Genomic DNA, 121896 nt, shown 5'->3' on the forward strand with positions numbered 1-121896 from the left:
GTGGGTGCAGATGTGAGCTTCTAGCAATGGAATGCTTTCTGTCGACTGCTAGGGGGCTTGTGTGCGCCCCACACTCACTACCTCCCCAAACGTTGACGTGTTTTGTAAAGGGGACCACACAGGTCGTGAGTTTCATTAAATTTATAAACATTTTATTTATCCTGTATGACGAGCAGATTGCCAAAAACGACGTTGCTTTAGAAATGAGTCCCACGAACTCCTCAATGACGACCAATCGTTGACCAGGATTGTAAATGGGAGAGGGGGCAAGGAAAACTTTCCTTTCTTTTTCTGGAAAAGGAGGGGTGTTGTGGGGAAAAGATTAACGAAGCGTGAAGCGTAACTGCAAGAGGGGGACAAAGACACATAGCGAGAGGAAATGCTACAGTGAGAAGAGGCAGTCCTAATGAATTCAACCAAAATAGTATGGAATGGAACATGGAAAATATGAACGTTTTTTAAACCCAAGAAAGTTGGACATATTTTGAAAAACAAGAGTAAAGAGTTATGCTTTCAAACGAGGGCACGAAATGTGGATAGTAGGTGTCCGAACTTTGGACTGCGCATGTGGTCACTTTTTGTTCCATTTTTACTGACACGACTGTGACAGATTTGCGAGGGATAGTATTGCTTTGTTGCGTAGCTGACTCTATGCAAAGGATTTCAACATTTTTACTCATCCGTCCCAGACTGGATTCATTCTACCGCATAAAACGGACTATTATTCCACAACTGTCAAGCGTGTATTGGAGAGACAGAGGGACATCTTTAGGTTTGTAGCTAGGCCTACTAAACACATTTATGTTTGGACCATGAATGCCTACTAAACACATTTATGTTTGGACCATAAACGCCTCATACTAAATGGATTTATTAGTTACATTACGTTTTAAATTCATCATAGACTTGGCTGTCCCGCACTAACTGGAGGAAAATGTGCGCATCGTCGAACTAGAGCTCTCTCCAGCATGAAAAGTTGGTGCAGCGCTCTGGCGCTCTTCTCATCGGTGCTGTTGGCGCTAGATGCCCAGTTAATATGTTGGCAAGCCCTGCTCCGATGCCATGAGGAGGCAGACTGTGAGCTTGCATATAGCCAGTATCTAGCCGCCTGTGAAGGAAACATTAGAGGCACCAGGAGGCAATGCCCCAGCCACTGTATCAACGCGTTGATAAGACTGAATCACACCCGCAACGGTCCTTACCTCGAGAGGTGTGACTGTGGTCAGGACATGGAGTGTAGGGATGCAAAGCGGGCGATTGAGCCATGCCTCCCCCGAAGGTATCCTGGAGACGCGGGGGGGATAGGATGCACAGAGGCCCGTCAACGCTGTGAGGAGGACACTGGCTGCCACTCCTCCCTGACAGCCTACTTGTCTTACTGTGGGCAACTCTTCAATGGAAGGAAATGCTCCTCCAGGTGCAAGGCCACAATACAACAGATGCTATTCATCCCAAATGGCATGCTACTAAACCAGTGTGTGTGCGACGGGGTGGAAAGGCCGTTCTGTGAGGTAGTCAAGGAGAACATGAGCAAACTTTGCCAGATTGGAGACCACAGTGTTATTTCAGACCAGGCAGATATGGACGATATGTATGAGGATGAAGACTATGATTCGAAAACAGAGGAGATATATCCTCCTGACTCAAATTCTAGTTCCTCGCAGCTGTCGAGCTATATGGCCTTATTATGCATCACTCTTGCACGGATATTCTTTTGAGACTGAATGTGACCTCTTGTTGTGACCTCTCAGTTGGACAGACAGGACAGTCTGCTCGGGGACGGGTCCAATCTAAAGAACTTTGATTTGATTTTTTGATGTAGCGAATACTATGTGCTCCTAGTAATCTCCTATGGGCCTAATTGATTTTTCATATTTTGATGTGATGCCTTAATCTGGGACACAAGAATGGTCAGGACATTCAGACCACCAATTCAGTTTGCAAACTAGGCCTAGGCTACTAATGAAATATCCTAGGTCGAAACTGTTCTGGAGTGTAAAGATCCATAAAGTGATTGTTTAAGGAGAAATTAACCAAACTTGACTTCATTGTAAGGATACTCCTCATTGGGCATTGCAGCCATTACTTCTGGGCTACCTTTTAAGCTCTTATACCTATTTGTTTAGTTTCGTCTCAATGGTCCTTGGAGTGTGGCTTTATTAAGACTTAAGATAAACATTGGACTAGTCCAGTTTCTGTTTGCTTTCCTCTCTATTTTAGGGGCCTCTGCATTGTTGCAGCCATCACACTTCAAATATTTGTAGGGAACTGCCAGTGAACAGACAAGGGTTTGGAATCAAGTAGGCCTAGTTAAATTAGCTGAAGTGCCTCTCCAGCAGCCCCCCTACCCCCCATGACACATCCCCCACTCTTGATAGTTTTATTTAAAATGTCCCCCCACTCTCCCCATTTAGGGACCCCCTTTCTTTATTGAAAGCAAGAAGTCACCCTTCTCCTTATAGACTGGCCTCTACAAGATGAATGTGGGCTTATGATAGACTTATATGGACAAAAGAAGAGGCACTAGTGTTTTTTCTCAGAAAAAAATAAGAAATACCAGTTTATTACTATGAACAGCAGTACATAAGCTACTTGTTAATAGGCCTAGTTTAATTTATTATTCATTTCATATAAAGTGTAATGGGTTCCTTTCCAGGGCAGAAACATGCTTGACAGTTAGCCTAGATATTTAGTAAGAAGGGAAAAAAGCTAAGAAGTTATTCCATTATTTTTTAATGAAGCTAATCCTTCCCGTGTCTTGTCATTATCTTTACAAGATGTCACTTGAAGTTTTTCTAAACTAATCTTTGTTTTTGTTATCATCGTCAATGTCATTTCTTTTTTATTTCACCTTGTTGGGTAGATGCTGGTCCATAGGGAAATGTAATTGTCATGTTGATGTTAAATTATATACATAAAAAAAGGAATTTATGTTTTACATGTATATGTCATATATTAATGCTGTAAATTAGTGTCCAATTTTGTCCATTGTGACGTTGCAGTCAATACACCACCTCATGAATAATATGGCAGTAGTTTACATGTACAAAAACAATGTTTTTGAAACAATTCTGCAGGTAGATTTGTCATCTCAACCAGTGTGGAAAGAAATAATGGGTACTTGTTATATATGGAAAATAATTTATGTAATAAAATGATTAAGTGTGAGTCAAAAAGTCCAACTGTTTATTTGACATCCTGTATGTTATTCAAAAGTAGGAATGTTTCCCAACCCCCAACTAAATTAAACATCACACCAAAACTATCAGACCTAAAGTATAGGCAAATGTAACTGCGCTGGAAGTAGAGAAGACTGGAATGTTCAATAAGGGAAAAATGTCATTTTGGATAAGGCTCCAAAGTCACGTGTCGCCTTTGAATGTGAACTTGTGCCATTGCCAAGCAAAGCTAAAGGACCAGCAGACATTGAATCGTTTTAAATATCTACTGCGTTGATCTTTGAAATGATACACTTGCAATTCTGGTAGTCCTGGCAATAGCAACGTTTACATGAAAAGACAAAACAGGACCTCTCACTACTATTGTCTTCTCATATCATCCATCTTCCCTGGAATTTGTAAAAAGTTTTTAGAGACACGTATTTTGTTGACACAATATTAAATCAAGTCCTAGAACAGGGTGATTGCGTCTAAATGAATGCCTCCTGTGGCTGCTGAAACCACAAGGAACTTTGTGACTGCTGTGTACCTTTCATAATACCAGCATTGTGTAATACTTTAGGGATCAGGCCCAGTGTAACTGAAACCCAAGCAGGAATGTTAACTGTCTGGCTGCACAATACATCTTATTTGGAAGAGAAGGCCAGGACTCTCTGTGCTCTTTGAGACATTTCTGGTTTAAGTTGCTGCTTCCTGGTAAATTGTGCCTAATTACTTGTGTGTAAATGGCACTTTCTGTGTCAGTGTTAAAAGGTCAGTCACGACTCTTGAGAATGCAGGATTGTGCATTTGATCGTTTAGCCTTACAGTGTTTCTCAGCTCTCTTGGTCTTCAATTACCTTTTCAGAGAAATAATATGGAAATATAGCACATTAATAAATGTATCACTTTTATAACACAGTGAGAATGCAATGGGTGTTTTTGTGTCTACTAATCTCCTAAATCCTGCTAATAACGTTTTAGGCAGGTTAGTAGGTAAATATAAATCCTTGGCACAAATAGCTCATAGTAATAATTATTTATTTACAGGTCCTTAACAAACTGTATGGAAGTGTTATCTAATCTATTAAGTTTGAATGAGTCAAGATAAGTGGAATTTGAAGTCATGACAGGAAATCTGTGTTCAATTCATAGTTCCTTTGACAATAGACTGACCAAGTTGTCCCCTTCCCATCTTCACCTAAATCAAATTTGATTGGTCACATGCCCCGAATACAACGTGTAGACTTCACAGTGAAATGCTTACTTACGAGCAAGTATTTTGTTTAGAAAATAATGTAACGCCTAACAGACAGTCCTTAGATTGTTCAAAAGTGCGTTTCACTGGTACATTTAGAAGTGGAAGGGAGGGAAAGGGATTCTGTATAGTTGAGGTAAGACCCTCCTAACTTGGCTCAGCCAATCTGTCTAACCATCGCCATGCATCTCAAAGTTGTCCAACTCTAACTCACCCTCCTTCAAATCCCCCACTCAGCTTCTGGGAACAAAATCAAAACAAACAGAAGCAGGGGAGCCTTGGGGTGAGTGGGGGACGGCAGAGGGAGGATTTACAGAGGCTGCAGTGTGCTGGAGCCCATTTTCTAAATTATCTTTATTCAACGTTTCTCTGAAACAAACCCCTGCCTGCCCCCAGGCCTACGAGAGGGGGTGACACAGGGATTTAGGGGAGAGTTTTGTCTCTCATCTGTACAATGTTCTATTCATGATAGCAGTCTACCCACGGTGAATGGTTGATGTGTGTGTGTTTGGGGGTAGGAGAGTTGAGAGGTCCTTAGTTCCTTACGGATTAACCCCCCTTATAACTTTAGCTGATGTCAATACAGCTCCACCGTCGTCCCATTAGGAGTACCAACAGAGGCTGATAGAGACCCAGGAGAGGGGGAAAGGGTACAAGTGCTCATGATGGAGCTGAACTGAAATGGAAGCCAATTAAACCCACAATGCCACAGGGCTGTGGTTGGTTGGCAAGGGGGTCAAAGTGGTAAAAGGCATAGTGGTTGACTATTCAACTTTTTGGCATCTCCTTATAGCGTATACCGCCATCTCTACTGGTGCTCATGCCAGTCCTCTACACGCCCTGCTACCCTGGATTACATTAGGGCTTCCTCTCCTTACGTGATATAAACAGGCCAGTTGTGTCCTCAGGAGAGAGAACCAAATGGTGACTATATGGCCAGGAGACAGCAGTAGGCCTCCAATAGGCAGTGACAGACTCACCAAGACATCCATGAAACCTTACACTCAGACCACGTTATTTTACCAAGCTTTACATTTCAACCCGAACTACAAGTACAGTTCCTTCGGAAAAAAGTATTCAGACCACTTGACTTTTTCCACATTTTGTTACAGCCTTATTCTAAAATTGATTAATCGTTTTTCCTCATCAATCTACACACAATACCCCATAATGTCAAAGCAAAAACTGTTTTTTGAAATTTTTGCTAATGTATTAAAAATAAAAAACAGAACCATCACATTTACATAAGTATTCAGATAATTTACTCAGTACTTTGTTGAAGCACCTTTGGCAGAGATTACAGCCTTTGAGTCTTCTTGGGTGTGACACTACAAGCTTGGCATATCTGTGTTTGTGGAGTTTCTCCTATTCTTCTCTGCAGATCCTCTCAAGCTCTGTCAGGTTGGATGGGGGGGCGTTGCTACACAGCTATTTTCAGGTCTCTCCAGAGATGTTCGATCGGGTTCAAGTCCGGGCTCTGGCTGGACCACTCAAGGACATTCAGAGACTTGTCCCGAAGCCACTCCTGCGTAGTTTTGGCTGTGTGCTTAGGGACGTTGTCCTGGTGGAAGGTGAACCATCACCCCAGTCTGAGGTCCTGAACACTCTGGAGCAGGTTTTCATCAAGGATCTCTCTTTACTTTGCTCTGTTCATCTTTGTCTCGATCCTGACTAGAATCCCAGTCCCTGCCACTGAAAAACATCCCCACAGCATGATGCTGCCACCACCATGCTTCACCGTAGGAATGGCGCCAGGTCTCCTCCAGACGTGACACTTGGTATTCAGGCCAAAGAGATCAATATTGGTTTAATCAGACCAGAGAATCTTGATTCTCATGGTCTGAGAGTCTTTAGGTGCCTTTTGGCAAACTCCAAGCGGGCCGTCATGTGCCAGTTACTGAAGAGTGGCTTCCGTCTGGCCACTCTACCATAAAGGCCTGATTGGTGGAGTGCTGCAGAGATGGTTGTCCTTCTGAAAGGTTCTCTCATCTCCACAGAGGAACTCTAGTGCTCTGTCAGTGTGACCATCGGGTTCTTGGTCACCTCCCTGACCAAAGCCCTTCTCCCCCGATTGCTCAGTTTGTCCGGGCAGCCAGCTCTAGGAAGAGTTTTAGTGGTTCCAAACTTCTTCCATTTAAGAATGATGGAGGCCACTGTGTTCTTGGGGACCTTCAATGCTGCAGATTTGTTTTGGTACCCTTCCCCAGATCTGTGCCTCGACACAAACTTGTCTTGGAGCTCTATGGAATTCCTTCGACCTCATGCCTTGGTTTTTGCTGACATGCACTGTCAACTGTGGGACCTTACATAAACAGGCGTGTGCCTTTCCAAATAATGTTCAATCAATTGAATTTACCACAGGTGGACTCCAATCAAGTTGTAGAAACATCTCAAGAATGATCAATGGAAACAGGATGCACCTGAGCTCAATTGAGTCTCATTGCAAAGGGTCTGAATACATATGTAATAAGGTATGTTTTTTTTGTTAATGAGTGCAACATTTTCAAAAAACCTGTTTTCACTTTGTCATTCTGGGGTATTGTGTGTAGATTGCTGAGGAATCTTATTTATTTAATCCATTTTAGAATAAGGCTGTAATGTAACAAAATGTGGAAAAAGTCAAGGGGTCTGAATACTTTCCAAAGGCACTCTATTTTAATTTACTCAATCTTGGGCTTTATCTCAAAACACAATGAATACAGGCCATGACAACACATTACATAGCCATTTTAATTAAATTGAATCAGCCTTTTAAGGTAATAAATAATTTATAAAATCATACCCATACAAAATATTTCAACAAAAACAATACACAATTGTCAGTTCTCAATTCGACACACATTTCTTCCTTTTCAGTTAAACCATTCAATTTCCTGATTAGACAGCAGATAGCCTCCTATGATACAGCATATTCACAAATAATAAAAGTTCCCTTGAAAGTAGATTCATGCACACAACCTTGCTCACTGAAAACAAACAGAAAGGAAAAGACCCACAACAGTAATAACGGTTAACCTGTCACCAAATGTCCAACATTTTGGCAGGCTACTAAAGCAGGCTGAGTTGTGACGCACGCCTTGACTTGACAGTTGCTACTGTATGCCTTCATCCTGACCGGTGCCAACCCAAAAGTAAATGAAAGTCTACAGAGTAAATAAGGCTGCAAGCCGCACCTCTCCAGTTTTCCTCTCATAGTGGTAGAGGCTGCTCCATCAGCAGAGGGAGCGTGGTGAGGCTGTGGTCAGGCCACAGAAAAGGGATTTCGTTTGTGTGTGTGTGTGTGCATGTGTGTGTGTGGGGCGACAGAAGGGCTTTCCCAAATATTCATGATACATTTCGATAACTCCCTTCAGTTACAGACGACAAACTTGCTATGCTGGGTAGCCATTCTGAGTCGCCATCTCTTTTGCAACTACAAGCATTTGAGGCTCATTATTACCCTTATTCATCCTGCAACATAACACAACAACATGATACAGCACTAGTTTATCACGACAGTACAGTATTAGCATACAAGCTGTCCAGCCTTTCCATATGAATGGTTAGGCAGGAGGGCTTTGAGGCTGAGCAGTGACTCGAGACTGTGACAGTCTTCTGTGTTGTGTTGGTGAGGGGGATGCAAGGCTGACAAGCTGCTAGTTGAAGTCCAGGCAGAGTAATAACAGGGTAGATTGTCTCTGACGCCATAGCCTCCTTTTCCAGGCTTTCTCACTTTTGTTGGGAAACAACAGCCGCGCGATGATTGAGACTTACGAGTAGGGTGACTCGAGACTACTGAGGCCATGGTCTCAGAGGCCTGAGGGATTCCTTAGCCTGACCCGTAGAGGTGCAGGGGTCTGGGGCTCCGCAGGCACGATGGACCCTCTCTCTGGTTCCTACTGCCAGGCTGGCTCACTGCACACAGCATGCTGAGGAGGGCGAGCATCGACAGACAGATGTGTTAGAGACTGCATTATCATCATTTAGACATGGCTTACCTCAGTACTGATCTGTGAGTAGATTTCTGTTGAGTAATTAAGATTTCCAATGTATTCAATACACATGGCAATAAAAAGGTAGAATGGCTGTATTACTGTCCTGTATTATGGGACAAGCTCAGAGACTGAGGCTGTGTACCAAATGGCACCCTATTCCATTCACCAGCCAGACAGTCTTGGGCATTGCTGTGACCCCTCCAGCTGGAGAGTTGCCAACATGACATGGCTGACTGTGGCCGCCGTTGTGTTAAAATAACAGCAACGTAACAAGCCATGTTTATGAAACCTGAATCTGTTCCAAATTCATTGAACCCCCTTTGCACATAATTCCTCTGGAATTTCTAACTCGAAACAGGATATTGTCTGGCTCTACTATATATCAACTAACTCCCTCCCTCGCAGCTAGTGTGTGTGTTGTCCAAGTGTGTGCATTGTGCATGCTTGTGTTCTGCATGTGTGTGTTGTGACTGGGGGGGGGGGATTATTCTCCTTGGTTATAACCAAGTCTCACTTTCACAAGGTGGGATTAATAGGTCAGAGGGCAGCGCTGTGCAGGACTGAGCTGAAATCAAAGATCCAGATGCTCCTACGGGGAGGCCAGCATGGTAAGACAACAAGCTTGTATTTTAGTAGTGGTTAAACCGCCACTGAAGGGAAATTTCATTACAGCTTCTCACTTAACCCCTGGTTAAGTAAATGACCAGTCTGCTTAGCTGCAAGCCCCTGTGCTGGGACGTTCTGTGACGTACACCCCTACACCAGCACGTACACAATATCTAAGGGGAAATTTGAATACTATGCTATCCTCACAATAATACTCACAGCTTCTCACAGATTCTGATAGAGGCTCTCTATCCATTGACACATCTTTTTGGGTCTCTAGCATCTGAAAGACACAAAAAGACTCAAAATCATGGGCCAAAATGTTAGCGTGGGATTTTTATATCTACTAATATCTAAAGTCAAATCATCGCCATTCCTACCTTGATCTGTTCTTTGAGGTATTCAGCTCTGGTCATTAGGCTCTTGATCTGCAAAGTGAGAGGTGGTGTTTAGTATGTAATCCATCCACAGTCATTCACATTCTCCTTTCTATAACGTCTGGTGATGGTGATGATGATGGTGATGATGAGGGTAGACCAAGGTGGATGGCCTCCTATAATGACCCTTTAAAAAACAGATCTGTTGTGGTAGATTAATCTTCCTGACCGAGACAGAGGCGGCTGCATCCACCCAGACTCCCAACATTTTATATCATATTAACCTCAGCACCAAGGCTGTAATACTATCAAATCACACCCAAAGTAAGATTACACCTGTAATATAAATGTATTAACCTTCCAACTATTTCAAGGCTGGTGTTCTTATATGATAAGCCCAGGCATATTGAACTGGGAATTACAGCCCTGAGTTAAGAAAGGCTGAACTGTGCTCAAGAGATGAACCAACACACATGGAGACCATTCCTAGCTGCAGTCGGGGCTCTTTGTGTTCTCACACACATGCTTTTGATCTGCAGTCCTCCCCAGCATTCGATTATTACAGCCGCATCTGAATTTACTTAAGCCAAGCGCCCATAAAACTTCAAATAGGGAGGTCTATGAGCCCAGCTTTAAATCTCTCTCCCTCTGGGGTTTGTTGTTGAAACATTGTTGTGTGTTGTTGACCTGGTTGCTTGCAAAACAAATGCTCAAAACACAAAAGAATAACTTTCCTTTACCACTGAATATTAATACAGTCAAACTAACTGAAGTAACTGTTGTAAGAGTATACCTCTCCAACTAAATGTCAAGGGAAAGGCTTGGCTATTTCACCTGACCATTGCTAGTGCAGTGGATACCATTATAGTGTCATATGACTGATATTGTTATAGATTTTTTTTATTTCACCTTTATTTAACTGCAACCTGGCCAAAATAAAGCAAAGCAGTGCGACACAAACAACAACACAGAGTTACACATGGAATAAACAAACATACAGTCAATAACACAATAGAAAAGTATATTTACAGTGTGTGCAAATGTAGTAAGATTAGGGAGGTAAGGCAATAAATAGGCCATAGTGGCAAAATAATTACAATTTAGAAATTAAACACTGGAGTGATAGATGTGCAGAAGATGAATGTGCAAGTAAAGATACTGGGGTGCAAAGGAGCAAAAAATAAATAACAATATGGGAATGAGGTAGTTGGGTGGGCTATTTACAGATGTGCTACATACAGGTGCAATGATCTGTAAGCTGCTCTGACAGCTGATGCTTAGTGAGGGAAATATAAGTCTCCAGCTTCAGTGATTTTTGCAATTCGTTCCAGTCATTGACAGCAGAGAACTGGAAGGAAAGGCGGCCAAAGGAGGAGTTGGCTTCGGGGATGACCAGTGAAATATACCTGCTGGAGTGTGTGCTAAGGTTGGGTGCTGCTATGGTGACCAGTGAGCTGAGATACAGCGGGGCTTTACCAAGCAAAGACTTATAGATGACCCTTATAGATGACCTGGAGGTTTTGCTACGAATATGAAGCTAGGGCCAGCCAACGAGAGCACACAGGTTGCAGTGGTGGGTAGTATATGGGGCATTGGTGACAAAACGGGTGGCGCTGTGATAGACTGCATCCAATTTGCTGAGTAGAGTCTATTTTGTAGATGACATCGCCAAAGTCTAGGATCGGTAGAATAGTCAGTTTTACGAGGTTATGTTTGGCAGCATGAGTGAAGGAGGCTTTGGGCGAAATAGGAAGCCGATTCTAGATTTAATTTTGGATTGAGATGCTTAATGTGAGTCTGGAAGGAGAGTTTACAGTCTAACCAGACACCTAAGTATTTGTAGTTGTCCACATATTCTAAGTCAGAACCGACCAGAGTAGTGATGCTAGACGGGCAGGCGGGTGCGGGCAGCGATCGGTTGAAGAGCATGCATTTAGTTTGACTTGCATTTAAGAGCAGTTGGAGGCCACAGAAGGAGTGTTGTACGGCATTGGAGTTTGTCTGGAGGTTTGTTAACACAGTGTCCAAAGAAGGACCAGAAGTATATCAGACAATCACCAGTAGCAAGAGCGGCATCATTGATGTATACAGAGAAAGGGGTCAGCCAGGAATTTAACCCTGTGGCACCCCCATAGAGACTGCCAGAGGTACGGACAACAGGCCCTCTGATTTGAGACACTGCTCTATCTGAGAAGTGGTTGGTGAACCAGACGAGGCAGTCATTTGAGAAACCAAGGTTGTTGAGTCTGCCGATAAGAATACGGTGATTGACAGAGTCGAAAGCCTTGGCCAGGTCGATGAATACGGCTGCACAGTAACTGATGGTGGTTATGATATCGTTTAAGACCTTAAGCGTGGCTGAGGTGCACCCAGATTGCATAGCGGAGAAGGTACGGTGGGATTTAAAATGTTTGGTGATCTGTTAGTTAACTTGGCTTTCGAAGACTTTAGAAAGGCAGGGTAGGATAGATTTTTATTTTATTTTACTAGGCAAGTCAGTTAAGAACAAATTCTTATTTTCAATGATGGCCTAGGAACAGTGGGTTAACTGCATTGTTCAGGGGCAGAATGACAGATTTTTACCTTGTCAGCTCAGGATTTGATCTTGCAACCTTTCGGTTACTAGTCCAACGCTCTAAGCACTAGGCTACCTGCCGCCCCTTATAAGTCTGTAACAGTTTGGGTCTAGAGTGTCTCCCCCTTTGAAGAGGGGGATGACCGCGGTAGCTTTCCAATCTTTGGGGATCTCGGACAATACGAAAGAGAGGTTGGATAGGCTAGTAATAGGGGTTGCAACAACTGAGGCGGATAATTTTAGAAAGAGAGGGTCCAGATTGTCTAGCCCAGCTGATTCATAGGAGTCCAGATTTTGCAGCTCTTTCAGAACATCTGCTATCTGGATTTGGGTGAAGGAGAAATGGGAAGGCTCGGGCAAGTTGCTGTGGGGGGTGCAGAGCTATTGACCGGGGTAGGGGTGGCCAGGTGGAAGGCATGGCCAGCCGTAGAAAAATGCTTATTGAAATTCTCGATTATCGTAGATTTATCGGTGGTGATAGTGTTTCCTAGCCTCAATGCAGTGGGCAGCTGGGAGGAGGTGCTCTTATTCTCCATGAACTTTACAGTGTCCCAGAACGTTTTTGGAGTTTGTGCTACAGGATGCAAATTTCTGTTTGAAAAAGCTAGCCTTTGCTTTCCTAACTGCCTGTATATATTGGTCCTAACTTCCCTGAAAAGTTGCATATAGCGGGGACTATTTGATGCTAATGCAGTACGCCACAGGTTGTTTTTGTGCTGCTCGAGGGCAGTCAGGTCTGGAGTGAACCAAGAGCTATATCTATTCTTAGTTATACATTTTTTGAATGGGGCATGCTTATTTAAGATGTTGAGGAAAACACTTAAGGAATAACCAGGTATCCCAGGTCAATATCCTTCCAGGATACCCGGGCCAGGCGAATTAGAAAGGCCTGCTCGCTGAAGTGTTTTGGGGAGCGTTTGACAGTGATGGGGGGTGGTCGTTTGACCGCGGACCCATCACGGACGCAGGCAATGAGGCTGTGATCGCTGAGATCATGGGTGAAGACATCAGAGGTGTATTTTGAGGCCAGGTTGGTCAGGATGATATCTATGAGGGTGCCTGTGTTTATGGATTTAGGGTTGTACCTGGTAGGTTCCATAATAATTTGTGTGAGATTGAGGGCATCTAGCATAGATTGTAGGACGGCCGGGGTGTTAAGCACAGTGAGAGACTTATTTCTGGAAAAGTGGATTTTTAAAAGTAAAAGCTCTAACTGATTGGCCACAGACCTGGAAACCATGACATAACTCTGCAGGCTAACTCCACCCCCTTTGGCAGTTCTATCTTGGTGGAAAATGTTATAGTTGGGGATGGAAATTTCAGAATTTTGTTGGCCTTCCTAAGCCAGGATTCAGACACGGCTAGGACATCAGGGTTGGAGAAGTGTGCTAAAGCAGGGAGAAAAAAAAAACTTAGGGAGGAGGCTTCTGATGTTAACATGCATGAAACCAAGGCTTTTACGGTTACAGAAGTCAACAAATGATAGCGCCTGGGGAATAGGGGTGGCTACAGGGCCTGGGTTAACCTCTACATCACCAGAGGAACAGAGGAGGAGGAGGAGTAGGATAAGGGTACGGCTAAAGGCTATAAGAACTGGTCGGGAACAGCGAATAAAAGGAGCAGATTTCTGGGCGTGGTAGAATAGATTCAAGGTATAATGTACAGACAAGGATATGGTAGGATGTGAGTACAGTGGAGGTAAACCTAGGCGTTGAGTGAATGTACAGACAAGGATATGGTAGGATGTGAGTACAGTGGAGGTAAACCTGAGTGACGATGAGAGAGGTTTCGTCTCTGGAGGCACCAGTTAAGCCAATTGAGGTCTCCGCATGTGTGTGGGGTGGGACAAAGGAGTTATCTAAAGCATTTTGAGCGGGACTGAGGGCTCTACAGTGAAATAAAAACAGTAAGAACTAGCCAAGACAACAGTAGACAAGGCATATTGACAGAGAGAGAGGCATAAAGCAATCACAGGTGTTGATCAGGAGAGCTAAGACAACAACGGGTAAATGGTGATGAACGGACAGAGTGGGTCAGTTAGGTACATACAGGACCGGAGTTCGAGGCTGGGGCCGACAGGTAAACAAAATTACCTATTATTGAAACAGTCAAGGGGGCATCAGCTGTGTAGCCGAGTGATCATAGGGTCAAAAGAGCAGCAATAGGTGAGTCAGGGTGCAGTTCAGTAGTCACTACTAAGCTAGGCGAGTAGGGGACACAGCGTTCAGAAAAGCTAGCGGGCCGGGGCTAGTAGATGGTTCTTCGGCGACATCGTAACAGAATAGCCTGTTGAGACCACATTGGGCAATCACGTCGGCAGTCCAGTCGTGATGGATCGGCGGGGCTCCGTGTCGACAATAAAGGGTCCAGGCCAATTGGCAAAGGAGGTATTGTAGCCCTAGAATTAGCTGGTATATGGGTGATATATGTACACCAAACTGCAGTGTCACTGATCTATTACGTTAGTAGCTTTTATTCAGGGAAACATTCACGTGACTACCAGAGAATGCTCCTGGGTGTTGTGTCCCAGATATAGCTGTGCTTGTTTGGTCTCAGAGACCTGGTGTGTGTATGTCTTCAGGTGCTCTGTGCTGTTATGGCGAGCACTGAACCAGGTCTCTCCTCACCCCCTTACCTCACATTCTCACCTAAACCCTCTCATCCACCTCATCCCCAGTAACTCAGATCACTTTCTCACCGAAACCCTCTCATCCCCAGTAACTCACCTCACCGTGGAGCAACTCTCTCCGGCGCCCCTGGGCTTCAGCTGGAAGACAGACATAGAGGGGGAGGAGAGGGAGAAAGAGAAGGAAGGAGGGTGGGTGGGTGGAGAGAATATAAAGAGATGAATCACTGCTCTCCCAATCCCCATGTTTGCACAAGAGTGGGTAATTTACAGAGCCAGTTTGGTTGTGATAGCCCACTGAGGCTCAGGGAGAACCCTTGAAACTGAAGCAGCCTTTCCTCAATTAGCCTGCCTGAGGAGGAGGGGACCAGTTCTCCAGCAGCAAGGCATTCTGGGGAGGGAATGTAATCAACCAAAAGGGACAATGTTTTCTCCCACAGTCCCCTGGTCTCGCTGACGTGCCACGGTCCCGTTCCCCCGATCCATCATGATTATTTAACGACTCAAGCCGTCTCTTCTCTATTAAGATAGATAATAGTTTTTATTTGTTTCCAGTGTGTAATAACACTGAGAAATTAACTGTTGGGCTCTCAATGGGAACCAGATGGCAGCGAGCGGCTCTATACCACACACAGGGCGCTGGCACCAGGTCTCATCCACAGCTCAAAGCCACATCTGGCTCCAACATCATCATCCCCATCCCGCCTGCCTGCCTTGCCTCCCTCCACCACTAGGACCATCTCCCAGATGAGGTCATGTGGAGTCAGGGCTAATAGAGACCAGGCCACAGCCTAGAGGAGTCTAGTCCACATACAGACACTGAGCCAGAGCGCCGAGGAGAGGAGACCATTATGGGCCACCACTGCCACCGTCTCTCTTTAATAACAATAACAGCCAGCCAAAGCTGAGGGCTGGAGACACAGCAGACACTCAGGGCAGGCTCTGCTGCGGTCTCTGATGTAATACCCTCTTAATTCTGGAGATTGAATTACTGTGTTACTCCCGGACTCCCTGCAGGGTTGTAAAATCACACCTGTGTTTATTAGAGTCTATGCAGCAGACGCTGTATGTGGCATAGATGACTGACTCATTGTTTTCCCCATCTAAAGGACTAATATAGTCTATGTGGGATTTTCAGTGAGCTGACCTTACCTGCCAGGGCTAGCAGTAGTTCTCCCAGACTCTGCTGGTACAGAGCCAGTGTATCATGGTCCTCTATCCCATTCTCCTCCTGGAATGGAATACAAGTGTGTTATGAAAAGGGAAGACGTCCCACTATGGCATAGTAGTCCACTCTCACTCACCATGGCGATGGCTGTAGATGCCAGCTCCAGAGCAGCCAGCACCCGTGGTTGGTCACGGGACATCTCTGAGAAGGGAGGGAGAGAGAGAGAGAGAGAGGAGAGAGAGAGGAGAGATAGAGAGAAGAGAGAGAGGAGAAAGAGAGGAGAGGAGAGAGAGAGGAGAGAGAGGGAGGAGATAGAGAGAGAGAGGAGAGAGAGGGAGGAGATAGAGAGAGAGAGAGATGGACCTGAGGCCTTCTCAGAACACCGCCTCTATAGGTACTTTTCAATATCCAGTTACACTTGATAACGTGCTCCTTCTGAGTTATGAATGTGTTATCAAGTCCTTATGAAGGTTCCCTTCAAATAAAGTAGGGTTTAAATTAGGTCCTCTATATACAGTGCATTGCGAAAGTATTCGGCCCCCTTGAACTTTGCGACCTTTTGCCACATTTCAGGCTTCAAACATAAAGATATAAAACTGTATTTTTTTGTGAAGAATCAACAACAAGTGGGACACAATCATGGAGTGGAACGAGATTTATTGGATATTTAAAACTTTTTTATCAAAAACTGAAAAATTGGGCGTGCAAAAGTATTCAGCCCCCTTAAGTTAATACTTTGTAGCGCCACCTTTTGCTGCGATTACAGCTGTAAGTCGCTTGGGGTATGTCTCTATCAGTTTTGCACATCGAGAGACTGACATTTTTTCCCATTCCTCCTTGCAAAACAGCTCGAGCTCAGTGAGGTTGGATGGAGAGCATTTGTGAACAGCAGTTTTCAGTTCTTTCCACAGAATCTCGATTGGATTCAGGTCTGGACTTTGACTTGGCCATTCTAACACCTGGATATGTTTATTTTTGAACCATTCCATTGTAGATGTTGCTTTATGTTTTGGATCATTGTCTTGACTCCATCAGGTTTTCTTCCAGAATGGTCCTGTATTTGGCTCCATCCATCTTCCCATCAATTTTAACCATCTTCCCTGTCCCTGCTGAAGAAAAGCAGGCCCAAACCATGATGCTGCCACCACCATGTTTGACAGTGGGGATGGTGTGTTCAGGGTGATGGGCTCTGTTGCTTTTACGCCAAACATAACGTCTTGCATTGTTGCCAAAAAGTTCAATTTTGGTTTCATCTGACCAGAGCACCTTCTTCCACATGTTTGGTGTGTCTCCCAGGTGGCTTGTGGCAAACTTTAAACAACACTTTTTATGGATATCTTTAAGAAATGGCTTTCTTCTTACCACTCTTCCATAAAGGCCAGATTTGTGCTATATACGAATGATTGTTGTCCTATGGACAGAGTCTCCCACCTCAGCTGTAGATCTCTGCAGTTCATCCAGAGTGATCATGGGCCTCTTGGCTGCATCTCTGATCAGTCTTCTCCTTGTATGAGCTGAAAGTTTAGAGGGACGGCCAGCTTTAAACTTCTTCACAACAGTATCTCGGACCTGCCTGGTGTGTTCCTTGTTCTTCATCAAATCAAATTCAAATCAAATGTATTCATATAGCCCTTCGTACATCAGCTGATATCTCAAAGTGCTGTACAGAAACCCAGCCTAAAACCCCAAACAGCAAGCAATGCAGGTGTAGAAGCACGGTTCATGATGCTCTCTGCGCTTTTAACGGACCTCTGAGACTATCACAGTGCAGGTGCATTTATACGGAGACTTGATTACACACAGGTGGATTGTATTTATCATCATTAGTCATTTAGGTCAACAGAGATCCTCACTGAACTTCTGAACTTCTGGAGAGAGTTTGCTGCACTGAAAGTAAAGGGGCTGAATAATTTTGCACGCCCAATTTTTCAGTTTTTGATTTGTTAAAAAAGTTTGAAATATCCAATAAATGTCGTTCCACTTCATGATTGTGTCCCACTTCTGGTTGATTCTTCACAAAAAAATACAGTTTTATATCTTTATGTTTGAAGCCTGAAATGTGGCAAAAGGTCGCAAAGTTCAAGGGGGCCGAATACATTCGCAATGCACTGTAAGGGTCATGAAATACGGTATTTATGATGTACAGCAGGTAAAGTTAGCTGTATTACCTCTCAGGATGTCTCTGGTGGACTTGAACTGCTCAAAGCAGAGGCTGTTGTCTGCAGACACCAGAGCTTTCAGCTCCTCTGCCCTGGACACGTACTGACTAACCTGCAGGAACGGTTTATATTGCTGTCATTCACTTCATTCTATGATGTCATCCATAGCATGTGTTTTTCATCCATGCCATATGTTATTCAAATAATTTCAGTCCAGCCTTTGGGGTATGAAAATACAATAGACCAAATATACTTGTACTCTGTACCTTTTGCCTAAGGGCATCTTTACGCAGTCTGTCTGTCTCATCTGGAAAGGGGAGAGAAGATACATTCCTTAGACAGTTACCAATAGTGTTCTGATTATGTCATCTCCAGTTCTGTGAGCTTGTATCACTTTTCAGTTGATGTTGGACTGTGGTACGGAATTAGACATTATATAGATGAGAGACCTGAGAGAAGTTATTGTGGCAGGTAGGGGCTGTGCATGTTGCTCTTACAGTGAATGGCGGGGACAAAGTGCTCTAGTGAGCTGCAGTACAGAGACAGAGCAGCTGATCTATCCCCCTCCTGGTCCTTCTGAACAGCTTTCAGGACCAGATCCTTCTGCAAGAGGAGACAGACAGGGAGTCACATCAATACATCTAACTCTCTTTCACACACCCGCATGCACCCACACGCACACACACACCGCTTTTCCCAGGCTCTCTGCATTGGGCATGTGCTCGAGGTCCACCCAGGGGTGGGAGAAGAACTGAGTGAAGGTGAGGCGGGTGTCAGGGTCCCTGTCCAGCAGCCGCAGCAGTAAGTCCCTGCAGTTCCTGGACACTCTGGCCCCTGCAGGCAGCTGAGACACACAACACAACCAGAGAACCACAATGTTTTTATAAGAAGTTGCAACACATACTTTGTGTTATCCTTGATGATTTTAAATGCAGTGTTTCCACTTGTGGCTGGAATTATATTTTTTAAATTGTCAAATAAATTATATATATCTTCCAACTAATTACACTCTGTCCTGACCACTGGATTGAGGAGGAGACTGTAGTACCCACTCCGGCACAGGAGTGTCCCTTCCAACAAGAAAGCACTGTGAGATAAGGTTTATTGGGCAAGCGTGCCACCATGTGGTGGCAAAAATACTCACAGGGGAAAGAATGATTCTTCTAACAGCAGTCACAGAATGAACAATCATTGCTATCACACATTTCTTTAGATAGATGTAACAGAGCTTACCTCGATGGGCTTGTCACTGCGGATCTTCTCCTCCAGTTCAGCATAGGATCTGGAGGCAAATGGTGCCCGGCCAAATAGTGTCTCTACATACAGAAGTAAGAACAACAAATAAATGATAAGAGTAAGTGAGAAAGCAATATAAACTTAAACCATCTTTGGCATTGAAAGCAGTAACGTTGAAGTTTGATGTCACTGAAATGTCTGGTTTGTGCTTAAGAGAGCATAGAGTGTTCTTGAGGAGATAGTGTTCTATTTAATTGCATGGAGAGATGAGATAGTTATCCATTTAAATCTGTGCTCTTACCATACAGGATGACTCCCACAGACCAGAGGTCGACCCTGGAGTCATACTGCCTTCGACACACCATCTCAGGGGCCATGTAGAGAGGAGAGCCCCTCAGAGCACTCTGCTCATCCCACGGAGACATGTAACTTGCAAAGCCAAAATCTGACAACAGCATAGGGCAAAAATGTTTTAATGCTCAGTGCCCTAGACTAGCCTCAGTCAAGACTTTGATACACCTGGTAATACTTGGAGCAGCATTACAAAATCCTCTAATGCATGATTCAGTGGTGCAACTGTTGCATTCCATCATTTTAAATGTCACAACTGAATAGCGCAGAGACAGTGCCACCAATAACCTCTGGCATATTGGCACTGCTATGATTTCGCAGCTATTTTGCAGCTATATCACAGTCCCATGGTGATGAAATGCAAAATATGAATAAAGATAGAAATGTGACCATAAGGAATACTGTATGTAAGTGTGATTGTGGCACTTGCCAGTGTGCTGTACCTGCTAGTTTAAGAACAGAACCATTGAGCAGAATGTTCTGGGGTTTCAGGTCCAGATGGGAGATGTTATGATTATGGAGAAACTGAAGAGCGCAGGCTGTTTTCAGACATGTAGCAAGAGAAGAGGGAGTAAGAGAGAGAGTGCCTTATTGCAGTTGGTCCCACCATTTTTTGTTATATGTATACTTTGACAATGTAAGTAATATAACTTGCCATGTCAATAAAGTCTTCTGAATTGAATTGATTTCAGTGGGAGAGAGAGAAAGAGAGAGAGATAGTGGGAGAGAGAAAGAGAGAGAGATAGTGGGAGAGAGAAAGAGAGAGAGAGTGGGAGAGAGAGAGAACTGCTCAACATCATTAAATAGTTCTCTAAATAATGTAGGTTACTTATACCCAACGCACCACTGACTCTGGTGTGACTCACCTATCTGCTGCAGGAAGAGCCGAGCCACCCTCTCAGGTAGCAAGCGCCTACTGTGAATGAAACGGGACAGGTCCCCACCAGAACACCACTCCAGGATCAGATATATGTTTTCACTGTCCCACTGACCAATGGCAGAGAACACAATTAGACTCAATTCACTCAGACAAGGATGTGAAATGTAGCCTGCTGAGTCCCTGATCAGTTTGTGCTCTCTTGTCTGGCAAGCAATGTGGGAGTCAGGATAGCCTATATGAAATGTACTTATATGAGTGGGGATTGGCTGATTAAATATTGGGCTGATTAAATATTAAACTGATTGTAGACCTGAAAGTCCTTCAGCTGAACAATGTGAGGGTGGCGAACAGTTTTCAGGATCTCTATCTCAGTCAGCAGGTTCTCCATAGACACCTTGTTCAGAGTCTTCTTCCCAACCACCTTCACTGCCACCACCTCCCGGTTGTCCCCCTGCACACACAGATCCAGTAGTCTGAACAATGCTCTAGTCTGGGACATGATATCAGTTTGGAAGCCAGGCTACAGGAGAAGTCTTAAAACTGTCATTTCTATTAGGGAAGTTGCTACTATTTACTTGTGTTGTTTATGCAAGTAGTTGTGCTTATAGGCTAGCTAGTAGCTAGCTAACTCGGTCTGCAACGAATGGCGTACCTTTCTGTAGGCTTTGTAAACTGTCGCATAGGTGCCACTGCCCAGCCTCTCTGTGAGAATGAAATTAGCCAGTTTCGGTGGGGCGAAGCTCGAAGCCATGATGATGATGTTCACGGTTGCATCAAAGCTGCTGTGGACCCCTTCACTGCTGCAAAGTGCACTAGAACATATATAGAGGAAGTTGGTCTATATAATTCAAATTTAGCTACAAAAGCAATGCCTATATCTGACCAGACTGAAGTGAAACAGGAACGTCTACAACAATGGCTGTTGCATGATATGTTGAGCTGACTTGCTGCTACCTACCAAGCAATTATTATAATAAAAAATAAAAACTCAGCCCATCTTCTATACTTCTCAGAAATGTGTATATATATACAAATATTTACCGTCATTCAAGTATAAATACTGCCGAATTTGCAGAATGATTCTTCTTCTTCAAAGTTGTTTTGACAGACTATACATTCACCTTGGTGTATTGCCGCCACCTACAGTACATGGTATTGACACCAAAATTATTTCAATTTCGGGAAGGGGGGCGACATAAAACAACAAAAATCAAACAACCGTCCCACTCCTTCAGTTACATTCAAATCACATCAATACACAGACTCCGGTGCCTGTGAGTTGCAGAATGATTGTTTACATGGCTAGCTAGCTCCACTGTGAACATGCTGTCGTTGTCAGCTGGCAAAACACGTCAACTCGTCGATGCTCCAAACCATGGCACATTTTTTCTACTGCCCCCTACCGGTTTGATATTTAATACTCAGCCTTATCTGTAAAGGTAATCCAGAGAAGACAACCTCACGTTTATTGAAATAGTAATCAGTCATTGCTACAGTAAAACTCTTACTATGTATGTGGCTTTTACAATAGCAGCATCAAGCCGAGATTAACGGACTATTCTAAATGTGAAAGTTACAACACAAAACTAAAGCGCAAGAGGGCGCTATGACTCCATTCCAATTCCCTGTTGATGGCAGGAAGACTCTATTCCCAGTTGCTGATGACAGCGAATAGTAATTTAAAGATGGCGGAGTGCATGGCAGCACGTTTGACCGCGCAAGAGGAGCAGATAGAGCTCCTCACTCGGGAATTTAGCCTCCTACGAGACGGGTTAAATGGTGGTCCAGAGGTCGCCAGCATTCTCGCCAGTTCTCCGGAGTTGGAGAGCTTACGGAGCGAGAATGAGAAGCTCAAATTTCGTCTCGTGCACCTCCGCCGGGGTCTCCAGGAAGAGCTCGCCCTGGAGGGACAGGGCAAGAGGGGCACAAACAAAGGCCAGGAGAAGACAGTGAAACAACAACCAAAGAACCGCAATTATGATAATAATAAGGTAGCTAGCTGACCACCTTAGTGCATGTCAATTGTGTGGTTGTATGTGGCCTGTAGCGTGCTGTCCTAGTCCAACCAGTAGTTGCCTAGGGAGCATATAGTGGTTACTAGATAGTGCAGATCGGGAGTAGGCGGAGATATTATCCAGCATCTGCCAGATAATAATACGGTCGTCACTAACTTCCATGGCCACAAAGTAAGTCATGATTATGTCTAAACCCCGACCATTTTATAAAATGTATCTTCTTAAAAACGACCACCCCCTCATCACTGTCAAACGCTCCCTAAAACACGAATGCGAGAAGGATATTGACCTCATCCCGTCAGTAGAGGATGCCTGGTCATTCTTTAAAAGTCATTTCTTCACCATCTTAAATAAGCATGCCCCTTTCAAAAAATGTAGAACTAAGAACAGATATAGCCCGTCGTTCACTCCAGACCTGACTGCCCTCGACTAGCACAAAAACATCCTGTGGCGGACTGCACCAGCATCGAATAGTCCCCGCGATATGCAACTTTTCAGGGAAGTCAGGAAAGCAAAGGCTAGCTTTTTCAAACAGAAATGTGCATCCTGTAGCTCTAACTCCAAAAAGTTTTGGGACACAGTAAAGTCCATGGAGAATAAGAGCACCTCCTCCCAGCTGCCCACTGCACTGAGGCTAGGAAACACTTTCACCACCATAAAGCATTTCTCTACGGCTTTCCTTCTGGCTTCCCCAACCCTGGCCAACAGCTCTGCACCCCCCACAGCTACATGCCCAAGCCTCCAGCTTCTCCTTCACCCAAATCAAGATAGCAGATGTTCTGAAAGAGCTGCAAAACCTGGACCCGTACAAATCAGCTGGGCTAGATAATCTGGACCTTCTTTCTAAAATTATCCACCGCCATTGTTGCAACCCCTATTACCAGTCCGTTCAACCTCTCTTTCGTATCGTTCGAGATTCCTAAAGATTGGAAAGCCCTTCAAAGGGGGTGACACTAGACCCAAACTGTTAGACGTATATCCATCCTGCCTTGCCTTTCTAAAGTCTTTGAAAGCCAAGTTAACAAACAGATCACTGACCATTTAGAATCCCACCGTACCTTCTCCGCTGTGCAATCCGGTTTCAGAGCTGGTCACGGGTGCACCTCAGCCACGCTCAAGGTACTAAACGATATAACTGCCATCGATAAAATACAGTATTGTGCAGCCGTCTTCATCGACCTGGCCAAGGCTTTTGACTCTGTCAATCACCGTATTCTTATCGGCAGACTCAACAGCCTTAGTTTCTCAAATGACTGCCTCGCCTGGTTCACCAACTACTTCTCTGATAGAGTTCAGTGTGTCAAATTGGAGGGCCTGTTGTCCGGACCTCTGGCAGTCTCTATGGGGGAACCACAGGGTTCAATTCTCGGGCCGACTCTTTTCCCTATATATTAACGATGTCGCTCTTGCAGTGGGTGATTCCCTGATCCACCTCTACGCAGACGACACCATTCTGTATACACCTGGCTCTTCTTTGGGCACTGTGTTAACTAACCTCCAGACGAGCTTCTATGCCATACAACACTACTTCCGTGGCCTCCAACTGCTCTTAAACACTAGTAAAACTAAATGCATGCTCTTCAACCGATCGCTGCCCGCACCCGCCCGACTAGCATCACTACTCTGGACGGTTCTGACTTAGAATATGTGGACAACTACAAATACCTAGGTGTCTGGCTAGACTGTAAACTCTCCTTCCAGACTCATATTAAGCATCTCCAATCCAAAATAAAATCTAGAATTGGCTTCCTATTTCGCACAAAGCATCCTTCACTCACGCTGCTAAACACCCTCGTTATACTGACTATCCTACTGATCCTAGACTTTGGCGATGTCATTTTCAAAATAGCCTCCAACATTCTACTCAGCAAATTGGATGCAGTCTATCACGGTGTCATCCGTTTTGTCACCAAAGCCCCATATACCACCCACCACTGCGACTTGTATGCTCTCGTCGGCTGGCCCTCACTACATATTCGTCGTCAGACCCACTGGCTCCAGGTCATCTATAAGTCTTTGCTAGGTTAAGCTCTGCCTTATCTCAGCTCACTGGTCACCATAACAACACCCACCCGTAGCACGTGCTCCAGCAGGTACATCTCACTGGTCATCCCCAAAGCCAGCACCTCATTTGGCCACCTTTCCTTCCAGTTCTCTGCTGCCAATGACTGGAACGAATTGCAAAAATCTCAGAAGTTGGAGACTTATCTCCCTCACTAACTTTAAGAATCAGCTATCTGGGCAGCTTACCGATCGCTTCAGCTGTACACAGCCCATCTGTAAATAGCCCATCCAACTACTTACCTCATCCCCATGTTGTTTTTATTTACTATTTTTTCTCTTTTGCACACCAGTATTTCTACTTGCACATCTATCACTCCAGTGTTCATTTGCTAAATTGGAATTGCTTCACTACTGTGGCCTATTTATTGGCTTACCTCCTTACTCCATTTGCACACACTGTATATAGATTTTTCTATTGTTATTGACTGTACTTTTGTTTATCGCACGTGTAACTCTGTTTTTTGTCTCACTGCTTTGCTTTGTCTTGGCCAAGTCGCAGTTGTAAATGAGAACTTGTTCTTAACTGGCCTACCTGGTTAAATAAAGGTGAAATGTAAAAAAATATTTTAGACCTAACCACGCTGCCAACCTTTTGCCTAACCCTCCCCTGCCCCTGGTCTCAAAATAGGTTGACAGCTCGGTGTGTAGTCCACTGAACATGCTTATGGAACAACAGTTATTTTTTGTGGTTTACACTAAGTAGAATGTCAATAACAATATTTGCATGTTTTTGTTCACATATAAACCAAACCTTTGAATTTACACATCTGTGCAGGCAGCAACTCATGAGACTAAACCTGTTGTTGATAAGGAGAAGCCAGAGAACATCAAGAAGGCGGCACAGGGAGGGGTTGGTGGCAGAGAGGTAATGATTAGGAACATTACCTTCCAAAGGTCCAATATCCCATACATCTATTCTAGAAGTCCCATGCATGCAATCAACCAATACCCAAATAATTCCCCCCAGTTTCTTTCCCTAAGTTCCTATAAATCACCATGTTACTCTTTCCAGCTGAAACCTTGGCCTGGCTACATCTCGGAGCGCATGCAGCTGTATGAGGAGCTGAAAAAGGAGAGCGATGCCCTGCTGACCAGGAGAGCTGCAGACAGCCAGCCCATCACTGTGGAGCTGCCAGATGGATGCAGGGTGGAGGGTCAGGCCTGGGTCACTACCCCCTACCAGCTGGCCTGTGGCATCAGGTGAGGGATCTGGAGCTTATCTTGGACCATAATATCCCTGTCCCATATCTTTTTGTGCTGTGCAGTCAACTTCTATGGCCATTGTCATTGCAAAAACATTCATAGAAGTTGGCAGCATAGACAAATCTGGGACAAGGAGGATCATGATGTTACTGGGAGACATCAGTGGCACCCTTCTGTCTTTGCCATTGTTTGTAGCAACACATGAGAACTATGTGGTGATGGTGGTATATCGTATTTCTCTCAGTCAGGGCTTAGCTGACAATGCAGTGATTTCCCGGGTGAACGGGGACCTGTGGGACCTGGATAGACCTCTGGAGAAGAGCTGCTCACTGGAGATCCTGCGCTTTGACAATGACGATGCCCAGGCTGTGAGTATAATGTGCCCTCTGGGCTATCATACTCTCTATAGTCTTTGTTCTTGGAGGTCGTAACAGATGTTTCCGCTCCTTGTTTCAGGTGTACTGGCACTCCAGTGCTCACATCCTTGGTGAGGCCATGGAGCGTTTCTATGGAGGCTGTCTGTGTTATGGACCACCCATTGAGAATGGCTTCTACTATGACATGTTCCTCGAAGGACCCCAGTAAGCATCTATCATTGTTAAGAAAAAACAGGCTTCCAGTCTCCTTTATAAAGTAATGAGCAGAAATGATACAGAGCTGGTGTAGTGAGTAACCTATGACAGGTGTGTTGTTACTGAGGGTTCTGTTTGACCTGTGTCCTGTCCTGGCCAGGGGTGTGTCGAGTACAGAGTTTGAGTACCTGGAGGCGCTGTGCAAGTCTGTGGTGAAGGAGAAACAGCCCTTCGAGAGGCTGGAGGTCAGCAAGGAGACCCTACTGAAGATGTTCAAGGTGAGATGAAGACCTCTACACTACATTGGCATCTCTCCACCCTCTGGTGAAAGATTGTAGCTCGATTATATAATGTTTTATAGATGTTTCTTGTTCATTTGGATTGTGAGTAGATCAGCAGCAATTGGTATTTATTTTTTTCCCAATCTGTTTGCGTACATATTTTCAGTACAACAAATTCAAGTGTCGCATTCTGAATGAGAAAGTCACCACACCCACTACAACAGTCTACAGGTAAGCAGCTCATGATGTTTAGTTGTAAATCACTGAATATTATTTGGTGTACAGCAAATATTCAGAAGACTGGTTTAACATGTTGGTGAATTTGAAGAACAGAAATAGGACTGCACTCCGGTAAATTAATTTAAATTTAAATTTGTATCGCTGCACAAACGTTTCGGGTATGAGCCCTTCAGCGTGCAAGGCAATAGCAATCAATGTCACACCAACAAGACCACACAGGTGGGCATAATTATCAATTCATCCAATATTGTCCCAATCAAGAGATCCAGCAGAGGGAGCTTTCGGGGAAACGTGACGATCAAATATAGATCTATAGACACACAATACAAATACATGATGTCATTACCTAAATATTTGGCATATTTATAACCTACTACAAAAAAAGCAAGAAAAAGACCATTCCTCATTAAGGCCTGCTGGGGCAAGAGTGGCCAAGCTGTCTATCCAATATGTCTCTCATTGGAGAGGTAATTGATCCCTATCTCCTCCCCTACGTGGCGCTTTCACCAATTCAATGCCTATATAATGTAATACACTTAGTACATGATTATTGCTGTTGAAATTTCTGGCAACAGGTAATTATTTTTCCATCATGGTTTCGAATGGAGCTCTTATGCTCACATATTCTTGTCTTAAGTTCCTGTTTGGTCTTACCCACAACATTAAAGTCACAGGAACACACTTAAGTAGTATTACAACATATTTTGTGTGACATGATATTCTACCTCAAACCTTTATCCTCCCACTCGAATGGGGATGGATAAGAGTTCCCTCTGATCATGGCATAACAGTGGACAGTTGTGACAAGGAAACTGCCATCAGGAATGATAGAGATGAAATGCAATGCTTTTTTTATTAGGCAAATCTGACTGTACTAAATAATCCCTTTCAATTTGAGTGTCTCTTATAGCAAGACCTCGGGAGAGATTCAAACGCTTTACCAAAGCTGGGGTCGCTGTGTCATATGTGCCAATGTCTATTAACCACTTCCTTGATCGACCTTGAAATGGGACTGAAGGTCAACACAAAAGCTAAGAGGGAGGAGAGGGATTCCTTTGACGTGGTTGCAATAATGCATTCCACTCAGCTTGTCTTACTCTCAAGGCAATTGTCCAATAATTATTCTTTATACCCTCTTGTTTTGAATCATTCACATAAATCTTTGGAATGTACATCAAATTTCCTAATCGGTCACAAATGCGAAGGATTAGGCTTTCATATATTATGGTAAAAAAAAATGTTTTTATGAATTTGAAGACCCTCACTGGTCCATGCCCTGCTAAAATTAGTTTTTTTTTTTACTGTTTTAGATGTGGGCCTCTGATTGACCTGTGTCGTGGGCCCCATGTAAGACATACAGGAAAGATTAAAGCCTTGAAGATCTACAAGGTATGTGAGGTGATGCACACACAGACTACAATATACAATCATTTCTTAAGCTGAAAAACAGTGTCACAGTATCTCCTGTCCGCTCCTTTCTTGTAATATCGACAGAACTCTTCTACGTACTGGGAGGGCCGTTCGGACATGGAGACCCTGCAGCGTATCTATGGCATCTCCTTTCCAGACTCCAAGATGCTGAAAGAGTGGGAACGCTTTCAGGAGGAGGCTAGGAACAGAGACCATCGGAAGATTGGAAAGGTTAGTCCTCACTGTGGGGGGGTCACTTGACTGAGGAAGACTATTTAGTTGGTTTTGGTTTCTGAACACACCCATTGAAAGATACCCTCAATTAATATAATGATATGTTCATATATACTAGACAAAAATATAAATGCAACATGTAACAATTTCAAAGTTTTTGTTGAATTACATTTCATATAAGGAAATCGGTCAATTGAAATAAATGAATTATGCCCTAATCTATGGATTTTACATGACTGGGCAGGGGCGCAGCCATGGGTGTGACTAGGAGGGCAGGGGCGCAGCCATGGGTGTGACTAGGAGGGCAGAGGTCCACCTTTTTCTTTTCTTTTTTCCCACCAAAGGGACATAACTTTTTGGGGATCTTTTTAATGTACTTTTATTCAAAGTGAGTTACAGAACTGCCAACATTGAAAGTGACAAATCACTCTAATTTACTTTGTATTTTACAAACCGACCTAAAGGCGCCAGCAAGCTTAAGTTCGCCTGGTGGCAAACCTTCGCTTGGAAAACGAGAAAAAGTGGAAATAAACTCAGCAAAAAAAGAAACGTCCTCTTACTATCAACTGTGTTTATTTTCAGCAAACTTTAACATGTGTAAATAGTTGTTTGAACATAAGATTCAACAACTGAGACGAACTGAACAAGTTCCACAGACATGTGACTAACAGAAATGGAATAATATGTCCCTGAACAAAAGGGGGGGGGGGGGGGTCAAAATCAAAAGTAACAGTCAGTATCTGGTGTGGCCACCTATGCATTAAGTACTGCAGTGAATCTCCTCCTCATAGACTGCACCAGATTTGCCAGTTCTTGCTGTGAGATGTTACACCACTCTTCCACCAAGGCACCTGCAAGTTCCCAGACATTTCTGGGGGGAATGGCCTTAGCCCTCACCCTCTGATCCAACAGGTCCCAGACATGCACAATGGGATTGAGATCCGGGCTCTTCGCTGGCCATGGCAGAACACTGACATTCCTGTCTTGCAGGAAATCACGCACAGAATGAGCAGTATGGCTGGTGGCATTGTCATGCTGGAGGGTCATGTCAGGATGAGCCTGCAGGAAGGGTACCACATGAGGGAGGAGGATGCCTTCCCTGTAACGCACAGCGTTGAGATTGCCTGCAATGACAACAAGCTCAGTCCGATGATGCTGTGACACACTGCCCCAGACCATGACGGACCCTCCACATCGATCCCGCTCCAGAGTACAGGCCTCGGTGTAACGCTCATTCTTTCGAGGATTAATGCGAATCCGACCATCACCCCTGGTGAGACAAAACCGCGACTCGTCAGTGAAGAGCACTTTTTGCCAGTCCTGTCTGGTCCAGCGGTGGGTTTGTGCCCATAGACAACGTTGTTAGGCGTCTCACAGTACCGACATTGCAATTTATTTCCCCGGCCACATCTGCAGTCCTTGTGCCTCCTTCCAGCATGCCTAAGGCATGTTCACGCAGATGAGCAGGTACCCTGGGCATCTTTCTTTTGGTGTTTTTCAGAGTCCGTAGAAAGGTCTCTTTTGAGACTCAGTAGCCAGTATACACTTCCTCAAAATAGTCAGAATTAATCTAAGAAAACTCAAGAAATCTGTTATTCATTTTTACGTTTTTGCCGAGGAGATCTTAGTCGCGTAATTTTACATCTAACTTAGATGCTTGGTGCAGTATTTCCAATTAAGAAATGTGCATGAAAACTAGTCTCTAGTTGAATAACAAATAATTTATTGAAGAATCCCTAAAGTTGACCACTCATGGACGAAGGGGCATATACTTCGGCTTCCGAAGTACGGCTGGTCTCAAAAAAAAAATGTTGTGCCCAAACAGCCGAAAAAACCCTTACCGAAGTCCAAAATGAAGAAAACATCATAATGTCTTCATAATATATGCACAAACTCTTCAGAACTTTCGACTAGGAAGTATGCGGACGCTTTAAGCACTGCATGCTTACTGTTGTTGCTTGGTTGTTCCTGTGGGGGGTGCTGTGTGTCTAACTGCATGATGTATCAGTGAGTCACACTTTGAGCTCCAGCTGGTCCTCATGCAGGCTTGATCTATCCTCCCTGCGGGAGAGACAGATGGCAGCAACCCCACGGCCCGGCCACAACTGATTACAACACAACACTGATCTCTCTATTAAACCATGGACTCGCTGCTTTTATTTTCATTGTTGTTATCCAGGGGGACAAAGTCTAAAGTCATTTTTAAACATGTTACTCCTATGATGGTGTGATCCTTTTCATTTAGAAGTTGAAGGTTTAGAAGTAGAGGACATGTCTGTGGGTGTCGTTCATGGACAGATTTGCTGTTGTTTGATATAACTTCTTCCCCACAGAGAGGATGAGCTGCCTCACTATCTGTAACTGTCAATTTGTCAAGTCTTTAAGCTTCCTCTCTGTTTGTCTCTACTGTACAACAGGAGCAGGAACTGTTTTTTTTCCATGACCTGAGCCCTGGCAGCTGCTTCTTCCTCCCGCGTGGAGCCTACCTATACAACACACTCACTGACTTCATCAGGGTAAGATGAGACCAACCAGCCTCAACCACCTTTTTTTTCCTTTATAACCATAGTAACCGAAAGGATGCTGAAGTTAAATACCACTCATTCTTGCTGTGATCTGGTGAATGTACTTTGCAGGAGGAATACTGTAGAAGAGGTTTCCAGGAGGTGGCCTCTCCTAACATCTATAACAGTAAGCTGTGGGAGACTTCAGGCCACTGGCAGCACTACAGCGACAACATGTTCTCCTTCCCAGTGGAGCAGGACGTCTTTGCACTGAAGCCCATGAACTGTCCTGGACACTGGTAGGTACATTGGTTTGTTATTTGGCCGATTTCCCAGACACGTTTTAAGACTGGTCCTGGACTAAAAACCAACTCCGTGGCCTTGTAGTTAGTGTCCATCCGCCCTGAGGTTGGGAGTTTAATCCCCGGCCAAGTTATACTAAAAACTGTAAAAATGGGACCCAATGTGTCTGCTTGGAACTCAGCAGTAGGAGATAGATTGGGGGTAAGGCCCTGCAATAGACTAGCGTCCTCTATGGGGGGTGTACTTCTACATCAAGCTGCTTCATGCTGCAGAAACAGGAGATGCAAGGCTACTTGATTACTTACTAGACTAAAAACCATGCTCAATGGAGAATATCCACTGAAATGACTTTACTCCAAGACTAGGCTTAACCTTTGTCTGGGAAACTGGCCCTCCCTATATGTTATTGGTTAATATGAAGGTATGATGGCTTATAAGGAAGGGACTTTCAAAGCATTTATGTAACCTTAACTACTCCCACTGCTTCAACTGCATATCTTCTCATCCATCACCCTATTTTTCTGTCCACCTTCTCCTGGATCCTCCCATCCTCTTCTTTCTCAGTCTGATGTTCAGCCACAGACCTCGGTCATGGAGGGAGCTGCCTCTGAGACTGGCTGATTTCGGGGTGCTCCATAGGAATGAGCTATCAGGGACACTGACCGGCCTTACGAGGGTGCGCCGCTTCCAACAGGATGACGCTCACATCTTCTGCACCATGGAACAGGTACAGTTGAAGTCGGAAGTATACATACACCTTAGCCAAAAACTCAGTTTTTCAGAATTCCTGACATTTAATCCTAAAAATTCCCTTCTTAGGTCAGTTAGGATCACCACTTTATTTTAAGAATGTGAAATGTCAGAATAATAGTAGAGGGAATTATTTCTTTCAGGTTTTATTTCTTTCATCACATTCCCAGTGGGTCAGAAGTTTACTTACACTCAATTAGTATTTGGTAGCATTGCCTTTAAATGGTTTAACTTCGGTCAAACGTTTCAGGTAGCCTTCCACAAGCTTCCCACAATAAATTGGGAGAATTTTGGCCCATTCCTCCCGACAGAGCTGTTGGAACTGAGTCAGGTTTGTAGGCCTCCTTGCTCGTACACGCTTTTTCAGTTCTGCCCACAACTTTACTATAGGATTGAGGTCAGGGCTTTGTGATGGCCACTCCAATACCTTAACTTTGTTGTACTTAAGCCATTTTGCCACAACTTTGGAAGTATGCATGGGGTCATTGTCCATTTGGAAGACACATTTGCGATCAAGCTTTAACTTCCTGACTAATGTCTTGAGATGTTGCTTCAGTATATACACTGCTCAAAAAAATAAAGGGAACACTGAAACAACACAATGTAACTCCAAGTCAATCACACTTCTGTGAAATCAAACTGTCCACTTAGGAAGCAACACTGATTGACAATAAATTTCACATGCTGTTGTGCAAATGGAATAGACAACAGGTGGAAATTATAGGCATTTAGCAAGACACCCCCAATAAAGGAGTGGTTCTGCAGGTGGGGGACCACAGACCGCTTCTCAGTTCCTATGCTTCCTGGCTGATGTTTTGGCCACGTTTGAATGCTGGCGGTGCTTTCACTCTAGTGGTAGCATGAGACAGAGTCTACAACCCACACAAGTGGCTCAGGTAGTGCAGCTCATCCAGGATGGCACATCAATGCGAGCTGTGGCAAGAAGGTTTGCTGTGTCCGTCAGCGTAGTGTCCAGAGCATGGAGGCGCTACCAGGAGACAGGCCAGTACATCAGGAGACGTGGAGGAGGCCGTAGGAGGGCAACAACCTAGCAGCAGGACCGCTACCTCCGCCTTTGTGCAAGGAGGAGCAGGAGGAGCACTGCCAGAGCCCTGCAAAATGACCTCCAGCAGGCCACAAATGTGCATGTGTCTGCTCAACCGGTCAGAAACAGACTCCATGAGGGTGGTATGAGGGCCCGACGTCCACAGGTGGGGGTTGTGCTTACAGCCCAACACCGTGCAGGACGCTTTGCATTTGCCAGAGAACACCAAGATTGGCAAATTCGCCACTGGCGCCCTGTGCTTTTCACAGATGAAAGCAGGTTCACACTGAGCACATGTGACAGTCTGGAGACACCGTGGAGAACGTTCTGCTGCCTGCAACATCCTCCAGCATGACCGGTTTGGCGGTGGGTCAGTCATGGTGTGGGGTGGCATTTCTTTGGGGGGCAGCACAGCCCTCCATGTGCTCACCAGAGGTAGCCTGACTGCCATTAGGTACCGAGATGAGATCCTCAGACCCCTTGTGAGACCATATGCTGGTGCGGTTGGCCCTGGGTTCCTCCTAATGCAAGACAATGCTAGACCTCATGTGGCTGGAGTGTGTCAGCAGTTCCTGCAAGAGGAAGGCATTGATGCTATGGACTGGCCTGCCCGTTCCCCAGACCTGAATCCAATTGAGCACATCTGGGACATCATGTCTCGCTCCATCCACTAACGCCACGTTGCACCATAGACTGTCCAGGAGTTGGCGGATGCTTTAGTCCAGGTCTGGGAGGAGATCCCTCAGGAGACCATCCGCCACCTCATCAGGAGCATGCCCAGGCGTTGTAGGGAGGTCATACAGGCACGTGGCCACACACACTACTGAGCCTCATTTTGACTTGTTTTAAGGACATTACATCAAAGTTGGATCAGCCTGTAGTGTGGTTTTCCACTTTAATTTTGAATGTGACTCCAAATCCAGACCTCCATGGGTTGATACATTTGATTTCCATTGATCATTTTTGTGTGATTTTGTTGTCAGCACATTCAACTATGTAAAGAAAATAATATTTAATACTCCTTACTATTTAAAGAGAATTTCCCCTCTCTGATACAAAAACTCAAGGCAAACATAATATTTTGGAGAACTCTCCCAATTTCTCTGCTCGGAAGAATTAATGCCATTAAAATGGTCTTCCTCCCACAACTGCTCTACCTATATCAGAACATCCCAGTATTCTTACCTAAATCCTTTCATAAAAAACTGGACTCAATTATAAATCCTTTCATCTGGGATTATAAAACCCACAGGATAGGTAAAAAACACCGTTGTAAATCCGAGATGGAAGGAGGATTGTCTCTCCCAAATTTTATATTTTATTACTGGGCCGCTAACCTCCGCGTTGTTACGTTTCTGCTGGATGACGCACTTCCGTTATCCAGCTGGCTTAGTATGCAGCGTGAGGACGGTCACCCCTTCTCTATTGGCGCTGTGATTTTGTCGCCTGCCAATCTGGAGATGTCACTTTATTGTAACAATCCTATTATACATAGCACAGTCCGAATCTGGAAGCAAATTAAAGTCCACTTTGAGCTTAGACCAATGTCATTCATGCTCCCTGTTGCCAGGAATCCCTCCTTTGCCCCCTCTAACCTTGATAACACCTTTGAGTGATGGGGAGAGTTGGGGATAAGTACCATAGGGGATTTATACATAGAAGGGACCTTTGCTTCCTGAGTTGCTGAGGGAAACTTATAATCTTCCCAGAAGTAATTTTTTCAGATACCTACAAATTAGAGACTACGTTAGAAAACACCTCCCAACATTTGGGAATGCTAAACCTTCCATGTTTGACGGATGCATAAAAATATGCCCCACCTCAGATAAACTGATATCGCGTCTATATGATGCTTTTCAATCTGTTAGCACACCTTCTACAGATGCCATCAAGGCAAAATGGGAGGAAGAACTAGGGACTGACATCTCGGTGGCAGACTGGGAAGAGAGCTTGGAGTATATCCACACATGCTCCATTAATTCCAGACATCGTCTCATACAATTCAAGGTATTACACAGGTTACACTATTCCAAAACTAAACTGCATAGGATATTTCCTGATACATCCCCTACATGTGATAAATGTCAGGCTGCGCAGGGTACACTACTCCACTGCTTTGCCCTATGCTCTAGCTTGCATGGTTATTGGTGTGGAATTTTTGGGATCCTCTCTGAAGTTTTGGAGACTTCAATAGATCCAGACCCGCTTCTGATAATCCTGGGAGTATCTGAGTCCCTAAACGGATTAACCAACCCCCAAAAACAACTAATCTCTTACGGTCTCATTTCGGCAAAAAAACTAATCTTGTTGTTTTGGAAAAGGAGGGAAGCGCCCTCTACCAAATTATGGCTCAGTGAATTGGTAAACACTGTACACTTAGAAAGAATTAGATATATTCTGAACAATAAATTATCAACATTTGATCAAATCTGGCAGCCTTTCCTCTCCTACCTGGACGAGTCGGCGCTGTGAATTTGTACTTATTAACTAATTCTCAATTGTAATATTTTAATCTACTATCTAGTTGGGGAGGGGGGGGGGGGGGAACGACATCTACCCTCTTTCTTTCTACATGTCCTTGTTTTGTATGTCGTGTTTTGTATTATTTGTTCTGCACCCAGAACTCTGGGTCTTGTTGTTCCTGTTTGCTCTTTTATGTTTAGATAATAATTGTATACCTGTCTTGTGTGTGTTTAATAAAAAATATTTGAAACAGAAGAAAATAATATTTCATTCATTCATATCTAGGATGTGTTATTTTAGTGTTCCCTTTATTTTTTTGAGCAGTGTATATACAGTGCCTTGCGAAAGTATTCGGCCCCCTTGAACTTTGCAACCTTTTGCCACATTTCAGGCTTCAAACATAAAGATATAAAACTGTTTTTGTGAAGAATCAACAACAAGTGGGACACAATCATGAAGTGGAACAACATTTATTGGATATTTCAAACTTTTTTAACAAATCAAAAACAGAAAAAATATTCAGCCCCCTTAAGTTAATACTTTGTAGCGCCACCTTTTGCTGCGATTACAGCTGTAAGTCGCTTGGGGTATGTCTATCAGTTTTGCACATCGAGAGACTGAAATTTTTTCCCATTCCTCCTTGCAAAACAGCTCGAGCTCAGTGAGGTTGGATGGAGAGCATTTGTGAACAGCAGTTTTCAGTTCTTTCCACAGATTCTCGATTGGATTCAGGTCTGGACTTTGACTTGGCCATTCTAACACCTGGATATGTTTATTTTTGAACCATTCCATTGTAGATTTTGCTTTATGTTTTGGATCATTGTCTTGTTGGAAGACAAATCTCCGTCCCAGTCTCAGGTCTTTTGCAGACTCCATCAGGTTTTCTTCCAGAATGGTCCTGTATTTGGCTCCATCCATCTTCCCATCAATTTTAACCATCTTCCCTGTCCCTGCTGAAGAAAAGCAGGCCCAAACCATGATGCTGCCACCACCATGTTTGACAGTGGGGATGGTGTGTTCAGGGTGATGAGCTGTTGCTTTTACGCCAAACATAACGTTTTGCATTGTTGCCAAAAAGTTCAATTTTGGTTTCATCTGACCAGAGCACCTTCTTCCACATGTTTGGTGTGTCTCCCAGGTGGCTTGTGGCAAACTCTAAACAACACTTTTTATGGATATCTTTAAGAAATGGCTTTCTTCTTACCACTCTTCCATAAAGGCCAGATTTGTGCAATATACGACTGATTGTTGTCCTATGGACAGAGTCTCCCACCTCAGCTGTAGATCTCTGCAGTTCATCCAGAGTGATCATGGGCCTCTTGGCTGCTTCTCTGATCAGTCTTCTCCTTGTATGAGCTGAAAGTTTAGAGGGACGGCCAGGTCTTGGTAGATTTGCAGTGGTCTGATACTCCTTCCATTTCAATATTATCGCTTGCACAGTGCTCCTTGGGATGTTTAAAGCTTGGGAAATCTTTTTGTATCCAAATCCGGCTTTAAACTTCTTCACAACAGTATCTCGGACCTGCCTGGTGTGTTCCTTGTTCTTCATGATGCTCTCTGCGCTTTTGACGGACCTCTGAGACTATCACAGTGCAGGTGCATTTATACGGAGACTTGATTACACACAGGTGGATTGTATTTATCATCATTAGTCATTTAGGTCAACATTGGATCATTCAGAGATCCTCACTGAACTTCTGGAGAGAGTTTGCTGCACTGAAAGTAAAGGGGCTGAATAATTTTGCACGCCCAATTTTTCAGTTTTTGATTTGTTAAAGTTTGAAATATCCAATAAATGTCATTCCACTTCATGATTGTGTCCCACTTGTTGTTGATTCTTCACAAAAAAATACAGTTTTATATCTTTATGTTTGAAGCCTGAAATGTGGCAAAAGGTCGCAAAGTTCAAGGGGGCCAAATACTTTCGCAAGGCACTGTACATAATTTGTCTCCCTCATGATGCCATCTATTTTGTGAAGTGCACCAGTCCCTCCTGCAGCAAAACACCCCCACAACATGATGCTGCCATCTCTGTGCTTCACGGTTGGGATGGGTGTTCTTCAGCTTGCAAGCCTCCCCCTTTTTCCTCCAAACATAACGATGATCATTATGGCCAAACAGTTCTATTTTTGTTTCATCAGACCAGAGGACATTTCTCCAAAAATACGATCTTTGTCCCCATGTGCAGTTGCAAACCATAGTCTGGCTTTTTTATGGCGATTTTGGAGCAGTGGCTTCTTCCTAGCTGAGCGGCCTTTCGGCTTATGTCGATATAGAACTCGTTTTACTGTGGATATAGATACTTTTGTACCTGTTTCCTCCAGCATCTTCACAAGGTCCTTTGCTGTTGTTCTGGGATTGATTTGCACTTTTCTCACCAAAGTACGTTCATCTCTAGGAGACAGAACGCGTCTCCTTCCTGAGCAGTATGGTGGCTGCGTGGTCCCATAGTGTTTATACTTGCGTACTATTGTTTGTACAGATGAACGTGGTACCTTCAGGCATTTGGAAATTGCTCCCAAGGATGAACCAGACTTGTGGAGGTCTACAATTTTTTTTCTGAGGTCTTGGCTGATTTCTTCAGATTTTCCCATGATGTCAAGCAAAGAGGCGCTGAGTTTGAAGGTAGGCCTTAAAATACATCCACAGGTACACCTCCAACTGACTCAAATGATGTCATTTAGTCTATCAGAAGCTTCTAAAGCCATGACATCTTCTGGAATTTTCCAAGGTGTTTAAAAGCACAGTCAACTTAGTGTATGTAAACTTTTGACCCACTGGAATTGTGATACAGTGAATAATCTGTCTGTAAACAGTAGTTGGAAAAATGACATGTCATGTAAAAAGTAGATGTCCTACCCGACTTGTCAAAACTATAGTTGACAACAAGAAATTTGTGGAGTGGTTGAAAAATGAGTTTTAATGACTCCAACCTAAGTATATGTAAACTTCCGATTTCAACTGTAGGTGACCAGACCAGCTATGGCTATTGAAGAGGAACATCTTATTAAAGTAGCTAGGTACCAGGGTTGGGGTCAACTTCAAATCGGGAAGTAAATGGACATTTCTGTTCCAATTTTCCTTTTTTCTTCATGAAATGGAATTGACACCAACCCTGCTGGGTACTTAACCTCCTCGCGATTCAGATGACCCTCTGTATTCCCTTTCTCTTTCTTGCAGATTGAGTCGGAGATGAAGGGCTGTCTGGACTTCCTCCGCTGTGTCTATGATGTCTTTGGCTTCTCTTTCCAGCTGCACCTTTCAACCCGTCCAGAGAAGTACCTAGGAGACATCGCTGTCTGGAACCAGGCTGAGAAGGTAAAATTAAATATGCGTGTCCATGAAATATTCCTGATGTCACATAAAGAAACATAATTTAAAGGAAGAATGCCCCAGGATGTATTTTGAAATGTATGTTAATTGATTCCCTCTGTTTAAAAGCAACTGGAGAACAGCCTGAATGAGTTTGGGGAACCATGGAAACTAAACCCCGGAGACGGTGCTTTCTATGGGCCCAAGGTTTGTATTACAGCAGCTGATATTTCCTTGCTGTATATTTTCTTCACCCCTTCAATTAAATAAGGTCTAGAATTCTCAGGAAATCAATTTAATTAAAGGTTTGTACTTATTATAGCCATGGATATTTCCCTGATAGATATTGCATTTCCCCTTCAATTAAATAAGGTCTAAAACTCCCAGGGAGGAAAACCATGTAATACTTTTGTTGTGCCATTTCAGATTGACATTAAGATCAAAGATGCTATTGGCCGGTATCATCAATGTGCAACCATTCAGCTGGACTTCCAGCTTCCCATCCGCTTTAACCTGACCTTTGTGGGGTGAGTGAGTCACCTAATCAAACTAGTCGTGACACAATGCTGAGTCGGTATCCTGTTATAGGAAGCAAGATTAGTCATTAATCCCTCCTTCAGTATGAGTTCTCACCTGAACACTTTGTACTAGAAAGTGGACTTAAAAGTCCTTTAAATAATTCAATTTAAAGTTGGATTTTTAATGAGGTAGAAAACATTATGAAGCTCTTTAAACAACTGTATAAATTGTATTCAAAAGGGTTAAAAAAAAATTTTTTTTATCTCAATGAGGTTAGTCACATCGAAAACTTTTTTATTTTTTTACCCTTTATCTCGATGAGACTAATCTCATTGAGATAATTATAAATTTTAACCTTTTTGAATATAATTTATATAGTTGTTTATAGAGCTAAAGGTAGAATAAATAATGGTTAAATACATAGTTGTAATTGAGCATGAAGTGGTGCTGTGACTGATATTGATGTTGAATCCTGTGACATGTAGGAAGGACGGGGATGACAAAGGGAAGCCGGTCATCATCCACCGGGCCATTCTGGGCTCTGTGGAGAGGATGATAGCCATCCTCACTGAGAACTACGCTGGGAAATGGTGAGTAGCAAAGAGGACCAATTAATTTGTTGTGTTACATAAGATGCAATCAGATTGGAAAATCAGTCATGTATAAAGATGTTTTTCTGCTCTTAAATGTCTTAATTGTGTGTGTGTGTGTGTGTGTGTGTGTGTATATATAGTGTTTTGATTTGCTACTTATCCAGCCATATTGTGTTTCTTCTCCAGGCCCCTCTGGCTGTCCCCACGTCAGGTGATGTTTGTGCCTGTCAACCCTACCTGTGAAGAATATGCCAAGAGGGTAACCCTAGCCTTCTATTTCCAAAACGTGTCTTCCTTTCATATTTCTACAGTTTATGATCAGGGCCGGATTAAGAAATCATAGGCCTTCCCCCTTCCCGGCACACCATTTTCTGTAAACAAATCTGTGTACCAAGATGCAAATTCAATGCGTGGTAAATTTACTGTTGATGAAAATGCCTCTATAATAAAGCCATAATAACATTTGTCATGTGGCATAGGCTACAGTTGAGCAAAGGCATTTTTAGGATTTCCACACGCAGTGAATTTGTTTTTATCAGGGTCCAAAACAAATCTGCCTTTTACATGACGGAAGACATTAGCTGAATCTTTTTAAATAGCACACAACTGACCAAAATGAGTGGCTACTCTGATTGACAAACTGAGATCAATCTGGTCTTGAATTCAAACAAACAATAACCCAGGCCAATGAAGCGACACGCAGGTTGTACAATATTAGGAGGAAATATATACATACATACAATATATATAATAGGCTACAGTCGGCTACTAAATAAAATGTCCAGTGGCACAGTGACTCAACTAATGATGATTAAACCATAAGCTACACCATAAGCTACTCACGGTGATAGGCTATTGCCACGACGAGCACATCGGCTCTCTCAAGATAAGCTACTTTTAAAAACAGTGGTGCTGTTCGCAAAAAATTAGGAGTTTTTGAGAACAATTTCCTTCTATTGGTTCTACAGACAGATTAGTTTTCACTATTCGGCAGTAAGCAAACTGTAAATTTTTCCCGCAATTGTATTTAGAAATTTGCAAAAGGCAAACCGACAACTGCAACCAACCATAGAAATATAATCCATAGATGGCAGTTCCCATTAGTCAGGACTGGCGTCCATTGCTAGTGTACCAATGAGTTTAACAGTCAAATTGCAGGGTATGAGGTTACAAACCCCTTCTATGGATTATATGTCTATGGCCACAATGCGAAAAGCTGTATATTTGGTGCGCATGCTGCCCAAACTGCAGCCTTCCTGACTGTAAGCACACCGGTAAATGCCCAAATAAAGGAAACACTTGAGTAAAAGTATATAATAGTATATGTTATGGTGTGGGGTACAGTTTATTGGCATGGTTTAGGTCCACTTGTTAAATCTATGCCAAGGCGCATTGTAGCTGTTCTGTCAGCTTGTGGTGGCCCAACACACTTTTAAAACACTTTGTTGGTGTTTCCTTTATTTTGGCAGATACCTGTATGTACATGTGATAAAAATAAATCCAGTTATTTTTTTAAACTATTGATCCTCTATGGCTAAATTATGCTCTGTGGTGTATTTTTAAACATTGAGAGCGGTTCCTGTGGTTGGATACAAAAATGACCTACACTGAACAAAAATATAAACTCAACTATTTAAACGATTTTACTGAATTACAGATCATATAAAGTAAGGATATCAGTAAAATTCAAATGAATTCATTAGGCCCTAATCTATGGATTTCACATGACTGGGAATATATGTGGGTCACAGATAGCTTAACATTTTTTTAAAAAGTAGGGGCGTAGATAAGAGAACCTCCATTTGCCTCATACATTACGACACATCTCCTTCGCATAATCAGGCTGTTGATTGTGGCCTGTGGAATGTTGTCCCAATCCTCTTCAATGGCTGTGTGAAGTTGCTGGATATTGGCAGGAACTGGAACACACTGTTGTACATGTCGATCCAGAGCATCCCAAACATGCTCAATGGGTGAGTATTCAGGCCATGGAAGGCCTTTTATTGTCCCCGCACAAGGTGCACCTGTGTAATGATCATGCTGTTTAATCAGCTTCTGTTAGGTGGATCAATTATCTTGGGAAATGAGAAATGCTCACTAACGGGGACGTAACAAATTTGTGCACAAAATTTGAGAGAAATACGCTTTTTGTGCGTATGGAAAATGTATTTTATTTCGGCTCATGAAACATGGGACCAACACTTTACATGTTGCGTTATATTTTTGTTCAGTGTAATATTATTTCTTTTTTTTGCCTCTTACGGGCTTGGGCACGGCCCTGACTCACACAATTGACCAGTCACATTTATTTATGCAGTTACCCAATAAATGCAGGGTCCCCCAGTTACCCACATGGGCCCCTTACCTCCTCTCCTTCCCCATCTGATGATTAGCAGAGCGGCAGCAGCAGGCTGTCAACACTCATTGAGAGCGGGCTGAGTGGGAGTCCTATTGTGGTTGGCGGTTGCAGCATACATTTTTTGTATAATATGTATTGTATTTTTGTTTTTTGTAAAAAAAAAAACATATATTTGCCTCCTCTTGGGCCCCCCATGGGCCTGGGCCGAGGGGCTTCAGCCCTGAATTAAGATGGCCCTGTTCATGATGCTGCACATTCATCATTCCGTTCATCATGATATTAACCTATGTCTGTTGGCAGTTCCATTTTATCAGTTCATCTTCCAGTAATTTTTTATGATTTCGTATTTAATGAGTGGTTATTCTGTCCTTCAGATGTGTAAACAGTTTGTGGAGGCCGGATTCATGGCAGATGCTGATCTCGACTCCAGTTGCCTCTTAAACAAGAAGATCCGCAACGCCCAGTTAGCCCAGTACAACTTCATCCTGGGTAAGAAGGATTACTATAGGAGATTATTTTTTTGGGGCCATTCATATATTCATGACTTTTACTGTCACAATGTTTGCTAGTATCGAATTTTCTCAGCTGCCAAAAACATGATTGTACTCATCACTACAGAAATGTTGTTGTTGAAAATGTGAGTGTGTTAGGGCAGCTGTGTTTGCTGTGATTTGGCAGTGTGGGGACTGTGCTTTGTGTCTTGGCAGTGGTCGGTGAGAAAGAGAAGCTGACTAACAGCGTGAACGTACGTACGAGGGACAACAAGGTTCATGGAGAGCTGTCTGTCTCTGAGGTGCTGGCTCGCCTGACCCTGTTGAAAGAGTCACGCTGCCGGAACGCTGAGGAGGAGTTCTGAGGAGAGAGGGTGACCACATGGTTCCCAGAAGACAAAATGTTTTATGCCAGATAGTTTTCTCTGTCAACAATAGAAGAACAAAAGAGACATGTTTATGTGAATGCAAGAGGTCTGTGTGGAAAGGATAGACATGGAAAGGGGTAGATTAAATGTATTGACATGTTTGAAAAAATATTATTTTCGAATCAACTGACAGACCCTTTCTGTATTTGGAGTAGTTGAATATGTATGTTTCTTTGATTGTCGAATCAATTTGAAAGAATAGTGTCAGGAAGTGAGAAACAATATTGTTGATAATGTATTTGGTACAGTAGTGCAGGGTTTCTTCAAACTAGGTCCTAAGGCCCCCCCTGGTTTCCCATTTAGTTTGTTGCCCTAGCACCACACAGCTGATTCAAATAATCAAAGCTTTTTGATAAGTTGGTTATTTGAATCAGCTGTGTAGTGCTAAGGAAAAAAACAAAACATGCACCCATGGGGGGCCCCCAGCACCGAGTTTGGGAAACCCTGCAGTAGTGTATGAAAAACCATGCAAGAACATTTTTTTTACACTAATCTGAAGGATAGAATGTGGATGAAGGAAGATGTCATGAGAATTGAGGGTTGAGGGTTGAGGTTAAGCCAAATAAAACACTTTTGGGAAATATTGTGCCTCACCTTTATTTTATTGTTCATTGGAGATGCAAGTAACTTTTTTCATTTGACAAAAAAACTACTTTGACCCTCGAGGTCTCTGCTCTTGAATAATCTTGACGTCAAGTAGTAAATTCATACGTCCCCTTTAAATGGGCGGGTCACAAGGCTAAGAAAGGGATTGAAGTTCATTTACGTTGGCACAATGGCTACCGTCAGTCAGATTTGGCCATTTGAGAGAAGACGCTACCTAAAAGCCCATGGCATCACAACACTGTTATTTTTGGATCTATGTTTGCGATGTGTGAATGGTAAGGCTATGTAACAAAACATATGCTAAAGCGGATTTGTATATACCAGGGCTAGGCATCTGTGATTTATGTTTTTTCTCCCCGCGATACTAGTTAGCTGGCATAACGCGTTACATTAGCTAGCTAGTTAACAAGAGTTTATGGCAAGTATCCACACAATGGTAGTCTACAGCCAATTTACTGTATTCTGTTCCTACTGTATTTTATCTGGCAAGCTAGCTAACTAATGTACAATTGCTCCAGCAACCTGTGTTTATTAGCTTGCTAGCTATAACAGCTCCTCCCCCTTATATGCCAACTACTGTCTTCCAGGGTACCTGAGCTCCCCACACGTGGGCCAGGAGCCCCCTTACAGCCGAGATGCTCAGCCAGTCATCACCAGCCCGGTGGTTCCTTCTCCATCTGGTAAAATCTCCCCAGGCTCCATCCATGAGATGTTTTTATCATGTTGACACTGACAGTGCCTCTTTGGTATGCGGTTACTGAATGAGGTCCATGGGACAACATATCTTGTGAATTATTTTGCAGCATCTCCAACTGATTCAGATGGCTATGCTGCCAACTGCCCCAGTGGGGGTCAATGCAACAGACTGCCTGCTGACTGCTTCAACTGCAGCTATCATCACAACTGTAGCTATGGCAAACCAGCGTCTTTCTCTTGCAAGGCCAAGAGAGGAGTCCACTGCACAGTGAGTTCAGTTCGCCAGTTGGACACAGATTGTTCTTGACAAAGAACAAGGAGCTACATTTACAAAGAAAGTATGTAACTGTAGCACTTTGTCATTGTGCTGTTGATGCTTCAGAATGCTGTTTATTTTTCTCTGCTTGCAGGTGGAGTCGGGGAAGCAGCAGACCAACTTCTCCCTGTCCATCACGTGCCAGTTCTGCTGGCAGCTGGACCTGTCTCAGTACAGGTGCTCCAACTCAACCAGCTGTAGGACCGTTGCCTGCCCTCGCAAACGCTACAACGCCACCTGCCAAGTACTGGACCACGTACACTGCTTAGGTATACACTTACTGTACAGTGTGTCTGGTTCATTATTATTCAGATACATACACACCCCTCCATATGTATTTGGATAGTTATTATACACTGCTCAAAAAAATAAAGGGAACACTGAAATATTCTTATTAACAATTGTTTTTACATAGTTGAATGTGCTGACAACAAAATCACACAAAAATGATCAATGGAAATCAAATTTATCAACCCATGGAGGTCTGGATTTGGAGTCACACTCAAAATTAAAGTGGAAAACCACACTACAGGCTGATCCAACTTTGATGTAATGTCCTTAAACAAGTCAAAATGAGGCTCAGTAGTGTGTGTGGCCTCCACGTGCCTGTATGACCTCCCTACAACGTCTGGGCATGCTCCTGATGAGGTGGCGGATGGTCTCCTGAGGGATCTCCTCCCAGACCTGGACTAAAGCATCCGCCAACTCCTGGACAGTCTGTGGTGCAACGTGGCGTTGGTGGATGGAGCGAGACATGATGTCCCAGATGTGCTCAATTGGATTCAGGTCTGGGGAACGGGCGGGCCAGTCCATAGCATCAATGCCTTCCTCTTGCAGGAACTGCTGACACACTCCAGCCACATGAGGTCTAGTGTTGTCTTGCATTAGGAGGAACCCAGGGCCAACCGCACCAGCATATGGGCTCACAAGGAGTCTGAGGATCTCATCTCGGTACCTAATGGCAGTCAGGCTACCTCTGGCGAGCACATGGAGGGCTGTGCGGCCCCCCCAAAGAAATGCCACCCCACACCATGACTGACCCACCGCCAAACCGGTCATGCTGGAGGATGTTGCAGGCAGCAGAACGTTCTCCACAGCGTCTCCAGACTCTGTCATGTCTGTCACATGTGCTCAGTGTGAACCTGCTTTCATCTGTGAAAAGCACAGGGCGCCAGTGGCGAATTTGCCAATCTTGGTGTTCTCTGGCAAATGCAAAACGTCCTGCACAGTGTTGGGCTGTAAGCACAACCCCCACCTGTGGACGTCGGGCCCTCATACCACCCTCATGGAGTCTGTTTTAAAAAAAAATATTTTACCCCTTTTTCTCACCAATTTCGTGGTATCCAATTGTTGTAGTAGCTACTATCTTGTCTCATCGCTACAACTTCCGTACGGGCTCGGGAGAGACGAAGGTTGAAAGTCATGCGTCCTCCGATACACAACTCAACCAAGCCGGACTGCTTCTTAACACAGCGCACATCCAACCCGGAAGCCAGCCGCACCAATGCGCCGGAGGAAACACTGTGCACCTGGCCACCTTGGCTAGCGTACACTGCGCCCAGCCCGCCACAGGAGTCGCTGGTGCGCGATGAGACAAGGACACCCCTACCGACCAAGCCCTCCCTAATCCGGGTGACGCTAGGCCAATTGTGCGCCCCACGGACCTCCCGGTCGCGGCCGGTTACGACAGAGCCTGGGCGCGAACCCAGGGACTCTGATGGCACAGCTGGCATGGAGTCTGTTTCTGACCGTTTGAGCAGACACATGCACATTTGTGGCCTGTTGGAGGTCATTTTGCAGGGCTCTGGTAGTGCTCCTCCTGCTCCTCCTTGCACAAAGGCGGAGGTAGCGGTCCTGCTGCTGGGTTGTTGCCCTCCTACGGCCTCCTCCACGTCTCCTGATGTACTGGCCTGTCTCCTGGTAGCGCCTCCATGCTCTGGACACTACGCTGACAGACACAGCAAACCTTCTTGCCACAGCTCGCATTGATGTGCCATCCTGGATGAGCTGCACTACCTGAGCCACTTGTGAGGGTTGTAGACTCCGTCTCATGCTACCACTAGAGTGAAAGCACCGGCAGCATTCAGAAGTGACCAAAACATCAGCCAGGAAGCATAGGAACTGAGAAGTGGTCTGTGGTCACCACCTGCAGAACCACTCCTTTATTGGGGGTGTCTTGCTAATTGCCTATAATTTCCACCTGTTTGTTGTCTATTCCATTTGCACAACAGCATGTGAAATGTATTGTCAATCAGTGTTTCTTCCTAAGTGGACAGTTTGATTTCACAGAAGTGTGATTGACTTGGAGTTACATTGTGTTGTTTTAAGTGTTCCCTTTATTTTTTTGAGCAGTGTATATACTCCAGCATTTTGGACTTGGGATCAAGTGTTTCATGAGTCAACAGTCCAAAAGTATGTCACCTTTTATTTAAGGGTCTTTTCATACATATATTTTACCATTTATAAATGAAAGCACATAATGTATGTAGTCCCACCCATGTGAAGGAAGTATTTTGTCAAATGTTTAGTATTTGGTTCAATATTCCTTGCATGCGATGACTACATCAAGCTTGTGACTCTACAAACCCCTCGAATGCATTTGCAGTTAGTTTTGGTTGTGTTCTGGGTTATATTTTGTCAAAGTAACTGAATGATGATTTTCTTTCTGAGTAGATAAGATACTTCTAAACACAATTAATCCTGATAATGCCATTATTAAGAAAAACCATGAATGAATCATGAATAATGAGTGAGATGGCATTCAGAGGCTACAACAAAACATGCTAAACTCTCACCATTACCAATATCTGGGGAGAATAGTATTTTTTGGGGGGGTATGCTCTTTGTGCCTCTAACCTTCTCACTCATCATTATTCATAATTGATTCAAGATTATCTATAATCATGTTAGCATCCACATGAATGTAGAAGTGTTCAGAAACATCTTCTATTCTTACTTACAATAAAAGTGATTCAAATGGCACAAGACATTATTCACCATTCAGTTCCTATTAGGCAAAACAAACCCCAAACGCAGTTTTTGAGTCACAAGCTTGATGTAGTTTTGGCGTGCACGGAATATGGAACCAAATTCTAAACTTTTGACTACACTATAAGTTAGTTTGTCCAAATACTTATGACTCCTTCAAATGGGGGGACTAGTTACAGGAAGTGCTTTAAGACCAATATGTATGAAAATACCCTCAAATAAAACATTCTATCTCAAATCTAAAATACTGGAGTATAGAGCCAAATGTTTCACTGTTCAAATGCATATGGAGGGGCGTGTATACTGCCCAAATGCATATGGAGGGGAGTATATACTGCCTGTCTTTTGTTCTCAGGTAAAAGAGTATTTCAGAAACGTTTGTACTGCAACTGGACAGGAGGGTACAAGTGGTCTACAGCACTGGCACTCAGGTAAAACTCCTGCACAAGCATACGGTCAAAACCTCTTAAGGATCTGACCCCTTTTTTCAATTTCTGCCTAAAATGATATACCCAAATCTAACTGACTGTAGCTCAGGACCTGAAACAAGGAGATGTATGATGATTGATACCATTTGAAACTAAACACTTTGAAGTTTGTGGAAATGTGAAATGAATGTAGGAGAATATAACACATTAGATCTGGTTAAAGATAATACAAAGAAGAAAATATGCATTTTTAAAAATGTTTTTTACCAGCTTTGAAATGCAAGGCAAAGGCCATAATGTATTATTCCAGCCCAGGCACAGATTTTTCCACTAGATGGCAGCAGTGTATGTGCAAAGTTTAATACTGATCCAATGAATCATTGCATTTCTGTTCAAAATATTATATCAAGACTGCCTAATTGTTTTATTAATACATCTAAGTTCATAATTGTGCACTCTCCTCAAACAATAGTGTGGTATTATTTCACTGTAATAGCTACTGTAAATTGGACAGTGCAGTTAGATTAACAAGAATGTAAGCTTTCTACCCATATCAGATATGTCTATGTCCTGGGAATTTTTTTGTTACTTACAACCTCATGCTAATCATATTAGCCTACGTTAGCTCAACCGTCGTGTGTGTGGGGGGGGGGACCGATCCCGTAGAGGATTTATTAAAGGAAGGCTGAAACAAAAAAATTTTATCTGGTTGAAAACGGCTTATGTGGCATCGATATTAGTCAGAAACATTTATTTTGGTGCCAAAACTGACCACAAAGTGTAAATAGGACAGCATTTTAAGTCAGTATCTTACAAAACTGAGATTTGTGAGATTTACAAAATCAAGAACAACAGTGTTTTCCTTGGGTTCGGTTTAGATTTCAATTCTGTCCACACAGGACTGCTGTCTGGCACGGCTTGCAATACTCAAATCATCCAGAGCACAGGTGCATGTGTGCTGCAGTGCATGCTATCCAATCGTAGCAGCAGAATCAACCTACAGCCCTGCCCATTTCTTTACAGACAGCAGAACTACCAATAATTGACAGTCTTGGGTTGAAAGAATAAGACTTATTCATCACTCAAATCTCGTAAGGACAAAACAAGCCGTGATGATTGTACACGTTGACTTGCCACCCTTTGTCAACACCAAGAAGGTGGTCTACTGCTTACGGCCGACATTCAATATGGTGCGCCTTCCCGCTTAGATGTCCATGTCTTCTATGCTCTTCACTGTTACCAGTAGAATCCCAGTTGTGTTATTGTTGTGTTTCTATCTACAGCATTACACTAGGTGGATTTGGGGCTGACCGGTTCTATCTAGGCCAGTGGAGAGAGGGTCTGGGCAAGCTGTTCAGTTTCGGTGGCCTGGGCATCTGGACCCTGATTGATGTGCTGCTGATTGGAGCGGGCTATGTGGGGCCAGCCGATGGCTCCCTCTACATCTGAGACCTGTGATTGATGCCCACTCCACAGGCATGATGGTTGTAGAGTTAATACCCTCTCCATTTCAGTTTAGACTGTCTGACTGTAAAGATCCACACCATGGAGATGCCATCCAATTATCACACCATCTGCTTGCCCAAACTCCCACTGTCTGCAAAGACTGACTTCTTGTCCCATCTGCCACCAGTACAGCTTCAAGGTCAGCCTTGTCAGGTCCGCCTCTAGATCATCAAGCCCAAGCATCCTTCACTGATATACTGTAATACAATCTGCACTGAGCATCGTTTTGGAGTTGTTTGGTTAATGGTGATTAGAGTTGGTCAGGCTGATATGGACTGACTGGAGAATGGGAGGTAGGGACAGTTAAGCAGTGCTTGGAATTATATTATGGCCACCTATGGCCATAACAATGGCCACCTATGGTGCTCCATGGTCATGCATAGGAGACCAGTAACCATGGCTACAGAACACAAAATGGACTTATTATTATAATACCGATAACAGAAACAAAAAGTGCTTGGAAGAAAAGCAGTGTTTCTTCCCTGTAGGTTTTGTTAAAGCATGTGGCACCTGCTAAGTGTGGTGGACGGTAATGTGCATCGGTGGATAGCAGATCAACCTTTCAGTGTTCTGTCTGCAAACCAACCAGCAAAAGAGTACTTGAACGGTTATTTTCTTTGGAGTGTAACATTGCAACATGAATGTCAGATTGCTTGGTTGAAAATGTGGTTGAGATACAGATTTGGGGAAATTACATGGTTATTATGGCTGGGGCTTATATTGTGTATTTATATTTATTGCATTGTGAATGTGCACCACAGGAGGCTGTTGAGGGGAGGACGGCTCATAGCAATGGCTGGAACGGCATTAAACGCATGGAAACCATGTGTTTGATGTATTTGATACTGTTCCGCTCCAGCCATTACCATGAGCCCGTCCTCCCCAACCTTTTGTGATGTGCACCAATATGCATATGTCAGATTTCAGCATTACATGGTGTAACGGATGTGAAACGGCTAGCTAGTCAGCAGTGGTGCGCGCTAAATAGCGTTTCAATCGGTGATGTCACTTGCTCTGAGACCTTGAAGTAGTGGTTCCCCTTGCTCTACAAGGGCCGCGGCTTTTGTGGAGCGAGGGGTAACGATGCTTCGTGGGTGACTGTTGTGTGCACAGGGTCCCTGGTTCGCGCCCAGGTATGGGCGAGGGGACGGTCTAAAGTTCTACTGTTACAATGGCATTGCGCTACAGCTCTGCATGCCCAAAACACATCTGTTCTCGTAAAGCTGTGCAGGCTTCAACTAGGTCACTAACTGGTTCAGAATGGTTTTAGTACTAGTTTTCAAAGAACTTGAACAGGTTTTTTTCTTCATCACTAATCGCCCAGCCCGAATGGTTACGATATGTAGCCTCCCATATCCAGAGCTTGAGTATGTGTGCTGCACAAACTGGTAACCTATATTTCTGGTGAAAATGTGTTCATGTTCTGGAGGTAGGATTTGTTTTTTTGGAACACTGTAATGACAATGTTTGAGAATTGTAAATATTAAATTTGTGAAATATTATTGAACTTTGTGCCTTATTGTCTTCAGCCTGCTGTTAGTATTGTCTAGTATTATAAGCATACTTGAATAAACAATCATCTGGTATTTCCATGATGATTGACCTAGACTTCACCTCTACATTCTTTCACAGATGCCTGTGCTTTTTCACACAGTAAAATGCCGTGCCACATCTTTGAGGCAGTGCCGCTGGATACAGAAATACAGGCCTACAGAAAGATAAACTCACTAACGTAAACCAAGAGCTTACTGACTACTGGTTATGTGAATACATACACCATATAACATACAATTGGTGCTAGCATGTGTCAGCGCTTCTCATTGGCTAATCTGCAGTAAATTTCTCTATACGCTCCCCATCCCCAGTTCCTCACTTACTGTTATGTACCACCTCCAACAGAATAAGTGTTTGGCCCATTGTTTGCGCCGAATTGACTGACCGCCACCTCTACATTTTGGCTGGCAAGGCTACCCAGTTAGAATAATAAATGCCAGTCATCCTCACTATGCCATATATCTCACTGAGCATGAATACAACCTGTAAGTAATAGTTTCATTTTGGGTTATGTATTTTTAACCAAACACTTCTTAGTTGAGGCTGACGTGTATCTCAATGAGTAGCATCTTAAAATACAACAGCAATAGAACCACCATATCACCTAGTCATTTCCGATTAAAAACATATCAAAACTAGACTGTCCAATTGATGATACGAGACAATCAGTACTGAACAGAACAGGGTAATTCTTTAATTAAATGAAAGCAGTCTTACTGGGTTAATTGACATTTATGGAAACATTGTGAATATCATTACTCCTATGAGCACGTGAGTTCTCTTAAGTAATAGGACAGTCATGTTCAAATTCATTGAGAGTCAACAATCCTAAGTGAATCTGAACACAACTTCCATTGTGGTGAAATCCCCTATGATTAGTTTAGAATTGTTAATCGCGAGTGATGAAGACAAAAGACTATTAATTTATTCCTGTCTTATGCAAGAAACAATTAGTTTGGCATTTCACTGGATCTCCCAGCAACAGGCTACTGGTTCCTAGGATGTTATACAGTACACTGAACAAAAATATAAATGCAACATGTAAAGTGTTGGTCCCATGTTTCATGAGCTGAAATAAAAAATCCCAGAAATTTTCCATAAGCACAAAAAGCTTGTCTATCAAATTTGTTTACATCCTTGTTAGTGAGCATTTCTCCTTTACTAAGATAATTAATCCATCTGACAGGTGTGGCATATCAAGAAGCTACTTAAATACCATGATCATTACACAGGTGTGCCTTGTGCAGGCGACAAAAGGTCACTAAAATGTGAAGTTGTCACAGCACAATGCAACGTCTCCATTTTTGAAGGAGCGTGCAATTGACATGCTGACTGCAGGAATGTCCACGAGAGCTGTTGCCAGATAATTTAATGTTCATTTCCCTACCATAAGCAGTCTCCAATGTCATATTAGAGAATTTGGAAGTACGTCCAATAGGCCTCAACTGCAGACCACGTGTATAGTGTCGTGTGGGCCAGCAGTTTACTGATGTCAGCGTTGTGAACAGAGTGCCTCGTGGTGGTGGTGTATGGCCGGACAACACAATTGCATCTTATCTATGGCAATTTGAATGCACAGAGATACCACGAAGAGATCCTGAGGCCCATTGTCGCACCATTCATCCGCCGCCATCACCTCATGTTTCAGCATGATAACGCAAGGATCTGTAGCTTTTAGTTTGTTTTTTTTGCACCAAAGAAAAGTGAAAGACAAAACAGTACTGATTAAAATAAACAGGTAAAAATGGTGTGCAGTTAAGGTTAGAAGCCCAAAGGGGCTTATATGAAAACCACACCAATAAGTAAAAAAAATAGTTTGTTCAATCAGTTAAGCAAAGCATATGAATAATTGCACATAATATATACTCAGTAAACAAGAAAAAACATGTGATTATGTGAGTGAGGCTACATGGAGGGATTATTGGGTAGTTTGGTTCATCAGGCTGACCGGATGAGGTTTTGGCAATGTGAAGGTAAGAATTCCAGAGTATGGGACCTCTGTATCTGATAGTTAATTCTCTATGTGAGGTGAAGGTTATTGCAGTGTATTGTGTTATATAGATGTCAGAATTAATCTGAAAGAATCCATTGAAGGGTTTCGGTAAACTGTGTGGGAGGTATACAATTCCTAGAAGCTAAAAATGTCAATTTCTACCATGGCATGCATACTCAGACATGTCACCCATTGAGCATGTTTGGGATGCTCTGGATTGATGTGTACAACAGCGTTTTGAAATTCCCACCAATTTCACACAGCCTTGAAGAGGATTGGGACAATATTCCACAATCAACAGCCGAATCAACTCCGCATGAGAAATGGTCACATCAGATACTGAATGGTTCTCTGATCCACACTACTTGAAAAAAATATTTAAATTGTGACCAGATGCCTATCTGTATTCCCAGTCACATGATATCCATACATTAGGACCTAATTAATTTATTTCAGTGGACTGATTTTCTTATATGAACTGGAACTGAGTAGTTCTAACTTCCAATAGTCATACAGTAATTAATAAGTTGATACATGTAGTATCTTGCTAAAGCTGGATCACACATCTGATTTCATAGCATCCCAGCATGAGATACTGGATTTGTGTCAGACCTTTGTGGTTGCTAAGGAGCATTTGAAAGCAATTTCACAGTAATACCAATTCCTATGTTCCTAATCGAATGTAAATGAAAAATGTTGCCACAAGCCAAATGCAATTTGTGATTTATTTTGTACAATAAAGAAAATGCACATTACCCCAGCTCAGATGTCAAGAGTTCAAGAGCATCTCCATTTTGCACACTCAAACCTGAACATTGCATCCCCCACTACCAGCATGCTACACACTGATTAACCCGACATAGCAGGCGTAAAAGTAACACCTGAAACCAGATCCCCTATATACTGGTCTTGACAAGAAAAATAAGTGTCAGGGGAGGTTCTCTTCTACACTGTTCAACCAATCCAGTAAATGTGTAGGAGTTAAGATGGAGTGGTGTCTTGATAACGTCCAAAAGCAGAAGTCTGATCAGGCTCTTTGCATTTCCCCTGAAAAGGTTGTTGGGGACTCGGCAGAGGCTATACACTGATAGAAACAGATTCCAGCCAAGGAAGGCCCCCCATTTAATATTTTTCATTTTTTGCAGAGCTAGGAGAGTAACCCCTACTTTGGAAGCTTAAGTTAGGCATCCAGGAAAAAAATAAAAAAATTGAAGGAAAAATAAAAAAGTAGTCCATGTGATAACTGTTCAACCTTCTGGCAGGGAAAGTATGGCCACAGTTTAAGGAGCAAACTCAATAGACACTCAATGTCTCAATAGATACTCAATAGACAAAAATAGCAAAAGGCATATGGTGATATCCACGCCATGTGCCCATACCAATGTTCACACCATCCATACAAAATGAGATTTTACACATTAAGACTGACACTGGAAACTTTCCAATAAAAAAGTAAAATAGGGTTACTGAAGTAAATCTCTGCCCCGCCCCATGCTCAACACCTTAGATAGCAATGGGAGGTGACAAATACCATTACTTGTGTCAAATACAGTACTCAATTTTGAATTTAATAAACTCAAAATGTATCTTAAATATTCATAAATTAGGCATCACCATGTTTTTAAACAAAATATTGTATAAAAAGTATAACAAAGACAGGCAAATCTCCAAACAACTATTAAACAGAACAAATCTACGACCATTCAAATGTGGGGCGGGGGATGAAGAATGTCAATGTAGTGGCCAAAGGACTGGGCCAAATCTCATCGCTGTACTCAGTGTACTGCTTTAGAACTGGGGGCATAGGGGGGGTGGGGGTCTGAGTGTCAGGTTTGGGTAGAAGCGGTCTTCTCTCCCCTCTCAGCAACACCAATGGACACACCACAGTGAAAACCACGTGTTCCATCAGGCCCACGCGGTAGACGCATTACACCTGGCGGAAGCCCGTCTGCGCCCTGGATCTTTCGACCCAGCATGGGGCTCCCTACTGGGCTGCTCTCCTGGGAGGCCACCTGCCTGCGCCTCTGGACCCAAGGGCTACCGGACGGTGTTAGGCTGCTGTCTGAGGAGTAGTCCGCCCAACGTCGCCCAGCCTCAGGGCTCAGTCTGCCCTCACTGGCCAAAGGAGACTTATGGGAGTGGGGAGACTTGCGTTGGGAGCATGGGCTGGCCCGGGGGCTTGACCAGGGGCTGGTGCGTGGGGACACAGCTGGGCTCAGGTGATTGTTCTGGAAGGTGGCACCCCCTCCAGTGGGACTTAGCTTATTGACAGAGCGGGATTTACGGGCCAGTCTGGGGGAGGTGGGGTTGCTCTCAGTCTCTGAGGAGCTACAGGCAGAGTCTTCGTGATACTGAAGCTCCCGTACCCGGCTGTTGAGTGAGTGGCTCTTCCTCATTCCTCCTACTCCCTCCTCGCGCTGACGCTGATCTTTGGGGACCTTCTTCTTGGGAGGCTTGGTGCCGATCAGGACCACCTTCAACCCCAGAGACCCTGTCCCCTCCTCGCTGCCCACAGCCTCGTTGGCTCTGACTGCAGCCTCCACCTCTTCATACTCCACGATGGCACACTCCTCAGTGCTCAGCTGTGTGTAGCGGCCACTCAGCTTCTTCAGGTCGGCTGGCAGGTCCTTGCCAAGCTTCAGCACCCTCACAGAGGCTATGGCTCCATATGTTCCAAACGCTTTCAGCAGCAGCTTCATCAGTTGTTCCTGTTGGGTAGCGCCACCCTCACTCCCGTCGCCAGCCCCACCCTCCACCGCCACACCCAGCTCTGGCCAGCTCTGCAGCTCGCTGAGTAGTAGCATGCGGCTCGGCAGAGACTCACTGGCAAACACAGGCACTGTTGATCTGCGACGCACTTTGCGCCCCTCATCATTTAGCTCAAGTATTGTCGAGTGGCGCAGAGCATATGCAGTTGTTCGCCAGTCTCGTGTCAAGTGCTTCACCTGGGAGGAAAACAACTGTTAGAGATAATCGGAAGTGAAAGTCAGTACTTTTACAGACAGCATCCTGCATGAGAACTTCCTTTGTTTATTCATACATCCTGAAAACTAAAAAGCCTTTGTTCTGATGGCAGTACGATAACATAAGCAGCCACAGGTCTAGAATGAGATTATTTCTATGTAAGCAACAGCTATCAAAAGGCAAATCAAGTAACTGGCTACTACTAAGTGTTGTTTAACAGTTCCTAAATTTCAAAATGTTTGTTGGTAAATACAGCAACAAATTTGCTGTTATTGTTAGCTCCTCCTAGAACCTAAAACAATTACAGTATTCATGCAGCTGTGAACATTAGAAATTAAACCAGTAGAGGAGAAAAACAGATATTTTTCTTGGAAGTGTAAACTGAAAAAGGAAACAGCCAAAATCAATGAGCCTGTATGAGCCTCATTCACACCAGATGCTCCCGCCGCCAACTCATGTGAGAATGCACTTCCTAGCACCAACAGCTTGCCATATTGACACTAGGAACAGCTGTTGCATTCAGTTATATGAGCCCCCAGGGAATTCAATTGATATTTCAATATCAAGACACCAAACTGTCAGCAGGAGATCAAACATTACCTTCTTGAAGGAGGTGAGCAGTTTGACACTGACGAAGCCCAGCTTGTTGCGTCGGACGTGTTTGAGCAGGAAGGCATCGTGTTCCAGGTTCTCATCCGACAGGTAGTACTCGATCTGGGCCACCAGCTTCTGGGTCAGCTCTGGGTCTGGGGGCTGCCAGCTCTCCTCCTCCAGCTCACCGCCACTCGTGCCAGCGCCACTGAGAAAGATAATGGATAACATGCCAGTTCACAGAGACACAAGGCAGGAGCTTAACCGATTTGGCAGGAGAACTGATCAAAACAGCCTCAGCCATTACCCATGGCAACATGCTGAAAAGAGCTGCTGGAGATCTGCCATCTTGACTCTTTCCTCAGATTTCATTTTTAGATTCTTCCTGTGACAGTAGTGACAGGCTGCCTAACCACAGTGTGACCGTCACACTGCTCTCTGCCAGAACCGCAACACCACAGGGTGTCCCGCCAACATGAACAGAAATTGCTAAGACCTCTCCATCTGAAGAGTGCAGAGTCATCGCCACACTACATGCCTCCCCCACAGGGACAGGGCTATTTACCATATCAGCCAGACTTCAAAATCAAACAATGTAGTCATTTACTGCCTGCCACACCAAAACAAAGGTTTAATCAAAGCTCTATTGACAGAGGACTTTAAAATTTGCACAGGTATGCCAGGCCAGCATTGCCGGCTGCAATAAGAGTGAATGTCTGAATGACATTACTGTGTCGATGAGTCATCCTCCTCACACAGCGATCCCATCCCGCAGGCTAGGCAAGACACTAGCCGAATACCCCAGACAACGTAATGATTACAGCATCCAACCCACTGTGTTAAAGTCAGGGGAAGCCCTTCAACAAAATATGTGGGCGCAACACCTCCCCCACACACACAACGCCACTGTAAAGGGAGCAATTGTCACCCTCTTATTCTCTCCTGCCACAATAATAAGCTGGTCAAAGAGCATCAATGAGTAGTTCACTGGTTACAAAAGTACCATGTGAAAACTAAAAATGTTCCATGCCCCTAAACAAGTGCAACATTGTTGCAAGTGAGAAACACCGCAAGACTGACTATGATGTATTGGCTGACCTGGATAAGAATATGAATTTATTTCAGACTACCTAAATTAAACATACCAACCACATAGCCATACATTAGCACTCGGTCACAGGGATTTACAAGGGCAAAAATAGCCAGCCTGGTCTCAGACTAGACATAACATCGTAAATGTAAATCTGAACACTCAATTTAGTATGATACGTTTCGTATGGTTAAGACCGGCTGGTTAAAACCTGTTACGGCTAGAGGTTCCGCTAGCGGAACATTTCAACAACATCCGGTGAAACTGCGGAGCATGAAATTCAAATGAGAAATATTTAACTTTCAGTAAATCACTAGTGCAATTAACCAAAATAAAACTTATTGTTAATCCAGCCACCATCTCAGATTTCAAAAAGGCTTTATGGCGAAAGCAAACCATGCGACTATCTGAGGACAGCACCCCATCATACAAACACATGACAATCATATTTCAACCCGCCAGGCGCGACAACTCAGAAATACCGATATAATTCATGCCTTACCTTTGAACATCTTCTGTTGGCACTTCAAAATGTCCCATAAAGATCACAAATTGTCCTTTTGTGCAATAAATTCCATCATTATATCCCCAAAATGTTAATTTCTTTGGCGCGTTTGTTTCAGGAAAAACACCGGTTCCAACTCACCCAACATGACTACAAATGATCTAATAAATTACCTGTAAACTTGGTCCAAACAACTTTCCTAATCCAACTTTAGGTATTTTAAAACGTAAATAATCTATCAAATTTAAGACGGAATATACTGTGTTCAATAGCGGATTAAATGAAAGTGGAGCGAGTTCCAGGTCCCGCGCCCCAAACAGTCCACTTGGCCCGACACCCAGAAAGGAAAGGGCTACTTCTTCATTTCTCGAAGGAAAAACATCAACCAATTTCTAAAGACTTAACATCTAGTGGAAGCCATAGGAACTGCAACCAGATGCCTCAAATCTAGTATCCCATAGAAAACAGTTCTCAAAATAATCCTGGATGGTTTGTCCTCGGGGTTTCAGCTGCCAAATAAGTGCTGTTATACACAGACATGATTTTAATAGTTTTAGAAACTTTAGTGTTATCAATTATATGCATATCCTAGTTTATGGCCCCGAGAAACAGGCAGTTTATTTTGGGCACGCTTTTCATCCGGACGTGAAAATAGCACCCCCTAGCCCAAAGTGGTTTTAAGGCAAAAAACGAACGTGGTTAGTCGACAAATCTCTAACAACCTAAAGGTTGCGTGTCAGAATTATCACGGACAACGGAGCAACTACTTACTACTGTGCTAACCCTTCCCCTTTAACCCAGTGTTTAAACGCCAGTCCTCGAGTACCCCAACAGTACACATTTGCATTGTAACCCCAGGACAAGCAGTTTTTTGGGGGGGTGGGGGGGGGGGGGGGGGGTCTACAACACAAATGTGTTCTCTAACCAAGCTAACGTTAGCCACAACAATGTGTAAAAATATATAAGTGTGGAATTCGTAACTTGTCACACATTTTGCAAATTGCATTTCCTAACATATCATACAAGTTGGATGGACATCCACAAATGAATACATACTCCACCATACGAAACTTAACATCTGAACCTATTTGGAGTGCCCCGGATTTACATTTACTATTGTAATGAAACAGGCAGGGAGCAGGCCTCGAACCCTCGACCTTCTAGCCCAGCGTGCTATCGACTGTGCCCCAAAAGCTTGTACGAGCGGCAGAGTCGATATTCGCGCTTATAAACCCAGGGTCATTACACTATGTTACGTCTGAGTCCAGGTTGCATTGAGTCCAGGTTGAGAGTCCAGGTTGAGAAAGCAGGGGATGACGCAGGGGAATTAGAGCAATGAGTGTAAAGGTGCCATCCAAATCGGCCTCTTCTTTTACGTCAATGGGATTACAATGCCCGTCCACAGGTGGTTAGAAGCTGTCTGGCAATTACCATAACTCTTCACTGCGGAATTGAAGTTCACATTGAAATATCACGAAACGACAAAAAAGTAAGTATGCAGTATTTTAGCATACATAAGGTTCATTCCAATAACAAACAATCAAATCAGAACGTTAGAAAGGAGGATACAACAGACAGACATGCCATTACAAGACAAAACATTTACCTGGATTTATCATGTCTTCCAAATTCGTCTTCACTACAGCTGCCTCCGAGGAAATCGAGATTGTTTGAGGACACCTCCTCCTCTGGTTCCTCGTCGTCTGCCGCCTGAATAGCCACTGTTATCATCACTTGAGTCCCCATCTCCTGCAGGTGTTGATCCACAATTATTACCTCGTCGATTTCCCGTCCCGCTGACGAACCTAATGCAGATTCGATATGTTTCTGAAACTCCATGGTGGCACTCGTCATTTTACCCGAAATAAATGCGTTTTCTCCCGGTTCGTTCACTTCCTCCTCGGCTACACCAGTGGTAGTGCTTTCATGAAAGCATTTATTCCCTGTAATACAACAATTGAAGTCGCAAGAATACGGGGCACACACACCTCGACGCTTTTGACACCCACACCGGTGGATGGCCAAGGAAGCCCCGAAGATGCGCTCCACAGCTTGCCAGAGCCCCCAAATTCTACCCCACGGAGAACCCTGGGGTGGCGTGGAGCTAGCAGCTAGCGAGACGCAGCTAGGAACTGGGGAGACCGAAGGGATGGAGCGGTCTTGTAAGGTTACTTCCTGATATGTAAGAAGCGTTCTGCTTTTGAAACGCGCTCTGGGATTGGGCCATGTCATCTTTCCGCACTCATCCCCAATCCACCAGCAAACTCCAAGATGGAGCCAAGAGGGAGGGAGGAGAAAATAGAGACAACGGATAAATGCGTTTACCAATGTTTGCATTTTTGTGTATTTTTCCCTTCGTCACTATTTCTAGTAAACAATGGCTGCTATTTCACACGTGTCCTAAATAAGGGGACGTTGAAGTGTAAATGCCACGTGCTGTTATGCAATTGGGGAAATTGCAATGCACCAATCATGAAGGCCGACCCATTTCTCAGAACCTGCAAATTGGATAATAGGCTTTTAGCATTAGACCGCAGGGGTTGTTGAGGGATTTGCTATGGGGAAGGACACAAATAAACGACACCAGAGTATATAGTGTCATGAAGCATTTACTGTCAGCAGTGGCTTTCACTTTTTTACTTTATTTTAGATTGTGTATGCCTATAATAAAATAGCCCTTTGCAACAAAATTATTAACACAGTTTTGAAGATGTCAGGATTTCCATAATCCAATTCATGGTCTGTTATCTCCAAACCTTCAGTGTGCCGCGTATGACACTCGCTGACTGTTTTTAATTGTAGGAGTGTATCATATCCTACATGGACTCGTAAATCATCACCCACACCACAACTGCTACACCATTGCTAATACAGTTGCCAGGCCTGAGATGACTTGATGTTTTCTCCACCCTGTTGGCAAGAGTTGTACAGCTGGTGGACTGACTCATACTCTGAACCACATGTCCTGCTGCAGCAGTGCTGTACCTCCCAGTGCCACAAGCCAGGAGCAGACATCAATCAGATAATGGCCATGCAGGAAGATGTTCCAACATCCCCCTCAACAGCTTATCTGTCAGGTGTCTGCAGCAGGAAACAGCCCCAATAGAGACATGAGTTGCACCCCAAATGGCACCATATTCCATTTAAAGTGCACTACAATTAACCAGGGCCCATAGGGAATAGGCTGCCATTTGGGACACCTTTGGCAGGAGTAAGCTGATTGCTGTAAACTGAGCTGAGTTAAAATGAGCTCCCCTCTCTTGATCAGAGCAGAGCTGGTATTTCCTCTTTGTCCAGACTGAATGCAATTGTGACCACCATTCGCCTGTACTTAACATTCAACAACAAGGGTGTTAATTTGTAATACTACAAAGCATCTTACATATGTTGGTTTATTTTAAATGTACCATTTTTTTTGTCTGTATGATTTTGTCCATTCTGGACATCTGGATAGAGAAAGCTGAACAATTGCTTTATTATTCTGTTTTTACAAGGTTTAATTTACCATCTACACTTTAGTTGTATTTGATATGTGTTTTTCCTGTGTCCCAATTGTGAAGAATCTGAAGGGAAGTATATCAATCAGTAGTCATTAGATTCTTAGGAACATTGTGAAACATTTAGCTTTTTGAGCTTGTGAATGTGATGCAATCTTTCACAAAATCATCTGATACATGATTGGGCAATCCTGCCTTGAATGAAAGATGTTTGGAGTAAAGTTGAAGGAAAATATGCATGTATGTCTTTGTAAATATACATGCCCTGGTGATAATAGAGAATCCTTTGTGAGTCTGTCCTAGGTGACTGTCAGAAGGTGTGTGTTTCTCATCCATGCATACATGTACGTCAGCTATTACTGTATGTGGAACAAACTGACTCTGTGGGTCCAGGCTCCAGCACCTTTCTTTGACAGAAAATCTCTATTGTTCACAGTCTGTAAATGCTCTGTGCTGTAACCTACAGTATATAACTCACTACTGATATTGAAGGGTTTGCTTAGTTTTATCGCCAACAAAAAATACAATGTTTCTTTCTTTTGTCTTATTAAGGATTCTGTTTCTCCCTAAAGGATTCTAGATCTTATGTTTTTCGATTTACAGATGAGTGCAGCATTTTACTTCTGCTCCACATCACTCCCTCATTCTGAGTCAGACAAGATATTTATAGACCGCTGTACCCCAGAGAGCTCTGACTGGCCAAGTCCCCCCATGCATAATACATAACGACAGACAATTTACATTGATCCCTGTGTCTTAGCGGCATGTTTTTTATTGGCAATTGTGAGATATTATATCACATTCATATAATCCACTTCATCATGCCCTTATAAAATGCCTGCAGAAGTGATTGACTGCAGAACCATAATTATATGCTTTGATGTGGGACAATTATCTCTGAAGTATACTGACCATTATTTGTTCTGTATGTGGTAAAGAAATGATTACAACAGTGACATTGTGTCACAACAGAAGTAGCTAGGTCAATTGTGGAAGAACTGTCATTTATTCAGAGCATTCCATTATCTGCTTGTCACAAAAGATTACAACATAATCTCCCACAAATGTGTCAGTTTTATGAATATATTAATATATCCTTGTGATGAGCATGTGTGTGGGATGTCGCTTTGATGGGTCTGAGTGAGAGTCGATTCCTAGCTCTTATCCTTTCGAGTTGAGAGACAGTGTAACCAATGCTTTATAACAATGAGAGGGTCACCAGTGGAGTTTTTTCTTTTAAAAAGTGTTTATGCGTGCATCACTAATAGTGTAAGAGGACACGGCTATGAAATATGTCTTTGGATTACTTCCTTACTTGTATTGCTCATACAAATTAATAATGGAGGCGGTTAGGTGCGTGATAGCCTAACCTTGCCTAAAACCGAGACCTAGGGTTTAGCTCAGCAGGCTAACACATTCTTGTCAAATTGGTGGCGTGACCCAGATTTGGTCAGTGATTCCTATAAACTGGCGTTATTGCGGAGAAGGTGATAACCTTGCCTGAGACTTGATAACAGGTAACGTTAACCTAATACCTAGGCTTTAGCTCAGGGTATAACCGTATAGTGGAATGCAGAGTAGAAGACATGTAAAAAATCGATTAGGCAGAAGTTGGATTTTCAATCCTAACCAAATTAACAATAATGATCTATTCCATTCTATTCATATTCTACCGGTAATTCTACAAGCGGAACCTTTCATTTTTAGGGTTGTTGGCGGGATTACTTATATTGAGACAGGATGTTGTGTAACCAAGGTAGAAGTGTTTTCGTTTCCATAGAAACGATGGGCGTTGCCAGCGAAGTTAGTGCTGTGTCAGTGACATGATGAGCCATTTTTACATTGTAGCATCAGTTCACAACAATACATTTTAAAATAATTAGCATTGACGTTAAACAACAAAACTGGTTAGTTAGCCACATTCTAGCAAGCTGACTAGCAACGTTGTAACACTAGCAAAAATGCGGCAACAAAGACAGCAGACCAACAACAATACAGCCATTACAGGAAGGTGTCTTTCCCCCACGGTAAGAACGATGTGTCCAAAATAAATAATCTTTACTTTCTCTTTGTCTTTATTAGGAAAGAGTTAGCATGCTAGCTAGCTTATCCAGAAAGCTAATGCAACTCTGTAACAGTCATATAAATGAGCAAGATTGCTATCTATCTAGCTGATTGCTATCTATCTAGTGGCTGGGTTGCATGTTGTTGCTCCACAAATGCATGAATATTATCAAGCCTGCTGCATTAAGCCTGCTGTCTAGATAGAAAAGTAACCATATAGTGGACTCTTGGCTTAGTTGTTGTTCGTCTATTGTTACAATTACCAGTCTTAAGTTGCCTCATCTTTTTCTGTCACCCCCCCCCCCCCCCCCCCCCCCCCCCCCAGGTCAACAGCTATAAACTGCACTTTACAGCAGTGCACTCTCAAATACCAGAGAGAAATGTTCAAAGACCAGTGAGTTTGCCTTTGTAGATAGATCCACAGTAAGGAGTGTCCCCATTCCCCAAATTATACTATTTTAATGAGACAATGCATGAACATGGAAAGCATTACATTATGTCTTGAGTGCCCTTTAATTATCATAATGATATATTTCTAATTCATTAAATGTTTTATTTGACAGCTGGACGTCCGATGGTCTAAAGACTTTACAAACGGGATAAACATGGACACCATGAAAATGAATCCACCAAGACAAGGTACTACCTGACTAAGTTACAAGACACCATGACAGTCTCTTACCTGTCCCCGTCTTCTCTGTCTCACCATGTACTTTCTCTCCAGACAGCAGGCTTAATGCAGACAGTGGTGGCGGCAGGCCTCTCCACACCCCTGTGCTGGCGTTTGTCAGTGAGTTTATGGGCCCTGAGCGTCCCCTCCTACCCCCTGCTGCTGCTCTACCCAGTGGGCTGACTGGTGACCTGGGGCCACAGCCACACAGAGTGAAGCCTAGGAGAGCAACCCACAGTGCAGGGGCCATCAACTCCCACAGTACCTCACCCCTCACCCTGCCAACTGGTGAGTGATTGCACTCAGGATCCTCCCCCTCTCTTCAACAATGCCATCCCCCCTGCTTTTTGTCATGGATCAAAGTCAGTCTAATGGAACATTCTGCTCTGTGCTCAAGTGAAATACTTCTGGACATGTAAAACCTAATGCTTTTCTGAACAAATGTGTCTTTGTAACAGGACCAGGTGATGCCATATCATTGAGTGAGAATTCTTCCTCTAGTTTTCCAATTGCCTTTCGTTCCCGTGATGACTGTGCTTTGAGTCCTGAGCGACTAGATTTGGACAGGTAGGCTAAAACACTCATGGCTTTGTTTGTTCAGTGGTCTATGTTGAGCTTCTCAGTACACTGTCCTGCAATGGAATGCCAAGTTTGTAATTGCTTGTACTCACCAGTAGGGTGCAGCAAAGTCCCTCATAAAGATTATCCTGCCCTCTGACAGTGCATGTCAACTTTGCAGGTGTAAAAGAAACGCCTGAAACTAGATCCTCTATATACTGGTCTTGTTGAGAAGGGGGGAAAAAACTGCCGGGGAAGTTCTCTTCTGCACTGTTCAAACAATCCAGTAAATTTGGAGGAGGAGTTAAGATGGAGTGTCGCCGGGCACGTTCAGCAGGAATGAACATTTTGGAATATTCTGGAATATTCAAATAGAAATAGGCTATGTAAATCAAACTTGCATCTCTAATATGTAGAATAAGGAATCACATCGGCTCTATTCATGTCATTTCTATCTGCAACGTTCGAGAACGTTTTGCAACTGAACATGGCCTTGTTAACATCCAAAAGCGGAAGTCCTGTCACAGGCTCTCTTTCTATTTCCCCTGAAATCCGGATCATTCGTTTGTTGGGGACTCAGCAGAGACTAGTCAACAATAAACCATATTCATAGCCTCATCCACTTAGAATAATGAGATCTCCTGAACCCTGCCTGCCAGTGTTGGAAGGCAGACAGTGTGGTATCAGGTGGCTGGTACCTTTTTTACTGTGAGCCCTCTCTCCTCTGCATCATAACAAGATAATACAGGGTCATCCTCTCACAGAGTGGTGTTGTTGACAATGCTTTTGTGTTTTGTGTGTCAGGCGTGGTCTGGAGGAGTGTCCCCTGCTGGAGGGCATGGGTAGGCTGCGGCTGCTTAACTTTCAGCACAACCTCATCACGCACATCCACAATCTGTCTCATCTGCGGCACCTGGCCTTCCTAGACCTGTATGACAACCACATCTCCCAGATGTCTGGCATCTCAGCCCTGGCCTCTCTCAGAGTTCTTATGCTGGGCAAGAACAGGTTTGTGTTATCTGTCTCAAGCATACAAACAGAACAATAGGATAGGAGCTCCCAATCATTTTGGTGCTTTTACAGTGCATGGTTTCAAGGACAGATGAAAAACCTTTTAATTTTTTTATTTTTTTTACCCCTTTTGAGAGCTGTGCGTCCTCCGAAACACAACCCAACCAAGCCGCGCTGCTTCTTGACACAATGCCTTCATAACCCGGAAGCCAGCCACACCAATGTTTCGGAGGAAACACCGTACACCTGGCTACCGTGTCAGCGTGCATGCGCCACAGGTCCCGCCACAGGAGTTGCTAGAGCGCGATGGGACAAGGACATCCCTGCCGGCCAAACCCTCCCCCTAACCTGGACGATGCTGGGCCAATTGTGCGCCGCCCCATGGGTCTCCCTGTGTCGGCCGGCTCAGATGAAAAACTTTTTATGCTGTCTTTTTTTGGTGGGATTTTTCTTTACATTTATAAAGATGTTACCGTAGGGATATGCACATCCTGCTTTTTGGATTAAGTGATACTGTATGACCGCCACAGCACAGCTAGCCTATATATCAACCTCCATTGAAAAGTGCTTTCCTGCAGGTGCCCAATTTCTGTACCAAACCATACCACTGCTCTCTTTGTGAATCTTACATCTAACATCACCTTACTTTAAAACTAAAGGTCAGGAGGGAGGAAGATTAAAGTCACAAATCATGGCAAATGCCACCGGGATCCCATTGCTGAGGTCTGGTTTTGTTCCAGAGTCTGTAAAACCTGACATTTGTCTTTTTAGAACCCACTTTCAGAACAGTCTGCGGTACCGTTCAAGCAAAGCATACCACAGATTTAGGTTTCTGATAGGTTACAGTCCCTTGGAAATTCTAACTTCCCTAAGTTACAGTTTGGTCTGTATAGACAATCCTGGATGACAGGACAGTGGAAAACAGTCAACTTAACCATCAGTAGAAAATCCATTCCTACCGCTCTTTGACAATCCCATTTCCTGTGCCTGGTAACCATTTAGTTAGCAGATGGGATACCAGCTCTTTGTCATAGTAACGTTGTGTTATAGGAGAGATATCTTGTATAGAATACCAGAGAGGATGATGTTAATATTATTGTCTGTTTAATGTTTTGCAGAATCCAGAGGATATGCAGTCTGGATAACCTGACTAAACTAGATGTTCTGGACTTGCATGGCAATCAGGTACCATGTTTCAAACCTTAGAAAAGTATAACTTCACTTACATTCCTTTTTGTTCTCTAAATATACACCCACATGCATTTATTGTCTGTAATGTTGTTTGCAATACGGTGACCAGTGGGGGACTGTGATATCTAGCTGTGAGGTTCAGCAAGAGCAGAGAGGCACTACCACCTCCCCCATACTGCCGGTTGGTTACTGCGTCACTGACTCTGGGCCCCTACAGTTAAGCTCAAGCAGGCTTGACTACAGGAAAGCAAATGCATTGGTTCCTGTTGTGAGGCTTTTGAGTACATTCTATATTAAGTCGTGTGAAGGCAGTGAGTTATATTTGTACTTTTAGTTGAAACTCAGTGCTTTCTCAGCCATCATTACTAGAGTACTTTACCTTTCTCTTGTTTTCCCACCAAATTAAAACATATTTAGGAGCTTACTCCCACACATCCCAGTCTTGCTCTGGGTTACCTTAGAGTTCTTCTTCAATTACTGTAATTTCTCTAACAGGCAAGGCTATTTCTGTTCCTTTTACAATGAAGGAAAACCTGATAAAGCTGTTCTACAACTCATGAATGGTAAGTTGAGCGAAGGCCGATTTGATGAGCTTTTCTCCTTAGATAGGCCTACAGTATGATCTGGCTGCTGTCACAACGTATTAAAAGCCTGTGAAGAGAGGGGATCACAGTAATGCTGGTGTCAAATCAGGATTTTGCCAGCACCTGTAAAAAGAGGATAGGATTGAAAAGTAATCTGTCCGCAGTGCTGGTTGTTTGAAATGTGCTGCCAGTATATCACCCACATTGTTCCAGTGAAAGTCAACCCAGAGTCCCTGTGAGACTCCTCTCTCTGACTCCGGCTGCTCTTTTTCATGTGTCTCATACTCTCATTCCCAATTAAACATTGGTTTCTGTTAATCTACCCAGCAGCCGTTGTTTTCCAGTGACTTCTGACCACGAACATACTGTGTCTTGGGCCTATTGTCTGAACTCCATAACTGAGATACCACTTCTACTACTCACTACTGGCAGCTAGACAACTTTCTGTACAAATAGATAGCTATGACATAGCACTGTTACACTGGCCTTAGAGTGTTTAGGCTATGACAGCACTGTCTGGTCAAGCTATGGAAGAGGAGAGAGAGAGAAGAGTGTGCCTCAGTATCACTCATGGAAGGGCTTAGATGTGGAGAGCAGGCGGTCACCCCCCTCCCTCCCCTAATTGGAAGGGAAAAGCAGAGGCTCTTTTAGCCAGAGCTCCAGAGCTCTATGCAGCTTTTGTCCTTTAAATGATGCTCACTGTTCATTTAGATTCTGCCCTAAGCTAACAACCATACTCAGTCTGTCTTGATTCATGTCTACTTGCATCAAGCTCACTGCAGGAGCCTTTCAACCTTTGACCCCTGGAGTAACACGCAGTGTATCATCATCAAGGGAAAGGGAACCCCAAAAGCCGGCCTCTCAGTGGTAGTTACTGTAGTTCTGGGGCGTGTCCCAAATGGCATCCTATTCCCTATATAGTGCACTACTTTTGACCAGAGCCCGTACATAGGGAATAGGGTGCCATTTGGGACGCAAACCTGACCTCTTCCTGAAATGGAGAGGACACCGGACTGAGTGGCACACACCTCACAGCCCCACACTCATACTGACAGACAGACAGACAGCAACCAGGGAATCCCATGGGTCCTGAAGTAGTTAGTTTCATTTTGACAAGAGGCCCCACAGTTCCCCCTCAACCAGAATGAGGCCAGGGCCACATTTCACTACTACTGACCCTTTTGGATTCTGGATGTCGTTTGGACTCATGGTTCAAAGAGAACACTGACTTTGTTTTGACATCGAAATTATGATAATGTGGGTCAGAAACGAAAGGAGTGATTGTAAGGGTTGAATTGGATGGTAACATTGAATGTTAAAAATTCAAAGAAGTTATCTCCAACTCATTTGAAGGTATAATTTATTTTGGGCTGTTTTTAGCAGAGAATATGGAATGGCCTTAGGCTAGTAAATCACGGTACACAGGTGTCTGCTCTACTTCCGCTGTACTCAAGTTTTATTTTGCACAACAAACAGAACTGGCATGTCTCATCATTTGATTTAGACAAGACAGAACATTTTCTCAACACTGAAAATCACCCTTATCACCTCCCTAATATATTTACAGCAGCACAGCCTCAAGTCAAGCCCCTGATGGTGTGAGCCTTTCATTCATCATGACTTAAGAGAACATTTCACCAGTTTATCACAGTGATGTTTCTGTCTGTGTTTCCCTGTGCCTTCAGATCTCCCAGATAGAGAACCTTTCCCACCTGTCTGAGCTGCGCGTGTTGAACCTGGCAGGGAACTGCATCTCCAGGGTGGACAACCTGCAGGGCCTGGACTCACTGACCGAGATCAACCTGAGACGCAACTGCATCTCCACTGTGGTGAGGGAGAGGAGGGGAGGGGAGGGGAGGGGATTTTATTTCATAAGGATCCCCATTAGTCAACGCCAATGGCGACAGCTAGTCTTACTTGGAAAAATACCTTACAGACAAAATACTTTACAATTTACATATATTTAAAAACATTGTGTATGTGTGCACGCACATCTATCAGTTACACATACATGTTAGTACTGTACACACACACAAAATAGCATACATACTGAGAGTTGCTGGGTTTTGGGATCTGAGGGGCCACAGGCTAGAGTTGGTGGAGGGACTGCAGGCATGACATACTGAGGGGGCTACTGACTGACTGATGGTAGAGCAGAGCCCTGGGCTGTTCTGAACTGAAGCAGCTGGATCGTGTCTAATCCTTTGGGCTCATACTAATGCACTGTGCAGATGTAATGGCTCAGGCCTGTAGTGATTCAGATCTGTGCTAAGATCGCAAACAGCTTGGCCCTTCTATCATTACAGTAATGGTTGAGGATGGTTCCCCCCACTCTGCAATATACTGTGCAAGAACAGTATTCTGCTGTGTTGCTAATGCTGCCAATTTTAACAAATGCACACATCCAACTGTCGTGGTTTGATATATACGCACTCGTTGGCATACAGCTAACGGCTTAAGCTTAAGCTTCTTGCTGTGCATCAAACCTCTGACCGTCCCCAAGGTGTTGCCAGTGTCTGTCCCCCTACCTACTCATGCATTGACATGTGTAGACTAGATTATAATTTTCGTCTTAGATGATGATGTTAGCTGCAGATTCTTCTTTCATCTTGTTATCATCCTCCGCTGCTGGCACAAGCCTTTGCATGTTTTCCTTATTTTGATGTTTGTCTTGGTATCACATTTAGAAGTTTTTCTGTTTCATGTCTCACCAAGAAAAAACACGAAGTGAAGTAGCATACTTGTCCTCCTGTCATCTACGGTGGTTACCAAGGGGGAAATAGCTAGCTCATTAACCCCTCCTCATGCTGACTCCAGTGGAAGTGAAATAGGATATTTTTGAAACAGAAATTCCCTCCCCTTACGTTTCTATAGTATAGTATTTCTGATCAACAGAGGAGCACAAACAGGCCTTAACAGGTCCTTCATTTGTATGCAAATCTGACATCTCCAAACCCTTCCCTCACTTGGTATGCTGAAAAATTCAAGATGCTCTCATGTCAGAATTAGACGTTCATGCATGTTTCTCAAATGTCAAATTTAGAAGTTCCAAACGTGTTTAAGGTTAAGTTTAGGTATTAACTCCAAACTGTGGGGCGCGTCCCCCGGGGATCAAGAATATATATACATTTTCTTTAAGGAACTCCGTCCGGCTCTAAACTTACTCTTGAAAGTTGTAATAGTAGACTTCACAAGGTGCAATTTCGAAATTGGGTAGGTCATCATCAGTTCCTCTTGTCATGTCAGTCATTGCATACCTTAGAGAGCTATTTATAACTTGTCAGAAATGTCCAGATCAACTAGCCCACATTTTTTTATTTAGGTTTTTTTAGCCCATGGATATTGTTGTAATTTTTTTGTCACTTAAATATCACGAATACACATTAGACATGGCAAAATGTATAGAATTGCATGTATAGAATTGGGGATGTTCCCCAATGCTAGAGGGGGTGGGCCCGAGTCAAGAAGTTTGGGATTGAGGTTTCTATCACTGGATTGGAACATGCAACCTCCTTTTGTACTCCCGTCTGCCATCCCTGTCCACCACGCCCAAGCAAAACCAAAACCTTCTTGAAGGTGACAGCGCTCACGGTTGCCTAGTCGCCAGTTTCTATGTCAACTCCCGACGTCCTCAGACATGGATGGACGTCTAATCCTGACTTCTATCACGTGGCCAGGCAGGAAAAATTGTAGATAAAAGCAGAAGTGTCTCATCTTATCAACTACAGCTCCTGTTTACCCACTTAGAAGTTTTGATGAAATTACTTCCACTTTTAATAATCGGATATAATGTTTTATTGGCCTCACGGGAGGGTGGAGAAAAAATTCTACCCTTCAGCATTTTTCTCAAGGCTCTTTCATTATTCGGATTGCAGGCGCAAACTAAACACAGATACTTTCAGGTGTCTTAAAATGTTTTCCTTTTCATTCTAGAGAGGAATATAGTGGCTTTTTGGAAAGGACTTGAAGGGAAAGACAAATACATTGAAGTGCACTTTTCCAAACAGGTTTAAACCTACACTTAAACATTGGGCTCAGTTACATGGAAGGCCAGTATTTTAGACATTCTGTATGTATAACCCTTTGGGTACTGTGCTACATATGGTACATGTCTGAAAGGTTTGTTTACCCTAGAAAACCATCCCAAATTACACCTAAAATGGAACAGTTTGGAGATGATGGTAACAGAGTATCACTCTGTTTGTGATGAATGGGTGAGATACTGTTCTGTATGGTTTTAGTCTGTATATTGTATGCACTCTCTAAAAGACAAGTAACTTAAACAACCTCAGCCATTGAATGACCAGGTCACCAGTAGCACTTACTAAGGAACACACACACACACACACACACACACACACACGTGTTTGTTGGCGCTTCTCTTTGTAGAGTGTTGTTGCGTGCAGCAGAGACAGCGGTTATGAGAGGTTGTGTTGGCACAGTAATGGTTGTAGGGGAGCTCCTCAGTGTGTGAGAAAATCTAACACACGTCAGCTGTCAGCATAGCTGGGGTGGAGCTGAGCTGTAGAGGTGAAGCCCAGGACACGCAGGAGAGAGACGGACACCAGGTTCAGACACACCTCCTCGTCTCTGGTCCCCTGCTGTTAGAAGATGAGATAGACAGTGGAGGTGGGCTTTTTTATGCACCACATCAGCCCAGTGATGACATCACTCTGTCTGAGACTCTAAATTTAGACTCAGCCACAGTCAGAGCTGGAAGTCCTGTTACACTGACAGAGAAGCAGGGGTGAATATTCAGTCTGGGAATCAGGTGTATGTGTGGTAGACTATGTGCTCATACTGTGGTATGAATTGCATTTTTTCAGCATGCAGAAATTTATGTTATAAGGATTCCTTGCAGCGTTCTCCTCAAAGCCTACTATGTGACACTGTGAGTGGGAGCGCACAGTCATCTAATGTCTTTATTTCAGGAGCAGAGCGTTCCTGTCACTATGGGGACGCAGCAGGAGACAGTACTGTTAATGTGTGTTCTCAAGTAGCAGTAGAGAAATGTTCCTATAAAAGCAGTGTTGCAAATGTTAGAGACTACAGCCTTCCTCGCACCTGTCTCTCTCATTATTATTTATGCAGTGATTGATTTAATTATTTCACGACTTCTCCAATCAGACATAGCCATAATCCTAATTATGGCAACAGCACCCCTGCGGAGGCAGCATCCCTGTAATACTGTTAGTGTTAGAGACAGTAAGCTGTAAAAACAAAGAGAGTCACACACACCATATGTATAAACTCCTAGTCATTTATTGTGTAAAACACCCAACGTTTCGGCGTCACTGTGCCTTCTTCAGGGTAATGTCATGAATGCTTGAACCAGGTTATGTAGACAAACAGTGCAATTAGTGCAACGAATGGCAATAGTGAGGGGTGTGTCATAATTATTAGGTTGATTATAAGGAATTGAGTGAAACTGCTAAAAGACAATAGTTTACAGCATATTGAATATATTAGGGTATTGTTAGCATTATCATCAACATATATTATTGTTTAATTTAATTTCACATTTTTATTTAATTGTTTCCAATTTCATAAAAATGTTGTTACATGTAATATTTTGGTTCAACCAAAATGCATAATAAGCACAATAAACAGGGAGAACATATTGGGTGCCCTCTGATAAACTGTAGAAGACAGCACATTAAAAGTGTTGTATAATGGTGCCTGAACGGCATGAAGTGAATGCACTCCTCTTCTCCTTAGTTGTTTATACAGTAATTGTGTTAGAGCAGCCCACCATTAAAGTCCCCCTAACTAAGTCACTGAGTGGTGTGGTGGGTTGACGGTACTGTATGCATACAGTAGCCTTATTTTGTTTATGCCTAAAGTAGGCTATGGCTTTATTTTGTAACCCATTGCAAACTGCCACTGACATGCACATACGGTGTATTTGGAAAGTATTCAGACCCCTTGACTTTTTCCACATTTTGTTACCTTACAGCCTTATTCTAAAAGGGATTAAATAAATAAAAATCCTCATCATTCTACACACAATACCCCATAATGACTGCGACCTGTACGCTCTCGTCGGCTGGCCCTCGCTTCATACTCGTCGCCAAACCCACTGGCTCCAAGTCATCTACAAGACCCTGCTAGGAAAAGTCCCCCCTTATCTCAGCTCGCTGGTCACCATAGCAGCACCCACCTGTAGCACGTGCTCCAGCAGGTATATCTCTCTGGTCACCCCCTAAACCAATTCTTCCTTTGGCCGCCTCTCCTTCCAGTTCTCTGCTGCCAATGAGTGGAACGAACTACAAAAATCTCTGAAACTGGAAACACTTATCTCCCTCAGTAGCTTTAAGCACCAGCTGTCAGAGCAGCTCACAGATGACTGCACCTGTCCATAGCCCATCTATAATTTAGCCCAAACAACTACCTCTTCCCCTACTGTATTTATTTATTTTGCTCCTTTGCACCCCATTATTTCTATCTCTACCTTGCACATTCTTCCACTGCAAATCTACCATTCCAGTGTTTTACTTGCTATATTGTATTTACTTCGCCACCATGGCCTTTTTTTTGCCTTTACCTCCCTTATCACACTGTATGTTTGTTTTACTCCATTGTAACTCTGTGTTGTTGTATGTGTCGAACTGCTTTGCTTTATCTTGGCTAGGTCGCAATTGTAAATGAGAACTTGTCTTAACTTGCCTACCTGGTTAAATACAGGTGAAATGTATATATATTTTTTAAATGACAAAGAGAAAACAGGTTTTTAGAAATGTTTGCACATTTTGTAAAAAAAACAAACAGAAATACCCTATTTACATTAGTATTCAGACCCTTTGCTATAAGACTCGAAATTCAGCTCAGGTGCATCCTATTTCCATTGATCATCCTTGAGATGTTTCTACAACTTGATTGGAGTCCACCTGTGGTAAATTCAATTGATTGGACATTATTTGGAAAGGCACACACCTGTCTATATAATGTCCCACAGTTGACAGTGCATGTCAGAGCAAAAACCAAGCCATGTGGTTGAAGGAATTGTCCATAGAGCTCCGAGAAAGGATTGTGTCGAGGCACAGATCTCGGGAAGGGTACCAAAAAGTGTCTGCAGCATTGAAGGTCCCCAAGAACACAGTGGCCTCCATAATTCTTAAATTGAAGAAGTTTGGAACCACCAAGACTCTTCCTAGAGCTTACCACCCGGCCAAACTGAGCAATCGGGGGAGAAGGTCCTTAGTCAGGGAACCCGATGGTCACTCTGACAGAGCTCCAGAATTCCTCTGTGGAGATGCAAGAACCTTCCAGAAGGACAACCATCTCTGCAGCACTCCACCACAGGCATTTATGGTAGAGTGGCCAGACGGAAGCCGCTCCTCAGTAAAAGTCACATGACAGCCCTTTTGGAGTTTGCCAAAAGGCACCTAAAGGACTCAAACAAGATTGAACTCTTTGGCCTGAATGCCAAGCGTCACGTCTGGAGGAAACCTGGCACCATCCCTACGGTGAAGCATGCGGCAGGGACTGGAAGACTAGTTAGAATCGAGGGAAAGATGAACAGAGCAAAGTACAGAGAGATCCAAGACAAAGCAGGATTGGCTTTGGGACAAGTCTCTGAATGTCCTTGCGTGGCCCAGCCAGAGCCCGGACTTAAACCCGATTGAACATCTCAGCAGAGACCTGAAAATAGCTATGCAGCGATGCTCCCCATTCAACCTGACAGAGCTTGAGAGGATCTGAAGAGAAGATTGGGAGACACGCCCCAAATACAGGTGTGCCAAGCTTGTAGCGTCATAACCAAAAAGACTTGAGGCTTTAATCGCTGCCAAAGGTGCATCAACAAAGTACTGAGGAAAGGGTCTGAATACTTATGTAAATGTGATATTTCATTTTTTTATTTTCAATTGTCATGTCCTGGCCATTCTTTGTTTTTGTCCGGGTATGGTTCTCAATCAGGGACAGCTGTCTGTCGTTGTCTCTGATTGAGAACCATACTTAGGCAGCCTGTTTTCCCACTATGGGTTGTGGGTAGTTAGTTAGTTTTCCGTTTTGTGTTTCTGCACCTGACAGGACTGTTTCGTTTTCGTTCATTCTCTTGTTATTTTGTTTTGTGTTCAGTTTAAATAAAAATAACATGAACACTTATCACGCTACGCTTTGGTCCACATCTTCTTCATACGACGACCGTTACATCAATACATTTGCAAAAAAAAAATCTAAAAACCTGTTTTTGCTTTGTCATTATGGGGTATTGTGTGTAGATTAATGAGGGGGGAAAAACTATGTAATCAATTTTAGAATAAAGCTGTAACGTAACAAAGTGTGGAAAAGGTCAGTTAGCTGAGCAGGATGGTGCAGCAACAGGAGGCCTTACGGGGGACAGAGGGAGCAAGGAGTTTTGTTCTATTCTGTGCCTGGCCATGTTTTAGCTTGTTTTGTTTCCTCATTTGCTACAGCTTTAGAAGCCTTCTCCTGCATTTGCCATTAATCTTTTTCCAAGGGAAAATATGCATTTTGATAGTGATTTTGAGCCTTAGAGCCCAGGGGGTATGAACTTAACGTAAACAAAAGGAATATGAGTATCAGACTTTTGTTTGAATTATATTAATGTTTAAGTCAATCGGACCCCATGAAAGCTTTGCGCTTCATATGTGGTAGCAGAGTGGAATGAGAGTTTAAGGCATGTTGATGTCTGTCCTTTATTATTGTGACTTTAATGTTTCCCTTGGATGTTAACGCAGTGTCTCTCATGGGTTTCTAATGTACTTTACAGTCTGGGTCATATGCTTACCACGTAAGTAATATTGATCTATGAGCACTTACAATGTTATTACAATGTTTATTAATCTAAAGGGGTAGGCAAGAGAATGGTCGTGGACAGGCAAAAAGGTCAAAACCAGATCAGAGTCCAGGAGTTACAGAGTGGTAGACAGGCTCGTGGTCAAGCCAGGCAGAATAGTCAGGAAGGCAGGTACAAGGTCCAGAAACAGGTAAGGGTCAAAACCGGGAGGACTAGAAAAAGAAGAATGCCAAAAGCAGGAGAACGGGAAAACCGCTGGTTGACTTGGAAACATACAAGACGAACTGGCCCAGAGAGACAGGAAACACAGGGTTAAATACACTGGGGGAAATAAGCGACACCTGGAGGGGATGGAGACAATAACGAGGACAGGTGAAACAGATTAGGGTGTGATACATGCACTATTCATGTTCTCTTTTTTCTAAACTGTACCCTTGGATTTGGTTCAGTGTTCTGATTGCAGGCAGCTAGCCCGACATTTAGCTGTTGGGCTACTACTAATGATGGTGAAGGAAATCATTGCGTTAGGGAATACTGATGTCTGCAAAAAGAAGAGACTAACCCACAATGTGTTTATGCACTTCTGTAGATCACTTGCTCTGACCCAAATGATAAAAGATCCCACCAGGGTATGTGAAGCAGTGCAAAGTACAATTGACTCAATAAGGGTGTCTGATAATCCTAAATATTGCAGAGTGGAGTATTAGTCTATGGAATCAGTGATAATTATATTACAGTTTACACAAGGAGGGTCCTGACGACTAAAACCTCTGTTAGCTACCTGGGATGGAAGCTTGGGAGGTGTGAGCATGGCCACTAAAGTGCTAGGGAAGGTTAATGCCAGTACTAAGTTTTTGGCTAGAAAGTCCAAGCTGCTTGATAAGGACTCCCTCATTCAATGCAGTTTTGACTATGCTACTACTTCCTGTTTTGGGGGCTTATCTAAGCGTATGAAGGGGAAGCTCCAGATAGCCCAGAATAAGCTGATCAGGGTAGTATTGAAGATGAGTCCACATACTCACATAGGCAGGAGCTGCATTCAGGGACTCACCTGTCTGCCTGTTGAGGCTAGGGTGTCCCAGATTAGACTGGGTTTAGTTTACAGGAGTATTTATGGTTCTGCACCCAGATATCTATTTGATTACTTTTCCAATGTTAGGGATGCACACAATCACAGAACCGGTTGTTGTTAATGTGCGCTTATTCAGGTTCAGGAGTAATGCTGAGAAAGGTACTTTCTTGTATACTGGAGCCTCAGAGTGGAATGAGTTGTCTCTGCCCACAAAAACGACGTCCTCTCTGGGCAGCTCTGAAAAAGAAAGTTAATAACTGTTTGATCAGAGCGTGCAACAGAACATTGTACTGTCTACACTCGGTGTGTTGTTTATATTAAAATTGTTTCACTAAATCGATTTGAATCAGAACTAAAGTTTTGTTGCTAAGGATTCCACAATGCGGTTAGCCTTTACGGCTGGGACTGCAAGTTTGTCTTCCATTTTTTTGTGTGGATTCTGCAAGTGCTAGCTGGCTGTACTACAGACACCTGTCGTCATCGTGGGAAAGACTCATTGTTATCGTTTCGTAAAACAACTGGTTACAGTAAAGAGCCAACCTAAGGAGATCCTGAGGGAAATCGACTAGTACCAACAGCTTTACGCTATGGAGGAACAACATACTCCATCATGGAAAGATCCGACTACCTCACAAAAGAACTTTAACCCGACAAAGAAAAACAGATTAATCTACAGACACAGACAATTTACTTACTGTTGAAGTAGAGGCTAGTGCTCTGGCTGGAATCCATGCAACACTGGAAAAGTTGTGTGAGGAGGTAGCAGGGCTGAGGGGGAGTTTGGAGTTCTCATGCTCCAAGGAGAAAACAAGGCACTCACAGCCAAGGTAAAAATCCACGATTCCAATGTGGATTTTCTACTCAGGGAAACGAAGGAGTCGCTACTAGACATACAAAGTCGTAGCATGCGTGAAAATCTATTTTTTTCTGGGATTCCTGAGGACGCATCCAATAATCCAGAGGGCGCGATCAGAGAATTCATGCAATCCGCCTTGAAACTTCTTATAGAGACTGTAAACAAGGTGGCTTTCCACCGAGTACACAGACTTGGAGATCAGAGCGACAAGACCAAGGTTCCCCGACTGATCATCGCAAAATTTGAACACTACCAACAAAAGGAGCTGATCAAAAGCAGGGGAAGGGAGCTTAAAGAGACCAAATTCGGTCTCAATTACCAATTTCCAGGGAAGATAAATGAACATCATAAGAGACTGTATCCGGTACAAAGGCAACAAAGGGAGAAGGTTAAGTGTGCCTTTCTCATTGTGGACAAACTCTTTATGGATGGACGGCTATTTCGAGACAGCTTCATAACACCATGGCTGTACTAAATTCTACAGGGACTTTAGGTTACGAAAAAAACAAAGTATAGGAACTGTAAAAATATCTGAACATTATGAAGTGGATATGAACACACACGTACTCAATTACATGCTCGCTTACACATACGGACTTATACACACACACACACCTGATATCGCTCTCTTCTCTCACTCTCTCTCTCTTTTCTTTTCTCTTACTCTCTCTCTCTTGTCGAGAACTGTTTTATAATTTAATGTGTTTATTATTTGTCTATCTTTTGTATGTATTTGTCTACAAGTGTATATATGTTTACAACAAGCAAGGGGAAGATATCAGAATAGGGGCATTGGGGAATAATAACATATTGTACTGTAGTGAAGCCGTCTCTAGAGTAATGCAAGGTCTCTTTCATGATCATGTGAAACGTCAATTGCTATGGAAATGCTGGGATGTGATTTTCAATGATGTTAAAGGTAATTATGATGCAACTATGACGGTGATACGATATGGATAACAATTATCATCATGAATATTAAGGCTATATGAACTTCATGTTACACACATAGACACTCAACCAAGCAAATTGGCAAAGTTATTTTTTGGGGGGACATCACACATTATAGTCTTACTCTTATACAGACATCGTACACACTCTCACTAAATCACATTCAATATTATACACATCAACCTACTCAGATTTACCTCACACTGTCACGCCTTGGTCTTAGTATTTTGTGTTTTCTTTAATTATTTGTTCAGGCCAGGGTGTGACATGGGGTTATTGTATTGTCTTGAAAAACAGCCCCAAAGCATGATGTTTCCACCCATGCTTCACAGTAGGTATTCCTTGGATGCAACTTAGCATTCTTTGTCCTCCAAAGACGACGAGTTGAGTTTTTACCAAAAAGTTATATTTTGGTTTCATCTGACCATATGACATTCTCCCAATCTTCTTCTGGATCATTGGGGGTTTTGTAGGCATTGGGATTGTGGTTGATTAGGGGTGTGTCTAGTATAGGCTTGGCTGCCTGAGGCGGTTCTCAATCTGAGTCAGGTGATTCTCGTTGTCTCGGATTGGGAACCGTATTTAGGTAGCCTGAGTTTCACTTTGTATTTCGTGGGTGATTGTTCCTGTCTATGTGTTTTCACCAGGTAGGGCTGTTTAGGTTTTCGTTACGTTCATTACGTTCTTTATTTTGTACTGTTTGTATTGATTCGTGTTTTACGTTTGTTTATTAAAACATGGATCGCAAGCTACACGCTGCATTTTGGTCCGATCCTTGTTCTACCTCTTCATCAGAGGAGGAGATAGAAGAAAACCGTTACACACACATAATATCTTGTCTCAATTTTCTAACATGTGTGGCATTGGCTCACAGGAAAACAGGCAAGGGAATAAAACAAATATTGCTAGAACCTATTTCTTGAATTCTAAATATCAGACATTTGAAAGCTCTAGTTTTGACCGTCATAATACCTCTGATGGCAGTAACTTTACAAGCACTAATGATGGTCGATTTAGTCTGAGAATAGTATCTAGTTATGGTTAAGGGGTGAAGTAAGTATAGCCAGTTATAATTGTAACGGTTTAACAGATTGTAAAAAAAGATCAGTCTTTACATGGCTAAAAGAAAAGGAATGTAACATACTGTTTACAGGAAACTCACTCTACATCCTTAGATGAACTTGCATGGGAAAATGAACGGGGTCAACTTATTTTTAACTAAGACAAAATCATTTATAACAGAATTTTTACAGTTTAATATACAGTTGGAAGTCGGAAGTTTACATACACTTAGGTTGGAGTCATTAAAACTCGTTTTTCAACCACTCTACAAAATTTCTTGTTAACAGCTATAGTTTTGGCAAGTTGGTTAGGACATCTACTTTGTGCATGACACAAGTCATTTTTTCCAACAATTGTTTACAGACAATTATTTCACTTATAATTCACTGTATCACAATTCCGGTGGGTCAGAAGTTTACATACACTAAGTTGACTGTGCCTTTTAAACAGCTTGGAAAATTCCAGAAAATCATGTTATGGCTTTAGAAGCTTCTGATAGGCTAATTGACATAATTTGAGTCATTTGGAGGTGTCCATGTGGATGTATTTTAAGGCTACCTTCAAACTCAGTGCCTCTTTGCTTGACATAATGGAAAAATCTAAAGAAATCAGAGAAGACCTCAGAAAACAACAAGTCTGGTTCATCCTTGGGAGCAATTTACAAAAGCCTGAAAGTACCATGTTCATCTGTACAAACAATACTACGCAAGTATAAACATCATGGGACCACGCAGCCGTCATACCATTCAGGAAGGAGAAGCGTTCTGTCTCCTAGAGATGAACGTACTTTGGTGCAAAAAGTGCAAATCAATCCCAGAACAACAGAAAAGAACCTTGTGAAGATGCTGGAGAAAACAGGTACAAAGTATCTATATCCGCAGTAAAAACGAGTCCTATATCGACATAACCTGAAAGACCGCTCAGCAAGGAAGAAGCCACTGCTCCAAAACCACCATAAAAAAGCCAGACCATGGTTTGCAACTGCACATGGGGACAAAGATGATACTTTTTGGAGAAATGTCCTCTGGTCAATGAAACAAAAATATAACTATTTGGTCATAATGACCATCGTCATTAGAAGAACAACACCAACCGTGAAGCCCGGGGGTGGCAGCATCATGTTGTGGGGGTACTTTGCTGCAGGAGGGACTGGTGCTCTTCACAAATAGATGGCATCATGAGGCAGGAAAATTATCTGGATATTTTGAAGCAACATCTCAAAACATCAGTCAGGAAGTTAAAGCTTGGTTGCAAATGCGTCTTCCAAATGGACAATAGCCCCAAGCGTACAGTAGGGCAAAAAAGTATTTAGTCAGCCACCAATTGTGCAAGTTCTCCCATTTAAAAATAATTTTTATCATAGGTACACTTCAACTATGACAGACAAAATGAGAAAAAAAATCCAGAAAATCACATTGTAGGAGTTTTTATGAATTTATTTGCAAATTATGGTGGAAAATAAGTATTTGGTCACCTACAAACAAGCAAGATTTCTGACTCTCACAGACCTGTAACTTCTTCTTTAAGAGGCTCCTCTGTCCTCCACTCGTTACCTGTATTAATGGCACCTGTTTGAACTTGTTATCAGTATAAAAGACACCTGCCACAACCTCAAACAGTCACACTCCAAACTCCACTATGGCCAAGACCAAAGAGCTGTCAAAGGACACCATAAACAAAATTGTAGACCTGCACCAGGCTGGGAAGACTGAATCTGCAATAGCAGCTTGGTTTGAAGAAATCAACTGTGGGAGCAATTATTAGGAAATGGAAGACATACAAGACCACTGATAATCTCCCTCGATCTGGGGCTCCACGCAAGATCTCACCCCGTGGGGTCAAAATGATCACAAGAACGGTGAGCAAAAATCCCAGAGTCACACGGGGGGACCTAGTGAATGACCTGCAGAGAGCTGGGACCAAAGTAACAAAGCCTACCATCAGTAACACACTACGCCGCCAGGGACTCAAATCCTGCAGTGCCAGACGTGTCCCCCTGCTTAAGCCAGTACATGTCCAGGCCCGTCTGAAGTTTGCTAGAGAGCATTTGGATGATCCAGAAGAAGATTGGGAGAATGTCATATGGTCAGATGAAACCAAAATATAACTTTTTGGTAAAAACTCAACTCGTCGTCTTTGGAGGACAGAGAATGCTAAGTTGCATCCAAGGAATACCTACTGTGAAGCATGGGTGGAAACATCATGCTTTGGGGCTGTTTTTCTGCAAAGGGACCAGGACGACTGATCCGTGTAAAGGAAAGAATGAATGGGGCCATGTATCGTGAGATTTTGAGTGAAAACCTCCTTCCATCAGCAAGGGCATTGAAGTTAAAACGTGGCTGGGTCTTTCAGCATGACAATGATCCGAAACACACCGCCCGGGCAACGAAGGAGTGGCTTCGTAAGAAGCATTTCAAGGTCCTGGAGTAGCCTAGCCAGTCTCCAGATCTCAACCCCATAGAAAATCTTTGGAGTGAGTTGAAAGTTCGTGTTGCCCAGCAACAGCCCCAAAACATCACTGCTATAGAGGAGATATGCGTGGAGGAATGGGCCAAAATACCAGCAACAGTGTGTAAAAACCTTGTGAAGACTTACAGAAAACGTTTGACCTCTGTCATTGCCAACAAAGGGTATATAACAAAGTATTGAGATTTTGTTATTTTTGTTATTGGCCAAATACTTATTTTCCACCATAATTTGCAAATAAATTCATAAAAAATCCTACAATGTGATTTTCTGGATTTTTTTTCTCATTTTGTCTGTCATAGTTGAAGTGTACCTATGATGAAAATTACAGGCCTCTCTCATCTTTTTAAGTGGGAGAACTTGCACAATTGGTGGCTGGCTAAATACTTTTTTGCCCCACTGTACTTCTAAAGTTGTGGCAAAATGGCTTAAGGACAACAAAGTCAAGTTATTGGGGTGGCCATCATAAAGCCCTGACCTCAATCCTATAGAACATTTGTGGGCAGAACTGAAAAAGTGTGTGCGAGCAAGGAGGCCTACAAACCAGACTCAGTTACACCAGCTCTGTCGGGAGGAATGGGCCAAAATTCACCCAATTTATTGTGGGAAGCTTGTGGAAGGCTACCCAAAACGTTTGACCCAAGTTAAATAATTTAAAGGCAATGCTACCAAATACTAATTGGGTGTATGTAAACTTCTGACCCACTGGGAATATGATGAAAGAAATAAAAGCTGAAATACATCATTCTCTCCACTATTATTCTGACATTTCACATTCTTAAAGTAAAGTGGTGATCCTAACTGACCTAAGACAGGGAATTTGTGCTTGGATTAAATATCAGGAATTGTGAAAAACTGAGTTTAAATGTATTTGGCTAAGGTGTATGTAAACTTTCAACTGTAGGTTCAGCAAATCCCCTTATTGTTTGGGATACGTTTAAATGTACCTTCAGAGGTCATTCAATTCACTATTCATCAATAAAGAGACAAGACTAACAAGGGAAATCCATGAACTAACTGATAGTACAGGTCCATAGCAATAAAAATTATACTACGGAGATACAAAATAAATTAGAGGAAAAACAAAAAGACCTTGAGGAAGTTATTCAAGAACGATCTAATGTAATCTGTTACAAAAATAAAGCAAACTGGATGGAATATGGAGAAAAATTCACAAAATTCTTCCTGAATCTCCAATACAGGAACACTAACAAAAATAATTTGCAGAAACTCGTTACTGATGACGGAGTCATCTATGATTCTCCAAATTATATTTTAAAAGAGGAAGCTAATTATTTTAGGCAGGTGTTCTCTTTTCCGTGTCATCCTCTCCCACTGAATGGGAAATTAACAAATGTACAGAAAGATCAGTGCGAAGAACTTTTTAAAGCTATTAAATCATTTCAGTCTGGAAAAAACCCAGGGCTTGGCGGCATACCGGTAGAGGTATATCAAGCAAATATAAAGACCCAGTCTATCTAAAAAACTGGAGGCCCCTTACACTTCAATGTTGTGATGCAAAAATACTAGCTAATTGCATAGCACTCAGAATTTAGAGTTTTATCATTATCATCCTGATAAGACAAGGTTTTTACATGGACGATACATTGGAGATAATATTCGACAACTACTAGAAATAATAGAACATCATGAAACATCTAAGAAGCAGGCCTGGTATTTTTAACAGATTTTAAAAAGGCCAGCTGGATTTTATTTATAAATGCCTGTATTTTTTAAATTTCGGTAATTCTCTTATAAAATGGGTAAAAATAATGTACGGCAACCCCAGGTGTAAAATAGTAAATAATGGCTACTTCTCAGAGAGTTTTGAATTGTCAAAAGGAGTTAAACTAGGGTGTCCGCTGTCACCATATCTATTCGCTATGGCCGTCGAAATGCTATCTATTAAAATCAGATCCAATAACAACATTAGAGGATTAGAAATCCAAGGCTTAAAAACAAAGGTGTCCATGTATGCCGATGACTCAAGTTTTGTATTAAGTCCACAAGCTAGATCCTTGCAATGTCTCGTTGAAGATCTAGATAACTTTTTTGTACTCTCTGGACTAAAACCTAATTATGATAAGTGTACAATATCACATATTGGATCTTTAAAAAATAAAAAGTTTACATTACCCTGCAGTTCACATATAAAATGAGCTGATGGTGAAGTAGACATACTTGGTATTCATATCACAAAATATATAAATAAGCTCTCCACAATGAATTTCAATAGAATATCTTGCAACCATGGAGAGGTAAATACCTGTCTTTTTATGGAAAACTTGCCCTGATGAACTCCTTAGTCATATCTCAGTTTACTCACTTACTTATGGCACTGCCTACTCCTGATGATTCATTTTTCAAATCATATGAGCAATAAAAATATCACTTTATCTGGGATGCTAAAACAGACCAAATAAAATGTTTCTTTCTATATAATGAATATGAATTGGGTGGGTTGAGATGATTAAATATAAAAGCACTAAACCTCTCTCTAAAAGCTTCACTTATTCAAAAGTTTTACTTGAACCCCAAATGGTTTTCAAGTAGATTACTAAGAAAAGCCCATCGATTGTTTAAAAATGGCCTTTTTGCCTTTGTGCAGATTGCCATGTCTCATTTTCAATTCATCGATAATTACACTTTTTTCAAAGTATCTCTCTTTTTCAAACAAGCATTGCAATGCTGGCTACAATTTCAATTTCATCCACCTGAAAAGATAGAACAAATATTACAACAAATATTATGGCTAAACTCAAAAGTGCTGTTTGATAAAATACCTGTATTTATGGGAAAGATGTTTGAAAAGGGTATTTTGTTCTTAAATTATATTGTAAATTGGAATGGTAGAGTTATGTCCTTCATTAAGTTATCAGAATTGTACGGGAAGGTCTGCTCAATCCTAGAGTACAACCAATTGATTACAGCATTACCCCAAAAATGGAGGAGGCAGTTGGCAGCAGGAGGAGGTTGGGAACTGGTCTGTCTGCCCCATATAAAGGATCAAAACTGCTGGAGGATTAAAAATAACATAAATTGGAAAGCATATCAGGTTAATTTGAGGACCAGGATGTTGACAGCTGTGCAATACAGATTGCAAAATAGTTGAGAAGAGATTTTTGATGTACCGATTCCATGGTACAGGGTGTATGAGTTGATATATAAAACAACGCAAGATTCAAGACTTTGTGCTTTTCAGCTAAAATTATTATATAGAATTCTTGCCACCAACAAAATGTTGAATATTTGGGCCATAAAATCATTGAAGCTTTGCAGGTTTTGTTGTGAGGATACAGAATCAATAGACCATTTATTTTGGTATTGCTCTCAGGTAGCCTGTTTCTGGTCTCAGGTTCAGGAATGGCTGAAAATGGATTGCATTGATCTAAAATTGATCCTAGAAATAGTACTGTTAGGAGATCTGGAGAGACCGGGTCAGTCAATTACTAATATACTAATACTCTTAGTAAAAGTATTTATCTTTAACTCGCAATCTGTGGATTCTATTTGATTAGATAGATTGAAATTGTACATTAAACATCACAGCATAGTTGAAAGATATGTGTTGCATAGAAACCCAAAGTGGGTGGCCAGCAGAGATAGATGGGATGGGCTGAGGGAAGCTGAGGGTTGGGATGTGGAATTGGAGACAAGTGGGAGTGGAGTTGCTGTGCGGGAGATAGAATGATGGCCAAAGATAAAAGTTTTTAAAAAAGTCTAAATTAAACATATTAAAAAGTATGTTTGAATGACACTGAGGGGAAATGTTTTTACAACTAATGCCGATTTGCACCTGCTCGTGCAGGTGTTTGTACATATATACACACACTCTCATTCAAATAAACGCATACAAGAACATACACATACATGTAATAGTGCCAGACATGCACACAAACATATACAGTTGGCATTGCTGTTATGATTTTAGTTGTCCCAGATGTCCTTTGTTTTAATATTTTATTTTTAATTAAAAAATGTTTTGTATTGTTGTTTGCTGTTTTCTTCTGTCTTTTTCTTTTTTCTCTTTAGTTCATTCTCTTGGTTGTTGGTGCATTGGGGGGTTCTTGGGGGTGGGGAACGGAATTCATTTTCTTTTTAATTTTTCTTCTTGGGGGGGGGGGGGACTTTGGGAGGGGTCTCGAATGGTTGAGGGACAGCTATTGGGGAACTGTGGGGGGGCGGGGATCTTGGAGGGCTCGGGTTCACGTTTTTTGGCCTGGTGGGAGATCTGTCAACGTGTGCTTGAGCAGGGTATTGACCCTTGTTAGAGTTGCGTAAATTCAAATCTGGTATCAGGATAAATATGACAATGAGTCACCGATTGTATACTATGTATTTTTTATTAGCTAAGCAATAAATGGCAAATGCAACTTTCGTATATACGGGCTCACTGTAATAGCACACAGGGCAGAACAGGGAACTGACAGGATGTACGTAAACAGTGTTCTTATACTGTGATAGACATAGGCCAACAGACGGGTTGGAACTATCACAGTAGAGGCTGAGTGTGGTTTAGACTTGCTCAGCCTATCGCATGCGCTCAGGCTGGTTCCCGCCTCTTGGCGCTTCTTGGAGTCCTCCCTCCGTCGATGTATAGATTCTTACTGTTCTGGTATCGCAGCCTAGTTATAACAGTTGCTCAGTTCCTGCTATTGTGTTGTTCAGTATTTTTCCATCTCAGTTAAACCTCGTGATGACCACCCCTCCCTATCCACCCCTCCCTACCTGATTAACCACAACTTTGTAAGATACAGCAAGTCACACCATGTGCTCAATATTGTCACATACAAACACAAGGTCAAAGCATCTGCTGGGCTGTTATCTACAGTTTTGCAACATGCAGGTCACACCATATTACTCAGTTCTTGTCACACACACACAAACAGGCAAGTAGATGTAGCAAGCAGTTGTTTAATCTCATGATGATGCTCAAGTGCACAAATGCAGATACCTCACACAGCCAACATCAGATAATATTTAATCATATATATGGTAATGGCTATAATGTAAAACACAGAATCCCACACCCTGGATGCTTCTGTGTGTCACTCTGAATGGGAGTCGGTTGGATGACTGGTATGATGTAGTTGTTGAGCGTCTTCACTGCAAGTATATTGAATGTTTCGGATATTAAAAAATATATATTAAAAAAAAATGTTTTGTCTTCTGTGCCCATATGAATGTAACTGCAATGATGAGATAGATGTTATTCTTCTTTGTTTTTATGTTTAATTATCTCAATGCCGTACTGTGTTTAACTGTGTTCGATCTTGCCTAGCCATCTTGTTTCAAGAGGACCACAATGAAAATAAGTCCCAGACTTTATTGTGTGTTATCCTCCATGATTTTACTCATGTGCATGTATGGCTTTTTCAAGTTTTGTGTGTACTTGTTTTTTAAAAGGTCGAATTAATAAACGGAACTAAATGGCCAAGCCCCTCAGATCTGATTCATGTAACAGAGAGCATGGATATGGCTTTAGAGGTCAGCATGGCCATTACACAGTAAATGTTGTGCTCTAGTCTAGTGGCTGACCAGTTGGCCCTCGGCATAGTGAGAGCTGTAGTAGACGACCGGGTGTAGTAGACTGATCAGAGGGAATCCACCATAACTGGGCATCACGTCTTTTACCCACACAAGGAGTGCCTCCATTAGGCTAATCTGGCAGGTGGGTGTTTGGGTTGTTAGAATGGGGGATAGGGGTGAGCGTGTGTGGATGAGGATTGTGGTAGTGTAGTGGGAGTTTATGTTGATGAGTATTGTAGTAGTGTAGTGGGAGTTTATGTGGATGAGTATTGTGGCAGTGTAGAGGGAGTTTATGTGGATGAGTATTGTGGCAGTGTAGAGGGAGTTTATGTGGATGGGTATTGTGGTAGTGTAGTGGGAGTTTATGTTGATGAGTATTGTAGTATTGTAGTGGGAGTTTATGTGGATGAGTATTGTGGCAGTGTAGAGGGAGTTTATGTTGATGGATATTGTGGTAGTGTAGAGGGAGTTTATGTGGATGAGTATTGTGGTAGTGTAGAGGGAGTTTATGTTGATGGATATTGTGGTAGTGTGGAGGGAGTTTATGCATATGAGTATCGTGGTAGTGTAGAGGGAGTTTATGTGGATGAGTATTGTGGTAGTGTAGAGGGAGTTTATGTGGATGAGTATTGTGGTAGTGTAGAGGGAGTTTATGTGGATGAGTATTGTGGTAGTGTAGAATGAGTTTGTACGGATGAGTATTGTGGTAGTGTAGAGGGAGTTTATGCATATGAGTATCGTGGCAGTGTAGAGGGAGTTTATGTGGATGAGTATCGTGGTAGTGTAGAGGGAGTTTATGTGGATGAGTATTGTGGTAGTGTAGAGGGAGTTTATGTGGATGAGTATTGTGGCAGTGTAGAGGGAGTTTATGTGGATGGGTATTGTGGTAGTGTAGAGGGAGTTTATATGGATGAGTATTGTTGTGGTGTAGAGGGAGTTTATGTGGATGAGTATTGTGGTAGTGTAGAGGGAGTTTATGTGGATGAGTATCGTGGTAGTGTAGAGGGAGTTTATGTGGATGAGTATTGTGGTAGTGTAGAGGGAGTTTATGTGGATGGGTATTGTGGTAGTGTAGAATGAGTTTGTACGGATGAGTATCGTGGTAGTGTAGAATGAGTTTGTACGGATGAGTATCGTGGTAGTGTAGAGGGAGTTTATGTGGATGGGTATTGTGGTAGTGTAGAGGGAGTTTATGTGGATGGGTATTGTGGTAGTGTAGAGGGAGTTTATGTGGATGGGTATTGTGGTAGTGTAGAATGAGTTTGTACGGATGAGTATCGTGGTAGTGTAGAGGGAGTTTATGTGGATGGGTATTGTGGTAGTGTAGAGGGAGTTTATGTGGATGAGTATTGTGGTAGTGTAGAGGGAGTTTATGTGGATGAGTATTGTGGTAGTGTAGAGGGAGTTTATGTGGATGAGTATCGTGGTAGTGTAGAGGGAGTTTATGTGGATGAGTATTGTGGTAGTGTAGAGGGAGTTTATGTGGATGGGTATTGTGGTAGTGTAGAATGAGTTTGTACGGATGAGTATCGTGGTAGTGTAGAATGAGTTTGTACGGATGAGTATCGTGGTAGTGTAGAGGGAGTTTATGTGGATGGGTATTGTGGTAGTGTAGAGGGAGTTTATGTGGATGGGTATTGTGGTAGTGTAGAATGAGTTTGTACGGATGAGTATTGTGGTAGTGTAGAGGGAGTTTATGTGGATGAGTATTGTGGTAGTGTAGAGGGAGTTTATGTGGATGGGTATTGTGGTAGTGTAGAATGAGTTTGTACGGATGAGTATTGTGGTAGTGTAGAGGGAGTTTATGTGGATGAGTATTGTGGTAGTGTAGAGGGAGTTTATGTGGATGGGTATTGTGGTAGTGTAGAGGGAGTTTATGTGGATGAGTATTGTGGTAGTGTAGAGGGAGTTTATGTGGATGAGTATTGTGGTAGTGTAGAGGGAGTTTATGTGGATGGGTATTGTGGTAGTGTAGAGGGAGTTTATGTGGATGGGTATTGTGGTAGTGTAGAGGGAGTTTATGTGGATGGGTATTGTGGTAGTGTAGAATGAGTTTGTACGGATGAGTATCGTGGTAGTGTAGAGGGAGTTTATGTGGATGGGTATTGTGGTAGTGTAGAGGGAGTTTATGTGGATGGGTATTGTGGTAGTGTAGAATGAGTTTGTACGGATGAGTATTGTGGTAGTGTAGAGGGAGTTTATGTGGATGAGTATTGTGGTAGTGTAGAGGGAGTTTATGTGGATGGGTATTGTGGTAGTGTAGAATGAGTTTGTACGGATGAGTATTGTGGTAGTGTAGAGGGAGTTTATGTGGATGAGTATTGTGGTAGTGTAGAGGGAGTTTATGTGGATGAGTATTGTGGTAGTGTAGAGGGAGTTTATGTGGATGGGTATTGTGGTAGTGTAGAGGGAGTTTATGTGGATGAGTATTGTGGTAGTGTAGAGGGAGTTTATGTGGATGAGTATTGTGGTAGTGTAGAGGGAGTTTATGTGGATGAGTATTGTGGTAGTGTAGAGGGAGTTTATGTGGATGAGTATTGTGGTAGTGTAGAGGGAGTTTATGTGGATGAGTATTGTGGTAGTGTAGAGGGAGTTTATGTGGATGAGTATTGTGGTAGTGTAGAGGGAGTTTATGTGGATGGCTACTAGGTTAAGCTCTTGTTGTCTGATGAGAGGCAGAGATACAGGCAGTGCTGTTGGAGGCTGTATGGGCTGATGCAGCGCTTTAAGTCCCTCATGGCAGTGTCCACACACACGCACACACACACACGCATCCCAGCGCATGTCATTCATCCTCATAGAAGGCTTCTAAAGTTGCAGCTAATGAGGTTGCCCTGCCCTACGAGGCTGAACACGTCATCCCCACTGCCATCCCCCTGTCCTACTCTCCTGTAGCTGGCTGTGACATTGCCTGTGCCTCTGTGTCCTCATCAGCCAGCCAGCCTGCTGGTCCTCCTCACATTCTCCCATCCTCCCCCAGACTCTCTTCTCCATTGATCCTGAAACAGCCTGATGATGAAACAGATTCATAATTTGCCCATATCGCTGTCGCCTTCCCTTTGTTCTTCTGCTGCTGCTGGGCTGTGTCTCTGTGTGTGTCACTGTGTGTGTCTGTGTGCCAGTAGCCCCCTCTTTCTTTCTCTCTTTCTCTCTCTCTTCTATAAGCGGAGTGAGTGAGCAAGCTCCTGCAGCAGGGGATCTCTGCATTAGCGCACTCTCCTCTCCCTCCCCTTCTCCTTGCTCTCCCCCTCCCCTCCCTGTGCAGCCGCGGCAGTGTGCCTGCGCGCGCAGGGCGGATGGGGCTGTATGCCGGAGCTGGGAGCTGCAAGGTGACTGAGGGAATGGAGAGGGATGGGAAGGTCTGAGCCGCGCTGTGACTGTGCAGTGCCCCACCGCTACCACAACTCAAACCCCTCTAGAGCCCCCTCTCCTCTCTTCATCCCCCTCTTTCTCTCCCTCTCTTTGTCTAGACAGAGGTGGACCAGCTGCCCTGCCTCCAGCGCCTCTTTCTCAGCTGCAACAGCATCACCAGGTAAGATCTGCTGCTACTGCTTAACCCCCTCCTCTCCACAGATCTCAGTGCTGGCATGTTCCCCTCGCAGGCAGCTCCCTATAGCTCAGGGCTGGGCCTGGCCTCTGCTGCAGAGGAGGACCCATACTGCCTCTCTCTCTTTCTGTCTGAGCACACACTGAATGACTGCTGAGGTGGGCAGTCTCTCCCTTCCCCAGTGGCTAATAACCTACTGTACTGCTGGGGAGGGCAGTCTCTCCCTACCCCAGTGACTAACAACCTACTGTACTGCTGGGTTGCTAAGAGATGGTATGTCGGTGTGTCTCATGAATGGAAAGTCTGTTTTGTTACTGTGGAGGGAGTGTTTTCAAACCCCTGCTCTTTTTTCCTTGTGTGGTTTTTGGCTTTGCCTTTTGCCTCCCTTAGCCTTATATAAACAGTGGAGTTGTCATTGAGTTCAGTCAGGAGGACAGAGGCTGAATGCTGAAGTAGCACTGTCTCTGCCTGTGAAAACGGTCCTGTGAAGTCCTGATTTAATAAGACAGTGTTGCCAGTCCAGAGGGCCATAGTTGACTCCTGATGTGATTAATTTCTCATGGCAGCTCTTGCTAGCCCACTCTGTTTTAGGCAGTAAATAAATAATTTAAACCCTGCCTTGCCCAAACATAAAGCTTATATACAGTTGAAGTCAGAAGTTTACATACACTTAGGTTGGAGTCATTAAAACTTGTTTTTCAACCACTCCACAAATGTCTTGTTAACAAAATATAGTTTTGGCAAGTCGGTTAGGACATCTACTTTGTGCATGACACAAGTAATTTTTCCAACAATTGTTTACAGACAGATTATTTAACTTATAATTCACTTTATCACAATTTCAGTGGGTCAGAAGTGTACATACACTAAACAGCTTGGAAAATTCCAGAAAAGGATGTCATGAGTTTGGCTAATTGACATCATTTGAGTCAATTGGAGGTGCCCATGTGGATGTATTTCAAAGCTACCTTAAAACTCAGTGCCTCTTTGCTTGACATCATGGGAAAATCAAAATAAATCAGCCAAGACCTCAGAAAACAATTGTAGACCTCCACAAGTCTGGTTCATCCTTGGGAGCAATTTACAAATGCCTGAAGGTACCACGTTCATCTGTACAAACAGCAGTACACAAGTACAAACACCATGGGACCACGCAGCCGCCATACCGCTCAGGAAGGAGACATGTTCTGTCTCCTAGAGATGAACGTACTTTGGTGCAAAAAGTGCAAATCAATCCCAGAACAACAGCAAAGGACTTTGTGAAGATGCTGGAGGAAACAGTTACAAAAGTATCTATATCCACAGTAAAACAAGTCCTATATCGACATAACCTGAAGTCCACTCAGCAAGGAAGAAGCCACTGCTCCAAAACAGACATAAAAAAGCCAGACTACGGTTTGCAACTGCACATGGGGACAAAGATGGTACTTTTCAAAGAAATGTCCTCTGGTCTGATGAAACAAAAATATAACTGTTTGGCCATAATGACCATCGTTACATTTGGAGGAAAAAGGGGGTGACTTGCAAGCAGAAGAACAACATTCCAACCGTGAAGCACGGGGGTGGCAGCATCATGTTGTGGGGGTGCTATGCTGCAGGAGGGACTGGTGCACTTCACAAAATAGATGGGGCATGGGGCATGAGGCAGGGAAATGATGTGGATATATTGAATCAACATCTCAAGACATCAGTCAGGAAGTTAAAGCTTGGTTGCAAATGGGTCTTCCAAATGGACAATGACCTCCAGCATACTTCCAAAGTTGTGGCAAAATGGCTTAAGGACAACAAAGTCAAGGTATTGTAGTGGCCATCACAAAGCCATGACCTCAATCCCATAGAACATTTGTGGGCAGAACTGAAAAAAACGTGTGCGAGCAAGGAGGCCTACAAACCTGACTCAGTTACACCAGCTCTGTCAGGAGGAATGGGCCAAAATTCTCTCAATTTATTGTGGGAAGCTTGTGGAAGGCTACCCGAAACGTTTTACCCAAGTTAAGCAATTTAAAGGCAATGCTGCCAAATACTAATTGAGTTTATGTAAACTTCTGACCCACTGGGATTGTGAAAGAAAGAAATTAAATTAAAGCTGAAATAAATCATTCTCTCCACTATTATTCTGACATTTCACATTCTTAAAATAAAGTGGTGATCCTAACTGACCTAAGAAGGGACTTTTTACTAGGATTAAATGTCAGGAATTCTGAAAAACTAAGTCTAAATGTAGTTGGCTAAGGTGTATGTAAACTTCCGACTGTAAATCTATAATGATGGCAAAATACAACATCTAGTCTAATCTGGTTTGCATTTGATCCTTGAGCCTTTTGATTTAAATCGTCTGAGAAATGTAGGCTACTATAATCATCGCACAGTGAAGTCCTGGTGGATAACACGTGCCTTTATTTGACGTCTGCATAGCTGTAGCTGAGGGAGAAGCCATCCCAGGCTCAGCAAAGCCTTTGGTTGAAGCAATCATTATCACAAATTAGGCCGATCAGAAGTCCTCTCTGCAAACAGTGCCCAGAACACTATTTATATTCACATTTGTGGTGAACCGACTGTACTGTTTACAATAATTTTTTGTCATTGAGCAGACGTTCTTATTCAGAGTGATTTACAGGAGCAATTAGGATTAGGTGTCTTGCTCAAGGGCACAATGACCGATTATTTTCACCTAGTCAGCTCGAGGATTTGAACCAGCGACCATTCGTTCATTGGCCCAACGCTCCTAACCACTAGTTCACCTGCCACCCTAGTTAGCTTGGCTACCTACCACCCTGTTTAGCCTAGTTATTGTCTTCCCATCTCAAACTCTGTTCACTCAGCCCCAGGCCATGTCTGATGCTTTCAATGCCCTCTTCCACTGCCAGTCCCAGGCCCAATTAGCACGTTTCCATGTTTTATTTTTGTTGAGTTCTGGGTCCTGGGTATTCAAAAAGGGTCTTAGGGTAGGAGAGGTAATATTGGATCCATTTTGCCTTAATAATATTATATGGACTAAGGGGACCTGATCCTAGATCAGCATTCCTAATCTGAGACTCTTTGTGAATACGGGCCCTGTTCCCTGGTAGTGTCGACCAATGGATTATAAGGTTAATTCAACAAAAATTGAGTTTGGGGGAGCTTTTGTAAGTGAATTACTCATTATATTAACATATAGTTGCATCAGCGCCTGGTATGGCAACCGCTCGGCATCTGACCGTAAGGCGCTACAGAGGGTATTGCTTACAGCCCAGTACATCACTGGGGCCAAGCTTCCTGCCATCCAGGACCTATATTTTTATTTTTATTTAACCTTTATTTAACTAGGCAAGTCAGTTAAGAACAAATTCCTATTTACCATGACGGCCTACACCGGCCAAACATGAACGACACTGGGCCAATTGTGCTCCGCCCTATGGGACTCCCAATCACGGCCGGTTGTGATACAGCCTGGATTCGAACCAGGGTGTCTGTAGTGACGCCTCAAGCACTGAGATGCAGTGCCTTAGACTGCTGTGCCACTCAGCAGCCCCAAAAATGTCTGAGGAAAGCCCAAAAAATTGTCAAAGACTCCAGTCACCCAAGTCATAGACTGTTCTCTCTGCTACCGCACAGCAAGCGGTATTGGAGCGCCAAGTCTAGGTCCAAAAGGCTCCTTAACAGCTTCTACCCCCAAGCCATAAGACTGCTGAACAATTCATTAAATGGCCACCCGGACTATTTGCTTGACCCCCCCCTTTTGTTGTACACTGCTGCTACTCACTGTTTATTATTAATGCATAGTCACTTTACCCCTACCTACATGTACAAATTAACTTAACTAACCTGTACATTGACTCGGTACCAGTACCCCGTGTATATATAGCCACATTATTGTTATTTTATTGTGTTACTTACATTTTTTTTAACTTTCATTTATTTAGTAAATATTTTCTTAACTCTATTTTCTTAAAACTGCATTGTTGGTTAAGTGCTTGTAAGTAAGCATTTTAGGGTCTACACCTGTTGTATTTGGCGCATGTGACAAACAAAGTTAGATTTGATTTGATATAGTATTTGTCCCATTGATAGTTGTTAATGACCTGTGTGGTGTGTGTTTTCTCTCTCTGTGTGTAGTTTTGATGAGCTAGCCTGCCTGGGAGAGTCGTGCTCCCTTTATGAGCTCACCCTGGATGGGAACCCAGTAGCCCTGGAGACATGGTACAAGCAGGCCGCCTTGCGCTGTGTGCTTCAACTCAGACAGCTGGACATGAAACGTGTCACGGTAAGACATACGCTCGGTGTGTGTCTGTATTCTTGTATATGGTTGAGTTTGCATGGCTGTGGTTGTGTTTTTGTGTGTATTTTCAGTAGTCATGCAAGGCATAACAACACATTGGCTTGTAAATACTGCATGTTGGCCTTGGCTGTAAATACTGCAAGGATTCTGTAAAGCAACACTTTATAGAATCCTTGACACTACCACATGCTTGATATCCATAGGCATAAAAGCAGAATTGCCTGTCAAACATGATGTCATTGTATTCACAATACATACGAGACACTTGAGTTCAGAGGTTCATGCATTTGAAAGCTATTAAGCAGGCAGGCAACACCCAGGTCTGAGCTTGTAGGCTACATGAACCCTGAGGTACCACACACACACCTTGCCCTTAGAATATGGAGGAATGGCCCTCCAGCCAATAGGATGGGCAAGTCCTCCTGAGATCAGAATCACAATCTGATTTGTACAACTTTCCACAGATGAGCACTGACTGGTAGTAACATAGTTTGAGATATAACATACTTGCTGTCAGTGCCAAGGCAGGCAGATATAATGTATGAGTAAAATAAAGGTTAAAGCTGGCTGCAGATGTGGAGGAGCTGAACTCCTCTTGCTTTGAGCCAGAATAGAATCAATAGATGCCAGGAAATGGTTACCGTTGCTCCTTGTGGGATATCTGTGTCAACACAACAGACTGGGTTTGTTCAGGGGGAAATGAACAGTGTTAATGACCAAAGATTTTCAGCGTTATTTCACCTGATGTTCTAGTCTACTAATTAGTGGGAAAGGATGACAATGCATTATTGATACTATTACAAATAGCCTAGTTGTGACAGCACTTAAGGTCCTCTACTCAAACTGATTTGAGCCCTTATTGCATGGAACTTCCTTCCATCTCATATTGCTCAAATAAACAGCAGACCTGGTTTCAAAAAACAGATAAAGCAACACCTCGCGGCACAACGTCTCTCCTCTATTTGACCTAGATAGTTTGTGTGTATGCATTGATATGTAGTTTACGTGTGCCTTTAAAAAAAAATGTATGTAGCTCTGTCCTTGAGCTGTTCTTGTCTATTGATATTCTGTATTATGTCATTCTGTATTATGTTTCAGGTTTTGTGTGGACCCCAGGAAGAGTAGCTGCTGCTTTTGCAACAGCTACTGGGGATCCTAATAAAATAAAAAAAATACAACATTTCAAATACGGATTTAACTTTTTTATTACAAAGTATTTTTGCTAAAAGACCTTCCCTTATAGCAAAAACATTTCGCAAAGGGTATGAAAGATAGCGCTTTGATTCTGGAGCCATTGCAGCATTTTGAGTGAACCATATCAAGGAATCCCTTCTCAGCCGAATCGTCACAGAGTAGCCAGCGCTAAACATCCCCTAGAGCTCAGCTGGCAGTCTCAGATTGTCTCTGCTGGTGCATTGCATGCTGGGAGCTCTGCCTGGCACACCCAAACAGCTGGGCTCAGTTCAGATGAGGCTGCAGCCGAATATCAGACAGACAGATTATCCTGTGATGCATCAGGAGATGCTGCCTCTCCAACTGGTCCTTCCTGCAGAGGGAAAACCTGCAGCTGACATAACATTCATTATTCTGACTGTGCCTCTGTCTCATGTTGAATAATTCAGTCTTGTCCATGAATGGAGCGACACCCTGATTGTGATATTGAACCTCTTTTCTGCAGGAGGAGGAGAGACGTATGGCCTGCGTCACGGCCCGGAAGGAGGATGAGAAGAAGAGGGAGAGTCACAAGCAGGCCATGCACAAGGTACCTGACTTTCCCTATGTTGACTCCCTGTCCATATTTGTGTTTAACACACTGTACTATACTGTTACTATCGCAGATATCTCGCCATGTTGACTGACCAATATATACTTCTGCTCTGACATCAAACTGATGTTAGCTGGTAGATTGTCACATAAGAGGCCAATTTCCACAATGATAAAATATAATCCAAATAATGTCACAGGTCAGTGTTAAGGACTGAGCAGACTAGCTGGTGAGAGTTTCAGTCATTAACCAAATATTTCAAATATTCTGTGGCTTTTAATGTGTAATATAAGTTTTTCTGCCGGATGCATGTCAACAACATAATTAAGCCTTACAGATGTAATTTGTGGAAAGTGATTATTTGGACATTAACCAAACTCCTTGGCCCTCAATGCTGTTTGTTAAAAGTTTTTACCTCCAGAACATTTCCTGTTTATTCATATTGTCGTGTCTTTACTATCATTTAACTGAAGACTGATCGTTTTTATCAAAGATTCTCTGTAATTAGTTATTACGCGATTAGACTGATTAATCATGTAACCGTAATTACTAGGAAGTCGGGGCACCAAAGAAAATATTCAGATTACAAAGTTATCATTTCCTAAAATAACTATTCAGATATTTTATCTGATCAATTAGTCTTCGAATGAATGAATTATTTACTTTACCTCACGTTAGTCTCATTCCAAACGTCGTAAATTGTTGGTTATCTGCACGAACCCAGTCTTCACTATGAGTCATCCATACATCAATTGTCTTAAATCATTTATTTATTACTAACTAAGTAATTCACAGAAAGGCATAAACAAACAAGGTAAATGTGGTTACATGAAATGATAGGAGAATGTGCCCTAGTGGCCTAAACCGGCATGGCAGCTTGTTAGACAAAAGGGGAAGTGGGATTCGAGTAAGAAGTCAATACAGAGTGATAATTATAACAATTGAAACGCTAATCCTTTGCACATGAACGCTCACTCATTCGGGAACAATTGCAATCAATATATATATTTACGCTCAGTGTGTCGTCTTGATCGCTGATGAAAAGTTCATTTATTTTGTAGAATTGTCCGTCTCTCTCCCTCTCTCTCGCAGGTTTTGGTTAGAGGGGATTGTTCAGAGTGACATTCGTTATAGAATGCATGTTTCGGCGGTTGTCGTTCTTCCCGTTCAATGATACCGAATTCCTAGCTGCAGACTAGTAATTAATATCAAAGACTTGTTCTTATTCTGTCGGTATCGATAGTCTAAGAGTTTAACCACGTGGTATGGTTAAAAGATTTAGCAATGGTCTACAACCTTTGTACTCTCCTAATGGAGAAAAACATGGTCTGCAACCTTTAGCCATCTCGTAATTGAGGTAAGCTCGGTCTGCTGATCGAAAACCCAAGTGGGGGCTTTATTTGGAAGGGCCGAAGAGGGCTGTCCCAGGATGTCTGACCCTAACTGGGCTCAGGGGCGGTCCTCTGATTTAGTTCAAATCAAAAGGGAATTGTATTTTTCTTCATTAAACAGTCCAATATCATATTACACAATTATACAAACAGTATCATACTCACTCATTCATCTTATGCAACAATTAGATGTAAACCTCATATCTGAGGCTATTATATAAACAGCGTTACGGTAATGTGCCACACCATCTCCCATGAGCTTCCCCAAGTTGTGACAAATGGACCAGTTCGTAGCTGGATTCTTCACCAATCTTTTATACTTTCTCCGGAACATGAAATTTGTTCGTACCTCAAGTTCTGTGAGGTGGAAGGAATTCCTTTGTTCTCCATTAAAATCTACTCTCTCTATACTGTGTGTCCATGAGGAGATTCTCAGGAATTTACGACGTCTCTCTGACCACAGCAACCTAGTTGAAGGAGGAAAGGGGGAGGCAGGGAGAGGGGGATGGGCTTGCTATACCCATAGAGGCCAATGTCATGACAATATGAAGAGCCAAAACTAGTCAAAATATGAACATGCTTATCGTCTGCTAGCCATTAAGATTTATAATGAATACAATAGGATGTTAGGTATGCTTTTGTTTAAACTCATTGCACATGTAACATACACTGCATAACCCCTTGTAGACAGTGGATGAGGATGACTAATGTTGTGGGAGTTAGACTATAAGTGCATTGTTTAAGGAGAGGGCAAGAGGGCCGTTTTTGATGTTGAACAATGTATCAAATCATGTATATCAACTTGTATGATATGCTGTCATATGTCTGTAAGCAATTTCTGTTAATGCTGAGGTCCCGGTAAGCAGTTATCTCAGATGATACCTAAAGCGCTCTGAGGGTTGCTCCTCAATGGACACTAATTCTTAACTACTTGAAATGCACTGTGGTGTTCGGTTGTCATGTAAAGAGGAGTCATCTGCTTTGCATTAACCGCCCAACCATGAGTTGATCAATGGGAGCATTATAGTAGGGAGATGAAGAAAAGCCAAGGCTAGATAAAGGCTCAACCCACTATACCCTAGTAACCCTGCATTTATGTGGCTCTGTTTAGAAAAAAAAGTTTCAAATGTTTAGATTTTAACAGTTATGTTTCCAAGGGGGCTGAAATAACAGTGACTGTTGCTACAATTCTCAGTTTTTCAATCCAAGTTTTTCAATCCACTTCAATAGTCATTTGTCTTTTTCCTCCATTATCTTTTCCCTAACTGTTCTAACTACAGGGTTTCTAAGTGCTCAGTTCCTCTTGTAGATTATCAGATCCCACCAACCTTTGTTTGAGGCTGGTTATGATTTCAGTTCAAAACATGCTTGTTCAATCATTGTGTATCTGTACTTTACTGTAGGTGTTAGAGAATGCATACTGTACTGTATCTATACTGAACAAAAATATAAACGCAACATGCAACAATTTCTACAATTTAACTGAGTTACAATTCATATAAGGAAATCAGACAATTTAAATAAATTCATTGGACCCTAATCTATGGATTTCACATGACTGGGCAGGGGCGCAACCATGGGTGGGCCTGTGAGGGCATAGGCCCACCCACTATGGAGCCAGGCACACGCACTGGGGAGCCAGGCCCAGCCAATCCAAATGAGTTTTTCCCCAGAAAATGGCTTTATTACAGACAGAAATACTCCTCCGTTTCTTTATCTGTCCGACCGGCTGGTCTCAGCCGAATGTGTAGGTCCTGGCCTGGCGTGGTTAAATGTGGTCAGCAGTTGTGAGGCCAGTTGGATGTACTGACATATTCTCTAAAACGACGTTAGAGACGGCTTATGAACATTCAATTCTCTGGAAACAGCTCTGGTGGACATTGCTGCAGTCAAACTTAAGACATCTGTGGCATTGTGTTGTGTGACAAAACTGCACATTTTACAGTGACCTTTTATTGTCCCCAGCATAAGGTGCACGTGTGTAATGATCATGCTGTTTAATCAGCTTCTTGATATGCCACTCCTGTCAGGTGGATGGATTATCTTGGCAAAGGAGAAATGCTCACCAACAGGGATGTAAACAAATGTGAGAGAAATAATATTTTTGTGCGTATGGAACCTTTTCTGGGATCTTTTATTTCAGATCATGAAACATGGGACCAACACTTAACATGTTGCGTTTATATATTTATATATACATGTTGCGTTTATATATATTGATGTGTGTGTTCCTGCCTTACTGCTGCTTTTAATGATCCATACTGAGAGATCAGAAAGGGTTCTGAAGGAAGTTTAATTGCCTCTGTGTAATCCAATTGAGCTAGTTGAGGAAAAATTGATAAATGGAATGCTCTGTGAGGGTTCATGTAGTCTCAGAATTATCGACTATCAATCCTGTTTGCCAGCCGTCCCCTGTGTGTGGGAGTGGAGCATTCCATTCCATTCCAAAACTGAACTGAATAAAGGCAAAAATATTATGAAATCGAAAGAGAAAGAGAGAGAGAGAGCTGCATTCTTCCTTGCTGCAGGGTGGGGGTGGCACATAAGTACTGCTGCTGCCCCTGCTACAGTCAACACAGATTCTGCTGCTGCAGTAATGCTGAGACAGTTGTTGAGAGATATGGGGCATTTACAGTACAGCACACACAAATTGTACCTTGTTATTACAGACAAAGCCTTTGTAACTATGGGAGACTAGGTATTGGTAAGATAGGCATGTTTGTAAGTAATGTAAGCTAAGTGACAGTCTATCAGTTAGAATAACATTTGAAGTTTTCATTTTTGAAGATAAACAGTACATGTGTATTTGTGTTCATAGAGTCCTGCTCATGTTGTGCCTCAGCAGTTCTACACTCAACTTGGGCTCAAGTCTCAGGACTCCTCAGTGACAAGCAAGGCAGGTGGAATATCTTTGTCTGTAGGCTGAAGCAGGAGAGAGATAGTCAGTTTCATAATATCATCCTGTCCTCTGTGTGCCCTGCTGAGGACCAAAACCAACTGAACCCTGCTCTGTTCCCTGTGTGCGCACGTGTGTGTGTGTGCATGCATGTGTGCGCGTGTGATCGTGTGTGATCGTTTATGTGTGTGTGCAGGAGAAGCGGCGTCTGGCCATCCGTAATGCAGCACTGCAGTGGGAGGGGGTCAGGGCCTGCCTGGAGCTTCCGGCTCAGAACGGAGCCAAGGAAGAAATCAGCCCTGAGGCAAGCCCCGCCCACAGCCCAGCCCAGACCAATGGCCTTGCACTGGAACCTTCTCCGGATGAGCAGCTCAGGTAACGTTAGGGGGGAGGGGCCATACATAGGGGTGGCACTTTGGGCTCTGGAAGACAGTAGTTATAGTTGCAGGACTGTTATAGAAGTATACATAATATGTTTTCTGTTCTGCCAGACGGGTGAGTCCAGTGTCGGCTCTGGACAGGCCAACAGGGGGCAGTGAGACCCGGATGCGCTCCACCAGTCGCCCCAACAGTCCTCGAGACCCCAAGTTGGTACTACACCACATCCAGGAATACATACACATCACAGGAGGTTGGTGGTGGTAATGGCTGGAACGGCATTGGTGGAATGGTATCAAATACATCAATCACATGGTTTCCAGGTGTTTGATGCCATTCCATTTGCTGCGTTCCAGCCATTATTATGAGCCGTCCTCCCCTCAGCAGCCTCCACTGATATGCGTACTCACAGGGGATAGGATATTGGAATGTAAACATTCTTCCAATGCAAGAAAACATGGTCCCGTTATAATTGTTCACACATTATAATTATTTCAAGTTTAGCCAATAAAACTGTATGGTTGGAGCACATTTGAGGATTTTGTTTCATTCTCCTGGGTTCCATATGTGTCAGATGACTGGTGTCTACCACAGGTGGCTGGTGGCACCTTAACTGGGGAGGACGGTTCATTGTAATGGCTGGAACGGAATTAATGGAATAATATCAAACACATCAAACACATGGTTTCTATATGTTTTAATACCATTCCATTCCCTCCATTCCGGCCATTATTATGAGCCGTCCTCCCTTCACCAGCCTCCTGTGGACGGTCTACATTATAAACTAGCATACAAAAGGATATCCCTTTTCTATAACGGTTCTCTCCATAGAGACATGGTTCCCTCTGCTTTACACACTCATAATTTCACCCTCTAACACTCGTTAGTCGTTACTCTGATGGTTTTCACAAAACTGCACAGGGCCCCATTACTTAGCTAGCTAATTTTATTGTGAGGGTTAGAGGGTGAGACCTTCACTCTGTTTCATTGCCTTGTTCTTCATATGGCCATTCCCCCAGCCTGGACCGGCCTGACCAGGCTTAGCCCCCGTGCTGCAGGCTCTAACTTCTCCTGGAGTGACTGTATACCAGGCCTGTGAGTTAAAAGGGGTCAGGCTGAGATGGACACTGTGGCTGTGTCAACCACTATTATTACATGTTGCTTTCTTGCTCCAGGATATGAAAATGTCCCGGAAGCGCAATCCTTCATGGCCCTAATTCCATTATAGGCTCACTTATAGCAGTTTGTGTCACGAAAGGGGCCAAGGCTAGGGCTCAAGTGATTCACCATACGGTGTGGTCTGCTTATGTGTAACCGTAACCGGTTTTTATTGTTGTGCACAATCCAATAGGATAAAAGAGAAGAACCATTTTATGGTGTTTTACATCTATAACCTCGTACTGTCCTTTGTCTAAGTGCAGTTTGTCAGCTCTCTGTCTGTTTCATGTAGTGGAGGTATGTTTGTGATGCTTGGTATTCACTCCTTTGGATGTCTTACAGTAGATATTTTACAGTAAACATGCCCATGGGAATATTCCTATTCCTGAATGTATAAAAGAGGAGATGATAGATGGACTGAGCAGTGATTTATAGATGTGATGTTCTACGGGTATGACCCTCTGTCATCCCATGGTAAGGGATTACCAGCCTCTGTGGAGGTGTGAATTTGTGAAAACTCCATGAAGTTAACAATCAATGCATGAATGATTTGCTTTATCTCTGGATTGATAGTCTGTCTTGATCCAGTATATTCCTCCTTAATCCTCAAAGACAGACAGGGTTCTTCATTCCCACACGCTGGGCAGAGCTGCAGAGCTGGGCCTGTCTCTCTCTGTCCTCCACATCTGGTTCTGCTCTGGGACCGGGGAGGGGGCAGGGGGAGCAGGGGGACCCCCTGGTGTGGAGGGTTTTCCTCTCTGAGAGATGGAGGGCCTGGAGGCTGCCCTCTGCTTTGTCCCCACATTGCTTCTGAGAAAGAATAACCGCTGGCGTCCGCATCATTAGATCCATTAGCTCTGGATATGCTATCTGTTGTTCCCTGGGTGTGACCGGCAATGTTCACATTCATCACAGAAAAATCAGCGTGTGACAGTTCACACGTTACTGCTGCTGCCATATGAAGACACTTTATAAGAGCATGTGAGAGAGGGCCAGCTAAAGTCCTGCTGAGTAATTAACAACCACATAAACATGAATAGATGTGATGGAGCAATCTGCAGGTTAGTGGAATCGTTTGATTTCACTTCCCTTGATAAACTAGCTCACTGTGCCCAGTGAAAGTCATGCACCTCGTAATTTCAGAACACTTGTCACACAGAGGCATGAACCTTGGTTAACCTTGTGCAATTATACCTAGTTGGCTAGAATTGGTGTATTTATACTGTAGGTGTTTATCAGTATAGTCAATGGCCTTTTCAAGCTCCCCTTTCCACACTAAGCTGGAGTGGTAGATTATATGGGTTGACTGAAATGGGACCCTGCCCCTCAGCAGGTAAAGGGAAACGTGATGTCATCTCTGTTTGTCATTAGCAGCCCGACCCGAGCTGGAGAAGAATTAAGACAGGAGCAAATGTTGACAGTGCGTTTAGAATGGAGGAAGGAGGGAACCCCTTTTAGTGTGTTGGGATGAGAGATGGAATAGGAGAATGGTTGTCTCTGTGAGTGCTTAGTGAATTTCGTGTGTGTGTGTGTGTGTGTGTGTGAGCGTGCGTGCGTGCAGGAACAAGCTTGCGTGTGTGTGTGTGTGAGCGTGCGTGCGTGCAGGAACAAGCTTGCGTGTGTGTGTGTGAGCGTGCGTGCGTGCAGGAACAAGCTTGCGTGTCTGTGTGTGTGTGTGTGCCCGTCCGACTGCTGGATAGTAGCCTCTGTTTTATATTCCTTTGTGAGCAGACTAGAGGAAGATTCATTCGTTCTCTGTTCCCTTGAGATATGACAGGAGGGAAGAGTTATTACCCAGAAATCCAATATTGGGGCTGGCCAGAGAGTTAGAGGGGAGACATCAGTGCCCACATGCTATGTAAATATTCATTAATACAGAGGCACGCTGGGTCTCCAAGCAGGTGGAGGGGCAAGCACATCAATCTTCAAGTTCTACTTATGATGAGAGAAGGAAGTGTGGGAATGAGCGAGAGAATCTGATGCCACCACCACTCAGAAACACTTCAATAAACCATAACACTTAATTTAATTTTTATTTATTTTTTATTTTACCTTTATTTAACCAGGTAGGCAAGTTGAGAACAAGTTCTCATTTACAATTGCGACCTGGCCAAGATAAAGCAAAGCAGTTCGACAGATACAACAACACAGAGTTACACATGGAGTAAAACAAACATACAGTCAATAATACAGTATAAACAAGTCTATATACAATGTGAGCAAATGAGGTGAGAAGGGAGGTAAAGGCAAAAAAGGCCATGGTGGCAAGGTAAATACAATATAGCAAGTAAAACACTGGAATGGTAGTTTTGCAATGGAAGAATGTGCAAAGTAGAAATAAAAATAAATGTTACATCTACATCATGCCAAATATACACAGAAATAGCCTGGTTCCAGATCTGTGTCTACATCATGTCAAAGATACACAGAAATATTCTGGTTCCAGATCTGTGTCTACATCATGTCAAAGATACACAGAAATAGTCTGGTTCCAGATCTGTGTCTACATCATGTCAAAGATACACAGAAATAGTCTGGTTCCAGATCTGTGTCTACATCATGCCATAGACACATACATAGTCTTGTTCCAGATCTGTGTCTACATCATGTCAAAGATACACAGAAATAGTCTGGTTACAGATCTGTGTCTACATCATGTCAAAGATACACAGAAATAGCCTGGTTCCAGATCTGTGTCTACATCATGCCATAGACACAGAAATAGCCTGGTTCCAGATCTGTGTCTACATCATGCCATAGACACAGAAATAGTCTGGTTCCAGATCTGTGTCTACATCATGCCATAGACACAGAAATAGTCTGGTTACAGATCTGTGTCTACATCATGTCAAAGATACACAGAAATAGTCTGGTTCCAGATCTGTGTCTACATCATGCCATAGACACAGACATAGTCTGGTTCCAGATCTGTGTCTACATCATGTCAAAGATACACAGAAAGAGTCTGGTTCCAGATCTGTGTCTACATCATGCCATAGACACAGAAAAAGCCTGGTTCCAGATCTGTGTCTACATCATGCCATAGACACAGAAATAGCCTGGTTCCAGATCTGTGTCTACATCATGCCATAGACACAGAAATAGTTTGGTTCCAGATCTGTGTCTACATCATGCCATAGACAGAGAAATAGTCTGGTTCCAGATCTGTGTCTACATCATGCCAAATATACACAGAAATAGTCTGGTTCCAGATCTGTGTCTACATCATGCCATAGATACACAGAAATAGCCTTGTTCCAGATCTGTGTCTACATCATTTTTAATTTATTTTACCTATATTTAACTTGGCATGAACAAAGAACAAATTCTTATTTTCAATGACGCCTTAGGAACAGTGGGTTAACTGCCTTGTTCAGGGGCAGAACGACAGATTTTCGGCTACAAGTCCAACGCTCTAACCACTAGGCTACCTATCATGCCAAAGATACACCAAATTAGCCTGGTTCCAGATCTTTGTCTACATCATGCCAGGAGAGATATACAGAAATACCCTGGTTCCAGATCTGTCTCTATATTGCTTTATTGCAGACACTGTACAGATCTGCTACCATGCTAATAGAGAAATTGCTTGAACAATTTTATTTTTCTTTCAGTTTAGAAAATGTTGAAAGGTTCTTCTCACATCATGACAAGCTAAATAACCATGTTTCTTATGTGGTGCTATCATACTGTAGCTAGACAATTGGAGACACATGTAGGCTCATTTAATACATGTCAAATTGATGGGTTATAGCTGCTCAGAAATGACAGACATAGTTTTGAAGCTCCTGCTGGATTAGATCCAGATAATTGCATTTTTGTTCAGAGCTGCTGAACACATCAGGAAATGTTTTCCACAGTTAGACTCCTCAGTTTGATCATCTTTGTGTCTCCTCTTCCTCCAAGAGGCTATGAGGGCACAAAGAGTTTCAGGAGGAGATTTGGAGGCACCTGGCAGTCTATCAAGAGTGATTACCAGGAACAATACATGACAGAGTGCAGAGTGGGCTGATGGCATGCTTCCAGACTTCCTCAGAAAGGGATGAAAAGTTACCATCACTCTTCTTTACTCTAACTACATGTTACCCAGTGTCTCCTTTCTCTCTCTCTCTCTCTCTCTCTCTTGGTCTCTCTCACTTTCTCTGTCTATCTATCTATCTCTCTCTATCTGTCTCTGTCTGTCTGTCCAACTGCTTTTGATTTAGTACCTTTGGCAAAGCCACCTGTCCTGAAGATTAGCACCGTCTTTCACTGACTGGTGCCTGTCCGCTCTGCTCCGTGGGGCCTGGGTTTCCCTGTGTGTGTGTGTGTGTGTGTGTGTGTGTGTGTGTGTGTGTGTGTGTGTGTGTGTGTGTGTGTGTGTGTGTGTGTGTGTGTGTGTGTGTGTGTGTGTGTGTGTGTGTGTGTGTGTGTGTGTGTGTGCGTCCGTCCGTCTGTATTACAGCAGGCGTTAATGACTGAACTCTGAGGCAGCCATGGGCAGTTCACTGACTCTCACTCACTCACTCACTGCACGCACGCACGCAAACACACACGCACGCATGCATGCATAGACACGCATACACACACACATACACACACACACACACACACACACACACACACACACACACACACACACACACACACACACACACACACACACACAGGAGGTCCTATAGAGAGACAGTAGTCATGGTGGCCTTAACACGGCTTAACACTGTAGCTATGTGACCTTTAACCCTGGTGTCCTGAATCTCTCTGGCTCACATTCACCTTTCTTTCTCCTAGGGCTGGAGTCAGCTCTTGCCCTGTAACCCTGCAGATGGTTAACAAACTGCACCCTTGTGCCCCTCTGCAGCCACAGCCTTGATAGTGGTCTTTAGAATGTCCCGCCATGGTTATTACATGATCATCACAAGTCAATCAGATATTTAATCTCTCCTCTGTTCCAATACACCTTCATTTGTACCAGAACCATCCCTGTTCTCTTCAGCCCTCTCTTTCTGGGTCAGCACACCTGTCTGACCATCTTTGTATCATCTCTTCTTCCTGTTCTTGCTCACAGTACAAAGCCTCTCTTACAGGTTGTCAGACCACTCTCCTTGATTCCTCTCTGTTCTTTGTCTCTGCTTACCTGGACAGCATCTTGCCAGGTCTTAGATGCACTGAAAGGGGCCAGCAGACAGAGATATGAGAGGAGGGTAGGAGTCAGTCCTCAGTCCTCTAGAGAGAGAGAAGTGACTTCCAGGGGATCAGGTTTGGTGTGTGACAACAACGATGGCTTTTTAAATAAGCCTTGTTTCACTCCCCTGACTCTGTAACAATCAGCCCAACAAGACTTGGCCTATAGGATTACAGCTCCAATAGTGTCAGGATTAATCCTCCTTTGTGTTTTCTTTTTCCATGTTCTGCGATGTTACATTCTAAGGGTGTGAAATATGAATAGACTGATTAGGTTGTTGGTGGGTGAACTCTAATGGCTGGTGTGGACTGCTGGTCCTTGGAGCTATATGATCCTCTGGTATGCAGCAGGTCCCCTGAGTGTCAGCAGACTGGGAGGCAGGGAGAGAAGGCAGAGAGACCCAGGGCAGCTAGTGAGGCTCCAACAGGGACAGAGAGATCATGTCTCCCTGAGACTCATCCTGATTCTCTACTCTCACGACTCCTTATCAGGGAAGGGCACTTCAACTGTTGTCACAGAGAATGGAGAGAAATTAGGCAGCATTGAAAGACAAATGTTACATTCACTTAATTCTGATTACCCTGCTCACTGCTGTTTCTCTCCCATCCACTGATTGGCCCACTTCTTCAGACACATGTAAACTAAGATACCTTTGTCTTAATGATCCTGGAAACTTGTGACTGAGCCAGATGGGTGGAGGGTTGGCCAGGTGGGTATTACTTAATGTACCTGGGGAGCCATCATCATGTTTCAAATTACTAAGGGGGGCTGGGCACCCTCCTTAACAAATCAGGTCCCCATCCTCAGGTGTGTGTGCTGACTGTCTGTTTCTCTGTGTGTTCCAGGCTCCTGGAGGCAGGGGGTGTCAACCTGCAGAGCCTCTCCCTGTCAGACAGCCACCTGGCGGAGTTGGATGGGGAAACCCTGCGCCTGTTCGGCCTCGGAGCACTGGAGGCCCTGGAGAGAGGCTGGGGGGTCCAGACTGCAGGGGCCGTCACTGTCATAGCCTTCCGCTACATCCACTTTGATGCGATCGTGCCAACACTGCCACGCATAAGGGTCAAGTTCCCCAACCTATCTGTGAGAACACATTTGCTACAGATTACATACTGTTCAATAAAGAGTATTCTCATTGGCTACTATGATAGGTGTCATATTCTCACCATGGTAACACATGCGCTCTGTTGGAGTTCTAAACTGAGGGTTCTCATTGGCCAATAGGATACTGATATGGCCACTCATTGACTGGTTTCCTGACTTATTATGGTCTCCTCCATACAGCATCTGATTTTCCTGGAGACCAACGTCAGCCGTCTTCCCCAGCTGGCTGCTCTGGCCCAGGTGAGACGTCTGGACCAGCTGACCATCCACCCAGAGGGGAACCCTGTAGTCAGCCTTTCCCTGTGGAGATCCTTCCTCATCTACCGCCTGCACCACTTCAACCTGCACAAGATCAACAACCTGGAGGTCAGGTCCACCTAAACACTCAGAAAAAATCTAACATGTTTTTTCATTCAGCATATTTGTGCTGTAATGTTCTGAACAATGTGTTAGCTGATACCCTTTTCCTTTTCTCTTGTGTGTATGTGAATGCATTTATATTGGGTGTGTGTGTGCATCAGGTGACCATGAATGACATGATCTCTGCAGAGCGTCTGTTTGGGACGCTGGGTCATATCGCTGCCACCGAGACACCACGCTGCCGCCTGCTAGTACTGCTGGAGGAGTCCAGGTGAGCTCCCTACCCACAGCACCTGGTAACTGGCACTAACTGACACACACAGGCCGTCTGAATACCCATACTTGCATACTAAATAGTAGGCCGTCATTCCTATTAAAAAAAGTATGCGTCATTTTGAAAATCAAGTAAACTTTAAATGTCCGGATGTCATGCTCTTTTCAGCTTTAACCTCTCTGGGATATGTGGGACGGTAGCGTCCCACCTGGCCAACATCCAGTGAAAATGCAGAGCGCCAAATTCAAATAAATTACTATAAAAATTTAACTTTGATGAAATCACACATTCAATATACCAAATTAAAGCTACACTTGTTGTGAATCCAGCCAACGTGTCAGATTTCAAAAATGCTTTACGGAGAAAGCAAACGATGCTATTATCTGAGGATAGCACCCCAGTAAACAAAGAGAGAAAAGCATATTTCAACCCTGCAGGCGCGACACAAAACGGAGAAATAAAAATATAAAAATCATGCCTTACCTTTGACGAGCGTCTTCTGTTGGCACTCCAATATGTCCCATAAACATCACAAATGGTCCTTTTGTTCGATTAATTCCGTCGCTATATATCCAAAATGTCCATTTATTTGGTGCGACTACAAAATATCTCAAACCTGTAAGCATTGTCCAAACATTTCAAACTACTTTTGTAATGCAACTTTAGGTATTTTTTAACGTAAATAATCAATAACATTGAAGACGGGATATACTGTGTTCAATACTGGAGGAAAACAATGTGGAGCGTGCTTTCAGGTCACGCGCCTCTAACAAAGAGTACACTTCCCTCGAGCCTCATTCTGAACAGTGTTACTTCTTCATTTCTCAAAGGAAAAACCTCAACCAATTTCTAAAGACTGTTGACATCCAGTGGAAGCGATAGGAACCGCAGGAAAGTCGATTAGAAATCTGGATTCCCAATGAAAAAGCATTGAAAAGAGAGTGACCTCAAAAACAAAAAAAATCTGAACGGTTTGTCCTCAGGGTTTTGCCTGCCAAATAAGTTCTGTTATACTCACAGACATGATTCAAACAGTTTTAGAAACTTCAGAGTGTTTTCTATCCAAATATACAAATCATATGCATATCCTAGCTTCTGGGTCTGAGTAGCAGGCCATTTACTTTGGACACACTTTTCATCCGTGCGTGAAAATACGGCCGGCCCCCTGTCCCAAAGAAGTTTTAACAAACTATAGTTTTGGTAAGTCGGTTAGGACATCTACTTTGTGCATGACACAAGTATTTTTTCTAACAATTGTTTACAGACAGATTATTTCACTTATAATTCACTGTATCACAATTCTAGTGGGTCAGAACTTTACATATACACTAAGTTGACTGTGCCTTTAAACAGCTTGGAAAATTCCAGAAAATGATGTCATGACTTTAGAAGCTTCTTACAGGCTAATTGACATAATTTGATTCAATTGGAGGTGTACCTGTGGATTTATTTCAAGGCCTACCTTTCACACTCAGTTCCTCTTTGCTTGACATCATGGGAAAATCAAAAGAAATCAGCCAAGACCTGAGAAAAAAATTGTAGACCTCCACAAGTCTGGTTCATCCTTGGGAGCAATTTCCAAACAACTGAAGGTACCACGTTCATCTGTACAAACAATAGTACGCAAGTATAAACACCATGGGACCACGCAGCCGTCAGGTGCACTTCACAAAATAGATGGCATCATGAGGATGGAAAATTATGTGGATATATTGAATCAACATCTCAAGACATCAGTCAGGAAGTTAAAGCTTGAAAAGGGGTCTTCCAAATGGACAATGACCCCAGCATACTTCCTAAGTTGTGGCAAAATGGCTTAAGGCCAACAAAGTTAAGGTATTGGAGTGGCCATCTCAAGCCCTGACCTCAATCCCATAGAACATTTATGGGCAGAACTGAAAAGCGTGTGCGAGCAAGGAGGCCTACACACCTGACTCAGTTACACCAGCTCTGTCAGGAGGAGTGGGCCAAAATTCACCCTACTTATTGTGGGAAGCTTGTGAAAGGCTACCTGAAACGATTGACCCAAGTTAAACAATTTAAAGGCAATGCTACCAAGTACTAATAGCGTGTATGTAAACTTCTGACCCACTGGGAATGTGATGAAAGAAATAAAAGCTGAAATTAATAATTCTGTCTACTATTAATCTGACATTTCACATTCTTAAAATAAAGTAGTGATCCTAACTGACCTAAGAAGGGAATTTTTACTAGGATTAAATCTCAGGAATGGTGAAAAACTGAGTTTAAATGTATGTATTTAAACTTCCGACTTCAATCTCGTGTTCCTTTTTATTCTTCATGTAGTACAAATACATGAATACTTTTACATAATGCATTGGAAGAGGTGGGCTGGAGGTGATAGGCCCTAGTTCTGTTCAAGTAGCCAAACAACAACCTTGGCTACTTAATTGGGAAGATGCTGAATAGCAAAGCTCCTGCAGTGGTGTTCAAATGTAGGATAAGTCATTTTTGTTCTCCTTAAAATTAGTATTGCGTCGTAGGATACATCTTTGAAAACAGAAGAATTGGTTATATTTTTTTATGGGGCTTTCTGTTTTCTCATTGAAAAGGGTTTATTGTTCTCTTGGCCATCGTCAGAGCTTTTAAACGAAATACTAAACCATCTTTTGATTTGTTAATGTGTCGGCACCGTGGACTCAGGATGTGGTATTGATGTCATGTTAGTCAGGCCTTTTGATTTGTTAATGTGTCGGCACCGTGGACTCAGGATGTGGTATTGATGTCATGTTAGTCAGGCCTTTTGATTTAGACACTTGAATTGTTCTAGTTTTTTAGGCGTGGCTACCCATTTAATTATTTAATTTATGGATGGTTCCCAATGATCAGTACTTTAGTTTATTATGTCGCTGTCCTGCGGTTCTGAATTTACGATGCACCCGACAGTCCACGTTTTCTGTGCAATAGTCTTTTAATTTGAACATTTTAAAAGTTTTGGTGTGTGTACATGGCTATTTAGTTGAACGTATATATGTTACAGCACTTTAGTTTCACTGTTAAATATGTTGAAATTTAACCAAATGATCTGTTTCTGTCGTCAGTCCTTTTTAAATAGGATAAATGGGCTGTATGGACTACAGTACAGGTTGAGTGTGACAGTCTACCTATAACCAGCCTGAATAGGCCTATAACTCCATGCATATTATATTCAGAGTTTAGAGAAATTAATCAAATTGGAAATGCATGTCTGTTTAATTTGGAAAAATCCACCTGTACTCGCCTCCGCCCCACCTACTCAACCAGTCAGGAGCCGTTACTGTGTTGCTGCCGTGGGATACTGTGTACTTTTTTACGCACATAATGCGCTAAATAGTATCCAACAATGAGTACATAGTATGCAGTTTAAGTATGTAGTATGTAAGTATGAGTATTCGGACATGGCCATATAATGTATGGCCATATAATATAATGTGCTAAACATAATGCGCTAAATAGAATCCAACAATGAGTACATAGTATGCAGTTTAAGTATGTAGTATGTAAGTATCAGTATTCGGACATGGCCACAGTCTGGTACCTGGCACACCTGGTACCTGGCACTGATTAACACACAGCGCTCACTCAGGTTACCAAACAAAAACATTAGCTACACTTTAATTACAGGTGTTCACTGTACCGTAGAGAACCTGTCTGAGTGTGTTTATCAGTTTGTGTAATGTGTGTGTTTGTGTGTTTGTGTGTGTGTTTGTGTGTTTGTGTGTGTGTGTGTGTGTGTGTGTGTGTGTGTGTGTGTGTGTGTGTGTGTGTGTGTGTGTGTGTGTGCGTATGTTAATGAGTCTGTGTGTGATGCACAGACAAAGCCTGCCATCGAGGAGCCATAGGGAGTTGGTTGGAAGTGCAGGGGTAGGGTGGGTACCTGGCACCATCCTCACATTCCCATTCCTCTCCCCAGCCAACAGCTCTTCAACTATATCACTCCTGGTCACTGAAACACAGCCAAGCAAAGCAAAATATGCCATGCTGTAGTGGTGTCTCTCTCAGTGCCCCGAGCAGAGCCCTGTCTGTCTGTCTGTCTGTCTGTCTGTCTGGAGAATACTGTTAAAAGTAAATTGGCAAACTGCCATTCTGCTGGCTTCCAGTTCTTCTTTAATAACTCACATTCACTGACGCCCGATATAGAAAACACAATAATATTTGCCATTTAGCCAACGCTTTTATCCGAAACGACTTACAGTCATGCGTGCATACATTTTTACGTATGGGTGTACCCGAGAATCAAACCCACTACTCTGGTGTTACAAGCACCATGCTCTACCAACTGAGCTACAAAGGACCACGCTTTACCAATAGCCGGGAGCTGATCATTCTTTTCAGATCAACAGTGAAACGGTATTCGATTTAACCTGCTGACATTGCGTGATAATGCATAGTTTTGTCAAATAAGTATTTAATATGTATAGTATGGTTGATAACTTGAACTTTGACCTCTCCAGAAATACTAGTTGAACATTAACTTGATATTATAAAGACAGTTTTTATAAACTGGTACAGGGCAGATGAAAAAACAATTGATGTGACGGCCACTCCATGGAGATCAAACATGCAGCCTAAGGTAATTCATATCATAAATCTCCCTACTTACCTGTTGGCTGGAATGAATTCCTCTTTATGAATCACAATACACTTGGTACACTGCAAAATATGTTCTGAAAAGTTGAATGAGTGCCAGAGCGTTTTGTGTGTAATGTGTATCTGACTAATATATTGTTTTACAAGGGCTGTGGCTTTGGAATGTCTTTCAATGTGTATTTATTTATGCATGTGTGTGTGCCACAGGTATGTGTAATGTACTGTAAATGTACTGTATATCTCTGTCTGTGTGAGGCCTTGAGATGACAGGCCAGGGCTTGTCTGTCCCTAGCAGCTGCCGTTTTTATCGTTCGCTGTGAGAAATGGACGAGCATGGCAGTTAGTTCACTTCCCTAATCTGTCCCTTCAGGTTCACTCTGTATGATTACCCACAACACCCCTGGGCCTTCTAGAGCGGAGCATGGAAGAAATGTCTGAGTATCAAACAATACTTTACCTTGAGCTGCCTTATGGAATTCATCCCTTTTCCCCCCAACTGAGCCCACTGACCTACTCTGCAGCAGCCCTAACCTTTTAAGTGCTGTAATGTGTGTGTATTTGATTAAGGTTTAACCTTCCATATAAAACAATGTCTAAACTTTCCCCTCTCAGCCTCTGCACAGTGCACACTACTCCCTGTAGTTTGGTCCTTCCAGGAAAACCTCTCCTCAGAGATGGAGAGTGTAGTCCTGTAATAATTAAGATGGGAGTTCACTCTAGTCATCAGTAAATGGTTTCAGATCCAGTACAGACATGTATAACCCAGAGCTATACATTATACAGTCATAGTTAGGTTTGGACAATCCATGTGGGAACACATATGGTCATGGGTAGGGCAGATATTGCTGTGAAGGTAGCCAGAGCAAAGGCTATGATGGCTATAATGCTTTTAGTGTATTGCGGTTGAGGACCAAGTCATAATCAAAAGTCATTGAACATGGGAGAAGGCCAAAAGGCCTGAAGATAGGCAATTCTGGGGTGGGGGACAGCTTGTCCCGTTGTGTGAACCATCATGTGATAGTTTTGACATTCATGTCTGTGATACAATACTAATGACTGGAGGCCAGAAAAGATTCCTGAACCCAATGTAGGAGTGGTTCATCCTTCTTCTCAGTGAATTAAGTTGATGGTGTGGGCTGTTATACTGGGGTGTTTGCGTTCAACCTCCACTCTACAGTACAGTATAATTGTACAGTAGAGTACATGCTCAGCTATGGTGAATGGGGCTGTTTGATAGATACACACCACTCAGTTGATCCTCTGCCCACCTATACATACAGTGTTCAGGCTCTCTGTCTCCGACACAAGCACACACACTTATCCCAGTAGGTATTTTAGCCTGCAGCCTCCGTCTCAATGACTATTCCAGAGTTCTGGCACCAGCGTTTGGAACATGTTGGTGCAGTGCTGAATTTCATGAGATGAATAATGATGGACAGGGACGTTTGATGTAGCTAACATCCTTTATTAATGTTCTCATCCTGGTTACATCTGTACCAATCCTGCTGCTGAAAACTATACGACTGACAAAGAACTGATTTAAAAAGTTGTACAAATTAACTACATTTATGTAGAAGTACTTTATCATTCTCAATTCATTGTTCGTAAAGTAGTTGTTTGACTTGGCTTCCATGGAATTCATGTTGGCACTACTCTAATAGTATCTGATACCAGTCTTGACAGATGTGTTAATGCGGAGCATTGAGTGAATGCCATTACTATTTGTCGAAACGTGTATTGTGATACTTTGTTATTCCCTTCTTTGACGATGGCACTGTCCCTGGCAGGGTTATTGGATGCCCTGATGCCCCAGACATGTCTAACTCAACTGCTGCAGCACACCCTGAGAAATCAGATTTATTATTATTTGAAAAAAAACAATTTCACAAAAGTACACAATACTAGTATTAGCAGACTGATATAGACGTCTAATAGCGTGGGCAAAAAAAAATAAAAAATTCAGCATTTCCGCTTTGGCAAATAAGGTAGTATAATTAAGATGAGTATCTTGCAGAATTCAATAGTTGGAATTGTAAGAGTTGTTGCCCTGTCCCTTCCTCTGTGATTGTTATTCTAATGGAATCCAGAAAGAACAAAACCCTGTCCTCAACATTTACATTAAATGGTGAAAAGTTATGGGTAAAGACATAAAGGCACAAAACATCCTCATCAAATTAAATATTTTTTTTGATCAAATAACATGGGAAACAACCACTTTTTGTGCAGTATTAATTTACTATCATTACAAACCACTTCATGTAAATGTACATTACTGTATAGTACATAGGCTGGTCATCTAGGTTTCTACAGGTAGACTTTCCATCACCATGAAGAAAAACAATGCACAATACAGTAATTGAGTACATTGACACATCAAGTGGTTTGTGATGATATGATGTGGCTCAGTTGGTAAGAGCATGGTGCTTACAATGCTAGGGTTGTGGGTTTGATTCCCACAGGGGACTAGTATGAAAAAATATGAACATGTATACATTTCAAGAAACTGTTAAACATATTTCAAGCATGTTTTTTTTATATCCCACAAGTATTATCGGATTAACTGTTTTGTACAGATAATCATCAGGCTCAAGTTACAAATGCTGGTAAACACTCAAATACATTTAGTGTAAAAAATGTAGTGCACTGGACCTTTGCTAGTCTTGTATTAGCGGACCGATATGGACTTCTTTAGTGAGGGTCATTTAGTTTTTCTGAAACAAAAAAACACAGTACCCGACCCACAAACCACTTCTGCGTTGTCTCTCTCTCTCTCTCTCTCTCTCTCTCTCTCTCTCTCTCTCTCTCTCTCTCTCTCTCTCTCTTTGTTTTTCTCTATTTCTCTCTTCCTCTCTCTCTCGCTTTCTCTCTCTCTTTGTTTCTCTCTCTCTCTCTCTCTCTCTCTCTCTCTCTCTATCTATCTCTCTCTCTCTCTCTCTCTCTCGCTCCCTCTCTCTCTCTCTTGCTCCCTCTCTCTCTCTCTCTCTTTGTCTCCCTCTCCCCTCCTCTCTCTCTTTCGCTCCCTCCTTCCCTGCCTCTTTCTCTCTCTAGGAAGCGTCAGCTGCAGTTTCTGTTGGAGGGGCGTGGGCGCCGTGCAGGCTTGAGCCCAGAGGAGCTGCGTGACAACGGCAAGCTGCTGGGAGAGGGCCTGAGCAGAGCCCTGTTCAACTACCCCAGTAGAGACTGCTGCAATGTGGGAGCGGAGAGCCCAGAGGTCAGCACTCTCAGACTATCACTCTGTCTGTAGCCTGGTCCCAGTGGTGATGACTGCAGTAGCAGAGTGGAAGCAGCCAGTCTAGCCTGGTGGTCCCAGATCTCTTCCATCACAAAGAGATCTGGGACCAGGATAGACTGGCTGCACTCACTCTGCTACTGTAGACATCACCACTACCTGTCACTGTATACCTGATGCTTCATACTATAGCAGCTTTATTGAGGGCATGTTTCATACATTTACAGCTGTGATCCTCAATCCTGCTCCTTGAGCAGTGAAACACCTGATTTTGCCAATAAAATTATTGAAGACAGTGGCTCTCCTGGAGAAGGATTGAGGATCACTGATTTACAATGTAACATGATTACTATCCAATAGGATGATCAATGGAGACTTCCTCTCATCAGTGTCAAAGCTAACAGTCCTCTGTTCCCTGGATCTCCTCAGGAGGGTGCTATGGAGTCGTCATCGGAGTGCGGAGCCGTGATGGAGCAGTACATACAGGCTCAGGTCCAGAGGGCATCTGACACCAACCTGAAGAGGGAGTCCCTCTACAAACTGTGGCCCGCCATGTTCATGGAGATGGTGAGAGACTGTGTGCTGGAGATGAGGGACCGACCGGCCTTCCGTCAGGCCTGCCTCAACAGGCTCTCCACACAGGGAAAGTGACAGGGTGAGGGGTGAGACCGAGGGTGAGACCTACAGTACAGCAAACTGGACACATACTGGAAACAGGTACAGCATACTGGATACATACTAGAGACAGGTACAGCATACTGGACATATACTGGAAACAGGTAGAGCATACTGGACACATACTAGAAACAGGTACAGCATACTGGACACACTAGAAACAGGTACAGCATACTGGACACATACTAGAAACAGGTACAGCAAAATGGACACATACTAGAAACAGGTACAGCATACTGGACACACTAGAAACAGGTACAGCATACTGGACATATACTGGAAACAGGTGCAGCATACTGGACACATGTACAGCATACTGGACACACTAGAAAGAGGTACAGCATACTGTACACATACATACTGGAAAGAGGATACGGGACAGCTACTGGAAACAGGTACAACATACTGGACCTACTGGAAACAGGTATAGCATACTGGACCACTTCTTCTACTACAGCATATTGGACACTTTCATGCTGCTCTGTCTCACCACATTAACTCGTCTTCATCATCACGTGGTGTCAGACAGTCAAGTTTTGGGGAATTTTGGAGTTCGATTCTTTTCATAACTGGAAAAACGTATTCAGATCGAAGATGGATGTGAATTTTTCTTTTAAAGGAAATTTTGGGGGGGTTCTCACCAACTGGGCCTCTAAAGCTTGAATTCACATTATCATGGAAAAGACAATATTGATGATTGTTCTATACTCTGTTTTTCCTATTCAACTTGATTCCAGGATGCACAGAGCCAAAGAGCTATAAACTTGAGAAAGTCATTGTGAGCGTGCATTGTCATCTCTAAAGAGGAACACTCTTTGCACTTTAAAGCCTTCATAAAGACCCTGTTCACGATCTCCAGCTGAAGATTACAATGAGTGTGTCTCATTGAGCCTAGAATGATTGTGTCATGATAATCCTCTTCTTAATGTTACTCTCTCTCTCTCTGCCTGGCGTGATGACAAGGGCACAAAATACATGTTTTCTTTTCGGACCACTCATTTTCTGTATTGTACTTAGAAATAAAATATTCCCTAACACTTAACTGTTCCATGTTTATTGCTCACTTAGTGTCTCTGTTGATCAAGAAACCATGCTGCAGGAAATGTATTCTCCATCCATCAATCATCAAATTACTCAGAGCTAATATTTTGACTGAATCAGACGATTTTGCACAACAACATATCATCAAAAGTTGTTTTTTTGTTTTGTCATATTTATCTCTTCTGACCATTAAACCCTAAGTATGTTATACTATACTATACTACCTCTGGCTCCTCTGATCTCTGACTATTAACTGAATTGTTTTGAAGAACAGCACTATATCCAGCCACCTCCCAATACATTAGACAGAGCCATGTGCTAATGCTGTTCCACAGTACCTCAGTGTCCCTCCCTGTGCATGCTCTACCCTGCACTGGGACATCCAGGGGCAATGGAGAGGGTCCTCTCTCTCCTGTTGAACTCAGAAAGGAATGTTCTTGCAGGCTTCGATAGTGCAGACTGGTTTACTACCAGCTGTTCCTGGTCCCCTCACTCACTACAACTACTCTGTAGGGAGGCTGGGCTCTCCATGCCTGTGCTGTCAATGGTTTACAGTCAAGGCTTTCCAAAGTCAACTCCAGACACCTGTGGCACTAAACAGGATTGGTGAAAAGGGAAACTGGAGCTTTGCCGGAGTGAGAGAGTTCAGAATTGAAGGTGCCGGAATGGTTTTCTGAATGGAATGTTCGTTGTGCAACTGAATAAACAGAAGCATCTTGGGGAGAGTGTAAGTAGGGTCCTACTGCTCTCAGTGTATTGTCCTACTGCTCTAAGACAGTGTATTGTCATTCTGCTCTCAGACAGTGTATTGTCCTACTGCTCTCAGACAGTGTAGTGTCCTACTGCTCTCAGACAGTGTATTGTCCTACTGCTCTCAGACAGTGTAGGGTCCTACTGCTCTCAGACAGTGTATTGCTCTACTGCTCTCAGTGTATTGTCCTACTGCTCTCAGACAGTGTAATAACCCTACTGCTCTCAGACAGTGTATTGTCCTACTGCTCTCAAGAGAGTGTAGTGTCCTACTCCTCTCAGTGTAGTTTCCTACTGCTCTCAGCCAGTATAGGGTCCTACTGCTCTCAGCCAGTGTAGGGTCCTACTGCTCTCAGTGTATTGTCCTACTCCTCTCAGACAGTATATTGTCCTACTGCTCTCAGCCAGTGTAGGGTCCTACTGCTCTCAGTGTATTGTCCTACTGCTCTCAGACAGTGTATTGTCCTACCGCTCTCAGTGTATTGTCCTACTGCTCTAAGACAGTGTATTGTCCTACTGCTCTCAGACAGTGTAGGGTCCTACTGCTCTCAGTGTACTGTCCTACTGCTCTAAGACAGTGTATTGTCATTCTGCTCTCAGACAGTGTATTGTCCTACTGCTCTCAGACAGTGTAATGTCCTACTGCTCTCAGACAG

The 121896-nt window shown here is 43.1% G+C and overlaps 6 protein-coding genes across 12 annotated transcripts in view; 4 read left to right on the forward strand and 2 right to left on the reverse strand.

Annotated features, from left to right (window-relative positions):
• The window catches only part of LOC110526573 (growth arrest-specific protein 1-like), a 4170-nt gene extending 994 nt beyond the window's left edge, over window positions 1–3176 (forward strand). Inside the window, exon 1 of the mRNA XM_021607653.3 lies at window positions 1–3176. This exon is cut by the window's left edge and continues 994 nt beyond it. Within this exon, the coding sequence (XP_021463328.3) occupies window positions 969–1718 (750 nt within the window). The 5' untranslated portion in view covers window positions 1–968 and the 3' untranslated portion in view covers window positions 1719–3176.
• Window positions 3177–7049: 3873 nt separating this feature from the next.
• Window positions 7050–21972, reverse strand: LOC110526574 (serine/threonine-protein kinase ULK3). 2 transcript variants are annotated; one of them, XM_021607654.3, is made up of 17 exons: window positions 21410–21972; window positions 21021–21180; window positions 20679–20819; window positions 20355–20475; window positions 19932–20027; window positions 19439–19582; window positions 19135–19217; window positions 18590–18745; window positions 18399–18504; window positions 18168–18208; window positions 17911–18013; window positions 15879–15943; window positions 15727–15805; window positions 14675–14715; window positions 9377–9424; window positions 9216–9279; window positions 7050–8324 (listed from the first exon to the last, which is right to left on the reverse strand). In XM_021607654.3, the coding sequence occupies exons 2-17, from the start codon at window positions 21117–21119 to the stop codon at window positions 8308–8310; spliced, it is 1404 nt and encodes a 467-aa protein (XP_021463329.3). In that variant the 5' UTR covers window positions 21120–21180; window positions 21410–21972; the 3' UTR covers window positions 7050–8307. The 2 variants fall into 2 exon arrangements, with proteins under 2 accessions (XP_021463329.3, XP_021463330.3); XM_021607655.3 differs by having other exon boundaries at window positions 20763–20819; window positions 21410–21750.
• Window positions 21972–43735, forward strand: LOC110526575 (threonine--tRNA ligase 1, cytoplasmic). 4 transcript variants are annotated; one of them, XR_016496870.1, is made up of 20 exons: window positions 21972–22359; window positions 25223–25312; window positions 25460–25647; window positions 25895–26018; window positions 26107–26231; window positions 26383–26500; window positions 26670–26734; window positions 28054–28132; window positions 28238–28384; window positions 30805–30903; window positions 31024–31190; window positions 31759–31921; window positions 38420–38472; window positions 38633–38770; window positions 38894–38971; window positions 39191–39291; window positions 39769–39873; window positions 40063–40135; window positions 42610–42724; window positions 42943–43735. XR_016496870.1 is itself a non-coding variant. In XM_021607658.3 (19 exons), exons 1-19 carry the CDS (start codon window positions 22000–22002, stop codon window positions 43089–43091), a joined length of 2484 nt encoding a protein of 827 aa, XP_021463333.2. In that variant the 5' UTR covers window positions 21972–21999; the 3' UTR covers window positions 43092–43735. The 4 variants fall into 4 exon arrangements, 2 of the variants coding, with proteins under 2 accessions (XP_021463333.2, XP_021463334.2); XR_016496871.1 differs by lacking the exon at window positions 25223–25312; XM_021607658.3 differs by lacking the exon at window positions 38420–38472.
• Window positions 43736–43878: 143 nt separating this feature from the next.
• LOC110526576 (TM2 domain-containing protein 3) lies at window positions 43879–51201 on the forward strand. The gene is made up of 6 exons (XM_021607660.3): window positions 43879–44035; window positions 44348–44440; window positions 44564–44724; window positions 44867–45041; window positions 48116–48191; window positions 49472–51201. Exons 1-6 carry the CDS (start codon window positions 43930–43932, stop codon window positions 49635–49637), a joined length of 777 nt encoding a protein of 258 aa, XP_021463335.1. The 5' UTR covers window positions 43879–43929; the 3' UTR covers window positions 49638–51201.
• Window positions 51202–53952: 2751 nt separating this feature from the next.
• Window positions 53953–62941, reverse strand: LOC110526578 (la-related protein 6). Its single transcript, XM_021607669.3, has 3 exons — window positions 59998–62941; window positions 56806–57004; window positions 53953–56186 (listed from the first exon to the last, which is right to left on the reverse strand). Exons 1-3 carry the CDS (start codon window positions 60726–60728, stop codon window positions 55068–55070), a joined length of 2049 nt encoding a protein of 682 aa, XP_021463344.3. The 5' UTR covers window positions 60729–62941; the 3' UTR covers window positions 53953–55067.
• On the forward strand, window positions 59646–120491 carry lrrc49 (leucine rich repeat containing 49). 3 transcript variants are annotated; one of them, XM_036980964.2, is made up of 19 exons: window positions 63594–63915; window positions 64278–64346; window positions 64516–64591; window positions 64677–64910; window positions 65081–65189; window positions 65985–66188; window positions 67310–67376; window positions 69652–69795; window positions 92134–92195; window positions 96306–96453; window positions 98147–98230; window positions 102443–102520; window positions 102717–102895; window positions 103012–103107; window positions 110066–110300; window positions 110502–110687; window positions 110843–110952; window positions 118594–118756; window positions 119204–120491. In XM_036980964.2, the coding sequence occupies exons 1-19, from the start codon at window positions 63850–63852 to the stop codon at window positions 119423–119425; spliced, it is 2532 nt and encodes an 843-aa protein (XP_036836859.2). In that variant the 5' UTR covers window positions 63594–63849; the 3' UTR covers window positions 119426–120491. The 3 variants fall into 3 exon arrangements, with proteins under 3 accessions (XP_090094984.1, XP_036836859.2, XP_036836862.2); XM_090238858.1 differs by lacking the exons at window positions 63594–63915; window positions 64278–64346 and adding an exon at window positions 59646–59880; XM_036980967.2 differs by lacking the exon at window positions 102443–102520.
• Window positions 120492–121896: the final 1405 nt, after the last annotated feature.

The sequence above is a fragment of the Oncorhynchus mykiss genome, chromosome 6, assembly GCF_057628025.1.
Source record: "Oncorhynchus mykiss isolate SJ-2025 chromosome 6, ASM5762802v1, whole genome shotgun sequence".
NCBI lineage: Eukaryota > Metazoa > Chordata > Actinopteri > Salmoniformes > Salmonidae > Oncorhynchus > Oncorhynchus mykiss.

What these genes read in the sequence shown, in the direction of transcription:
- LOC110526574 (XM_021607654.3), bottom strand. Translation starts at nt 21,119, where the DNA reads ATGGCTTCGAGCTTCGCCCCACCGAAACTGGCTAATTTCATTCTCACA. An exon ending in GCTCTTCCTGCAGCAGATAG is followed by an intron (nt 20,028 to 20,354) that starts GTGAGTCACACC and finishes GTCTGAAAACAG; the next exon opens with CCTGCGCTCTTCAGTTTCTC. An exon ending in ACTACTGCTAGCCCTGGCAG is followed by an intron (nt 14,716 to 15,726) that starts GTAAGGTCAGCT and finishes TCTGTCTTCCAG; the next exon opens with CTGAAGCCCAGGGGCGCCGG.
- LOC110526575 (XM_021607658.3), top strand. Translation starts at nt 22,000, where the DNA reads ATGGCAGGAAGACTCTATTCCCAGTTGCTGATGACAGCGAATAGTAAT. An exon ending in CAGCTGGCCTGTGGCATCAG is followed by an intron (nt 25,648 to 25,894) that starts GTGAGGGATCTG and finishes TATTTCTCTCAG; the next exon opens with TCAGGGCTTAGCTGACAATG. An exon ending in ACCATCGGAAGATTGGAAAG is followed by an intron (nt 28,385 to 30,804) that starts GTTAGTCCTCAC and finishes ACTGTACAACAG; the next exon opens with GAGCAGGAACTGTTTTTTTT.
- LOC110526576 (XM_021607660.3), top strand. Translation starts at nt 43,930, where the DNA reads ATGGCTACCGTCAGTCAGATTTGGCCATTTGAGAGAAGACGCTACCTA. An exon ending in AGAGAGGAGTCCACTGCACA is followed by an intron (nt 44,725 to 44,866) that starts GTGAGTTCAGTT and finishes CTCTGCTTGCAG; the next exon opens with GTGGAGTCGGGGAAGCAGCA. An exon ending in TCTACAGCACTGGCACTCAG is followed by an intron (nt 48,192 to 49,471) that starts GTAAAACTCCTG and finishes TTCTATCTACAG; the next exon opens with CATTACACTAGGTGGATTTG.
- LOC110526578 (XM_021607669.3), bottom strand. Translation starts at nt 60,728, where the DNA reads ATGCAAACATTGGTAAACGCATTTATCCGTTGTCTCTATTTTCTCCTC. An exon ending in GGAAGACATGATAAATCCAG is followed by an intron (nt 57,005 to 59,997) that starts GTAAATGTTTTG and finishes TATCTTTCTCAG; the next exon opens with TGGCGCTGGCACGAGTGGCG. An exon ending in TGCTCACCTCCTTCAAGAAG is followed by an intron (nt 56,187 to 56,805) that starts GTAATGTTTGAT and finishes TTTTCCTCCCAG; the next exon opens with GTGAAGCACTTGACACGAGA.
- lrrc49 (XM_036980964.2), top strand. Translation starts at nt 63,850, where the DNA reads ATGCGGCAACAAAGACAGCAGACCAACAACAATACAGCCATTACAGGA. An exon ending in TGGACATGAAACGTGTCACG is followed by an intron (nt 96,454 to 98,146) that starts GTAAGACATACG and finishes TCTTTTCTGCAG; the next exon opens with GAGGAGGAGAGACGTATGGC. An exon ending in ACAAGATCAACAACCTGGAG is followed by an intron (nt 110,688 to 110,842) that starts GTCAGGTCCACC and finishes TGTGTGCATCAG; the next exon opens with GTGACCATGAATGACATGAT.